The sequence below is a fragment of the Zalophus californianus genome, chromosome 5, assembly GCF_009762305.2.
Source record: "Zalophus californianus isolate mZalCal1 chromosome 5, mZalCal1.pri.v2, whole genome shotgun sequence".
NCBI lineage: Eukaryota > Metazoa > Chordata > Mammalia > Carnivora > Otariidae > Zalophus > Zalophus californianus.
This window is the reverse complement of record NC_045599.1, coordinates 108,256,635-108,361,400: the sequence shown is the minus strand read 5'-3', so window position 1 is coordinate 108,361,400 and position 104,766 is coordinate 108,256,635. Positions and strand designations below refer to the sequence as shown.

At 40.3% G+C, this 104,766-nt stretch overlaps 3 protein-coding genes and 1 pseudogene across 12 annotated transcripts; 2 read left to right on the top strand and 2 right to left on the bottom strand.

Annotated features, from left to right (window-relative positions):
- Positions 1 to 4,713: 4,713 nt before the first annotated feature.
- Positions 4,714 to 21,727, top strand: CNOT8 (CCR4-NOT transcription complex subunit 8). 3 transcript variants are annotated; one of them, XM_027605123.1, is made up of 7 exons: positions 4,714 to 5,155; positions 12,411 to 12,588; positions 13,746 to 13,939; positions 16,505 to 16,666; positions 17,208 to 17,352; positions 18,284 to 18,394; positions 20,204 to 21,727. In XM_027605123.1, exons 2-7 carry the CDS (start codon positions 12,472 to 12,474, stop codon positions 20,351 to 20,353), a joined length of 879 nt encoding a protein of 292 aa, XP_027460924.1. In that variant the 5' UTR covers positions 4,714 to 5,155; positions 12,411 to 12,471; the 3' UTR covers positions 20,354 to 21,727. The 3 variants fall into 3 exon arrangements, with proteins under 3 accessions (XP_027460924.1, XP_027460923.1, XP_027460922.1); XM_027605122.1 differs by lacking the exon at positions 4,714 to 5,155 and adding an exon at positions 5,163 to 5,390; XM_027605121.1 differs by lacking the exon at positions 4,714 to 5,155 and adding an exon at positions 8,342 to 8,359.
- Positions 21,728 to 22,700: 973 nt separating this feature from the next.
- GEMIN5 (gem nuclear organelle associated protein 5) lies at positions 22,701 to 66,002 on the bottom strand. 7 transcript variants are annotated; one of them, XM_027605125.1, is made up of 28 exons: positions 65,764 to 66,002; positions 64,810 to 64,970; positions 63,938 to 64,119; positions 60,816 to 60,967; positions 60,485 to 60,604; positions 58,976 to 59,108; positions 57,914 to 58,079; positions 56,592 to 56,804; positions 55,475 to 55,560; positions 52,735 to 52,817; positions 51,488 to 51,624; positions 49,539 to 49,612; positions 48,680 to 48,861; positions 46,834 to 46,973; positions 45,426 to 45,597; positions 42,363 to 42,590; positions 41,202 to 41,315; positions 40,699 to 40,821; positions 39,220 to 39,318; positions 38,674 to 38,811; positions 37,304 to 37,451; positions 34,171 to 34,290; positions 33,553 to 33,763; positions 31,138 to 31,386; positions 29,254 to 29,416; positions 27,975 to 28,479; positions 26,539 to 26,635; positions 22,701 to 25,955 (listed from the first exon to the last, which is right to left on the bottom strand). In XM_027605125.1, exons 1-28 carry the CDS (start codon positions 65,927 to 65,929, stop codon positions 25,788 to 25,790), a joined length of 4,530 nt encoding a protein of 1,509 aa, XP_027460926.1. In that variant the 5' UTR covers positions 65,930 to 66,002; the 3' UTR covers positions 22,701 to 25,787. The 7 variants fall into 7 exon arrangements, with proteins under 7 accessions (XP_027460926.1, XP_027460930.1, XP_027460927.1 ...); XM_027605129.1 differs by having other exon boundaries at positions 38,713 to 38,811; XM_027605126.1 differs by having other exon boundaries at positions 39,220 to 39,315.
- A 1,556-nt stretch (positions 66,003 to 67,558) lies between these two features.
- MRPL22 (mitochondrial ribosomal protein L22) lies at positions 67,559 to 93,536 on the top strand. Of its 2 annotated transcripts, XM_027606831.1 has the most exons (7): positions 67,559 to 67,638; positions 67,736 to 67,778; positions 74,307 to 74,442; positions 80,444 to 80,509; positions 81,389 to 81,466; positions 86,327 to 86,396; positions 93,243 to 93,536. In XM_027606831.1, the coding sequence occupies exons 1-7, from the start codon at positions 67,611 to 67,613 to the stop codon at positions 93,452 to 93,454; spliced, it is 633 nt and encodes a 210-aa protein (XP_027462632.1). In that variant the 5' UTR covers positions 67,559 to 67,610; the 3' UTR covers positions 93,455 to 93,536. The 2 variants fall into 2 exon arrangements, with proteins under 2 accessions (XP_027462632.1, XP_027462633.1); XM_027606832.1 differs by lacking the exon at positions 74,307 to 74,442 and having other exon boundaries at positions 67,605 to 67,638.
- Positions 93,537 to 95,737: 2,201 nt separating this feature from the next.
- LOC113928499 lies at positions 95,738 to 96,861 on the bottom strand (annotated as a pseudogene).
- Between the last annotated feature and the right edge of the window lie 7,905 nt (positions 96,862 to 104,766).

The following is a 104,766-nucleotide window of genomic DNA, read 5'->3' as shown; positions in this document are numbered from 1 at the left end:
TTTCCTTGCCTAAGTCCTGACACAATGCAAGGGCTCAGGAAACATGGAATGCTTGCTTGCTCACAAATTAATTACATTTTGTACAACTTGCTCATGTTTTCCCTCCTCTCTCCTTTTGGAGGTAACAATATTCTTTTCAATATTCCAGATATTTATATAATGTATATATTCCCCCACAACCAAGTCTGTCTCATGCACTGTTCGACCTCGCTAACTGATCCAATGCCCATCGTAATCTAGCTCCTCTCATATAACATTATTCCCCACTACTTCCTATTTTCTAATGCTCTGAGTACCACTGTCATGTGTAAACGTTTATCGATCACTTACTATGTGCAAAAATTTTTTTTTCTATTTTCTGTTATCCCTACCTCTATGTCATTGCTCATAGACTTTCCCATCCAGATTTTCCTTCCTGATCCTGCCCATTGTTCTACCTCTGGTTCTTTTCTTTCCGAACTTTTTTAGCTTATGTGGTCAGTGCTTCCCTAGAGTAGCAGGCATTTTTTTTTCTATAATCATTTCAAGTAAGAGCTTTATGTATTTCTATGGCATAACTCTGGCACACAGTAGGTCCTCAGCAGAACCTGCATAAATGAGAATCTCTTTCTGGTCCTCCTGGGTTTTTTCTCCATCCTGCCTTTGAGGAATTGCTCTTGGCTTTCTTGTTATCTTAAGGTCGCTTCAGACATCCCCCTCCCGGCTGCTCTCCTTTAAAGGAAGTGCTCTTGAGGAGAGGTCCAGAGATCCTGGAAGAAAGTGGGTCTGGGTTCAAACTGCCATCCACCAACTTTATGACTTTGGCTTCTCTCAGTCTGTTTCCTCATCTGTCCTTCTTTGACCCCTCAGTAATTTCCCCTATCTTCCCTCAATCCAAGTATTCTCTGTCACTTTACCTCATTAGTTTCTTTCATCATAGCTATCACCAGTTCTCATTGATGGGGTTTTGGGATATAGGTGAGGTTCAGTGGGGTGGTCCGGAGCCGATGACTCAGAAAGAATTCTTAAGACGCCTTCGGTGCAAAATGGTGGTTTATTAAAGCACAGGACAGGACCCGTGGACAGAAAGAGCTGCTGCCCCGGGGCTGTGAGGGGTGGCTGATTATATACTATGGGGTCGGGGAAGGTAAGGAAAAGGGAGGTTTCAAGAGGATTTTTGTATGTTAAAGAAGACTCACAGGATACCAGAGGTCTTGCCATTGTCAAGTTAAGGTTGTTTATCCTTCTAGGAAGGCATTAACAGTAAGATAGTTGGGAGCTCCCTGGAGAAACATTACACTTTGCCCGCTTCAAGTATCTGTGAATGGGCTGCAAATTATAAGGACATTTCATTGTATCTACATTCCCTTCTGGAAGCTAGGCCATTGATAGAAAGGCTTTGTCCTCGTAAAATTGCTAAGACTTTTGTAAACTGAGGGAGACTCCTGTCCTGCACGACTGTGATCTCTATCAGTTAACCATTTGTTTTTCCTTTAGGGCAGCCAGGAGTGCCTGCGCAATGTCACACATACCACATGGGGGTGGGGGTGTAGACTGTCAGCTTTGGGTTGGTCCTCAGCGAGCCTTCTGCTCCCGCATCATCATCATCATCCTTTTATTTCCTACTTGAATGCTTGTTTACCTGTTTTACTGTCAGTCCCTGCCACCAAATGTTAAGCTCCATAAGGCTAGGAACTTCATCTGCTTCCAGTGCATCCTCCAGGGTCAACAAAGGACACAGCATGTAGCAAATGGATCATTAATATAGCCCGCTGGATGAACTCCTAATCTCCTCCTGGACTGAGAATCAAAAGACTCAAATCCTGGTCCTATCTCTGGGAGCTGGGTGACTTTACTTGGTTCCTTTCTGTTAAATTGGGGGAATGTATTAGAACATCTTTATGGACCCTCACAGATTTGGACATTTAAAGGTCTATGATTATTATGGGTAGATTTAAAAATTTTGTCATGTTAGTAGACTCTGAGGGAGAAGGAAAATCAAATGAGATATGAATAAAATAGATTTGATGTCTATTTCTAGATAAAAGAAAGAACTCTGATCTCTGATTTCATCAAAGAACAGAGGTGTTTTTTTTTTCAGGTTGAAATAAAAATATCGAAACAATACTCAAATGCTTAGTTATGAAACATGACATTTGCTTTATATTTAGGGGAAGCCTGATGATCTTGATAATTTCCAAGAGTCCAAAGACGGGTTTTCTATTCTGTACCAAGGGAAAAGGCCAGCTGGGGGCATTCTTCATTTGAATTTAAAGGTAAATGTATAAGCTGATAAACGACATTTGACAAAGTGTCAGACCTTGGCTAAGCTTGGTGTGTGTTGGTGGCTTTTAACAATGGAATCAATTGACAGGCATCTAGGTATATCAGCACTCTAATGGGTAAAAAGTTTTTTGAGACTTGAGCTCAGAGGGTGGTTATAGTGGAATAAACCGGGAGGCATTTACCTTCTTTTCCATTTTCAAAATATTTCAAACCCCAAAACAGTTGACCTTGAATTGTGTGGGTCCACTTAATTAATAGCCCACTGTTAACCAGAAGTCTTACTGATAACATAAACAACTAACACATATCTTATATGTTATATGTATTATATACTGTATTCTTACAATAAAGTAAGCTAGAAAAAAATGTTGAAACCATAAGGAAGAGAAAATGAATTTGAAGTACTGTGCCATGTGGAAAAAATCCACATGTAAGTTTTGGGGGAGTCAAAAATTGTACCCTAATCCCTGCTCTGTTCAAGGGTCAACTGTATATATTTAACATTTTGGGGGCACCTGGGTGGCAGGCTCAGTTGGTTAAGCGGTTGCCTTCAGCTCAGGTCATGATCCAGGATCCTGGGATCCTTGCTCGCAAGAGAGCCTTCTTCTCCCTCTCCCTCTGCCTGCCCGCTGCTCCCCCTGATTGTGCTCTATCTCTTTCTCTGTGTCAAATAAATAAAATCTTTAAAAAAAATAAAATGTTATCTTCCTACACATACTTTAAGAAATGCATCCCATTAGATTTAGTATTTAGACTTAAGAATAACAGAATGTCTTGGCTGGCCAAGGATCTTCTTGGGAGACCCATTTTACAACCAGTGTTTCAATTTATTTAGCCTATAATCTCCTAGCTGAGATTTGTTTAAGCCTTACTTTGTATAGTTTGTAGTCCAAAAATGATAACTATTTTTTCCCCCAAATAGTACATTATATTATTGAATATATTCTTCTCCAACTACCCTCTCATTTGTTTGGAACCTCCCTCCCTTTGAGCAGTAGTGATTTACACAATTTTTCTAATTTTGCAGTAGCATAAATACAGCATGAACTCCCTTGTTTCCAGCAAACACTCCGATGCCTCCTGAAGTACAAGCCGTCTGTGTTTTTCATTTCTCTTCAATAACCTGAGAAATGAACACCCAGTTCTGGGTGGAGGGGAGGGGGGTTGGGGAAATGGAGATGGTGTGTTTCCTGTTTGATTGTTTCAGTGCACACCAGGCCCAGTGCGGCAGGAAAAAACAAAAATCCAAGAAAGGACTGCAGAGGATGCTCTTCATGTGACTAGCTCCTCATAGGGCTGTCCTCTCCAGAATCTAATTACCAGCGGGTGAAAGACTATAAACCCACGACATGGGTGGGGTGTGGGAGTGTTTTGCCTGCCTTCTCCATGCCAGTATTGCTCAAAGGACTGATTGTTAAGCCTTCACCGGAGCTAACACAATGAGTATCTCCGGGATAGCAACAGAGACAGGCCAGAAACAATTGTTTATTGAATAGACTTACGTATCTTCCACAGTGCGGGGTGTCTTTTCCATTTATTAATACAGCAACAACCTTATGAGATAGTTACATCCCTATGCAACAGAGAAGCAGACAGACACTCATCTGGAGGAGACAAGAAGAGTGGGGTTCGGAAATGCATTTGATGCTCTACTCTGGGGAGTGGGGGTGGGAGTTCACCTCCCCGGAGAATAACTTTTGGGAATCCAGTTTGAAATCGCCACTGAAGGCCTGCTCTGCCTCCGGCCTCGGAAATGGAAGCAGGACTTTGTAGAATCCCCTTAGGAGGAAATGTCTAAAACCAAGAAGGCCCAGTATCTTGGGAGTAAATTTGCTATCCACTTACCAACAGCCCCCTTCAAGGGAAGGCACCTAGCGCTATGGCTAGAGCCCTGCTTTGGGCCTTCTCCACCTGCCTCAGAGACAGGGTGGATCTCTAGCCGGACAGGCCAGGAGGGAGGCTCGGAATTGACAGCTGTGTGCAGGAAGCCACGGCCGGAGAACGTGAGGCCACGCTGCAGCCGAGCCCGCTCCAATGCGGCCAAGGACAGGCGCTGGCAGACCGCCCTCTTTCCAAGCAGGGTTCAGAGGATCAGGGGGCGGGTGGGGGCTCTAGGGGCTCCTAAGCCAGGCCCAAGCCCAGTGCTCTCGCAAGGAAAATGTGCAGAGCCTGCCTAGCGCCCGCCGTCTCCAAGCTTCTCTTCCCCCGCGGGAGACCGTGTCTTCTTTGTAACTCGAGCAGGCCCTGGCGGGCCGGTTGCTGTGGTAACGCTGCCAGCCAACTCTGTGAGGCGGGGAGGAGGGAGGCGGGTCTCGCCGGACGTCACCCAGACTCGGTTTGGGGGTGCTGCCCCACCCCCAACTAATTGTTTGCCAGAGAGGAAGCCGAGAGATAGATGCTTTGTCAGTGAGGGGTCCAGGGGGCTGCATTAGTACAAGGAAGGGGGTGAAGATCCGCTCCTGCCGACGATTTTAACGGTCCATCAAAGCAGGGCGGAGAGGGCGTTGCAATCTGGGGGATTTGGTCAGAAGGTCCACGCCCCTTCCTCGGCCTTTGGCGTCTGGGCCAGGCCCACCCGAGCCGGGGCTAGTTCTAGACCACGCCCCTCCTTTGGGCGCGCGGAAGGAGAACCGAAACAGCGTGGTGTGGCTAATTGAATTGAGCCAATGCAGCTAACGCGCCGAGGCCCAGCACCCGTCGTGTTCCGCAAGCTTCCTGCGAGGCCGCCCTGCCCCGCTGTTTTCGGGGCGCCCTCTTGGTTTTGCGCCTGCGCGTTGCTCCCGCGAGCTCGGGTTGGACGAATACGCACAGTCTCCGGGGCGCGCAGAAGGGGTGGAGCAGGCATGATCAGGCGCGCGCGCGCGCGTCTGGAGTGACGCTAAAGGAGCAGGCGAGTCGGGAGGATCCAGTGGGTAGAGTGGTTCGGCCAGGTTTTTAGGTGGGCAGTACGTAAGGCTGCTCTGGGCACGAGGGCGCCCATCTCACTGGCCCCCTCAGTTCCCGGAGCGGATCCGGGGCAGGCGGAGAGCGCCGGGTCAGGGGCCGCCGCCGCCGCCGCCGCCGCTGCTCCCGGGGGCCTGCCCGCCAGCCCGCCAGTCCGCGCTTCGCGGGCCCAGCAGCTCAGGGTAAGCGGGCTCGCGCTGGCCAGAGAGGAGCGTGAGATGAGAGAGTGTGGGAGGCCATCGGGACCTGTGGGAAGAAGGGGAATGGGGGCGTGAGTGAGGGGCAGGGGGTGTGAAAAGAGAGAGGCCCATCGAATAGTGGTAATAATACCAACCACTACCACACAATAATAATATTCTAGTGTTATGTGCCAGGACTTTATAAAGCACCTTATATGCTTCATTCTGTTAACCTCTACTACAGTCCTCCGAGGTGTATATTATTGAACCCATTTTACAACATAGGAAAACTGAGGCACCAGAAAGGTTAAGTAACTTACGCAAAGCCACAGGGCTAGTTGGTGGCCTGGGTTCGAACGTAGGTGTTTCTGGCCTGAAAACCTGTAATTTTAATATCTTTGCTTTGGGGGAATTAAAGGGGGGGCGGAATGAGTGTTGTTTGGAGAGGGAGGGTGATCCAGAACAGGAAGAAAATGATGATGGGAGACTGTAAGGGAGAGGACCTGAGTTTGGAACCTCGCGGGCCTCTCGCTTCTTGGTTCTTTTGGCCCCACAACTTTTCCTTGCCGTTCTGTGTTTATGAACCATAGCTATTGCCCGGACCACATGGTTGGTTTTAAGAACTGGTTGAACTGCGGTTCAGTCCAGGATAGTTGTCCTCGGACACTGTTTTTGGGGCAGGAGTGATGGAGGACGGCGAGGGCCACCGCGGCCGTGTATAGAGAGGACCCTCTTCCAAGCTGCTGCCATTTCTTCTAACTTGCTCCTACTTCCTTTTCCATCTTATCCTTGCGCGGCAAAGTCTTTGTTCAATTCTCTAGAATAGGGAAGTGATGTTTATTGTCTCTTTGCAAGCTTAGGCTTAAACAAAACAAAACCGGAAAAACCAAACATTTTTTTCCTAAGCAAGACCTGGTACTCTGGATTGCTTGCGGAGAAAGCTTTCGGTTGGCTTGATTCGTAGTTGCTCTTTAGAGCTTTCCTGGGTAAATAGCTTTGTTTTGGAGAAGTTTACACTATAGGTCAGCAAGAGCGATCTGCACAGATTTTACTGCAGATCAGCACAAGGCAGGGACCTCAGTAATGTGTATGTGACCTTTCCTTCTTGAACAGTCCAGTATTGGGAAACAGCAGGTATCAGAGCTTGTGTTTTGCTTTCATATAGAGTGGAGTAGCTCGTGTGGTAGTCACATTTTCATAGAGTGGAGTAGCTCAAGTGGGAGTCAAGGTTTAATGTCAGCCTGTGAGGGAAACTTTGCCTGTGATCATAGTTATTCTTAAAAATTCCTTAGGAAGGTGTAGAGTTACAGATGGACATTCTGTTTCTCAGTAAATCTAGCATAGTTTTTCCTTCAGCTTTCAAACTTGTTACTGTTTCTCTGGTTGCAACTCAGAAAAAGTAGCTTACCTTGAGGGGCTATATTATTGCACAAATAAACATATTTGAATGGGATAGAGTCCTTCCATATTGTGAGGTGTACTGTGCCGTGCTGGCACTGAGAGGCTTAAAAGGAGGACGACTAACCAAGAACAGTATGTTTGTGATTCCCATCTTGGGATCCTTCTGGAGCATGCGGTCACTGAGTGGAAAGTGGCAGGCAAAACTGACATCATTTATTATTATTTCTCTTCTCTTTGTCTAGCATATCCAGTAATTTATGCTAAGCTAGATGTGCATACTGTGATTCCTTTTCAATTTTTGAGTGGCACTTCCTTTTGGGATTTGCAAGCAATTTCCCCACAATTTTCCTAGATAAGGGTTTGGTGTGAGGACGTCTTATATATTTTTGCCAGTGGTATGCACTTGTGTTCCATATTTATCAAATATGTGTAACAAGAGTTAGCTTTTTGAAACTAGCTTAGCTTTTTTTAAGGTTTTATTTATTTATTAGCACGAGCGGCGAGGAGGGGCAGAGGGAGAGGGAGAAGCCGACTCCCTGCTAAGCAGGGAGCCTGACAATGCGGGGCTCCATCCCAGGACTCATGATCTGAACCACCATCTAAGCTCTGTGGCTTAGCTTTTTAAAAAAATTTTCTTGGAAGTGGAAGTCATGATAGTACCTTTTAAAATTAATGTCTCTGAATTTCAATTTTCTTTTTTTTTTTAAGATTTATTTTTTTGAGAGAGAAGGCCAGAGAGCCCGAGCTGGGGGGAGGGGCAGAGGGAGAGGGACAGGCAGACTCTCTGCTGAGCAGGGAGCCCGACACTGGGCATGATCCCATGACCTGAGCTGAAGGCGGACACTTAACCAACTGAGCCACCCAGGCACCCCTAGTTTTCTTATCTGTAAAATGTAGAGGAAGATACCACTGTACAAAGTTGTTGTGAGATTTCTCCACTGTTAATTTTGAAGCAGAACCCCACATTTCGTATCATATCACTATAGATGTTTCACATTATCTCTAAAAGATAAGGACTCTTTTTAAAAAAACCATGACAATGTAACACCAAAAAAAGTAAAAAAAACCCCAAACAAAAAACCAAAACCAGCAATTGTTCAGACTTTTGTCTTGAAAATGTCACTTTTTAAAAAAAATTTCTAACAGTTTGTTTAAAGATCTAATTAGGGTCTATAGATTTTGATTGGTTGATAAATCTCTTGAGAGTCTTTTATTTCTTGCAATTTGTTGAAGTTGGGTTATTCTGTAGTTTCCCACAGTAGTTTCTGGATTTTGCTGATTGCCTTTCTGTGGTATCATTTAACCTGTTCCTCTGTCCTCTTTATTTCCTGTAAATTGGTCTAGAGGTTTGGTCAGATTCAAGTTAGATTCTTTTTTTTTAAAGATTTTCTTTGTTTATTTGACAGAGAGAGACAGCGAGAGAGGGAACACAAGCCGGAGGACTGGTACAGGGAGAAGCAGGCTTCCCGCTGAGCAGGGAGGCTGATGTGGGGCTCAATCCCAGGACCCCGGGATCATGACCTGAGCTGAAGGCAGATGCTTAACGACTGAGCCACCCAGATGCCCCTCAAGTTAGATTTTTTTTAAAGATTTTATTTATTTATTTATTTATTTATTAAGATTTTTATTTATTTATTGAGAGAGAGAGTGATAGAGAGCATGAGAGGGGGAGAGTCAGAGGGAGAAGCAGACTCCCTGCTGAGCAGGGAGCCCGATGCGGGACTTGATCCTGGGACTCCAGGATCATGACCTGAGCCGAAGGCAGTCGCTTAAACAACTGAGCCACCCAGGCGCCCGAGATTTTATTTATTTTATTTATTTTTTATTTTTTTATTTTTTTAAAGATTTTATTTATTTATTTGACAGAGAGAGACACAGCGAGAGAGGGAACACAAGCAGGGGGAGTGGGAGAGGGAGAAGCAGGCTTCCCGCTGAGCAGGGAGCCCGATGTGGGGCTCGATCCCAGGACCCTGGGACCATGACCTGAGCCGAAGGCAGACGCCTAACGACTGAGCCACCCAGGCGCCCCGAGATTTTATTTATTTTAGAGAGAGAGCGTGAGCGACAACACTGCCCGCCCAGGCATGAGTTGGGGGAGGGAGTGGGGACAGGACAGAGGGAGAGGCAGAGAATCCCAAGCAGACTCCCCGCTGAGCACAGAGCCTGCTGCAGGGGTTTATCCCAGGACTCTGAGATCATGACCTGAGTGAAATCAAGAGTGGGACACTTAACCAACTGAGCCATCCAGCTGCCCCTCAAGTTCGATTTTTTTTGGCAAGTATAATTTCTTAGTGGTGATGTGTTCCGTCAGGAGGCACATAATAAATACCTGGTTGTCTCTTAATGTGGTTATTGCAGCCATTGTGATATTTTAACAACTTTATTGAAGTATAATTTACATACTATAAAACTGGAGTTCAGCGATTTTTAGTAAATTTACGGAGTTGTGCAGTCATCAGGTAGTTGAGTTTTGTAGCCTTTCCATCACCTCAGTAAAATACCTTATGCCTGTTCCCATTCCATTGCTGTAGTCTACTTTCTGCTTTTGTAGATTTACCTTTTCTGAATATTCCATAGAGATGCCATTATGATTATTGCCCAGATCTATGAATTCTTTAGGAGCTACAAAACAGTGATATTCTATCATTCTGTATTTGTTAGCTTTATAACTTCTATTAAAAGAAACTTTCCCTCAACTCTATAGTTACTTAGTACAATTTATATAGGAAAGACAAGATAACATATTTTTAAAAAATAAATTAACTAGCATTCTCCATTGGTGACCAATAACATTTATTTTCTTAGGTTTAAATCTATGAGTTCAGGGGCACCTGGATGGCTCAGTTGGTTAAGCATCTGCCTTGGGCTCAGGTCCTGATCCTGGGGTCCTGGGATTGAGCCCGCTCCCCCGCCCCCCCCCCCCCCCGCTGCTCTCCTTGCTTGTGCTCTCTCATTCTCTCTCAAATAAATAGTCTTAAAAAAAAAAAAAATCCATGAGTTCATAGTGAACTGTCTTAGAAGTTTGAAGACATTGTAGTGACTATTCATAATAGTGTTTCTATTATCTTTTATATATATATATAAAATATTTTTATATTTTACTCAGATTATTTCCTGAGTTCTTTTAGACACAACCTTAAGAGCGTCTTAGCTGGCGAGCCTGGTTCTAAGGGTTTAGTGTAAATACCTAATTGTCTTCTTTTTATAAGCCTGCTTTTTTCTGCTTCAAGACCAAAGGCATTTTTTTGCTTGGGTCCCTTTTGCTGTTTTGCTTTTATGGAAATGTCTCCATAGTCATACCCACTTCCCCTAAAGTAGTTTATGGTTGTGCTTGAAATGACACCAAAAAGGAAGTACATTGTTTAAGTTAGGAAAATAAGGAAGTGAAGTGGTGCTGATTTAACATTAATGGGCATAGAAATGGCTTTCTGCCCTCCTGCAGGGGAAAACCTTAAATCTTAAACACAGTTTAGAATCTAATCAGTCCAAACATTTTCTTAATTATGGTCATATCATGGAATTTACTCCACACTCAGTTTGAACTTCTGCCCTTTACGGATGTTCTTTATTTGTTCATTTGCAAGCCTTTAATTTGTGCCCATTGTGTACAGGACTGAAACGAGAAGAGATGGTTTCTGCCTTTAAGAAGTGTCCACCCAGGGCGCCTGGGTGGCTCGGTTGGTTAAGTGACTGCCTTTGACTCAGGTCATGATCCTGGAGTCCCAGGATCACTTAAGTCCCACATCCGGCTCCCTGCTCAGCAGGGAGTCTGCTTCTCCCTCTGACCTTCCCCCTTCTCATGCTGTCTCTCTCTCTCTCAAAGAAATAAACAAAATTAAAAAAAAAATTGCTGGAATTAAAAAAAAAAAGTGTCCACCCACATTTGTTAGGAAGTTACCACAGTCTACTTAAGTTTCAGAGTAATTATAGTCAGTCTCCTATAATTTCAGAAAAACATCTGTTGAAGTGTTGGGTACCTTAAATAAATGGAATCTTTCAGGGTTGCTGACAAACCAAAAGATCAGTTTCTCAGAATTTTCTCAGAGAAATGATGACATTTGAGAATGACAATTTTGTTTTGATCTAGATTCTTATTGTTGCATTTGCCTGTCTTGAAAGTAGGAAGTAAAGATTAATTTTACTGTTTCTAGGAATTTTCCTCTGAATATATATCTATATACTGTAGCCCACTCTTATGTTGAGGGTCCATGTGGTGGGGTTGCCTTTTTAAATAAAGGCCATTACAATAAACTTCTCTGGTCTTTTTGTAACTAAGCATCTCATTATTATAGTAACAGCATTACTCTGAAGCTGAATCATGTTGAGTTTTATCTTGCAGAATACAGTTCCCTTCCATAGTTTACTCCCAGAATATGAACTATAACTCATTATGCTTTCTGGTTGAATTATTTACACTTGCCGTCTTCTCTATTCCTGTTCTTGAATTTCTTAGTTTCTTTATATTATTATGTGTTTAAAAGTAGACATTAATAATTCCAATTCTTATTTTCATTGTGGTAGTTAAAGTTTCAAATTAGCAGATGGGGTTGGTTTTTACCACTTAAATCCCTAACTTCATGATCTATTTGCACAAGTCTAAAGAGGCACTATATTAAGTTAGTTAATTGCCTCTAGTTATATTTGACTTTTGGATTGTGGAGAAAAAGAATTAACCCTTTTATAGGGGGCAGAGGGAGGAGTCCCATGACCATATTCACGATGTAGTTGTTAAGACTTACGTATGAGAGTTTAGGTCTACATTCTTTCAGACTTTCAGAGATCCTAGTACATACGTTTATTTTGTTTATTTATTTATATTTTTAAAGATTTTATTTATTTATTTGACAGAGAGAGACACAGCAAGAGAGGGAACACAAGTGGGGAAGAGGGAGAAGCAGGCTTCCCGCTGAGCAGGGAGCCCCATGTGGGGCTTGATCCCAGGACCCCAGGATCATGACCTGAGCCGAAGGCAGATGCTTAACGGCTGAGCCACCCAGGCGCCCCCCCCCAGCCCCAGTACATTTAAACTGGCTAAAGTGATTCCTTAAAAATGTTTCCATGATTTGGTCTCTGTGCAAAGTGTTGTGAAAGTCATAGATAAGGGAATATTTGTGGTCACTGGGACCTATTTTAGTCTTAAATAGTCTGAAAAGGGCTCAAATACTGGTTTAGGGTAGTGGTTTCACTTCTGTGCTAAAGGGCAGCTTGGGCAAAAGTTTCTTCCCCTCCCTCCCTCCCTCCCTTCCTTTCTTCCTGTTTTATTTTTAAGTAATCTCTACACCCAACATGGGTCTCAAACTTACAACCCTGAGATCAGGAATTGCATGTTCTACCAACTGAGCCAGCCCAGCACCCCAGTGTCTTCAGATTTCTTAAGTAATTTTAGTTTCTTTGGGCTAAAGAACTGTGTGTGTATGTATGGGGTGTGTGTGTGTGTGTGTGTCTATCTTTGTCTTGACAAAGGCAAGTTTCCCCACCGTATAAAATGGAGAATGAAGATAAATATAATAGTCTTAATGTTTTAGCTTAAACTGATGAAGTGATTTTTTTTAATCTTTGTTTTGTTGACATTATGCCAGTGTGTAAATTTATGTGATTTTAAAATAATGTTTTTGAATCTAGATCAGATCAAGCATCGGTTTCCCCCCTCTCAGCTGAAAGCGACTTCTCAAGTTTCTTCAAGATGCCTGCAGCACTTGTGGAGAACAGTCAGGTTATCTGTGAAGTCTGGGCCAGCAATCTAGAAGAAGAGATGAGGAAGATCCGAGAAATTGTGCTCAGTTACAGTTATATTGCCATGGTAAAGAGCTCAGCTCTGTTTGACTCGCTTTCTACTATGGACTTAGGGGATATTCAGTGTGAGATTTTTGAAAGCAAGGATTATACTAAAGCCATGGTAAATTAAACTTGGTGGAAGGTTGTGATGCTTTTATGAAACATCAAGGTAGTCAGTGTGTCTGAGAAGGATGTAACCTCTAGTAGCTTAGATTTTCTGTAATGTTACTTTGTGTTTAATAGTGTTTAAGGCAGAAGTTATGTCAGCCCATAGGGCATATCTGTCCCACAGATGTGGTGAATTTGACAGTGTTTAAAAATGGTTTTTAAAAATTAGCTATCAGCATGTAAAAATTAAGAGATCTCCTTTAAAGACCAGATATCTGGCATCTCTGGAAAAAAATGGGAAGATCTGGCATTATAGGATTCACAGTCCTGCCTGATACTGAGTGACTGGAGAGGCAGATGTGTGTCATGGTGATATTAGGGCCTCTTCTAGAGGAGCTGTGCACTGTCTAGTTTGCTTTAGTCCCTGTTACTCATAAGCAGTAAGTCTTTAGCATTGTATTTAAAACTGTCTGTGATCTTGTTCCAGGCTTTTTACTCCTGGTAAATGTAGCTACTTTTTTTTCTGAATGGCTGTTTCATTTCCCTCTGTTTATATTTTTATTCATTCATTGTTCTCAACCTAAGCTTTTTTTTTTTAAATATTTATTTATTTGAGAGAGAGAGGGAGAGCACAGAGGAGGCATGAGAGAGAGAAGCAGGCTCCCCGCTGAGCAGAGACCCTGACAGCCCGATGTGGGGCTTGATCCCAGGACCCTGAGGTCATGACCTGAGCCAAAGGCAGCGGCTTAACCCACTGAGCCACCCAGGCGCCTCTCAACCTAAACTTTTTTTAATTCACTGTATATGAATGTAAAATGTTCTTAATTGATCTGTAGTTAGTCACCTACTCTAACTCACATCCTGCCTAGGATCTCCAAGTTGCTGCGCAAAACTTCATGATTCTAGTACTATTTGTGTAGATATCAATGAGATCAGTATTTTAATATAGGTATTTGTGCCCAAGCTTGGGTCTTATCACATAACTTTTATAAATTAAGATAATATTTAAGAATGATCAATTCAGCATCTACTGTTTTGTGAAACCTTATGATGAGAGACCTTTTCCTTTTCTAGGACACAGAATTTCCAGGTGTTGTGGTACGACCAATTGGTGAATTTCGTAGTTCCATAGATTACCAGTATCAGCTTTTACGGTGCAATGTTGACCTTTTAAAAATTATCCAGCTGGGCCTTACATTCACAAATGAAAAGGGAGAATACCCTTCTGGAATCAACACTTGGCAGTTCAACTTCAAATTTAACCTTACGTAAGTGTCTGAAACATTTCTCAGTGTTATTCTTAGATCCGCTACATTTGTGCAGACTGTGATTTCTAACTGATTTTATTAATATGAAGTTTTGTTTCCATTGAAACCAGGTAAGGGTTGGGCACAGCATTCAAATAGAGGATGGAATAAGGAATCTCAGAAAGTAAAGTCCCCCTTAAAGAACTCTTGTAGGTCAGCAGTAAAAAGACAACCCAATTAAAAATGGGTATCAGATCTGAGTAGAGTAAATCTGACACTCTACCCATTGAACAACTCTCCTTTTTCTTCTCCAGATCTTGGTGAACCACCATTACTACTTTCTGTTTCTGTGAATTTGACTGTTTTAGCTACCTCATATAAGTGGAATCATACAGTATTTGTCATTTTGTGACTGGCGTATTTCACTTAGCATGATATCCTTAAGGTTCATCCATGTTGTGGCATATTGCAGAATTTCCTTCCTTTTTAAGACTGAATAATATTACATTGTATATTTAGACCACATTTTGTTTATCTGTTCATTCATTGATGGACATTTAGGTTGTTTCCACCTCTTGACTGTTGGGAGTAGTGCTGCTATGAAGATAGATGTGCAAACATTTTCGCAACCGTGCTTTTCATTCTTTTGGATATATACACAGAAGTGGGATTGCTGGATCATTTGGTAGTTCTGTTTTTAATTTTTTGAGGATGATATAATTTTTTTTTTTCTTTTTTGAGAGAGCATGCACGAGAGCATGCATGTGCGTGCGGGGGAGGGTTGGGGAGGAGCAGAGGGAGTCTGCAGTCAGCGCAGAGCCTGGTGCAGGGCTCAATCTCAGACCCTGAGATCATGACAAAAGTTGAATGCTTAACTGACAGCCACCCAGATGCCCCAGGATGATGTAATTTTTTAAGGGGAAAATTTAGGAGAGACTATCATTTTGCTGATTGTATGAGGTAGTTTTAGTGTATTTCTGAGTGGGCCACAGTACTGAAGTAGTGCTTTTTTTAACGGCACCAGGAGCATTATAACTCAGGAATAATTTTTTGATTGTTCATGTGCTTTGGAGATTTCTTTGAGGTTCAGAAATAATTTGGGGTGATGATCTGGATCTTTCCTTTAACTGCATTTTTTTTTTTTAGTCCATTGCCAAAGCCTGTTATTTATGCCTTAATGGTAATTAATACACAAAGGAAAATAAGGGTTGTTTGTTATTGTAGAGTTTATGTATGTGTTTAAAACAGTGCTTGTTTTAGGTGAAACAATGTGATTCAACACTTTTTTTTTTTTAAAGATTTTATTTATTTGAGAGAGAGAGAATGAGAGAAAAAACGAGAGGGAAGAGGGTCAGAGGGAGAAGCAGACTCTCTGCTGAGCAGGGAGCCCGATGTGGGACTTGATCCTGGGACTCCAGGATCATGACCTGAGCTGAAGGCAGTCGCTTAACCAACTGAGTCACCCAGGCGCCCAACACTGGTTTTAATTTAGTAGAAAAAAAAATTTTTTTTAAAGATTTTATTTATTTGACAGAGAGACAGCGAGAGCAGGAACGCAAGCAGGGGGAGAGGGAGAGGGAGAAGCAGGCTTCCCGCGGAGCAGAGAGCCCGATGTGGGGCTCGATCCCAGGACCTTGGGATCATGACCTGAGCTGAAGGCAGACGTTTAACGACTGAGCCACCCAGGCTCCCTAGTAGAAAAAATTTAAGATTGTTTGTTTTTTTCTTTTTCCGAGTTGTCCTAAGTTTATCTGAAAAACAGATGAAAAAACAGTGAAATCTAGTGGAAAGGGAGTTACATAATTTATTTCCTTACTTTTGTAATACATGGTATTGTAAATATTCCTGTTTAAATTGATGGATGTATCTTTGCTGTGGAATATTATGCCAGAGTTGCAAAGGATGTGGTATATCTATGAGCATTGGTCTGGAAAGATGGTCTGTGCTGTGTAGATATAGGGATGGAGGTGTGTATGTGTAGGTAGAGAAAATAGCCTTCAAGGATACATAAACTGAGTTATTAACAGTTATTTCTATGATGTAACAGTATAAGAACATTTTAAAAAATTTTCTGGTAATCTAAATATTTTTGTATTGGTTGATTCTGTTTTTCTGTAAACAATGGGGAAATGTTGAGGTGCCTGGGTGGCTCAGTTGGTTAGGCATCTGCCTTCAGCTCAGGTCATGATTCCAGGGTCCTGGGATCGAGCCCTGCATCAGGCTCCCTGCTCACGGGGGAGACTGCTTCTCCCTCTCCTGCTCCCCCTCCTTGTGCTCTTTCTCTGTCTCTGAAATAAATAAAAACCTTTAAAAACAAACACAAATAAACAATGGGGAAATGTGGATCTTTCATAATTAAGAAATTTATTTTGTGGGGGCAAATCTCACTTTTCCATCAGCCACAGAGATAAGATTATCTACTTTGCATGCTTGCTGGAGTACTGGAAAGAATGAATTAATCTATTCTTAAATTATGAAAGCATTTCGAGAATACTTGTTCTGTAATTATAAGATGATGTTGATATTGCTGCCCATTACTTCTCTTAGATTATCCACCAGCTAAGAAGTGAATACCTTCTTTTTTAGAGAGGACATGTACTCCCAGGATTCCATAGATCTCCTTGCTAACTCTGGACTGCAATTTCAGAAGCATGAAGAGGAGGGGATTGACACATTGCACTTTGCAGAGCTGCTTATGACATCAGGGGTGGTTCTCTGTGACAATGTCAAATGGCTTTCATTTCATAGGTCAGTCCCAGATAATGTGTATTTCTCTTGCTTTGGGAGCAGGGAATTGAATGCTTATGTTATTTCTGCAGTCCTATTGGCTATCTTCTTTTGGTCACTTGTGAAGCAGTTATGGAGTTCAAATGGTAAGTTGCCCATGTTTCAGTTTTTCAAAAAATACTTTGGAGCTCATACTGGTTTGTTTAATGCAGTACTAGGCTCCGTCACATGGCTATCAGTGGGTATGTTCCAAGTGGAATGATGGAGGGTAGGGAGGATCGAAGCACTTGATCATCTTTTTCTTGGTCTTTAATGGCTGGCCTGAAGTTTATGATGAATAAAACCCACATTTATAACTCCTAGGGTTCTCTTATATGTCTCTCATATTAGTCTGGTTTGTTGTTATTTAAGGGAAAGTTCAGATTATGGTAGGATAAAGTACTTTGGAAGACTGAAAGTTACTCACAAGGTAGCACCATTAAGTTTTGAGAAATGAAGCAGTTGAACTCTGGGGCCTGGTAATTGCTGCTTTTTCACCTCATTGCCTCATTCTCTCTTGTAGTGGCTATGATTTTGGCTACATGGTAAAGTTACTTACGGATTCTCGTTTGCCAGAAGAGGAACATGAATTCTTTCATATTCTGAACCTTTTTTTCCCATCCATTTATGATGTGAAATACCTGATGAAGAGTTGCAAAAATCTTAAGGTACACAATATTTTTCTTAACAATAAAAAAAAAGACAAAACGGGCTTGTCATTTTGCTTTATCACTATTTTTAGAAATTATTAGTATTTATTTTTTATTTATTGCTACTTATGTGTTCTTCAGTGCCTGCTAGGTGCCAACATTATGCTGGAGCGGGTGTATATAGAGCTAATTGGCACAGGGATTTGTGTGGTGAATGTCTTTTTTTTTTTTAAGATTTTTATTTATTTATTGAGAGAGAGAGAGAATGGTAGAGAGAGAGCATGAGAGGGAAGAAGGTCAGAGGGAGAGGCAAGACTCCCTGCTGAGCAGGGAGCCCGATGCGGGACTCGATCCTGGGACTCCAGGATCATGACCTGAGCCGAAGGCAGTCGCTTAACCAACTGAGCCACCCAGGCACCCTGTGTGGTGAATGTCTTTAATCCGGGCATAAAGGGAGCCTTCTGCTTCTCTTATTCTGAGGGAGGCGTTCTTCACTTAGGGCCCACAAACCTAGTGAAACAGTTGGCAATGTGAAGCGTATGTGTAGTTTGTTATGCATGGGGTCTGTAGTGTACCAGATTCTCAGAGGGGTTCTTAACCCTAGATAGTTCAAGAACTCAGCACCCTAATAAATTGTTGACATAAGAGATTTTCTGTCTAGAATTGGATTGGTATTTATATCCTCAATCTCGTTTTATAGCCGTTAGGGCTTACGGGGCAGAGGTCTGACACAATTAATGATATATAAAAGAAAGGAGTGAACAGTGAAATATAACACAGTGTATTGTTTGGAGGGCTAGAAAGGGAATATTGCTGGGGTAAGGCCTTAGTAAATGGCCTGTTCCCACTTGTCATCGCCAAAAGAATTAAACTAAAAAGTGGACTTAGTTGACTCCAGTGAAGGAGTGGTGGGTCTGAAATATTATCTTTGTTTTCTTTACATCTGCAGGGCGGTCTTCAGGAAGTTGCTGATCAGCTGGATTTGCAGAGAATTGGAAGGCAACACCAGGCAGGCTCAGACTCGCTGCTGACAGGAATGGCGTTCTTCAGGATGAAAGAGGTAAGGAGGTGGGTTATCTTTGTGGGCTGAGATTTGTTGAAAATCTGTAGTTCTGACGGAAGTTGATGACAAGTTTGAAAGCAGTTGTTTGTTTATTATGATGTTCAGTATATTAAATGTAGTTGGGGAAGCAAAGACATCCTGAAATGGAGGCTCCTCAGCATATTCAAGTCTAGACATGTACTTGGTGTTCTTAGCAGTTCTCATTCTTGCAGTGATTTGCTTTTCTTCTGATTTCTCTAATATGAACACATTTGTTTGAACACTCACTTATTTTACGCTTAATTTCTGTGAATTATCAAATGTCTGGCAGCTAACATACTCCATGACAAGCTCAAAGTTTACCTCTAAGATCAGGAACAGCACAAGCATGCCCACTCTTGCCACTTTTATTCAACATAGTATTGGAAGTCGTGGCCAGAGTAATTAGGCGAGAAAAAGAAATACAAGGGATCCAAATTGGAATGGAGGAAGTAAAACTGTCACTATTTTCAGAGGGCATGATATACATAGAAAACTCTAAGGAGTCGACCAAAGAGCTCTTAGAACTAATTAACGAATTCAGTAAAATTTCAGGATACAAAATCAGTTACAAATATCTTGTATTTCTATATATTAGTAATGAACTATCAGAAAGAAATTAAGAAACAATCTCATTTGCAACTGCATCAAAAACAATAAAGTACCTAGGAATAAGTTTAACCAAGGAGGTAAAAAACTTGTACCTTGAAAACTATAAGGCATTGATGAAAGAAATTGAAGAAGTCACAAATAAGTGGAAAGATATTTGGTGCTCATGGATTGGAAGAATTAATATTCATTTTTTAAAAAGATTTTACTCATTTGAGAGAGAGCAGGAGCAGAGAGAGGGCCAGAGGGAGAGGGAGAAGGAAACTCCTCACTGAGCAGGGAGCCCGACCCTGGGATCATGACCTGAGCCGGAGGCAGACGCTTAACCGACTGAGCCACCCAGGCGCCTGTGGAAGAATTAATATTCTTAAAATGTCCATACTATCCAAAGCAGTCTACAGATTTATTGCAGTCTCTATCAAAATTCCAGTGGCATTTTTCACAGAAATAGAACAAATGATCTTAAAATTTGTGTGGAACCACAAAAGATCCCAAATAGCCGAAGCATTCTTGAGAAAGAAGAACAAAGTTGGTGGCATCATGCTCCCCTGAGGTTCCTTTGGCAAAGTCTGGAGACATTTTTGGTTGTCACAATGTGGAGAAGCGGAGGAGAGGCCCACAACTGGCCAGGGATACCGCTAAACATTCTACAGTACTACAGTACACTGGGCAGCTCCTCTCCATGCCCCCCAGCAGGGAATTACCTTGCCCAGTAGGGCCAGGGTTGAGATACCCTGCTGAAGTGTGTAATATCCAGTATCTCACTTGTAACAGCCTACTGTTACCCCGTTTTATAGCTAGGGAACCATGGCTCAAGGGGAGTTGAAGGTCACACAGTGAGTGTAGAGCCCAAGCTCTTAAGCACTGCACTGCTTGTTAAAGAGAAGGGAGGAGATGGAGGTGGCTATACTAAACAGCGGCAGCAGCCCATGGATCCTGGCAGTAAAAGAACTCACGGAGAGTAGAAGTCTGTTCAGAAAGGAGAGCCTGTATATTAAGAAAGGAGTATGAAAAGACTATGTAGTGGAGAGGTTTGGAGCCTTTATTTATGAAGTTACTTTCTAGTTGGGTAGATTTTCAGAGCTTTGAGATAACTGGGAGGTGCTGATGTGGTAGTGTTGAGACTTGGCATGACTCTTGGCGGGATTCTCACCATGGGTTCTCTGTCCTGTCCTGCAGTTGTTTTTTGAGGACAGTATTGATGATGCCAAGTACTGTGGGCGGCTCTATGGCCTAGGCACAGGAGTGGCCCAGAAGCAGAATGAGGATGTGGACTCTGCCCAGGAGAAGATGAGCATCCTGGCTATCATCAACAACATGCAGCAGTGATGGCGGCGAGGCTCTGTAGGGCGGACCTGATCCCAGAGTGGTGCTTATATGCTGACTGTGTGTACTGACCTTCCTCCCCAAGAGAAAACGCTTCTTTTGAGTAAACTGTACCTACCATCTGCGGTGACAGAAAGACTTTTGTTGTATTGAAGACAAGAGATGTCTTTATTTTAGATCCAGAAGAGGGGAGTTTACTCTGAATTTGTAAACAAGTCTTCCCTATTCCTCATCCCCAAGCCTCTTTCCAGTTGCTTCCTGCCACCAGCATCCATGGCTCATTTGACACCTTTTTAAATATCCAGGACAAGTCAGAAACAGACTAGTAAAAATATATATAACTCTTTGTTGTCATTCTTTTTCTTTTTAAATCTTGCTACTCTCTGAGGATGAAGACTTTTTGATGTGATTCTCAGCTGAGCTGAGGGCTTCCAGGGAAAGTGGAACAAAATGGTGTTTTTGTGAAGTGGGTTATAGATGTCTTTTCCTTCTTTCCTTTTTTTTTTGAACTTTCTCTAGGACATTTGCTTTCCTCACATTTTGTTAGTCTCTAATTATGTGCTATTATGCGGAAATGAATTACTCATTGCTGAAATTTTGAAGACCAGATAATGAAAACTTTTATTAAAAACAAAATTCTTCTGAATCTGTCTACCCTTTATTCATGAGGAACTCCAGAATGGGTATTAAGTTAACCACTTTACGTGTCTTTAAGTCTGTGTTCCATTGTGCCACCGAGATTTGCTGTCACATGTCAATCATTTGAAATCATTTTAAGTTTTAACATAATAAAGTATCTTGGATTTGTTCTTGAATGAAATAAGATCAGAATTTTGGACCGTAAGTTTATATTTTCAGTAATGTGATTTCAGATGGTCATCTGTGTTTTTCCACGTCTCTTTGTTCTCCCTGCTTTTCCTTTCAGCGAACCTGAGAAGTTAGGGAGACTGGTTACGTGAGTACCAGGAATGTGATGAGTCTTTAAGAGTCTTTAAAAAGTTAATAGTGGTACGTGTAAACAGGGCAGTAAGGAATTTGGTTAGAGTTCTCTTGGAGTAATATCCCACAAGTGGGGTAGGAAGCTCAGGACTGTGATTTTTTTTTTTTTTAACTAGTCATTTAAAAAGTACATTGTATTGTTTTTTGAATGACTACAGTATGGACAATTTAGAAAAACCAAAAACCCCTTCGAAATTGTGGAAATGAAACTGGTAACTCACTGAAGTGGATGAATAGTCTTGCATTTTAAAAGCTTACGGAAAACTCAATTTCAAATGATTCGAAAATGTCAAGTATTATAAGCTGGTATTTAAGATGCTTGTAAATATTATTTATGTTTTTAATTTTGTAAAATAAAGATTTCTTTTTAACCACTGGCATGAAGGTTTGGTCTTTCATAGCTGTTAATTGCTGACTGTAGAAGATAGTCATTTGCAATCAGTGACTAGAAGCATCTCAAACTCTTGTCTCCATATCCCCCAAGTTGGCTTGATATAAAATGTCTCACTTTGTAGGAAGTTTTTTGTTTTTTTTTAAGATTTTATTTATTTGAGAGAGAGTGTGAGCGAGAGAAGGAGACCATAAGCAGGGGCAGCAGGAGAGGGAGAAGCAGATTCCCGACGCAGGGCTCGATCCCAAGACCCTGGGATCATGACCTGAGCCAAAGGCAGGCACTTAAGCGACTGAGCCACCCAGGCTCCCCTGTAGGAAGTTAATGACCAACTGTGTAAATGGAATTGTCTCTTCACTTTATAATCCTTGACTGAGTGTTCAGCCTTACTAGGAAAACTAGTTTTAATTCTGTCCTGGGACCACTCCATTTGGTGGATTAGCTTGTTAATTAGTGGACTTTTAAGACAAATTGAACTTGTGGTATTGTAGCATTGGCTCCATACTATTTCCAACCCTTCCAATTGGCACAAAATAGTTTCAAGAAGCCTGGTATAGGAGCAGTTGTAGGCTTTCCACTGGGATGTTCACATATAAGAAGAGAGTTATTTATCACTGGTTTGTGGTAAAAGCAGCATAGGTGAGGGTCAGTGGTTCTCAGCCAAGTTCTTTGGCATGCTGGTGACTGTGGGGCCTGCATAGATGTCCTAAATTTATTTTTTTATTTTTTAAAGATTTTATTTGACAAAGACACAGCAAGAGAGGGAACACAAGCAGGGGGAGTGGGAGAGGGAGAAGCAGGCCTCCCGCGGAGCAGGGAGCCCGACGCGGGGCTCGATCCCAGGACCCTGAGATCATGACCTGAGCCAAAGGCAGACACTTAACGACTGAGCCACCCAGGCGCCCCTATTTATTTATTTATTTTAAAGATTTTATTTATTTGAGTGAGAGTACAAGAGTGGGGGGGAGGTGCAGAGGGAGAAACAGACTACTCCCTGAGCAGGTAGGGCTTGATCCCAGGACCCTGGGACTGTGACCTGAGCTGAAGACAGACACTTAACCAACTGAGCCACCAAGGTGCCCCAGATGTCCTAAATTTGGATTCAAAGAGGGAATTTATCTTTGCTGCGGTTGAGGAGACTTAGGTCAGGAGAGATGTTGAGGTGAAGGGTTGAGGAACTTATTGTTGAGTGGGAGGGATAAGAGACAGTTTATATAAAGTGTTGCTAAAGAAAGTGCACAAGTTTAGTAGAACTGGCAAGAACTTTGCTTTGTATAGTATCTATGAACACGTGTAGGGCTTTGTGAGTGGTTGGTTATGCTCAGAAAGGGATGGTCCTGTAGAGTAACCAGAGAATGCTAATTATGGGTGAATTCAAGCCCCTCCACATACATTGCCAAATGTTCTTAAATTTCTGTTCTAACCTAGTAAGGTTGACTACCAAGTACACGCCTAATTGTCAGCTAGTGCTGGTATGAATGAGTTGAGTCTTTTAAGTCTAAGCTATTAATGAATATTCTTTCAATTTCCTAATTTATTCAAGTTCGTAAGTTTCCATCATACACCTACTAGATACGAGACACTGTAAATAGGTGCTAGGGATAAAACAGCACATGGAAGACATCATCTCTATCCTCATTGGAGCTTACATCTGTGTTGCCAAAGAGTACCTAATTCACAAAAATAATTTGTGAGCTGTAAAGTACAGGAGACTGATGTCCTTTAGGTTGTGGTTCAGGGACGGTCTTTCGAGAAGGGACATTTGAGCTGAGATCTAAGAGATGGATAAGGAGGGACCAGGCGAAAGAACAACTTGGGCAAAACTACTGAGATGACAAGAAAACTCGGTGGGGTCCAGCAGCCTAAGAGACCAGTGTGGGTGGGATGTAGAAACAAGGATGAGAGTGTTAAGAACAGGAGGCCAAGAGATAAATGGTGGGGTCAGGCAGGGCCTTTGAAGCCCTGCAAGATGATCTTTTTTCCACTAACAATGGGAAAGTACTGAAATAATTGTTTTAAACAGGAAATTGGTAAGATCTGATTTGTAATTTAAACTTCTCATTGGTATATGAAGAATGGAGAATCAGTAATAAGAGCAGGTTGAGAGACAGTGGGAGGTGAGAGCAATCATCTGGGTAATGAGATGGTGGTTTGTATTAGAGGGTTTGGACTGGGTAAAGGACCAACACTAATTCTACATTTGCTTAGCGATACCTACTTAGAAAGCTTGAGTCAACTCCTTGTTGCTTTGGCTCTTTGTGGTTCTGATAATTAGGGAGATAGAAATGAAAACCATTTATTCAAATTGGAATGGCTTTAACTACATTATCTAGTATGGGAAAGAGGAGAGGAGTTTGGGAGGAAATGGAATCGTGTCACTTCTGTTACCTTCTGGGTAGTTTTATTGCTTAGTTGTCAAGTAGTAACTCTTGTTCTTACCAAAGCAGTAACCGAGCAGTGTGTAGGATTCCTCCAAGCACAGATGATGGTTCTGATAAATCATGAAGGAGTTTAGAATTTCTAGTTTAATAATACTGTTCTTTAAGTGGAAGGGAATAAATATTTTCTATCTCTGCAAGTTGAAGCATTTGTTCATTTCAGCAAAGATTGTAGAACTGATACCTAGTTCTCCACATAGCCATGCCTATGTATAATCTTTGCAGCCAAGAAGATTTTCCATCCCTGGTAACAATGCATCTTCTTCCTCAAGTTCAAGTTACTGTGTAAAGAATCATGAGGATCTAAATTCTACAATATTTGTAAATTTTAAATTCATTTTTAAATTCTAAAGCTAGGTCTAGTTAAAATAAACAAAACCCCTGGTCAGATCTTTAAATAATAGTCTCTCAAACTTTTTCCTTCCTAGAGTTCCTGTTAATGAATTTTATTCTTGCTGCTCACAACAACTCCAACTTAGGAAATAATTGAAAAATAAACTGGACACTCACACAGAAAAGTTTTCACAATGAATCCCAAAAGAAAATAGTTATATTACTGGGAAAGAGTGATCCCTCCTGACCCTACCCCAGACTATCTGATTTTTACACCCCAGCAACTGGGATATTACAGAAACATCTGTTCCTGACATTGTTCAACTATTTAACCAGAGAGAAGAAAAGACCTCAAGAGAATGCTCAATAATGGGTGGGGAGGGGGGAGAATGAACAGGTTTTACAATTAAATAGTATGTAGGATCCCATTATGCTGAAGTTGGGAGTCCACTGATCCAAAAGTTACATATGCAGAATTATTCGTTTTTCTTCAAAGACCATCTGTGGCTTTAATTCTCAAAGGGTCTTGTGATCCAAAAAAGATTAAGAGCCACTGAAACAGTAATTTCTTCCTGAGCTATTTTGATCACCATTACATTTTATAAAACTGAAGGGATAAGACACATCTGAGTTTTAGTTATTTGTTCTTCTAATGCTTTAGTAAATGATTTGCTCTTAAATAAGCAATTAGATGAAACAATAAAACCAAATTTTTGACGTAAAGTTCAGATGGATGGTAAAGTCAACATGATGGGTAAAGGCCTATTTCACATTCTAAGTGAAGTCTTTGGAAGGACAGAAGGGGAGAACCCAAGCTAACAAAACCAGTAAGGAAAAGGATACCAACTCATAAAATGTAGCAATTCTATCTCCAACAAGAACGACATGTTTACCATCAGGGGAAGTATTTATAAAGGTAGCTTGTGTTTAAGAACATAACACTTTGGGTAGTTAAAAAGTTTCTCCTCTTTGGGTGAAACCTGCATAAGGCTTTAGAGATGACCAACAATCACCCTGCAGGTATTAGTTCTGAATATCTACTGCCGGCTTTTCATGATCCTTCCTCCAGGAGGAAACCACAGTTGAGTCCGAAGTCCGATTCCATTATGTCTAAGGGTAGAATAGAGTCAATTCAAACTTGACCCTCATTTGTTATATTTAGATCACTGCAAAAACATCTAGGGATCAGAGTGAATGTTTGGCACGGTGTAACTGCAAGGTGAAGGGTGTCATACGTTTTGAATTTGGCACAGTTTTCTTAAAGGTCCTTGAAAATTCACGTGCAGAAGGTCTGGCAGTATCTTTTGTAAACTTTAGTGTTGCCGTATTTCTGAAGGAGCTCTTGGGCCTGTCGCTGCATGTCCTGGGTCACGCTGCCAGGACACTGGGACCCGATGTGAAGCAGGATAAGGCAGCACTCCAGCACATCTGGGAAGGGCCAGGTCTGAAAGATGACACGGGGATGAACAAGGAAACATTTCAGAAGAGCCACATATACCTGCACAGAGGCACCAGCAACTCAAAAGTCTCATCTGGTGAAACTTCTCAGGCACGGCTGGGCCATTTCCTTTATAAGGCTTTTTGTCAGTTCCTCTGAGGACAGAGGACACTCAAAACTGGATGGCTACTGGGACAGCCTTTCTCAAATGAAAGACTCTTTTTCTAGAGCCCTATTCAGTTAATTCAAATCATGATTCTCCTTTAATACCAGGGCCATATTCAAATACACCCATCCATCTGTAAGCTATCAAATACATGGTACCAATTTTAATTTTATTTTACTTCCCAATTCCAAAATTTGTTCCATTTCTCTGAAGAATGAGGTATAAAATTGCTTGGGATGTCAATAATCCCATTCTCACAAACATTTTAGTTAACCAGACACAATGGGATCCTAAATTTTTAATCATACAAATGTGTAGATTTCAGAAATGGTACAAAGAATCAGATGACCTTAAAAATTTGGTATAGTCAATAGATAATATAAAAAAATCATGTTTTACCAAATGAACTGCTATAAATCTTACCTTAACACTCTCAGGAAATTTAGCTATTTTCTCATTTGCCTCCGTCAGCCTTTTGGTTAATTCAGGCAGAGAAAGTGGCTGATTTTTTTCTTCTTTACTAGTAAAAATAATAATAATAAAAAAAGCCTAAGTCATATGCCTTGCCCCACATAACTTTTAACTGTTATCCTATAAATAAAATTCTTTTGTCAGCTGGGTCTTATCTCTCATTTTTAATACAAAGGTCAAGAGGAGGGAATTTAATTTGATATGAATTTTTCCAAATGAAATACCATTCACTATTTTCCAAATTCCCACTTCTTAGACACATAATTCTAACGAAAATTTAGGATCCTGAGGTTTTCAATTTGGCAGCCAAGTGCAGAAAGCCTGGATTTCTCTGGGAATAGTCGACATAGCTGGGGCTCCTAACCATAGGTATATGGATGCACACTTTTTCTGGGAAGAGTGTCTTAAGCTTCTCAAAGGAGTCCTGTGATCCAGAGGTTAAGAGCTGCTGGATTAGAGAACTTTTTAGTGTTTTTCTTGTTACTAAAACCAAACCTAGAGCTGCCTAGAGTGTGGTGGCTTACTGGAAAAGTGACTCAAAACTCTGACTCGAGATTTCAATGGGAGTCTTTTTTTCCCCCAATGGGAGTATTTTTACAGCAAAAAATATATAAGGGTTTCAAAACTTCTTAATTTTTTTTTTTCAGTTACTAACACTAGTTACCAGTTTATTGATGGTACTAGTTACTCTGTTCTAAGCCTTGTGCTGGGAGACAATCTAGGTAAAAGGCACTCAGCATAATAACCAATCAGTAACCGTTAATCACCACAAATGCCCAAGGCAGAGAGCCCTGTAATAGTGCAGATGAGCTTTACAGTGATTGGTGATTGGCTCCTGTCATCCACCTGGACCCTATGTTCAACAGAAGTGCTTAGGATGCTATAGCATTCTGATCACTTGGGATTTTCTCAATTCAACATGCAGTTTTGTACCACTACCCTTTTTGTGTATTTTCTGGGATAGCACAAAACAGTGAAAAACTGTGGTTTTCATTAATGATGCAATAATACAACTCCCCATTTTACATGATTAATTTTTTTGGGAGGGGGAAATCTACTTTTTGCTCAAAGGTATTGTTTTATTGTCTGTGCTATTGTTATTAACATTATTTGTGATTTCATTTAATTCCCCAAACAAGCGAGGTAGGAGTAGGTACTCTCAATTATAGATGAGGGAACAAAAGCTCAGAAACATTAAGAATCTTGCCTGAGGTCACTCAGCAGAGCCAGGATTAGAACCCATGCTGGACTCTGAGGCCGGTGCAGACTATATTATGGTGCTGGCAAGTGACCTGATCAAGCTCATCATGTGCTGATTTTTATCTGATGATGATGTGAGAACTCAGCAGGGTATTTCCAATTCCACCTTGTATAGACTCACTACTTACCACTCGCTTGGAGGACTAGAGAGGGACTGTTCTGCCACCTGTTCAGATTCATTCTTATCAGGACCATTTGTTGTAGATTTACAGACTTGACTCTTCTGGTGTTGGCGGATCATTTCTGCCAAGGTCTCTTGGACTTCAGCAACGGTTCTCTGTGAGTTTTGGAGACTGGCGTGCTTTTCTGAAAAAAGCTCTTTACAAGTGATCAGCATTTGCTCGCTTTCTTCTGTGAGTCTCACATCTAACTCTGGAGGCCTGCTTGGCTCTGGCTGAGAAACTTTGGAGTCTATTTCTTCAGGGCTGGCATTGTTTATCTGCTGGCTTTGCTCAACAGAAGTTGTCCTTCTATGAGCAGCTCTTACCCAAACACTGGATTTGGGGCAAGGCCTGGAGAGAGACCACCAGAATTCATACAAATGTCCATAAATAAAAAAGGCCTCCAAACTTTTGAAAGCTGGTGTGGTGGGGGACTGATGTTCACCTAGTTTGTCTCTTAGATGGTCACAGCCTAGGAGGAGAAGAAAAGGATTTAGGGTTGTGTGTTTCTTTATCTGCCAGAAATCTGGTCCCTCCCCTTATGTTTCCTATCACTCAAGGAGAGGATCTCAAGAAGAAAGGATAGCGGTGATCCATGGGACCACATCCCTTCACCAAAAGCCAACTAGAGCTAAACATTTCCTGACCTAGGACAGCATTCTTGTTGCTGTAGTCTATGTGTCAAAGCATTATAGAAAAAATATTCCATCTTCCTATTAAAGCTCTCAGAGGTAAGATCCCACTATGTCTCTGAAAAAAATCAGTGATTTAGTTTAGTGACTGTGCAGTTCAAAGAATGTCTTTCTGCTGTGCTTCTCTTTTTTTTAATTCATTCATTGATTTATTTTAAATGTTTCTCTACACCCAACGTGGGGCTCAAACTTCTAATCCTTAGATCAAGAGTTGCATGCTCCTCCGACTGAGCCAGCCAAGCACCGCATGAGCTTTTTCATTCTTAACTAACTTGTGAGCACATGGCTATTTCTCTCAAACTGTGTAGGAAAATTTATAGAAGGAAGTAAGGTAGATAAGGTAGGTAGGGCCAGGTAAAGGAAAACAGCTCAGTCATTCTGGCTACCTCTTAGGAGCCTGGGTAAGAGAATTCAAACTGGGTGGTAAATGACATAGCTGGCCGGTCTCTATCTTTCACTGATGTATGTCCTCCTAGGGCTATACCACTGGTGGTGATTATATCATCCATTAGTAGGCATGCCCCAGCAGAGATGGTGGGGGGGCGGTCATTTACCTTCAGGAAGAAAGGCTGAGTGCACTTCCTGCATGATGGTGAAGTTTCCGGAGTCGTAGCTCCGGACCACAGCGCGAAGCAGGGCTTCCACAGCCCCGTCCCAGGAGGCCACCTGCTGGCTCAGCACTGCCAAGGTCAGGTCATGGCAAATGTGAAGCAGAAGCTGGAGGGAGGAGCCAGAGTTTCAGTTAAACAATCTCCCACAGCGAGCACTGCGATGATACCAGAAATATTCCTATTGACTGCACTTGGAAGAAGTACAGACAGTGGACGTTTAAGAAAGCTTCTCCTATCTCCGCCAACCATTTTTGCTTCCCTATTTGAGAAACTTTCCTATCTAGCTGCACAGTAACATACCTTGTCTGGTGTTAAAGTCTGCTCATGCTAAAAAAAAAAAAATGCCTTGACATTTGTATTTAATTAAAACAAAAAGTGAGTTTCAGAACTAAAAGCTGTAATTCAACCAACCAAGCTGGAGTGTAATTAAGATTAATTTATAGTGAGCAATTTGATGAGTTTTGATAAATACATATATCTGTATGTATATATATCCTACACTCACCACCAAAATCAAGACCTAGACCATTTTCATCATTGTAAAATATCCCCATGTGTCCCTTTGTATGCATTCCCCTCTCCCCACCCCCTGGCAACCACTGAGCTGGTTTTGGTCACTATAAATTTTGTCTTTTCTAGAATTCATATAAGTAGAAATACAGAGTATACAGTCTTTTGTGTCTTTGTTTTTTCACTTATCATAATAGTTTCAGGATTCATTGATACTATTTGTATGCCACTAGTTCAGTCCTTTTTAGTGTCCACTGTATGGATAAAACATAGTCTGCATTTCCGTTCACCAGCTGATGGACATTTGGGTTCTCATTTTTGGTTGTTGTGAACTAAGCTGCAACAAACATTTGTGTACAAGTTTGTGTGCACACCTGATTTCATTTCTTTTAGTGAAATATCTAGGCAGTGGGATTGTTGAGTTCCTGAGCATGTCTATGTTTATTTATTTATTTATTTTTTAAAGAATTTATTTATTTATGAGAGAGAGAGAGAGAATGAGAGAGAGAGAGCACGAGAGGGAAGAGGGTCAGAGGGAGAAGCAGACTCCCCGCCGAGCAGGGAGCCCGATGCGGGACTCGATCCCGGGCCTCCAGGACCATGACCTGAGCCGAAGGCAGTCGCTTAACCAACTGAGCCACCCAGGCGCCCGCATGTCTATGTTTAACTTTATAAGTTTATAAGAAACTGCCAAACTGTTTCCCATAGTGTTATATATCATTTGAGAAAGTCTTGTTTCTCAAAAATAATGTACCCTCATTTTCAAAAGAAAAAGTAGACAAACTGATACCTATTTATAGGATGGGTATAGCTCTTACAATGAATCAGCTTTATCCCTCTGCATCAATATGGAGAGATTTTACAAACTGCTCACTGAAATAAGGAAGGCACAAAAGAATACATATGGCCTGACTTAGGGGCTGCCTTTGGTGAGCTAGGAAAGGGAAATGGGGTACCAGGGACTTCAACCTTGTTATATTTCTTTTACTAAAAACTAGAAGAATATATAAAACAAAACCAAAACACAGTGAAGCAAAAATGACAAAATGTGAACGTTTGTTAATTCTGGTTGACGGGTACTCTATTTTTCTCTATGCTTTTCTGTATTTTTAGACTTTCTTTCTGCCTTTTTTTTTTAAGAGAAGACTGATCAAGGCTAACTTCAAAGCCAAAGGGCTTTAATCAGTCTGGAGGGATCTTTCCAGGTTGCCTGGGCCTTCCTTGGTCTTTTCTGAAAAGCAAACGGCATTCAACTTGTTTCATTATTATACTGGACATGGACTAAGGAAGTCTTACTACAGAGTGCAGACAGGGTACCTGTTTGGAGGGAGTGTTGTTTGTAGCAGATGGGTACTTGATACTCTGCAGTTGCTGTAGTGCTGCCTGACAATGCTCTGGGTTATCCAGGCCGAAGGTACTCTTCCATACAGCAGTCACCCTCTCCACGAAGGGTCCTTCAGTGCCTGCAGCCCAGGCGTTGTAGGAAGAGCTTCTGGCCTCTGAAAGCTGCCTTTCCTCCAGGTGCTTGGACAGTAGCTCAAGAAGGCAAAACACCAGTCTCTGCCCCTGGAGCCCAACAACAAAGGACAGGAACTGTTATGCAGTGGAAGTGCCTGTCTCGAGAGTTCTCAGTTTCTCAGTGTGTTCCCCATTACATCTGCAGCAACCAAACCCCTTAGTGGGCTGCCTCTGGCCAGTGTGAGTCACGAGCAAGGGGGGGAAAGATGTGATCTAATAGACATTTTTCCAGATGCCTCTGCAGGGATCCTGGGAGTAGCCTGGAGCCCAAGCAAACATTTTTATAACACGGAACCCTGCCCACTATAATGTAAGCCACATGCAGGCCAGCCACCTAAGTCTTGTGGCCCAGTTTGAGAAAAGATGGCCTGGATTCATCCAGTTCTTAGCCCCTCCCCAAACTTTAGATTAAGGGATACAGAAATAAAGTGTAATGGGCAGAAGGTACTACAGCAGATAAGCTGTGTAGATCTGAGAGCTGGGGCAGATGTTAGGCACCATGTCTCAGTAAGTTTAAGAGGGAGTCAGCTGGAAGAGAAGAAAATAGCACACAGAGAAGCCCTAGAAGAAAATCTTTCTTTTTGCTAGGCTTTCAGTTGCCATGAGATTCATGTGTACCCTTATATAATAATATCTTCTCAGTTAAGCTTCAGACGGTCTCTGTTACCCATAGCCAAAATAGCCTGATCATTATCAGAACATCATTTAGCATAAGCTTAAAGGTTTTCTTGCTTTGATAAGGATGCTGTTTAAGAGGAAAAAAAGAAATGCTAAATAGCCATTTTGGAAACTTTTTTTTTTTGCTATGGATAAATTAAACTCTCTCTAGATTTGGTCACTTATAACTAATACACAAAATGACACTATCTTTGAGGGTATACTCCTTTTGTCTCCATTTTTATTTTGCAGTTCTCAGAAAGCTACTATTTTTTTTAAAGATATTTATTTATTTATTTATTTAAGGATTTTATTTATTTGAGAGAGAGAAGGAGAGAGAGAGAGCATGAGAGGAGGGAGGCTTAGAGGGAGAAGCAGGCTCCCCACTGAACAGGGAGCCCAATGCGGGACGTGTTCCCGGGACTCCAGGATCATGACCTGAGCTGAAGGCAGTTGCTTAACCAACTGAGCCACCCAGATGCCCCAAGGTTTTTATTTATTTGACAGGGAGAGAGACAGCCAGAGAGGGAACACAAGCAGGGGGAGCGGGAGAGGGAGAAGCAGGCTTCCCGCAGAGCAGGGAGCCCGACGCGGGGCTCGATCCCAGGACCCTGGGATCATGACTTGAGTTGAAGGCAAATGCTTAACAACTGAGCCACCCAGGTGCCCCAAAGCTACTATTTTTCTTGGGCTATGAATATTTAGCTAGGAACTGTCTTTAGGTCCAGTAACTCTACTAGGGAAAGAGGAACTTACAAATATCTGACCAGCAAAGTTGTCTAAAATCGGCCAAATGTTTATGTGTTTTGGAAACTAAGAATGCTGATGCTTTGAAAAGTAATCTCAGTTTTGGGGAGCCTGGGTGGCTCAGTCATTAAGCATCTGCCTTTGGCTCGGGTCATGATCCCAGGGTCCTGGGATTGAGCCCCGCATCAGGCTCCCTGTTCGGCGGGAAGCCTGCTTCTCCCTCTTCCACTGCCCCTGCTTGTGTTCTCTCTCTCACTGTGTCTCTGTCAAATAAATAAAATCTTAAAAAAAAAAAAGTTAATCTTGGTTTTGATGTGTCACATAAGGCAATGGTAAATTACTCATTTTTAACCAGAAAGGGATAAATAGACATTTAACAAAATACTGATTTTACCATACTTCTTTATGGCTTAAAGCTAATGAGGGGTGCAATGGCAGAGCACCATGATTTCTGTCAGAGGCTAATCCCTCTTCCTCTCCCTCTTCAAAGACCTGATGACACCAAGGAAGAAATACCAGACTGCTAGCCTAGGGGCTGAGCTGATTGAAGTCTGCTCATATATGTGGTACACAAACTGCTAAGGAAGGACAATTACTGTGAATGACCACATTCTCTCTTACTCTCAATGTGGCACCTGACAAGCCAAGGTACTTCCATGGGATCGTCTGGCCAGGGCTGGCAGGACACTTCTAAGGATACCTGCCTAACTGGTACAGCTTGTTCAACGGGGTTCTTCATTTGGAATTCAACTAGAAAAGGGCTCGGGGCCCTTCCCTCTTAAATCCCAGGAGATACAGTAGCTGACTGACCTTTAGACTTTCATGCAGCTTCAGGGCTTCCTGGGCTCCCACCCAGTTCCTGGCCAGAAGCAGCTCCTGGGCACACCGGAGAGCCAGGGAAGAGGACAACGCATTCTCTCCTACGATGGAAGCCAACTCTGCCGCCGTCTTAAGAGAGGCTGCATCTCCCTTCTTGGCCAAAACTTTGGCTGCGTCGTAGGCAGAAGCAGCCCCTAAATAGCTGCAATACAAAAGAAAACCCCAAAGTGTCATCAACACATCTCCTACTCCCCCTTCCACTGCCACACAGATAATGAGTGACAGCATCATACAGGGTAAGGACAGAAAGGAACCTCAACATTTGCTGAACTGAACCCAAACAGAGTCTTCATTCCCTTCCAGTTTCCTTGTTTGATGGTAAAGACACTACTAGAAAAAGGGGGACCTCCTGAGTCTGCTACTGAGGTTTCCTGAATAGTTACCATGATTCATATAAATACCAAGGAGGTAGGTCCTGATGAATCTTATGAAGCCGGGTTTAAAACACATATGCCTTTTTACTTTCTATTCACTTTACGTCCCCCCCAAACGTATTATTCTTATCGTGCTCTTCTGTGTTCGGACACATGCCTGTTCCCTCAGGCTTACCATTTGGCAGCTACAGCATAATGGCCGTCTTTTTCCAGGATGGCTCCCCAGGTGAGATACAGGTCCTTCAGGATCGGGTCCTCTGGGCGCAGTCGGGCCTTGGCAACTGCAATAGCTTCCCTAGAGGCAAGAACAGGTATTAGCCAATTTGAAAAGGCTAGAAGATAGGGCAAGCTGTCCCTCTGGTATTGTTTATAGTGTTCCAACAGCCTATAAAAAACGTTTTCCTGCACTACGTGAGAAGTTAAAAACACATGCTGAGCTCAATTCTTTACCTAGGTCAGCAGTTCTTAACGTGTGGTCTGTGGATTCCTGGGGGTCCCCCAGTCCTGTCCCTTCACAGAAGACAACCACCAGTATTGTTGCCAATGATAAAATTTGAGCTTTCAAGTGAAAACTAGAATTTTAGGAAATTTGTGCCTGCTACTCTGGGCATGACAGCTTCCCGAAAGTTAAAGATTCTTCTGAAGAGACTGATGGTGGTATTAAAGAATGTGATTTTTTTTTTGGATATTTTATAATGAGATGTGTTAACATTTAGAGTATCTGTATAATTCTGTGAACTAATATTTTCCAAGTGACATACAACTTCTGAGTTGCAGCCAACATAAAGTTGTAGCTGGAATTAAAGTATTTTAGATTAAAATGATCTAGGTAGAACAATATTTAAGAAGTATTTTGAGATATCAACTTCTAGCCATGACGGAGTAATAGTGACCAGACTTACCCTCCTGCCATAAAACTAGACAAAATACATATTTTTTCAGACACTGGGTACCAGGCAGCTCAGGACTGTCATCCTGGAGGGAAGGGAACCAATGATGTGAGCCCTGTCAGGGCCCCCCTGCAGGCATCTTCCTACAGGCAACCCCAGCAGAACCTCAGCAGTCTCACTGAGTTGAGGAGAGACAAAGCAACTGGAATCTAATGGCCAGGGTGATAGGAAGGAAGAAGCTGTCCAGAGAAGGATCTACAGAACTCTGTGGGGAATCCCATGGAGTCTGGCTAAACCATACATGTGCACGAAACTCCTTAAGGGTGGGGACAAAGAACAGTCAGGGAACTGTAAGCTGAGTACTTCCCAGAGCTCACTCAGGGGCCTGGGGAACTTTTGTGTTTCGACCAGCCAGACATGTGAGTTGATTTGTTGACTACACAAGGCATTCAAAAGGTAGAAGGGCAAACTAATTCTAGAGTATAGATTTCTTTTTTTTTAAGATTTTATTTATTTATTTGACACAGAGAGAGAGACAGAGAGAGAGAGCACAAGCAGGTGGAGTGGCAGGCAGAGGGAGAGGGAGAAGCAGGCTCCAGGAGAAGCAGGCTCCCTGAGAAGCAGGGAGCCCGATGCGGGGCTCGATCCCAGGACCCTGGGATCACGACCTGAGCCGAAGGCAGTGGCTTAACCAACTGAGCCACCCAGGCGCCCCTAGAGTATAGATTTCTTTAAACTTGTCCTAAGAAAGCCTAAAAACAAGCTATGAAAAGATCAAGCTGATCCATACCAACTTTTTTTTTTAAGATTTTATTTATTTGAGAGAGCGAGTGAGCGAGCAAGCATGAGCTGTGGGAGGGGCAGAGGGAGAAGCAGACTCCCCACTGAGCAGGGAGCCCTGACACGAGGCTCAATCCCAGGAACCCAGGATCATGACCTGAGCTGAAGGCAGCTGCTTAACTGACTGAGCCACCCAGGCACCCAAGATCCATAGCAACTTTAATGCTCTCTAAAACAGAGTTCAACACTCTCTAAAGGAAGACACACCAAAACAGAATAAAGAAAAAGAAAGTCCCCTCAAAGCCATCACATCAAATAGCTGAAAATCAGTGATGGGAGAAAGTCCTAAAAATAGTAAGAGAAAAATGACACAGTTCCTATATAATAAAGATGAGATTAAATGCAGTAGTCAAGTCAAAAACAATGTAAGAGAAAGCAATGTCATCTCTGACACCCTGAAAGACAAAAACTGCCAGAGAAAGATCCTTTAAAATGAAAGCAAAATTAAAGGCTTTATAAAAGACAAACAAAAGTTGATGGAATTGGTTCCCAGAAGAATCACACTATAAGATGTGAAGATCTTGTTCAGGTGAAGAAGGAGTTGATAGCAATTAGAGCCTTGGACCTATATAAGAGAATGAAAAATGCTGGAAATACGTATGTGGGCAAATATTAAAAAAATATTTTAAAATTAATAAAAAACTATTTAAAAAGATGGCAGGTTAAAGCAAAAATTCTAATAGTGTAATCTGGGGCTATAACATGTCAAATATATGACAACAGCAGAAAGGACAGGTAGGAAGGAAAGAAATACATTGTCTATAAGAAGTAATACAATATTATTTGAAAGTAAACTGTGATAAATTAAAAATGCTAATCATCACAAGCCCTAAAGCAACCATAAAATAAATGAATAGGAGTATAGCTAATAAGCCAGTTTTGGAGATAAGAAAATATTCAATTGATTCAAAAGAAAGCAGGAAAAGACAAAATGAACAAATAACAGATGGGATAAGTAGCAAGATGGTAAATTTTAATCGCACCAATATTTACATTAATTGTAAATGGCCTATGCACTCCAATTAAAAGACAGAAACCATCAGACTGGCTAAAAAACAAGACCAAATTATATGTTATTTACAAGAAATACTTCATTCCTTTTGTTTGTCACTGCTTCCATATGTTATATTATAGTGAAAGTGTAATAACTTGGACAGGAAGGATTCATACCAATCTCAGGAGAGTGGTTACTTCTAGAGAAGGGATGAGGTCAGAATTGGAGAAAGGCAATTCAACCAAATCTGGAATGTTATACTTAAAACTGGGGGCACAGGGAGCTTTTGGGGTGGTTGGCAAGATTCTGTCTCTTTTGTCTTACACCGTTTTCTCTATTTGTGTTACTTTAGGGATAAAGAAGTTCTGAAAAAGATCAGTGGCAAACACTGACAAAAATTAACATTTGTTAAGTACAGGTAGTGGGTGCATTGATGTTTGTTAACCTAGTGTATGTATATTTCTGTATGTTTGAGATGTTTAATTACAACAGAGGTTTGTGCTGGTTGTCAGTAAGCCGAGCTGTTTAACAGATGAATTTCACATTATGTTCAACTATTGGTTCAACTGTAGGATCATACAAACCTGTAGAAATGGTTTGACTTGAGCAGCTCTACAGCTTCATACACTTTGTGGATAGAAAGTAGGTGAGAGGCAGCCTTGACATACTGATCTTGAAAACACAGCTGTTTGGCAAAGGCTTCCACGGCCCACAGCCACACATGGTAGCCAGCTATTAAAAAAAAAAAAGAAAAAGATGGTGGTTGAATAAGAAGAAGGTTTAAGAAAAAAAAATCAGCACATACATACATTTGGGTTAAAAATGCCTTGGTTTTAGTCACTGCATTAAGTATAACATTTAGATACTAATTCAGTTGCCATTACAGATCATCTGCTTCATCTACTCTCCCTATACCCACATTTTAAAACATCATTTTTCTTTGATTATGTAACACATACAAAATAGTGCAAAATTCAAAAGGTACAAAAGAGTATGGGTGTCAGGACAGTGATTACCCTTGTTGGGGTGTGTGGAGACTGAATGAAGAGCAGCATGAGAGAAGCTTCCAGGGTGCTGGTAGTGTTACACTTCTTGATATGGGTGCTGGTTACGAGGGTACATTCAGGTTGGTGAAATTCACTGTCAGTCTCGACAATGACCTGGGTACTTCTCTCTCTCTCTCTCTAGTATACTTAAATACAGTTAAAAAAACTGGGTATGGCATAAAAGCTTTCCTTGTTATCCTGGCATCTACCCACCCAAACTTGTCCAAATTCCTTTCCCTGGAGAAAACCATTAGTTTTTTGAAACCTTTTTGAAATAATCTATGAAGACACACTTAAGTATAAATGACAGAGTAATAAGTACTGTTGTGCATGTATACCTTGATTCTTTTCACTTACTACACTTTGGAGCTCTATTCCATATTAGAATGCACAGAGCTGCTTCATTCTTTCACAGGAGCTTCTACTGTCTAGAGGTACGAGATTTAACCAGTCTCTTCCTGATGGACAGAGAGGGTCTCGTGATCTTTTGCTATTATAAATACTGCTGTAATGACAGTCCATGTATACTTGTCATTTTGCATGTGTGAGTACAGTTAATTCCCAACACTTTGAATTGCTGTGTTAAGGTTATCAGACACGGCCAAACTGTCCTGCAAGAGAGGGTCCATCTTTTTAAAAGATTTTATTTATTTGAGAGAGAATGTGTGCGAGAGAGCACGAGCCAGGGGACGGGGCGGGGGAGGGGAGGTGGGGTTGGGCAGAGGCAGAGGAGAAGCAGACTCCCAGTGGAGTGGGGAGCCTGACGCGGGGCTCCATCCCAGGACCCCAGGATCATGACATGAACTGAAGGCAGACACTTAACAGACTGAGCCCCCCAGGCGCTATAAGAGTGTCCATCTTTAGTGGACTTATCCTCCAGGTGATAGCACTTTTGTTGAAAGACATACCAACTGGCGCCATAGCTACCAGACTGTCTGTCAGCTCGCCTCTTTCTGCTGCCGTCTGAAGAACACCTTTTAGATCTCCCTTCCAAAGCATGAGCTGGTGAAATAACTCGGGGTGGCCATTTTCCAAGTGACCTTTTCCTGTTCAGAGGAGAGAGAATGTTGGGAAGATGTTTCAGAAACCTCTGTCTACACAGACTTCCAGAGTAAGAAAGGCCGGATAAAAGAGAGGAACAAACTCCTAGAACATGCTGTTGCTGGCTGAGGGGAGAGTCATCTCCCGGAGTGTTCATAATGTGGTGTGAAGCCCACTTAGTCACTTGTCCACCCACTCACTTTCACTTATACTCACAGTGAACACTGTATGTTCAGGGTCCTAGTACCGATGCAAGGGGTGTTTGCGAATATGCAGATCATGGAGCTCAAAAGCTAGTTAGTTGACATGTAAAACGAGCCATTATGATGCCACAGGATGGCATCCATAAAGGAGGTAGAGGAGTTAGGGAAGCATAAAGATAGACTGGGTTACGTTGACTGGACTTGCCTCACCTTCAACCTCAATCATTCTGTACAGGGCAGCCCGGTCTGTGAAAAGCCCCAGGTGAAATCTTTCCTCAAGATCAGTAGACACCTCCTCATTTAGCTCTGCTAATTCAAAAAGAAAACGAGGTTACTATTTTCTGTCCAATTTTCCAAATATATGTCCAGAACATCTTTTTCAGCAGTGAAAAGAAGAGTCTTGTGCTCTTATTTACCCTAACAGAGACCCCTGCTGGTTACAAGGGTAACAAAATATGAGACTATGAGTTTGTTAAGCTCAGCCTTGGCAAAATCCAGTGAGACAATTTAGTTTGCAGTTTGCTCAAATAAAGATTTGGGGGGAAGAAAAAGGGAATATGAAAAGCCAGCCCCAAATTCAACATGTATTTTATTTATTTATTTTTTAAAAAGATTTTATTTATTTGACAGAGAGAGACACAGCGAGAGAGGGAACACAAGCCGGGGGAGTGGGAGAGGGAGAAGCAGGCTCCCGCGGAGCAGGGAGCCCGAAGTGGGGCTCGATCCCAGGACCCTGGGATCATGACCTGAGCTGAAGGCAGATGCTTATTGACTGAGCCACCCAGGTGCCCCTCAATATGTATTTTAAATGCAGTAAAAAACAAAACAAAAAAACTAACAAGAAATGTCCTTAACATTCACTAGGATCTATCACAGAGAGATTCAATATTCATTCTGTTTTTTAAAAAGTCACGTGAGCAATTTTCTAGTAAGGTTAATAATGTAAAACTATATGATTAGGTGTGTAAGTTATAGGAAGTCATTAAAAAGTCCCTGAAAGAGGGCTATGTATATAAGAGCATAAAATATTAATGGAGAGAAACAAGAAACTGGCAATTGTGTGGCCTTGAGGGGAAATGGAAGGAATAGGTATCAGGGTGGGAATATAAAAAAGATATACATTCTTTTTGAATCTCTGAGTATCATTTATCATATGTATCCCGTTTTAACATGTATAATTCAAAATTAAAAAAATATATAGTTGCTCAAATATCAAAATAATAGATACTGAATAAGGACTTTGCAAAAGTAAAATAAAAAACCTTCTAAAACAAAAACTTCCACCAAAATTCTAAAAAAGGAACGGCCATATTATGGGTATATTTCCAATAAGCAAGTTTTTTTTTCCTACATGAAGATACCGTTTCCCAGGGAAACGATAGTTGAAGGAGTTGATTCATGCTAAGCTATTTAAGCCATCACACCAATTCTGGCACATAGATGGCTGGTAACAACTCAATTTATAACAATAAATCAGAGCACTGCATCTCAAAGTCACTGGGGAATGCTGACAGTGAATCAGAATGGGGAGCTTGGCTTTGGGGTGGGGCGGGGAGGGAAGCCTGGAAGAGAATGTAGAAATAGAAATAATTTTAGACATTTGTGCATTCATTCAACAAATATACAAGCACCTCTTACATGCTAGTTCCCAGAAGACTATGGATGGGCCAAGGAAGTCTGTTTTTGTACCTTTGGAGTGTTTTGCAGTTGCTAATACCAAACAGTCCTGATGAAGCTCCTCCTTGGACCTGTGGTCCAGGCTGGTAGTCAGTGGAAGCATGGAACGAGCTTTTCGCTTCTTGGTTAAGGATTCTGAAATGTAATAAAAATACAGACTGTCTGAAGAAAAGCTGATCAGAATCACAAAACTGGATGGCCATTGTATGACTGTAACCTACTGAAAGGATCCTGCTGGGCATCAGAAAAGTTCCTACTTACCAACAGCTGCAAAATGACCCTTCGTCATTAAAACATTAAAAAGTGTTTAAATTGTTTAAGTGTTAAAACTGTTTAAAAACATGACCCAAAACTGAAACAATCAAAACAACAAACAAATATTTAAAACCTAAAAAACAAACAAAAACCCCAACAAAAAACCAACAACAATAAAAACCAAACACTTTGTGGAGTTCTTGGTTGCATGTAATATCTGAGGATGCTTTCATAAAATATTTTAATCATTAGACACCAACCTGGCTTCTCTTTAGGTGGCTCCTTCTTCAGTAAAGTGACTTTGTTATTAACAGTGACCTTTGACTTTTCAAAGCCTAACGAAACCGGAGTGCAGGTAACTGGTTCTCTAGAAGCTACATCATGGGGGATAAAGAAAAAAAGTTTGGAGAACAACAATGCAGAATCTGGTTCTTTTTAATAATTAAGAACTATACCAGGCTTAATAGTATGACTTTATGTATTCCATAATAGGAGATAAAATACTCTGGAAAAGAAGCATGGGTAGTCTTCCTTTTCTCACCTCACAAACCGTCTGTATTCCAGGAACTCTAATTGGTCTAAGGAGAAGTTGTTTCTAGCCCCACAATTTTATACCACAGGCCCAGGAGTTCTGAAACTTTGCTCAGATGGCAAAAGACTTCTTACATATTTAGATGACAAAGCACTAATTACATGTTTAATTACAAGAGAGAATATCAAGGGTATGTGATATGGAGTCACAATCCTGAGTACACACAACCATGAACTTTTAAAAAAAAAGCCCACCTGTTGATCTATAGGGGTAAAGGACATTTTGTGCAACTATTTTGTGATAAAGAGGTATTTTGATAAGCCTAAAAAAAATAAATCCATTAAACTTTTAACTCTTTATTTTCCTAAACTATGTGTCCAACAGCCATCCCTTGGTATGGAAAGGGTCTGGATGTGTTTATACCATAGATTTTGGCCATTTTAATTCTGTCATCAAAATATTCCATTTTAGAATTAAACATGAGTCACTGCTTCTATTTATATTTTTTGCTATTTAATTATTTTAACAGGTCATAAGCACCACTGCTTAAAGGTAAACATAATTTTTTTTCTATACTCCCCTGGTTTCACTTTGCCCTGTAGTCTTGTCCTGCCCAAGTTGGTAAGAAGTGTTCTCTAAAGACCTTCACTGTTTCCATCCCAGGCTTCCACCAGATCCCCTTTAACACTTCCAAGAGGTTTAGAGGCTTAAAACAACCTTTTAAGAAACGAATACAGTTTCTGACAGCACCAAAGATACAACCTAAGTTAAAGGGATGGGACAGTAAGTAGGTCAGAGGAAGAGAAGTTTCAAACTGAGTAAGGACCTGGCTTCGTTTGACCAGCCTACTAACTCCTAGAGTCTGGAAACACAGGATTTGGCCACATACCCACTGAGGCAATGCCACTGGGGAACTCCGGCTCCCGGGCTTCCTCCTCCCCCTCCTGGTCCGACACGCCATTTTCAACAGGTCCTGAGCTCTCCCTGATGCCCTCGTCTTCATTTCCATCATACGCTTCCGGCTTTACAGGAGCTCTCGAGGTGGGCTTTTTCTTCTTTTTGGGCTTTGGCTTAGGTTGAGAGAGCCTTTTTTTCTCTAATTCAATACTTTTCTTACCTAGAGGAATCATAGTTAAGACAAGGACAGACTAATATATATGTTCTCCCATCCAAGTACCAACCAGGCCCGACCCTGCTTAGCTTCCGAGATCAGACGAGATGGGGTGTGTTCAGGGTGGGATGGCTGTAGACTAAAATATATGCCCTCGGTTAAAAGCACTCTAGGAGATAATCTCCAAACATCATTCTTTTTGATAGCATTCTCACCATTTCCCTTCCTTCCCAATGAATTTTTAGAGTTGTATTATCAACATGTTAACCAAACCCTTGTAGGATTTCATTAAATCATGAATATGATGCCCAATTATCCTCGAATACTTATAGTATGTATTCTACACAGAGGGACATTTTCCTACATTACTACAGCACAGCCATCAAAATCGGGAAATTAACATCAATACATTACTGCTGTCTACTCTACATACTTCATTCAAGTTCTGCCAAATGTACGGAGAATGTCTTTTATAGCAGAAGGAAACAATCCAGGGTTACATGATGGACTTGTTTGTTATGTCTCTCTAGTTCCCTTCAGCCTAGACAGGCTTGTTTCCCTTTAACTTCCAAGACTTGAAACTTGTAAAGATTACAGGACAGTTACTTTGTTGATTTTCTGCACTGCCTGATGGTGTTATGAATATATTTAGGTTTTGCATTTTGGACTGGCATACATAGGAGTGATGCTGTCAATAGAACATTCGAGGTAGCACAAAATTTCTATTTGTCTCATTATTTGGTTATTTACTTTGATCACTTGAGTAAGGGGGTGTCTTGCAGGTTTCTCCCTGAAAAATTGTTTTTCCTTTGTAATTACTAAACTAAGTATTTGCGTCCACTAGTTTTAGTATCCATTGATGTTTCTTTCTTTTTTTTTTTTTAAATTTGAATCCTATGAATCAGTTTATTTTTTATTTTTTTTTTAAGATTTATTTATTATTTATTTTGAGAGTGAGAATGAGAGAGAGAGAGTACATGAGAGGGGGGAGGGTCAGAGGGAGAAGCAGACTCCCCGCCGAGCAGGGAGCCCGATGTGGGACTCGATCCCGGGACTCCAGGATCATGACCTGAGCCGAAGGCAGTCGCTTAACCAACTGAGCCACCCAGGCGCCCCCATTGATGTTTCTTGACCACAAACTGTTACTGTGATGATTGCTGAATGGTAATTTTCTGATTCCATCATTCATTCTACATTTATTAGTTGGCTTTCTATTATGAACAAGAGCTTTTGGCTCTCCCCATTTATTCAGACCTTCACTTTTTTTTCAATATGGATTCATGGATTCCTGTCTTGTTTTAATCTGTTACTACTTATTTACTTTCTAAGTTTTTTTTTTTTTTTTTAAGATTTTATTTGTTTCTCTGAGAGAGAGAGAGCACATGAGTGGGAGGGAGGGGCAGAGGGAGAAGCAGGCTTCCCCCTGAGCAGGGAGCCCGAAGACACAGGGCTCGATCCCAGGACCCCGGGATCAGGACCTGAGTGGAAGGCAGATGCTCAACCAACTGAGCCACCCAGGTGCCCCTACTTTCTAAGTTTTAAGGCATTTATCCTTTGCTGTTTTAAAATCATCTTTATTGAGGTATAGTTTAACATAATATACCCATTTTGTAATACTCTGATGAGCTGATTATACATGATGTATAATCATGTAACTCACCACCACAAATAAAATATAAAAGATTTCCATTATCTCAAAACATCCCTCCTGCCTCTTTGCAGTAAGATGCACTTCCTGAGTCCCAGGCAGTCACTCATGTGCTGTCACTGTAATTTTGCCTGTTTTAGAATTTCATGTTACATAAAATTGTATTTCCTACTGTACATTAGAATTATACAGCATGTATAGTCTTTTGTGCCCAGTACCTTCTGCTCAGTGTTAACATTTCTGGGGATTCATCCATTTTGTTGTGATTATCAGTAGTTACTTTCTTTTTATTGCTGAGTAGAATTCCACTGTAGGGATATACCACAGTTTATTTACCAGCTGATGGACTTCTGGGTTGTTTTCAGTTTGTGGTGATTACAAATAAAGCTGCTATAAGCATTCTTTTACAAATTTTTTATGTAGATATATCTTTTCATTTATTTGGATCATTTTTACTTGTATATTATTCTGTCTAGTTTTTTTTTTTTAAAGATTTTATTTATTTGACAGAGAGAGAGAGGGAGAGAGAGAGAGAGAGGGAGAGAACAAGCAGGGGGAGCAGCAGAGGGAGAAGCAGGCTCCTTGCTGAGCAGGGAGCCCAATGTGGGGCTTGATCCCAGGATCCCAGGATTATGACCTGGGCCAAAGGTAGACGCTTAACCAACTGAGCCACCCAGGCGCCCCCTGTCTAGTTTTCTAGCTGTTTATGGCAGGTGGGCAAGTTGGCAACTTAATCTTTCACTGCCAGAGACGGAATTCTCCTGTTCATTATTTTCAAGTTCAGACTGTCCCAGATTTGGTTAGCGGGAGCCCCTCCGAGCTGGCTTCTTTGTCCTCTTGATAGATCTCAGTTCTTTGAGCACTTCCTTCCTTTGTGACACCAGATGATGTTCCAGGCCCATCTCATATTTTCCCTGTCCCAACATGGAATTAGCCATTTCTCTAAGAAGCCCCGGTTGGTCTCTTTTAACAGAAAAATGACATATAGAAACCAAGATCTGGGTGTTAGGTATACTCGTTACTATTTATGCTGTCCTCATGGCTGCCTTCCTTGATTAGGAAGGTAACCCATGCCATCCTGTCACTGCCACCCTACATGAATGTCCTCTTTTCTTGACCTTGATCAACTCAATTACTGAAGAAGGGAGTAAGGGAATTAGGGAAGCATTTATGGGCTGCTGGTTCTGACTGACCTTGAGGAGGCCGGGAATGTTCTTGCATGGAAGTGAGCCATTTGTACACACAGAAGTCATCTGCCCCTGAGTAGATGCAGTCTGGATCCAGTGGGGACCATGCCACACAAAGAAGTCGACCTCGATGTCCTCGGAAATTGCAAAGAGGCTCTTCTCGGAGAGTATCCCACACCTAAAACCAAAAGTCACATGATAGCATAGATAATTTCTGGTTAATCTATTGCTTTGGGGGAATATAAGTTTAAAAAGATTAAAAAAAAATCTGTGTACTCTTATTTCCCCTTATGATTTAGTTCAAATTTTAGAAATGTTATTTCCTGTAGGAGGCTTATGTACTCTGGGACGTAGAGACATTCTTATGGGGATGGTTCTGAGTGAGCTTCTAATGGCGCCCTATGGATTTCACTGTACTAAACCAGTATTCTATGCTTTTTGGGCTGGGGATTCTGACATCATGAAGTGAATTTTAATTTAGAGCCTACACCTGCATGTGTAGTGCATATGTATGATTCTAATTTCTCACAGGTGATTTTTTTTGTCCCCATCTCTCTGAAATTATCAATTTCCTTACTGTTTCTTGAATTACTCCTGTCTCCATTTCACAGAGGGCAGCCCTTCCTGGTTCCTAGCTTTGTGCAGATAGCTCAATTACAACTCAGCACTGAGATGGACATCCATCAGAGGTTAGCTCTCCAGTTCCTCATGTCTGTTCTGGTTCTTGTATCTGAAAGTCCTACCTCATAGCTCTGGCTTGGCATCTCATCTTTATTTTTTCCAACTTGAAGATTTTCGACTCACCAATTTATTATTAAAAACTGTTCATGATTTATAGCCACTGTTTCTGTGTTTAAAACAGGAGCAAGTACGGGGCGCCTGGGTGGCTCAGTTGGTTAAGTGACTGCCTTCGGCTCAAGTCATAATCCTGGAGTCCCGGGATCGAGTCCCATATCGGGCTCCCTGCTCAGCGGGGAGTCTGCTTCTCCCTCTGACCCTCTTCCCTCTTGTGCTCTCTGTCTCTCATTCTCTCTCTCTCAAATAAATAAATAAAATCTTTAAAAAAAAAAAACAGGAGCAAGTACTTCTCATATCAGTTTAGTCCATCATATGAGAGTAAGAATGAAATGTTAAAAAACATTAGAATTTAGCTGGTTCCTATCAATACCTTCCCTTTCATCTAAGTCAATCAAAAATAAAAACAAAAACAAAAACAAAACCTAAAAACCCAATCTTAGCCTGCCAGAGGCCCAGGTATGTGGGATGAACAAAAATGCCTTCTAGAGCTCAGAATACCCCTTTCTACAGAAGATAATGGCCAGGGAAAGAATGTACACAACTGGGGGAAAAGAGGAAAAGAGTTCCAGTTAGAGTACATAGTGAAGAACCTACAGAATCAAGGACACAATAGTACCTGAGCTGTACCATCGTAGGAAGCAGATACCAGCCTTCCATCATGATGTGGGCTCCATGCCACACTGGTAATCTTGGCTGTGTGCCCTGACAGGGTCCGGTAGGGCTCTGTAATGGTCACTGGAGATTCAGGATTGCTCTCTAAGAGACAAGGGGAAGATGTCATTTCTACAACAGCAACAACATAAAGACACAGTGGAGTTAAAACGTAGAGTCAGGATTTTGCTATATGCTTTCTAGATGACTTTCAGCAGGCAATATTTATTTATTGGTTAAGACTATGGGCATGTACGCAGTGCCTGACACATGGGTTTACTGCAAGAAGTGTTAGCTGTCATTCTGTCTTTCTAAAAACCACCAAATGAAAATAGTATCTTTTGCAAGGATGTTATCATCACTTTTATGGTAGCTAAAGATATATAATCTGAACTTAATCATGAGAAAATACCAGACCAACCCAGAATGAGGGGACATCTACTGCCCATAACAGGGCAGTATTCTTCAAAGATTTAAAAAACAAACAAACAAAGGCTTAGAGACTATTCCAGATATGAAGGACATTACTGGATCAACTGACAAAGCTAGAATATGGATGGTAGATTAAACTATTGTATATATATTGTTAAATTAACTGAAGTTCATAATGGAGTTGTGGATTGTAAGGGAATATCCTTCTTACAAGATACACAAATATTAAGGGACATGGGGGCATGATGCATGCAACACAAATGGTTTGGAAAAAACATGTACACAGGCAGGCTCGCACGTGCACACGTGCATACACACACACAGAGAAACAACTGAATATGACAAAAGGCTAACAAATGAATGTGTGAAAGGGTGTATGAGAGTTCTCTGTATTATTCTTGCATCTTTCTTCTGAGTCTGAAATAAAGTAATATATATTTAAAAAAAATTTTTTTTAAAGATTTTATTTATTTATTGACACACAGAGAGAGACAGCGAGAGAGGGAACACAAGCAGGGGGAGTGGGAGAGGGAGAAACAGGCTTCCCGCGGAGCAGGGAGCCCGATGCGACCTGAGCCAAAGGCAGACGCTTAACGACTGAGCCACCCAGGCGCCCCTGAAATAAAGTAATATTGATTCCGGCCATTTTTTGGTCTTTTTCTGTTATTCAGTAGATATGAAATAAAAAACTGAGATGTTAGTGTTAAAGTAGACAAAGATCTGCATTGCTCTGGAGAATTAAGTTAATGCCCTCTGCCGAGTGGATGCTTAATTTGGAATCCCACTAATAATAAGGACCAGGATAAGATTTCTAACGTATCATGCTCATTAGTTACGCCCTGTCTACTATTTGTTGTTAGGAAAGTCTGTCTCTACTTTAACAGTTTTTCCATATGCTTTTAATGTGAGGGAACCACTGCTAGAATCAGTTTTTTTTGTTGTTACAGATAAGGATTCTTAGAAAACTATGGGAAATTCTAGAGAAAATAAAAACGTCAACTATTTTCACTATGGCTGACAGCCCATACTTGGCAGTACTCTCGAAACAGTGTAGTGTTAGATTATAATTTCTTCATATTAGGAAAAAACTAATCTCACTTCTTTCATATTTAAAAAAGGGGCTCGTTTAACCACCATGCGGGGCTCCATCTCACCACCTCAAGTTCTGGCCTGAGCTGAAACCAAGAGTCTGATGTGTAACCGACTGAGCCACCCAGGCACCCGTCTTATTTTAATTAAGAAGAATATGTTACTTTTGAAAGCAGAAAAAACCAGTGAGAATAACATTTTAATACCAAGAAGCAAGTAAAAAGGTATACAACTTGGAATGCGAAGTAGCTGAACAGTTACCACCCCAGTGTGTAAGAAACCAAAGTTACCTATGACAGTCTTTAGGTGGTGCACATAAATGACCGCATTGTTGGACCCAGAGGCCATCAGATAGCTCAGCTCCGGCTGACTGCCATGCTCATGATGCCAGCTAATGGTATTCACAAGCTTGTGATGCTGCTGGATGGTGCATATCAGTTTCAGGCTGGGAACCTGAAATATTTCTATTGATCTGGAATAACAAATACACGAGAAGATAGATGATCAAATTACAATCTAATGCAAACAGGAACCTCCCTCATTCCATCATTCAACTAAAGGTGAAATGGAATAGGATAACTCTATCACTGCAAAGGTCACTCTCTTACAGAGAACCAGATACAAAAGGCTGTTCTTTCAACAAGTATATTTAGCTTTAAAAAAATCCCAACAATCTCCATAAAGTTGTGTTTATCAGGCTCTTGTGATAAATGGTGCTATAGAAAAGCTAAAAGAAATATTAATGAACCAATGGTTAAATTAGGACTATGTTGCTATGATCAACATCAGAAAATGCACAGTGAGATCTAAAAAGCATTTCTGCCCAGGCTTATTTTAAAAAAATGAAGAAAGATTTAGGCAATTCAGTGCAGTAGTGCAGTAGATGAGCATTTTGTGAAGCATAAAACAGCCCAAACACTGAATAGGCAAACATTCCTTTAGACTGTAAATACCTAGCTTATTTTGCATTCTCAAAGATGCAGGGAGCTCCTGGATCATTTAAGGATATCAAGGACAGATCAGGATATCATATTCAACAGGCTGCCTGAACTAACATTATAGATAGCATTAATCAGCTTTTGATCAAATGTATGTGCAATTACAAAGTTTTCTGGTTTTGTTTTGTTTTTTAAAGAAACAAACACATACCCGTCTTCATTGCCAAGAGCCATGATTTTGCCATCTGCTTTCCAGCTGATCTCTGTGTGTACAGGCAATTTGTACTAGAAAGCAAAACAAACCAATCTTGACTAAAAGCATTGTTCTTCTCTCTGCATATCTTACAAATCAACGATGACAGCATGAGAAAAAAAAATCCCTAGAGTTTAAAATGTTCTAATTATGCAACGTGTAAATAACCTACAGAGTTACTACAAGAGTTACTAAAAGCAAGCATTCTAATTGTAATTTCCTTAATTGGGACAAAAGAGAGAGGCCAGTAAATACTAAATGTTTACAATGCCTAACCTTGTGAAATGAACTTCATTAAAATGATTTTGATCCCACAACAGAGAATGTAACATGTCCATTGGCTTGATAACATGGGGGTTGTCATGTCTCCTTAACAAAAGCTTTATATACACTACCCTGGTTCTCTTCCTGTCTATTTCTGTTTCTTTTCCTTCTGTTTTTTTTCTCCCAACTGTTGGTGTTTCCCGAAGTTTGTCCCTCTTGTCTTCTTGTCTCTTTAGACCATCCCATATATGCCCACAGCTTCTTCAGCTACCATTCATCTGAAAGAATTCAAAATTTTTTTTCTCTTTTTTAAGAGAGAGAGAGAATGAGTGAGTGCTCAAGCAGTTGGGGAAGGGCAGAGGGGAGGGAAAGAGAGAATCCCAAGCAGGCTCCACGCCCAGCACGGAGCCTGACGCAGAGCTCAATCTCATCACCCTGAGATCACGACCTGAGCCAAAATCAAGAGTCGGATGCTTAACTGATGGAGCCACCCAGCTGCCCCAGGAATTCCAAATTTCTAACTCCAGCCCAAACTCCTTGTATGGAGTTTTTTTTTTTTTTTAAGTTTTTATTTTTAGTAATCTCTACACCCAACATGGGGCTCAAACCCACAACCCTGAGATCAAGAGTTGCCTGCTCTGGGGCGGCTGGGTGGCTCAGTTGGTTAAGCGTCTGCCTTCAGCTCAGGTCATGATCCTGGAGTCCTGGGATCGAACCCCTGCTCAGTAGGGAGTCCGCTTCTCCCTCTCCCTCTGCCCCTCCCCACCTGTGTTCTCTCTCTCTCTTTCACTCTCTCAAATAAAAAATAAAATCTTAAAAAAAAAAGTAGTATGCTCCATTGACTGAGTCAGCCAGGTGCCCCTCCTTGTGTGAAGTTTTGATCCATATATTCAACTACCACAAAACTAAAAGCTCCTTAGGAATAGGAATTTTGTCTGTTTTATTCATTGTTGAATGTTAATGTTGAGATAATATTTAATGAAAGAATATAGTTGATGAAAATAATTCAATTTATGATTAAATGTTATTTTTGCTAGACATTAAAAAATAATGAGCACCAATAAAAATGCTCAATTTGCAAGAATAAGGAATTCTCAACATTATGGTTTCACTTCAAAAGACAGTTCTGGCACAGTTTGATAAAATGGTAAGGCAAAAGTGATTAAGTGTAGGTATCTGGGTCAAGCATATAAGGGAACTATGTGTATTATTTTTGTGTAAATTCTGTAATTATTTCACTAAAAAACTAAAAACAAAATGGTTATTCTGTCTTGAGCAAAATACTTTGCAGCCATACTTGGCCACCATATTACTTTTTATCGAAGTCTCACTCTGGAGGAAGTGGCTGGCCTGAAAAGGATGCTTTATATCCAAGATCTGAAAATTTATCATAAATCACCATGATAATTGAGATAAAACTTCTGTGTGTATGTATGTGTGGGTTTGGTTAAGTTCCTTGCTTTACTCAGAGATAAAGATTTCTACATTATGTGTTATAAATCACAAATTCACTGAAGCTTTTAGGAACATCTAAGGAATCTGATTAGCATAATGGATATCTCTAATAATGGCATTTATGATGCAAGATGGGAAACCAAGAAGATATAGAGATTCAGAGAAGACTTCAGACCACAAGAACCCACTTTGATTGAATTGGTGTCCCTGATGAGTTTGTTGATATCATAGGCCTCTCCACCAAGCTTCCAGGGGTTATGCTGTAAGACAATCCCTTCCCCTCCACAGCTGTATAAAGTGAGGGAAGGTCTGTCTCCTTCTCCTCCTATAAGATAAGAAAAGAAAGTTTATCAGTTTTGCATTTCATCAGCTTAACTACTTGTGGCTATACTATGGGTTATTTTAAAAGAATTTTATTAATACATTGGAATAAAGTTACTGTTCTTTGCATATGAACACAGTTGTTGGGAGAAGTAAGAAGATATACTAATTCTACAGTAATATTTATAATGCAGCATATTTGCTTTAAACATTCTTCTGCCATTCAAATAGTATGGGTGCCAAAGCTGGGATCAAAAAACATGTTTGCAATGTTCATGAGAATTTATCTTTTCTTTCACAAATGAGCACTCCACTCTGTGGGCATTTAAATATATGGAGCTGCAGGACTAACTATAAGGAGCTGCCCTCAAAGCAATGATTTGTTTAGTATTACAGCAATCCTCTTGTTGACTTTTAAGAAGCAAACAGTGGTTCTTGTGGGTTTCTGTAAGGACAAGTTTTATTTTCACCACTGCTAGAACTATGCCTGGCACAAATCAGGGATCCAACGTTTGATTCAAGTTGTTGAATGAATGAAGGAATGACCTACAACTGCAATGCTGCTTGAGTTCTGATGATTTACATTATTTTCTCTATGTACTGCAATTACTTGGATATCACTTTAGGGATAATAAAGATAAGGCTGAGGAGCAAGAAGAGGTAAAGGGTCAGAGTACAGTGATGACAAAAAGAGATCATTTGAGGAATTCTAAGTTTGCTTTAACTGTAGGTGAAAACAGATTATCATTACTCCATTAATATAGTCAAATACCATTGTAATTCTGATAAAATTAAAAAGTGATAGCAAATTTTAGTGACAACACATCAGGCTGGGCACCAGAGGCCAGCATGAGGGAACTATATGCACAATGAAAAAATTCAGCTCGAAGAGACAAAATAATGCTTTAGAGTTTGGGGGTTCTTATTATGGGTGAATGGTTTCTAACTTATCACCTGCTATGACAGCCCTCATGGATCCTTAGGGGGACATAGCAGTCTGTATAAGCAGTCACTGTACTAGAATATCTATGACTTTCTAGCTTGAATATCTTACAATTCAACTGAAAGAAAGAGAATGCTCTCATGTTTGCTAGAGAATGGCTCAGGTACTTACCGAGTGAAATGGGGGGTAGTGGTGGCCCCCAGGCTAAAGTGTATACAGTCTTCTTATGATATGTGCTAGAAATCTGTGGAGGTCTGGGGGGAAAGAGGATGACAAACACAAATTTAAACAGAAGGCACAGTGGGAAACAGACCCATCTTTTTCTAAAAGGTTCCTATCTATGTTGTTGATATTTGAGCAAAACAATTTAACAGTATCCTTCTCCAAATAGCTGACTGTGGAGAAGCCAACACTTAAAGTACCATGTAATGATATCTGCCACCAAAATGATGAAGTCCCAAATGTGCTTTACCCCCCAAAAAATGTTATCCCTCTCCCCTCCAAGTCTGGCCAGTTTGGGATTTTTCCTCTCTCCCCTCCCAGTTGCCCACTTCACTTAAATGTCATATATTCTAATGTTACTATAGTTACAAGCAGTGCAAAGGCTATCACAACTAGAGAAAAATAGAACAAGACAAAAAATGCAAACTGTTCAGCCCGGAACTAAGGTTATTGCAGAGCGTCTATTATCATCATACAGATAGACCCACCTCACTTTCAAGTAAAAGACCAGAAATTCTTTTAGGTTTACCTTGTCAGTAACATCACATTCTTAAAGTAAGACTAGATTTTAGAGAAGTTTGAAGTTTTTGACTGAAGAAGTCTTGCTCTTGAGGGTTATGTGGAAGGCTGTGGTGGTTAATGACATGTGAGGTGTCAGTAAAGGGCAGTATGGCTGTTACCTTTATCATAAACCGTGTTCTCTGTATGATGTGAGAAATCCTAGAGTCCAGAACCCACGGCCAAACTAGGGGTTGACTTATTTACTTCCATGTTTCTGGCACATGCGTCATTATCATTCTGGACAATAAAACCCAATTTCTTTGGGCTCAAAGAGAGAGGATAAGTAGTTCTGGCTGAATACTGCCTAACAGCATGTCTGCAGCAGCACCCTTACTCCTACTACACACCTTTCCTGGGCTCGTTTGGATGTTCAGCTATTAATCAGATATTAATTTAATAGAATTAGTCAACAATTTTGTGATGACACAGTGCTATTCAAATTGAAATGTTTTTATTTTCTTCAGTGCCTCTTTGAAATAGTGTATTATTTTTTGAGAATTAAAAAATGGAGTTAACTAATTGCAGAACAAAAAATGCAGGTAACTAAATGCATATAGGTTTTACATATGTACTTAAAAACTGCATATAAAAAAGATTAACTCTGCAGTGTAGTAAATAATTCTTACTTAGAAATGAATGATCTAGAATAGGGGTTGGCAAACTTATCCTGGAAAGGGCCAGCCAGTACGTATTTCAGGCTTTTTGAGCCATGAGGCCTCTGTCACATCTCCTCTCGCTGTGCTCTGGCACTATGAAGCAGCTTCTGATAAGGTGTAAACAAATGAGCGCCGCTGGGTCCCAATAAAGCCTTATCTGTGGACACTAACATCTGAATTTTATTTAATTTTCATGTCATGAAATAGTCTTTTGGTTTTTTTCCTCCCCCCAATAATTTAAAAAGGTAGAACCATTCTTAAGTAATGAGCCATGGCTCTCCAATCCCTGGTCTAGAACAGTGCTGTTCAATAAGCACTGGGCCTTGTGCACTCGAAATGTGGCTCATGAGAAACAAGGAACTTAACTTCTAATCCAATTTAATTTTAATTATTTTAACTATAAATAGCCACATGGGGCTACCAAAGTGAACAGCGCAGGTCTGGAATCTAATCAAGCATCTAGGATAGCTGTGGGTTCAATAGATTCATAGAGCGAGCCATATGTTGGAGCCACATATGCAACTTAAAGCTTTCTTGGAGCCACATTCAAATTCAAAGAAGCAAAAGAAATAAGTGAAATTCAATTTTCATAGTATATTTTATTTAGCTCAATATACAAAAGTATTATCTTTCAAAATATCAAAATAATTATTGAGGTATTTTACATTTTTGAGGTGGGGGGGAGACTGTCTTTGAAGTGTATTTACGCTTACAGCACATCCCAGTAGTCAGCTGTGGCTAAAGACTACTGGAATGGACAATGAAGCTCTAGATACAACTTCCAGCTTGTAGGGAATATGGGGAATACTGAAATGAGTCAGAAATCGCCACAAAGAAATCACCAGGTAAGTCCAAAATATAGAATATTCTCACCAAAAACTTATCTAGGATCTTCAAACTGAAAAGGCAATGTTATGGATAGAAGTGGGGGTGTTCTTCTAAAATAAGAGAGACGAAAGAGACATAACAAAATGCAATGTATTGAACCCTATTTGAAATGAATTTGAAAAAAAAATAGCTAGGAAAAACACTTTTGGCTCAACTGAAGAAATCTGTATATGGACTGGATGTTAGATCTTATTATGGAATTACTGTTAATTTTAGGTGTGCAAAGATAAGGCAAGTACGGCAAAATGTTAACAACTGGTGAGTCTAGATGGAAGGCACAGAGCTGTTCTTTGTACTAGGCTTTCAATGTTCATGGATGCCTGAAAACTTCTGTAAGAAAAGATGAAGGAAAACAAAAGCAAATGGTTTATTTTAGTGGTAACCACAAGTCAGATAGGCTGAACCACTATGACCTGAAAAAATTTTTAAAAAAATAAAATTTCAAGTTGTAAGCCTCAGTCTCATAGCCAGGATCTTAAAGATGTTTCCCAGGCCAATTATGATGTACATCCAGGTTTAGGAATCAAAATGAACTCCATCAATGACATTATGGTCAGTGGGCCAAACAATCTTCTATTTCTTACTTGTTGGAGTAGGTGTCATACAATCCCACTTTCCCGTCATCGGTCCCAAAAGCTAAGCAGCCTTCCTTGGTTGGGTGCCAACACAACTACAAAACATGAGGAAAGGGGCATACTGTTAAGGGAACCATTAGGTTATCCTTTAAGCATTCAAACGGACAACTTTCTTGCTCTTGGTATTTTCTAATTTTAAATGTAACAAATTTTCATTATTTAAGAGAAACAAGCATTAAACAAAGTAAAAGTCACTGGTAATCCCACCATCCAAAACACCCCATTGCCAATTTTATCTTTCCAGATATTTTTTTGTGAATAAAGTTAAATATATACAGTGGAAAAAAACAAAAATAGGTTCAAACACTTAAATGATGTGCATGATACACTGCTGAGTGGGGATACAGAACCGTTTAGAAAATAGGATTCTATTAATAAAATTTGCAACTGTGGTTCTCTGCATTATAGAAGTGGGAGAATAAAGTGGAGGGTAGGAAAATTTTTTGCGTTCTACACTTCTGTACAGTTTGGTTTTCTTTTTTTCTCTTTATATTGTTATTATTTTACTATTTTTTTAAAGATTTATTTGAGAGAGAGAGAGAATCTCAAGCCGACTCTGCACTGAACACTGAGTCCCCGTGTGAGGCTCGATCTCACAACCCTGAGATCCCAACCTGAGCTAAAAAAACCAAGAGTCGGATGCTTAACCAACTATGCGCCACCCAGGCCGTCCCTGTTATTATTTTTTTATTGAAGTATAGTTGACGTACAATGTTATATTAGTTTCAGGTGTACAACATAGTGATTTGGCAATTCTGTATGGTTTTCCTTTTAACCAAACATTTACTGATTTTAGACTAAATAGATAAAAATAAAAAAACATATACATATTGTTGGGTAATCTGCATTTCATGTTTCCTAATTTTCATTTTTCATGAATCAACACCTTTCCACATCAAAGAAAGAACACATTATCATTTTTAATAGTTTGATACCATTCAATATGTGTTTATATTATAACGTAAATGAATCTTCTATGAATGCACATCCAGGTCATTTTTAATTTCTTATAAGAATTACTTATTTGGAAAAAGGTTCAGAGCAAGCTCAAATAAATCATCCTTACCGCTGTAACCTTGGACTTGACACCCTGCCAAAAATTTTTCACATCATAATTGTTCCTGATGGAGAGTGTATTCCATACGCGGATCATGCCATCCCCAACGCCTATGGCCAAACAGCCCATGTCCACAGGAGAGAAAGCCAGGCTATAGGCAAACCCACCGAGGGAAGGCAGGGTCCAGCAGCACTCAAGGGTGGTCATGTCCCAACATTTCACCTGAAAGATCAAGGGTTAGGGTCTAAAAATAAAAAAAGATCAGAGAAACTGGAAAGAGAATGAACATCTCAAATAGGATGGACTCAAAGAATGGGTAAGAATAACGTAATTTATTCCAGTAGGATTGGAAAAAGTGTCTCTTAGGGAAAAAAAAAGTAATAAATTATAGAGCTCAAAGGGATCTTAGAATACATTTATTTCCAGGGATGTCAAGTGAATTCAGGGTCACACAATGAATAAACCAGACCCAGGCCTCCCATTTCCCAAAGTCCACTGGCGTTTCTACTTTATTACAGCATTGGTAATCTCATTTGGCAAACCCTAAGAATTAAGATGGCCTGAGGACACTGAAAAATGACAGGAGCTCTCTCAAAAAGCAAAATATCTTATATCCAGGGGAAGGAGAGTGCTACATATTTAATCTTCACTTGTTTAACAGAGGACCTTGGGAGAAAACAGTGTATCAAATAAGCCTAGCTTAACTGCAAAACAATAGTCATAGACTCTTAAATAAAGCCAATTCTCTCTTGGAGATTTCGCCAAGAGCAGATGTTTCTCTACCTAAACTACAGACAAGGATATTTTATTTTATTTTATTTTTTTATTTTTTTTTAAGATTTTATTTATTTATTTGACAGAGAGAGACACAGCGAGAGAGGGAATACAAGCAGTGGAGTGGGAGAGGGTTCAGAAGCAGGCTTCCCACCGAGCAGGGAGCCCGATGCGGGGCTCGATCCCAGGACCTGGAATCATGACCTGAGCCGAAGGCAGACACTTAACGACTGAGCCACCCAGGTGCCCCCAGACAAGGATATTTTAAAGCCAAAGCATGATGACCTCACACATCCTTCCCTGGACACATCTACAATTCTTCAACATATCTGCTTTAACAAAAAGGCATCTTGGTGGTTCCTCACCTTTCCCCAAACTCTCTGCTGTTGACATAGTTAGTGCTGATCAGTAACAGTAACTCTGAGCTTGGTCTGGGCTTGGCTCGGGGGTCAAAGGTGGGGCCTGAGAACTGATGGATGGTTTGAAAAGCCCTCTAATCCCATCCAAGTCATAAATCCCCGCTCTACAAAGCTGAATGCAAAATAAGCAGTTCTTACATCTCTATCCATTGATGTGGAGAGCAGCAGCTGTTTGTCATCCTCAGTTTGTAAAGGGCATAAATTAAATACAATTCTTGAATGATTCTGCCCTTCTGATGAAGCACTAAAGAGGGTATATTTCCGTCTCCAAGACTGAGTGAGATCCCACAGCAACAGCTCACCTCTGTGAGGGAAAAACAAGCATGAGTTCTCTTTCACAAGCAATCTGAAACAAGCAGATTTGGGGACAGAGAGTAGGGGCCCTCCATTGCAAAATAATTTGCTAACTGTTCTCTTGAGGAGAAGAAACTGCATATTCTGAAATATGCATAAAATAGCTCAGAAAGAACACACACAAAAACAAGGAGTCACTGCCCCTGGGGAAGGGAATCTGGTTGCTTGAGAAGACAGAGTAAGTACTTCACGATGTTCCTGCATTCTTTTTGAATGACATGAATGTACTACACTACCTTTGGAATAGATTTTTCTAACAGCTTTAACTGTAAAATGCCACCATAATAGCCCCAAAGCTTTACGACATACCCTCTCTCTCTCTTTCTTGGGACAGTGTCGGGGAGTAGGGCCATGATCAACATTTTGGGGTGGGGGAGGATTTTTATATGCTTTAACTGTCATTTCATTTAAAAGCAGGGCCCTTGTCTGCACTTAGAAGCCAGTACTCAATACATTTTGTTCAGTGAATGGCTATAATCGCCCTAAGAGACAGGAAATTCTGTAAGCTCCCTCTTTTACATATGAAGTAATTAAAGCTCAGAGTAAAGGGTCATGCTCATGAACACACAGAAGATAAGAGACTGATTCTGAAATGTAGTTCTGCCTGACTTTAGAGTCCACGCTCTGAACCACCAGGCTATACTTACTGGTTTTCTCAGTACTATCATTAGATAGCATAGGAATTTGTCTCATGGTTTTTCTATTACAAATGGCCCATGATGATATAAGCCTTAACTACATTGCTTTTTCCATCTTCTGTGTCTAGAAACAGAAGCCTAGGAATTCCTCAAGCTAGAGTGGAAAACAAAGTATGTCAGAGAGAGCATGACCAAAAAAAAGACTTACCCAAAACAGCTAGATATCAGCTGTGTTGGTTGATCCTTGGGCCAATGGAGTGTCAACCAAAGGCGTTCTTTAACAGTTGGGTCTATACCCCCTCCTCTTCTCTTCAGAAAGGGTAATTTCAAAATCATCACCCCTGCAGATTAAAAGGAGGTCAGTGGGTGCTCAAGACAGTGCAACTACACACGTGAAGTCCCCAGCAGTTCACAACACAGTTTGTGGTTTAAAAGTCCGTTTGTTTGGTTACTTAGAATTCAGACCTCATTTGCTCATGGAAACGTTATTATACAGAGTTTTAATACAAGTCTAACTAATTTAGGTGAAACAAGCTTTTATAGGCTGTTCTGGCAACCTAAGCATATTAAGAATATTGTCTGTCTGGGAAAATGAGGTTTCAACTGAACTGTGAACCCAGGTAGTAACACAACTCCAGATTCTCCAAAGTTGGCAGGACAGGATTCCTTCTTCTAGTTGGCAAGAAAGCCAACAAAAGGGACAAATAGGGCAGTCAACATGAGAAGTCCCTCCACCCCTGACATGCTACTCACCAGTGGTCCTTAATCCCTATTATGTATATGGAACTCACTGGTGGAGCCTCTAAAAATATGTATGCGAGGGCCCAACTCCTAGAGATTCTGATTCAGTAGATATGAGGTAGGGCCCAGGTACCCACATTTTCCAAAAACTCTCCCGGTGATTTTGCTGCATGACTAGGACTGAAAACCATTGTACTAGACATCCATAAGCTTAGAGGTTACCCTTCTGGAAGGTATTCTTGGCCTAATGTTGTCCCCACTTGGGAGGATCAGCCATAGTATGTCCAAAAGCAGCCCACAATTCTTTAAAAAAATTCTGTTTTCCAGAATAATACTATCAGTTACCACTGACTAAGCTATAACTATGTGCCAGCACTGTGCTATTTGCTTCATATGCATTAATGCACTTGGATGAAGATGATAAAACTTTTATGGTTTTTAAATAAAGTGGAGAAAGAAGACTGCTATAAACAGAAAAGCTTGATTTTTACTATAAAGGCCATATGCACTCTGCCTGGAGTTCCTCTCAATTTGTAAATTGAAGGTGAAAGTTCTGTTCAAAGAGAGAAGCTCGGGAAAACTGAAAGACTGAGGGTCCCTATAGTTTGGATAAACTGAGCTTTAACATTTAAACATGTGCTTCTACACTGGGTATATATTATTTATCCTGCATTTGTGCATTAAAACCTCTAGCTCTTTTCCATTTCTCTGATCCACGCCTTGCTGATTTTCAATATTCCTATCCTTGTAACAAACATCTTGCCTTCTTTGACAAACAGTGCCCCTTCTAAGAATGCATCAGAAACCCTCATCTCCAAAACCGAAATCAGACTTGGGGGAGCAACTTTCTGGATAGAAAAGAACTGCTTTCTGGCAGATGACACACTCTTAGGATAACAAGATACAATAAAAAGTTTCTACTTCTACCAATCCCTACAGCTTGTATCACAAAAGAAACATCAAACATCAATCTTACCTCGGCCTCTAGAGCAGCTCCAGATTCGAATGGTCTGATCTTTGCTTCCAGTGGCTAAGTAGCAGCCTTTTGTTACTGCAGTTTGTGCTATAACTTTACCGTTGGGAATTTCAAGTTCTTCTAGGGTAAAGATGGTCATTTTGTTTTTAATTTATATGATACATGAACTTGTCAAAGAAAAACTAGTTTGCAAGGTTTCTGAAACTTAGCTATTATGTTTATAGATCTGATCTGTAAAATCTAAAGTTTTAAATGTAATTCAAATAATACAGTTTTACCCACAGTGTTCTTTAGGTCTGAGGAGTACTCAACCCTCTTAAATCATCGCTACCTGAATTTTCCTCTTGATTGATGGATAAACAGTCTTCACCAAGCAGGGGACACCAGGCTATGGAATGGATTTCATCATCGTGGCCTCGAAGCCTGTGAACAACTTCTCCTTTTTTACTGATGTCAATTATAACCACTATGCCATCCTTGTAGCTAAAAAACAAGAGTTAGAAATATTGAAAAATGAAGACAGAACAGTAAACATTTTGGATTAGGAGTTATCACTGTGCACTTCCAAAAGGTAAGTGTATTTGGGATGAGGGAGAAGGGAAGAAAGCAAGAAATAATCTTGTTTTGTCCTTTTTCCAAAATGTTCATTTTCTGCTTCCTGGTGGTCCTGACACATTGGTCCCCCTGCCCCCCAATCAAACTCTTGGCACTAAGTAAAAATGTATACATTACCTGGCATAAAGCTCACAGAGTGTTCGAAGGGAACTTCTGGAAGAACGGTTATTTGTGGGGCCCAGGGCCCAGCAATCCCTCTGATTAGAGATGAATTTGTCCTAACATACTTACACCTCCCCCCGCTTTTTTAAAAGTGATCCTATTTTTCTAACTCTGAACAAAAGCTGCAGTACTGTAGCTTCTAGATCTGGGTATTCCAAGGCTATCATTTTTTTTTTAATTCAGAGGACACTGAGAAACTCAAATAGCTTTTTAAACAAAAAAGATGAAATACTTCATACACATAAAGAAGTCCACCAACCTGCTTAAGGTAAAAAAAACCCAATTACCGATATGGTTGAAGTCCTTTGTACATCCCACCCCAATCAAACCTCTCTCCCTCTCTTCCCCAGAGGTAAACTGCTATTCGTGAATTTTCTGTTCCATCATTCCTAGCCTTTCTTTGTCTACATTCCCAAAGATGATGGAAAATGATTCTGTATATATATGTATTTTTTGAAGATCTTATTTATTTGAGAGAGAGACTCAGCAAGAGACGGAACACAAGCAGAGTGACTCGGAGAGGGAGAAGCAGGGCTCAATCCCAGGACCCCAGGATCACGACCTGAGCCGAAGGCAGACGCTTAACCAACTGAGCCACCCAGGCGCCCGTTTCTGTATATTTTAAAACTTCATATAAATGGTGTCCTGCGGTCTGTTTTTCTGTAGCTTGTTATTTTCGCTTATTGTTAGTGAGTCATCCATGCTGATGCATGTAACTCTGGTTCCCGGTCAGTCACTTATACTATTGGATAGCGCTCCATTGTGTGAATATGGCACAAGTCTATTCAGTTTCTCTTTTGGAGGGCTTCCGTTTTTGGTTATTACAGACAAAACCAAACAAAAATGCCATTAATCATCTTATACACACTTAAGACAATTTCAGATTTGATGCATAGTAGTGAAACTGCCAGATATAAGATGTGTACATCTTCGCTCTCCAAAGTGGCTATACCTATTTACGTACTAGATAGTTCTATAGGGAAAAAACACCACTACAGTTCTATTTATTTTTCTTTTATTAAAAACATTTTCCCCCCATTACAGCTTTATTAAAAAAAAGATGAAATCATGTATCAATCTTTGCAGACGTGGACTTCAAAAACCATCAATTTTTGCAACCTAATAGTCAAGTAATCAAGCTGTTCTGCAATTTTAATCAGCCCTTCAGGGAATGATCACCATTTTGAAGATCCTCTAAAAACAAACTGTTCTGATTCAATCCTGTGTCTGAATGTGCAGTTCCTTCTACCTGAAAGATTTCTTCTTTTCTTGTGAATTCTTGCTCGTCTTTCAGGGTCAGTTTGATTCAACCTTCTCTGACCCCTGTCTACCAACCATTCTGTTCCCTCTCTAGTGCTCCCACTTCACCCAGACCTCCGATCCACAGACTCCTTCAGTTTTCACTATTACACACCCACACCTGTCTTCCTATCCTTTCCCTCATGCCGCAGATTTCACCATCCATCATCCTAATCACTCCTTTAAAAACACCCTTAGCTCCTTTGTCCCATCTCTCTCAGAGGTATTTACTCCACAAAACCCCAAACTTTGTTGAATTCAACCATACCCTTTCTCAATCAGTTTGAATAGTTTACTTTGAATTCATGACTTTGGTTCATAGCTTGGCACTCAACAGGAACCACTGGACCTACGATGTCCCTCAGTAAGCTCGTTTTCCTATTCTCTCAGATGACTATTTTCACATCTTCCTGCATGCTCCCAGCCCCACTCTGAGCTTGACTCTACCTTTCTGATTTATGCCTCATGGAGAAAATCAGAAGCCATCAGAATGAAACACCCTCCTCTGCCAACCAGATCCACAAACCTACCTGTACCTGTTTCCATATTCCCACTTGTCCTTTCTAGTTGTGATCTGGATCCATCCCCTCTTGACTTCTCATTATCACTGCTGTATTTATCACCATTTATCTGTGCAACCGGCTCTTCCTCTTCCATCAGTATAAAAACATGCCCTTATTATCTTCCATTTAATATTCCCTTGACTCCCACATACCTCTCCTCTGGCTTCATGTCTATGCACATTTGTACAACAAACAAAAGTCTCCATGTGTATATTGACTACCGTGCCCCCAGTTTCTTGAATCCACTCCAGCCAGACTTTCTCCTCCAATGTTCTAGAGCTTATGTCAAATATTCAAACTAGAGTGAAAAGACATCTTTGGGAGAGAAGTAGATGGAGTGGTGAGGGAAAGGGGGGGTGCCTGCTCACACAGTTTATGTGAAACAACCTTGGTGATCGAGGTGCAGGCAGAGAGCCCAATGCCAGACTACTCTCCCAATCCAGACAGAGGGCTGAGAATCGTGACAGAGCTGAGTCCTCTGACACTCTGGGAGTAAATGTTATCTCGAAGAGCAAGTATTGAGGGAGGGAAAGGGGGAAAGAGGGTATTTCCTACATTTGGAGGCTGACTGAAATCAGATGTGAAGAATGAGGAAAGTACACTATTGTAGAAACTAAAGAAATAAAAACAGAGAGAGAGAGAGATAGTAAGGACCCGGAAGTCACAGGAATAAATGTTACCAAGGGCTCAGGGACTGGTTAACACCTATAAATGGCTTCTTCTGAGGAATAAATGGGACAGAAGAAGATAAAGCAAATGCAAAATATGCTCATTAACAAAAATACATTACCGATACAGATGATACAGTACTTACCCAATGGCTACTAAATCTTCATGATGAGGTGAGCAAGTAAGACAGAAAATTGTCCTGGGTTCTATAAAGAGGTGCTGGCTGTCATTTCTGTTAAGCCAGTAACAGAAAACTACTCCTTTTTCATCTCCAGATACTATTAAATCCTTTACTTGAGGAGACCAATGCAATGCTGATATTGTATGCTTTAAAACAAAACAAAAATACATTTGCTTCTCATTTGTCAGGGCTGAATTTTTAGTTTGTTTTTAACCTGTATAATACTAGGCACATTGATAGGTACTTAATAAATACTGTTAGTGCCACCTGTATACCAAGGGTACATGAACCAAATGGTAGAAGAATTTAAGCTCCTAAGATCAAAGAACCATTTAAAAACATTTCTTCAATAGCTTAATGCAAAGTTCTTACGAAGATCGAGTCTTTTCTACATTCTCTCAAGAGGCAGATTTATCAAGTAATCATCTAGGTTAGAAACAAGTTTCATTCACTCATTTACAGTTTATATCAGGAGTCTTTTTCATGTAAAGAACCAGATAATAGGTATTTTAGACTCTGTCAGTCGTAATATCTCTGGTACAACTACTCAACTCTGCCGTTGTAGTATGCAAGCAGCCAATACTTAAATGAATGACTGTGGCCATAGTCCAATAAAAACAATCTGCAAAAACAGGCAGCATTGTAGTTTGCTGACCTCTGGTTTATATGTATCTTCTTCCAAAAAAGTTTTGAGGCATCTTACAATATAGAGTTTCTCATCCAATTAAGAACATAATTATAAAAGTTAACTTGCACAGATGAGCTAGCGTACTTGAAACAAAAGAACCCTTAGCAGATACATAATAACGGTCGGAGAAACCATTAAGCCATGGTACCTGATGGAGTGCATGTTCTGTCACAACTGTTCTTGTCTCTACATCCCAGATTTTCACAGTTCCATCATCAGAGCTGGTGGCACAGAGGTTGTATTGACCCGGGTAATGAGAAAAGGTGAAGCCAGAGACCCTTTCGGTGTGTCCCACCAATTCCCCTATGACTTCAAGGAAAACCAGACTTCAGGTTAGAGTGCTACCTAGATTCCTGGCAGAATCACACTGTTGTTAGATGAGTGGGACCTCACTTGTCCTGTGGTATAACAAAAGTATCCAGGCACTCATAATCAGAAATCCCAAGTGCTGGTTCTGGCTCTGCCACAAGACTTCAGCCCACTCATTTTATCTCCTTGAGCCTCACTCTTTTCAACCGTAAAATGCTGCTGATATCCCTTGATGTTCACAGTGCATAGGCTGAGGAGTGGCTCAAATGAAGAATGTAAAAGTGATTCTTATTTAGATATGGTCAGAGATCATTTGTTAAAGAATAAATAACTGGCTTGCCATATCCCAAGGCATAATCAAAACCTAGTTTGGAGCCTGAAAGCTTCTGGCTCAACTCATTCATCTTACAGAAACAAGTATGTATTTCCAGGATCTTGCTTAGGGCCTGGAGCTGTAGGCAGCCCCTAAACCCAGGAAGGTTCCCAGGGTGCCCGCCCGCGCTGCGTGGGGGAGGGTGGCCAAAGATGTTTTATAAATGCCTGGGTCTAGAAAGGGGTAACTTCAGTGAGCGAGCGGTCCTACGTGAGAGCGCCAGGAGGCGGGACCGCTAAGCCACAGCGTGGTGTAGCTCAATCTTGGAGACGCGGACGCAACAGCCTAGTGACTGTAAGCAGAGCCTTCCTGGGCCTCAGTTTCCCCATCTGTAGAGAAAGGTAGCTAGAAATGCTCACTCGGCGCCTCCGGCGAACCCAAGAAGGGCAGGAAGGCGGGGGCCCGGACGTGGGGAGTTACCTCGAAATGGGGGCGTCCCAGGGATCGCGCCGGCGCTCGGGCCCACGCGGACAAGGAAGACGGAGGTCCGCGCTGCGAAGCCGAAAAGGCCCCCGGGCACGGCATCGCTGCATCGGGCGCAGTACCAGTTAGGAGAAGGCGGCAGCGTGCGCGGCTCCTGTCCCATGATCACCAGCCAGCAGGGATGAACGAAGGAGCCACAGGGACAGACCGTTCGCAGCCCCACGCCGTAGCTGGGAAGGGGGTGGGGTTGGCTCCGAGCCCCGCCTCGCCGGGCCCGCCGCTACGGCGCGCGCCGAGGCCCAGGCCACACCGCGAGCTCTGCTCCAGCTGCCGCCGGGCTGGGAGGGGCTCGGCCGCGCGCGCCGGGCTCCGCCTCCCAGTCCCACCCGCGGCCAGAAGGTCTGGTGCTGCGGGAGCCTAGCCTGGGGGTCAGGCATTCTCACCTCCTACAGCAAAATACATAATTAAGGGGTTAGACTTAGGGGTTAGACTTGTGGAGTCACCTCCCCGCACAGTCGTTTTATTTTGTGGACCTGTTCAACCACTATCCCATCAAGTATTTTTGAACGCTATGTGCCAGGGCACTTTGCCAGTTCTGGAGATTCTTTAAAGACATCTACGACAAGCCAGTTAACAAAAAGATAAAAGTTTGAATCAAATCAAAAAGGAAAGGAAGAGTTAGTTCCGGCAACTGGGTGGAAATTCTGGGTCTAGAGTCTTAGTACTCAAAGAGGAGCAGAACAGAGTGACTGTTGATGGCGTGCCAGCTCTGTGAAGGGAATTGTGTGTGGTTAACTGCTGTGGAGGAAAAGGAATGAAAGTTTCAGATTCTGCACTTACACTCTCCTACTCTTGTATTGCTTGTTTGCATAGGGCATGTGGCAGTCCTGCATAGGCAGCGAACTAAACCTGAAATATGTATCCTTACGTAGAGAAGTCAAGCATATATTTGGATGTGGGTAGGGGCACTAATTTTGGAGGCATCCAGCCCCAGATTGAATTAGTGGTTTTGCCAGTTGTCGGAGAGACTTTAACCTATCCTAATCTGTTTCCTCATTTGAAGGAAGATGATAATCCATGCCTCGTTGGATTGCTGTGAGGAATACATAGATTTAGTGAAAACGCCTGCCCGGCATATATGGTAGCAAGTTGCCAGTGAGTATTAATTTATCTCTTGGAGGTCAACCTGGAGATTAACATAGGGATTAGGACATCATACTTTGTATTCGAGCTGTTTGTACGTTGTAGAGCTTTCCACACGATCCCTAGTGATCTTCACAACAAGCCTGCGCTGTAGGGATAGTTGTTTCTATTTTGCTGAGAAGAAAACTGAGGCCCACCTCTCTTTTCCTAATCTTTCCGGCCACTTGTGAGGTGAGGTTTCTCAATTTTTTTTTCTTTCTTTCTTTAAAAATATTTTATTTATTTGACAGAGAAAGAGACAGTGAGAGAGGGAACACAAGCACGGGGAGTGGAAGAGGGAGAAGCAGGCTTCTTGCCCAGCAGGGAGCCCAGTAGGGGGCTGGATCCCAAGACCCCGGGATCATGACCCGAGCCCAAGGTTTAACCACTGAGCCACCCAGGCGCCCCAAAGTTTTTAAATTTTTCTGGATCTCGATGAATGTCCAGAAACTCACTAGTTTTGCCCTTTATTAAAGTCATTCATTCCCAGGCAAGGCTGCCCGGATCACACCTAAAACGGAGGCGACGTGTTCGCGGTCTCCATGACAGCATCCCGGGTGTAAATACCGCTGGGTCTGCAGGGTGGGCAACCTGAGCATTGCGCATGCGCTTTGTTCAGACAGTGCGTGAACTCGGAGGCTTCCGTAGAGGGAGGGAGAAAGATGGCGGCGGCAGTACTGGAATGTGTGGGTACGAATGGGTAGGGTAGGGATTTCTTAGTGGTTTAGGCGCGGTAGAAGGGAGTGGAGGTGGTAGTCTGAATTGACCGCTTGTGTTAATGTTTCAGGTGCATTAAGGATGCAGAATCTGAGGGGGAAGCTGGCCTTAGGGTAAGTCTTTCGCTTCGGAGTTGCAGAGGGCTCAAGGCCTCCTTCCCAGTTTGTCAATTACTGAGGGCCTGTCGGCCGCCCTCAGCATTTAGGCTCTGGGGCTGGGGAAGCGAACGACAGCCAGTCTCTGCTTGGTCATTCCATCTTTCCGCCGCCGTATTACATAGCTCAGAGGGAATCAGGATAACCTGTTAGGGGACATTGTAAATCTCTTCTCTAAATAATCTCTGAACATGGTTGCACTCTCCCAACCGTGTTTCGTTCATAGGCTTCGGAGACAGATGAGTTGGGTGTGAATCCCCTTTTTTTAAACTGTATGATTTTGGAAAAGTTATTTGTTTTCTAAGTTTTAGTACTTACGTATGCTAGGAGAGTAATATTAGTACCTATGTCATAGTATTTTTATGAGGATTAGATGAGGTAGTGCATATGAAGTGTTTAGTATAGTGCATGGCATATAACAATCCCACCCTAAATTCTAGCTGCGTTACTGTTTTTATCACTATAAATTGTTACTGAGTTCTCATTATATTTAGCTCTGTTTCCAGTTCTTCGGTCAAGGGACCGAAGAGGTGGGCTAAAGAAGAAAATAGGAGGCACTGCCCCTTAGGATTTGTCTATACTTTGCTTTTTTTTAGATTATCTCTTATTATTCCATCCTAGCTATGCTAATTTACTTACTTCATCTGAATATGCTGTCATTTATTTGCTTCTTGGCTTTCATACTGTGCCTTCACTTCCTGTCTATAATATGAGTTCTAATTATTTAAACCCTGTTCAGGTATTTCTTATTTAGATTTCTCAGATCTCACTGAAAAGGAAAGAAATTAATCTCTCCTTTTAGCATGTGTGTCTCAAACAGTGGCTTCATGTTATGTGTCTGTGCTCTCTACTAGCTTGTATACCCTGGATGGGTGGGGACAGTTCTTATTTCTCTTTATAGTTCCAAGTTAGGGTCTTGCACAAAGTGAATATTTTGTTAATGTTTGTTGACTTAAATTGTCCTGTCCTGATTTATACTTGGAAGCTCTGAGCAAGGAACTTAAGCAGTTTGTCTTCAGTTTTTTCTTCTATGTAATGATGTAATTACATAGTAATACAGGATTTATTATTATTTATTAAATATTTATTTATATTATTAAGTAATACTGTATTTTGCTGGATAATCCCTAAGGCTCTTTTGAAGTTATATAATTTTATGAATCCCCATTCTGGACTTACTTTCTTTTTTTTTTAAAGATTTATTTATTTATTTTAGAGAGGGGTGGGAGGGGCAGAGGGAGAGGGAGAGTGAATCCCAAGCAGACTGCCCATGGAGCACGGAGCCTGAGGTGGGGCTCCATCTCAGGACCCTGAGATCATGACCTGAGCCGAAATCAAGAGTCATACACTTCACTGACTGAGCCACCCAGACTTCCCGAAAATCTGGCTTATTAACTATCCACATGTGTATGACATTGATAACAAGAACCTTTTGGAACAGAGAAGTCACGCTTCTTAGTCTGCAAAAGCTCTTGCCCCCCCCCCCCCGCTTTTTTTTTCTGTCACTTTAGCTAATAGTGACTTTCAGCTAGGGGCAGTTTTGCCCCCACCCACTACCTCCATGCTCCTGAGACATTTGGCAATGTCTGGAGACATTTTTGGTTGTCACAGCTCAGGCAGGGGGTGCTACTGACATTTAGTGGCTGGAGGTGAGGAATTCTACTAAACATCCTACAAGACGCAGGACAGTCCCCACAACAAAGAATGATCTGGCCCAAAATGTCAATATTGCAGATGTTGAGAAACTTCTGAGTTTATCATGGTCCAAAGTTGCTGGAATTTCATTTTTTGTTTGTTTTTTGTTTGTTTGTTTGTTTGCTAAACTCTTGTTTCCTTGTTTGATTGTCCTTGACTTTCACAAAATGAAATTATATTGAGTTATGACAATATACGTATCACTTTAGTCCTTTATTTTAGATTCTAATTGAGGCAAGATGGAGGATGTTCTTTTATTCAGTCTCAAGTGTGGGATTAACTTAATGTAACAAGTAAATTGGGAACAAAGAATTTTTTACCTTGATGTATATAACAACATGATATTCTCATGTTGAGCCAGAGGCCAGTATTATCTTCACTTGGGATTTGGGTATACCTTGTACTAAAGCTCAAAATGAACTTTGAGCAATAAATAGGAAGTATTATTGCTCAAATTGTGACTTTTTTTTTTAAAAGATTTTATTTATTTGAGACAGTGAGAGAGCATGCAAGTACGAGCTGGGGGTAGTGGCAGGCAGAGGGAGAAGCAGACTCCCCACTGAGCAGGAAGCCTAATGTGGGACTGGATCCCAGGACCCTGGGATCATGACCCGAGCCGAAAGCAGACGCTTAAGCGACTGAGCCACCTGGGCGCCCCTTAAATTGTGACTTTAGAAACTCAGATACTGTTTATCTGAACTCTTAGTCCTAAAATTTACTTTGTATCTGCTACTTTTCAATGTCTAATGGCTATGGGAAGAATTTGAAAAGTGATACTTAAACTGAATCCTTAAGTAGTGGTAGATGGAAGACACAAGAGTAACAGGAGTAAGGAAGTTCATATGCTAGTTTCAGTATACCACCTACTTTCCGTTTGGGCTCTGGCAGTCTCACCATAATGTGGGCACCTGTGTATCTGTTATGTGTACAAACATTTTGGAGAGTTGTTTCAGGCCTACCTTCCTTCATCCACTCTACAGAGGTCTAGTGAAGCTAAAAGGACTTGAGCTTCCCAATAAATGAAAGGATATAATAAATATCAGTAATGATACTTGACTTTCAAAATGATAAAAGTTGACCCTGGATGCCTTTCATTTTTTTAAAAGATTTTAACTAGTTTTGATTCTTTAGAATGCTAACAGTGAATTAGAGTGCTAGGCAGACTTAAAATTTAATATTTGTTGGAAAAAAATTTTATAGAAGGAAATGGATTCCAGCAGTAACTCAGGTTCTCATTTAATTCCACTAATTTCCTTTTCTTGACTTTTCTCTAGTGAGTCTTCACAGTATTTCTTACATAAAAAGGTCTGAAAAGTTGTTTCAAATTATGTAGTTAAGTTTTGAATTAAAGATTTTCAATTTACTTTATGATTGCTTCATTTTCTGCTTCAATGTGGTGTTATTCCAACAGTTGACCAGGAGAGGGCGGATAAGAACTTTTGATTTAATACACTCCTGAATTAAGTGCTCTGTTTGGAATAATATTTTAATTTAATTTGATTACAGTTGTTTAGTATTTGCTTGATAATTCATTTTATGAGCCATTTGAGCCCTGAAAGTATTGTAGGTATTCAGACATCTTTGTCATTATTTATTCATAATTTATTAATAATTAATTTATTAAGCACCATATTTAATTCATTGAATGTGTATTGATTTGAGTATAAGACACTGTGCTTGGGCACCTGGGTGGCTCAGTCGTTAAGCGTCTGCCTTTGGCTCGGGTCATGATCCCAGGGTCCTGGGATCCAGCCCCGCATCGGGCTCCCTGCTCCGCGGGAAGCCTGCTTCTCCCTCTCCCACTCCCCCTGCTTGTGTTCCCTCTCTCGCTGTGTCTCTCTCTGTCAAATGAATAAAATCTTAAAAAAAAAAAGACACTGTGCTAGATATGATGGATACAGAAGGCACAGGCCTCACCCTCAAGCATTCTTTCAGACTGGTTGGTATAACAGTGGTTTCATTGAAGAAGAATTAAATAGAAGCCAAGGGATTTGTGTTTCTGTAATCCTGTGTCAACAATGAGATTCAAGATAGAATTAAGGTTCAGAGAGCCCCTAGAGATAATGTACTCAATTCCTCTTTCAATAAAAAACTGGAGGCCCAGAGAGTTGATAAGCTTAGTGTACCCCTGAATTACAGCAGCATAGAAGCAAACGATCATGATTAGAAACATGAAAAGAAGGTTTGAAATTGTGTAATATAAAGTTTACAGTTCATAATGTTCAGTTTTTTGGAGAACAGGAGAGATGAACTGTTCAGAGGGCCTGATTTAAAATTAGTACTAGCCATCAGTGTTTATCATGTGCTAGGCACTCTAGGGTATGGTACATTAATTATTTATCCACCACTGACAGAATAAAGTTGGTATTCTTTTCATTCTAGAAGTAATAACATAAATTTTATTGAGCCCTTTTAAGTGTCAGGTTAAGTATTTTACTTAAAGTATTTGAGTTCCTTAAGAAGCCTATGAGGTAATTATGGTTTTTATTCCATTTACCAATGAGAAAACTGAGCTCTGGAAAGTTATGTGACTTCCTCAAGGTCATTTACCTCGTATTAGAGTTAAGATTTAAACTCAGGTTTACTTGACCCCACAGTCTCTGCTCTCATCCCATGGCTTATCGTTGTTTTTTTGTTAAGAAGTTCTGCCCTCTAACATCATGTGTCTTAGTCTTGTGCTTTTCAGTTAAAACAGTGGAACCTAAATGTGGATGGCAAAGTTTTTGTCAAGTATTTTGATGGTACTGATCTTAATATCAGGATGTAAAATGGTGAACTTGAGGTAGAGTAGGAGAAATTTACTTTGTATCTGCTTCAAATGAGCCAGTAAGAGAATAGATTTTTAAAATTCTCTAGTCTGGGGGAGTCTGGGTGGCACTGCTGCCCGCTCAGCGGGGTGTTTGCTTCAGGATTCTCTCTCTCTCCCTCTGCTCCTCCCCCTGCTCATGCTTGCTTGCCTTCTCCCTCTTAAATAAATAAATCTTAAAAAAAAATTCTTTAGTCTGAATGTTTTAAAAACTAAAAACAAAGGCCTTGCTAAGTGTATTATCCAGTTGCATAAACTCTGTGAAAATCTGCCAATTTACAACAACTTTGAATATTTAAGTCTGGGTTAAATATTTACTCAGTATCCATGTGCCAGATATTTTTTTTTTTTAAGATTTTATTTATTTATTTGACAGAGAGAGACACAGCGAGAGAGGGAACACAAGCAGGGGCAGTGGGAGAGGGAGAAGCAGGCTTTCCGTGGAGCAGGGAGCCCGATGCGGGGCTCGATGCCAGGACCCTGGGATCATGACCCGAGCCGAAGGCAGACACTTAACCGACTGAGCCACCCAGGCGCTCCTCCATGTGCCAGATACTGTCCTTAGTGCTAGATTACAGAGGATGGTATACTTCCCTTCAGAATGCTCAAAAGCACGTTTACTACAGGAACTCATTCTTATACAGCCACCTTACAGTACCATAGTTCCAACTCACTGCTGCATGGCTGGTAAGAACAGAATATGAAGATAGTGGAGAGAATGGTTGTCTGGGAGAAGGGATCACGTGATGCCTTGCATTGAGGTGACAATTGAGCTGAAGCTTAAAACAGGATAAGCATTTCATTCGGGAGATGATGATTGAGGAAAAAACAATATAATCAAAAGTATAAAGTTATGAAAGTATGTGGTTTGTTCAGAGAACAAGGAATGTTTGTGTGGCCAGGCCATAAGGTGAATGAGCCGAGATGGCCAGGTTGGGGTTAGATTATAAAAGGCCTTCTGTGTCTTCTTAGGAATTTAGACTCTATATTCTGCACAGCAGGGAAACACTAAGTTTATGTGTTATTTGGATGTACCCAGACATACAACAGTAGATAATATGATGAACCCTCATCAACTTATCACCCAGCTTCAACTCATGGCCAATCTTATTTTATCTATGACCCCTACTCTCTCCCATCATATTTTGAAACAAATCCCAGATACCATATTATTTAATTCATAAATATTTCACTATATATCTCACTAAAAAGTATCAAATACCCAGTTAATGTTCAAATTTGCAATGGTTAAATAACTTGTACTTTTAAAATTTTAATAACACATTGAAATTGATATTTCTTTGAAGTCTCTTAATCAGTTGGTTCGTTATTCAGCTCTTTCTTTTTTCCCTTGTAGTTTATTTGTTGAAGAAAGCGGGCTGTTTGTCTTGTAGAATTTGTACAGCTTGGATTTTGCTGAGTACATCCCCCTCATATTGTTTAACAGGTTCTCCTGTCTTTCTATTTCCTGTATTGAATCTAGAAGCTCCATTAATTCAGGTTTGTTTTTTGCAGAAAGACTACTTCATGGATGGTGGGTAGTGATGTCTTTCCTCAGGAGGCATGTAATGCCAGGTTTATCTTTTAATTTCTTAGGGATTACAAAATATTGTGATTTGTCCTGGCTACTCCACAAAATTGAGAAATTCCACAGGTTAGGTCAGGGATCCATTGTATTTTCTTTAACTCTGTTTTAGGACTGAGCTGGCTTATATTAAAGAGTCAGTATTTTTTGGTCAGTCAGAGCAAGAGATCTTGAGTTAATATCTGTTTATTATTTGACTTAATGCTGGTTATCAACTTTTTACTCCTACCTTTCAGTGAACTAGCTCTTTATGGTATTTTATGTAAAATTGTTCTCTGTTAATTAACATCTAGACTGTTTCCACTTGTGATCCTTAAAGAGTTTTGGTCAAAATGGAGCTGATGTGATTCAGGAGATTAGTAAACTCTGGAAAAGATTCTAAGTGTCTTTTGTTTTACAGGCTACTTTCATATCATAATGTTTTACCCCAATCACATATCCACACAAGTGGGTCTCTGGACATTTCTCGAAGATGGGAAAAGAAGAATAAAATTGTTTATCCTCCACAATTGCCTGGAGAACCTCGGAGACCAGCAGTAAGTTTGTGGGTAGAAATAATCTCTTGGGGCGCCTGGGTGGCTCAGTTGGTTGAGAGTCCAGCTCTTGGTTTCGGCTCAGGTCGTGATCTCGTGGTTGTGGGATTGAGTCCTGCCTTGGCTCTGAGCTCGGTGCAGAGTCTGCTTCAGGTTCTTTCTCCCTCCTCCTCGACCCCTTCCCCTCTGCTTCTCCCTCTCGAGCACACGCCCTCTCTCTCTAAAATAAATAAAGTCTTTTTTTAAAAAAAGGAATTATCTCTTAATTTTGATAAAGAGCTCTTAATCTTATGTGGCTAGCATTGATTTATTGTTCCATGTGAAGAAAGGGAAAAAGTATTCCACAATTTGTGTGATCATTAGACTGTTACAGAGGATGTTCTAGATTTATCTTCTTGGTAGTTTTAAAAGATTGTCTGTTTTACTTATTTGTTTGCCTTGACTTAACCTTCTCTTTGGGGGCCTTGACTCTAAAACTAAGCTAATAGCTTGAGACACACTGACAGTTTTTTTTTTTTTTTTTAATTTGTGGGGTTTTTTTTTTTTTTTTTTTATTTGACAGAGAGAGAGAGACAGCAAGAGAGGGAACACAAGCAGGGGGAAGGGGAGAGAGAGAAGCAGGCTCCCCGCTGAGCAAGGAGCCCAACATGGGGCTTGATCCCAGGACACTGGGATCATGACCTGAGCCGAAGGCAGACGCTCAATGACTGAGCCACCCAGGTGCCCCCTTACTGACAGATTTTTGACTCTTAAGAGGCTTGCTAATGCATTCTTGGCAGTGGAGCATGAGCAGTTGGCAAGGAGGACTTAAACCATTGACCGTGTTTAAATCATGTTTGGGGGTGCTTGGGTGGCTCATTCGGTTAAGCACCTGCCTTCAGCTCAGGTCATGATCCCGGAGTCCTGGGATCGAGCCCTGCATCATGCTTCCTGCCCAGCGGGGAGCCTGCATCTCCCTCTGCCCCCTACTCTTGCTCTCTGTCTCAAATAAATAAATAAAATCTTTAAAAAAAAATAAATCATATGTTTGGTTTTCCAACATCTTAAATTTGAACATAGACACACTTTGATTGATTTTTTTTTTTTTTTTTTTTTTGTAATTCACAAACCTTTGAACTAAGGTTTGAATTTAATCATTGGATTCCTTTCAGAGATACCAAGTTTTATCTCAGCTGCTTGGAATTCTTTTACCCTCTCCAAACTGCTTGTGAGTGCTCTAGTCTGAGATACAAGACTAATTTCCAGCTTAATGTGAATTTGCTGTGGAATACATAGGTATCTGTTAAAGAGCTTAAACAAGTAATGATAGCATAAAAAGATGGAAACGTGAATCCTTAAGAAAATAAATTGTGCTTAGAAATAGAATTAATTATTAATTAATAACTATTTTTAATACATTAAAGTGGTGTTAATTATAAATCATTCACTTCAGAAAACATCTTTTAAAAGTCTTTGGGTTTTAAGGCTACTGGATAATGTATATCATCTCAGTAATGTCATTTGCATAGTTTTTACATGAATTTGACAGCTTGCCTTTCATTAGTAAGGATTTCATTAGTAGGGTTTTTTCATTAGGATTCAATTGGTAAGTATTGGTCTGAGTTAGTAGAGTTTTATGTTTTCTTTTTTTTCTATTCAGGGGAGTTAATTTATTGATTTAAAGAGCTCCCACCTCATTGGAGAATAAGGGGGAAAAGAGACGCTAATAGTTTAAACAAATAACTTTCTTTCATATTTTATTTTGTCATCAGAACTTAAAAGTTAGATTTGTGACAGAATCTGAGCTATTAAGTATTGACTCCTTTTATAATTAACCAAAATTTAGGAAAAATTGCATATTTGTACAAATATCATAAATAAAATATTTCCTATTATTAATGAGCTTTCTTCTTGAGTTCTTTGAACTTAGATATTAATTGAGAAAGAAATCATAACATTTGTCAGGTCCAGAATCTAAAAGCAAAATTTTGTATTTTATAGTACTAGTCTTTTTGTATATTAAACTAAATGCACTTCAGGATATATCCCAAGCAGCAAAATTCAGGTAGTTAACAGTAGATTACAGATTTTGTTTGAGTGAGTAATCCTTTTGGGAACAAATTATGACTTTTAGAAAATACTTTAACATTGTCTGACTTTAAATAGTGTTTGATAAATTGACATTGGTGCATCATTTATACCTGTTATGATTGAAATATTAATGCCCTTCATTAAATACATAGCTTAATAATGGAATAGTGTGCACACCTAGCCACATAGTTCTTATAATGTCATTATGTGCTGTGTGACCTTGTACTTGCCAATCTGCTAACTGCAAACATTTTAAAAATTAGTTTTATCCCTGATTTAAAAGGGGGTCAAACAGAGGCACCTGAGTGGCTCAGTCAAACATCCAACTCTTGTTTTTGGCTCAGGTCATGATCTCAGGGTGGTGAGATTGAGCCTCGTGGTGGGCTCTGTGCTCAGAGGGGCATCTGCTTAAGATTCTCTCCCTCGGGATGCCTGGGTGGCTCAGTTGTTAAGCGTCTGCCTTCGGCTCAGGTCATGATCCCAAGGTCCTGGGATCAAGCCCCACATCGGGCTCCCAGCTCAGCAGGAAGCCTGCTTCTCCCTCTCCCACTCCCCCTGCTTGTGTTCCCTCTCTTGCTGTCTCTCTCTCTCTGCCAAATAAATAAATAATCTTAAAAAAAAAAAAGATTCTTTCCTTCTGCCCCTCCTGATTTGTGCTCTCTCTCTCTCTTCCTCTCTGTCTGTCTCAAATGAATAAATAAAATCTTAGAAGAAAATAAAAAGAGGTCAGATAATATTTTCCATTCTAACTCATTCTGATCCTCAGCATTGGAATATGCAGTTAAATAATAGTGAATCAGGGGTGCCTGGGTGGCTCAGTTGGGTAAGCATCTGCCTTCGGCTCAGGTCTTGATCCCAGGGTCCTGGGATTGAGCCCTGCATCAGGCTCCCTGTTTGTCGGGGGGCCTGCTTCTCCCTGCTTACGTTCTTTCTCTCTTTCTCTCTCAAATAAATAAATAAAATCTTTAAAAAAATAATAGTGGATCAGTAGTGAGTAAATCCTATAGCAGTAAGTTAAAATTAATGTCACCAATTTGGGCATGTTTTAGGCCACTCCTATTACTTTAAGATTATTTTCCTAATTTAGCTAGCACCAATTTCCAAACAATATAGATTCCCTTGTAGACTTTATCTTACCTGTGGCTTCATCATGGTGAAGAAAATGAGCCAGAGAGAAATTAAATGGCTTTCTTCATAATAGTCAGCCCTTGTTAATTTGGGCTTGGGTTTACTTTTGCAATATCTATGAAGAAAGCTATGTTAAATAAACTAAAAATATAGTGAGACTGTATCAAAACTAAACAACCCTTTCAACAGGAGGCATGTTTTTAATTTATGGAATGATGTACCGATAATGTCATACTTACAAGTCATTGTGTAGATCCCATAAGGCCCTAGTTTGGACTCTTATTTGGTGACACTGTTTTTTTGAGAGAGAGAGAGAGTGTGTGTGGGGGTGGGGAGGGTGGGGGAGGAAGGGGCAGAGAGAGAGGGAGAGAGAATCTCAAGCAGGCTCCATGCCCAGTGCAGAGCCCCATGTGGTGCTCAATCTCAAGATCCGGAGGTCATGACGTGAGCTGAAATCAAGAGTCGGATGCTTAACTGACTAATGACACTGAGTGTCATTAAGTGACACTTTTTTTTTTAATCATTTGAGTTATTATATGCATTTTAAAATAAATTAGTTTCTTTAAAAGTTCATAGTTCAGACATTTCATAATTTAGACTTACTTTTACTTCATTTGAATTACTACTTTGCACATTATATCCTAACTTAACTTTATCTAATTTACTGTGTAGCTTGGTTAATAGTGACATTAAACTGGACCTCCTGTCCTCCAACTTTGCCACTTTATCTATTTGCTATGATAGGTTTGTCTGGTTTATCTTTAGAAAATGCCTTTAGACATTGCACCTGCCTAAAGGAAATGTTGAGCTTTTTCGTTTTAAAAGAGCATGATTGAATAACTTTCTTCTTTTTTTGGTAAATACTTGATTCCTTTTTTTCCCCATCCTCCTGCCAGGAGTACAGTATCTTTTTTACAAAATTTGAAGATAATCATATATAGTTCAGGTTTGGAAATAGCCCACCATGGGAAACCAAGAATTGAAGGATTTCTGTATAAAAGATTTTATTGAGTGTATTAATTTTTGCAGATGAATATTATCAGTCATGACAGTTCTTCTTTCCTCTCCAGTGCTCCCCTGGACACTATTGCTGAAAACGTAATTAGGCTGTTGCTACAGTTTTCAGCCTGTCAGCTTCTATTGCAACTGAAATGAAATCTGCTACATATTAAAAGATGGCCACTTGAGAAAACTCTGTTGTTTCTAAGGCATTTGAAAATTTCCAACAGGAGTCAGAATGTTAGAAAGTTCTGAGGTCTCCTTGTTATTGTTTGCCTTGACAAATGTTTTCTAATTTTTTTTTTTTAAAGATTTTATTTATTTGAGAGAAAGAGACACAGCTAGAGAGGGAACACAAGCAGGGGGAGTGGAAGAGGGAGAAGCAGGCTTCCTACAGAGCAGGAAGCCCGACGCGGGGCTTGATCCCAGGACTCTGGGATCATGACCTGGGCTGAAGGCACTGGGATCATGACCTGGGCTGAAGGCAGACGCTTAATGACTGAGCCACCCCAATGTCTTCTGATTGTTTTAAAGGGGCAATATAGGTGTAGTAGTGGAAGGAACGTGGGTTTGATAGTCATAGGGGAACTTAAAAGATACACTTGCCAGACATTGTGTTAGACACTTCATATCACTTCATATACTTCCTGTATGGCACTTTGACTTCCAGCTTTGTCTCTCACAAACTTTGTGGTCTTAGATAAGTCATTTGATTTTTCTGATTTTTTTTTTCTGGTTTTTACTTTGTGAAAGGATTATTATTATTTTTTTAAAATTTAAATTCAGTTAGCCAACGTATAGTACATCATTAGTTTTTGATAAAATGTTCAGTGAAAGGATTTTTTTTTAAAGATGTATTTATTTATTTGAGAGAGAGAGAGAGAGAGTGACTGGGGCAGGGAGGGGCAGGAAGAGAGAGAATCTCAAGCACTGTGCACTGAGCGTGGAGCCCGACACGGAACTCCATCCCACAACCCTGAGATATGACCTGAGCTGAAACCAAGTCTGATGCTTAACCAACTGAGCCACTCAGGTGCCCCTGTAAAAGGATCATAAAGTGTTTTCTCTCCCAACTCGTACAGTTAGATCAAATGAAATAGTGGGCTTGGAATGTACTTTGTCAACTGTAAATTGTATAATCGATGATTGATTAAAAAAATTAAATGGGATATACTTACTACTCTAAATAGAAGATAATAAAAACTGACATTTACTAGGATCTTACTAGGTGCTAGGCACTGCAAAATGCTTTTTTTACATAGATTTTTTTAATACTTACTATATTTTTATGTGTTTGGTACTATTACCTTCATTTCAAAAAAGAGGAAACTTAGGCAGAGAGGTTAAAGAGGTGGGTTCTGTAGCTAGTAGATGGTAGAATTAGAATTCAGACCCAGGCAGTCTGATCTAGGACCTGCTTGTGCTCTTGACCAAACACCTAGAATGTCCTGTGAAACCAGTTATTTTGTCTCATTCACCATATTCTCTTATTTTCCCCACCAATAGGAAACTTTTTTTTTGTACCTTTTCTTTTGTTCTTTTATCCAGCTAAATGTTTTCATTTAGATCTTTTACTATTCCTCTGGATAGAAATGTTGCAAATATTGGCACAAAGTAGCCATTTTGTACTGTCTATCACTGCCTTAATGATCTTTTTAATATAGTGAGACTTTGGAAAACTACAACATAGAGTTTTTACTTCTTGTGGCAGCATTTTCATTAGGCATAAAAAGTTAAAAGTTTTATTGACAGTGTATGTTACTGTTATTTTGATAAATTTGCTAACTTTTTTTTTCCCATTTGTAAGGAAATCTACCATTGTCGAAGGCAAATAAAATACAGCAAAGATAAGATGTGGTATTTGGCAAAATTGGTAAGCTAAAATGACATTACCATTTAATACTTAGGAAAAGAAGTTGTGACTTTTCCCCCAGGATTTGAAAAATCGAAAAAATTTGTCCTGATTTCTCCAAAAAGTGAGGAATATAATTACATGTTAAGACAGTTGATAGGTAATCCACAAATGATTGCTCAGAGATGAGTGATTTTGCTTAATTTTTACTTTCTTCTGAGAAACTGAATCATGTTGGATACATAGATATTCAGAACAAAGGCGTCAGGAATTTGTACCCTGAAAGATTCCAGGAAGCAAGCTTATTTATCTTAAAAGTTGATTCAGCCTATTTCAAAACCATTGCTTTTTAAGATTTTTCCTGGGAAGCAAGCTTATTTATCTTAAAAGTTGATTCAGCCTATTTCAAAACCTTGAAAAAAACTTAAGATTTTTCCTGGGAGAATGAAATTTATCTATCAGAGAAGACAAAGCCCCAGATAAATATAATACATTTATCCTGCAGAAGAAGATGCCTTTCACGCCCAGTGTGGTGCTCGCCACCCTGTGATTTCTGTTATGTCTGCTCTCTCAATATTACTAAAACATTTATAATCTAGGTTTTATGGTTAAAATATTTGAGTTTGATTTTGACTTAAAGAGGGTGGCACCCTTCTCAAACTTGTTTTCTTCTTCTCTGCCTACATTTAGTTAGCTATTTTTATTTTTAATTTTTTTAAATCCCACCCCCCCCAGTTATATTAACTAGTTATATGTCAATTGAGATATAATTGACATATAGCTAGGTAACTATTTTTAGAACTTGTTTGTATTATGTAAGGCTTTTATTTTTCATTGCAAAGGGAACATTGACTTTGTAAACTAATTTATCTTGTCTTGTCTGTTACCCTTTAATTCTAGATACGAGGAATGTCCATTGACCAGGCTTTGGCTCAACTGGAATTCAGTGACAAAAAGGGAGCCCAAATAATTAAAGAGGTAAACTAAGATTTGTGGGGAGGGAGTGCATAGCTGTCTTGCTGTGTTAGTAAGCTTAGCCTAAATCCTGAATTCCCTGGTGTAAATGCATAATTCATATAATACAGATTCAGGGCACTTGGTTTTATTAATGTCCTTATACCTTAGGAATGTTGTATGCCTTAAATATATCTTTTTTCCGGAGATGCTTTTATTTGCGCCAGACATTTATTCATTTTTTACTGTCTATGTGATAAATCTTTGTTTTAGTGATTTGGGATTTGATAGATTTTTTTAGAACATTTTTTTTTTGTCAATTCCATAACTGAGAGCTTATGACATTTTAACTAATTGGGTGGAAGGAGCACTTGCTGGGACTCAGGAGACTTAGAGTCTACTCTTTTCTGTGACAGGTTCTATTGTGATGATGGGCAAAACACTTAACCTGTCTGGTTCCATTTTTCTTATTTGTCAACTGGGTAGAATTGGATTAAATGATTTCTAAAGACCCTTCCAGCTATGAAAGTAGCTGAATCACTATGTACAAATGTGCTAATGGTATTTGTGCTGACTCATTGTAGGCACATGGTGTTTGTTGGTTTGTTTGTTTTGTTTTTTTTGAGGTTTATCAATCATTAATTTTTTCAAAGAACCAGTTCGTGGTTTCTTTGATCTATTTTTTTTTTTTTTAGTTTCTATATCATTTATTTCTGCTCTAATCTTTATTATTTCCTTCCTTCTGTTGGCTTTAGTCATTGTTTGTTGTTCTTTTTCTAGCTCCTTTAGGTGTAGGTTAGGTTGTTTGAGATTTTTCTTGCTTCTTGAGGTAGGCCTATATTGCTATATACTTTTCTATTAGGACCGCTTTTGCTGCATCCCAAAGGTTTTGGACTGTTGTATTTTCATTTTCATTTCTTTCCCTGTATTTTTTAAATTTTTTCTTTGATTTCCTGATTGACCCATTCATTGTTTAGTAGCATATTGTTTAACCTCCATGTGTTTGTGGTCTCCAAATTTTTTCTTGTGGTTGACTTCTAGTTTCACAATGTTTGTCTTTAGAAAAGGTGCATGGTATGATTTCAGTCTTTTTGTATTTGTTGAGCCCTGTTTTGTGACCTAAGATACAATCTATTCTGGAGAATGTTTCATGTGCACTTGAAAAGAATGTGTATTCTGCTGCTTTAAGATGGAATCTTCTGAATATATCTGTTAAGTCTATCTGTTCTAGTGTGTCATTCAAAACTGTTGTTCCCTTGTTGATTTTCTGTTTAAATGATCTGTCCATTGGTGTAAGAGGGGTGTTAAACTCCCCTACTATTATTGTATTATTGTCCATTAGTTCCTTTATGTTTGTTATTAACTGTTTTGTGTATTTGAGTGCTCCCATGTTCGGTGCATAAATATTTACAATTGTTATATCTTCTTGTTGGATTGTCCCCTATATGATTATATAATGCCCTTCTTTGTCTGTTTTTACAGTCTTTGTTTTAAAGTCCAATTTGTCTGATATAAGTATTGCTACTCTGGCTTTCTTTTGAAATTCATTTGTGTAATAAATGTTTCTCAACTTCTCACTTTCAACTGCAGATATTTTTAAGACTAAAATGGGTCTCTTTGTAGGCAGCATATAGATGGGTCTTTTTTCTTTTTTTATCCATTCTGACACCCTATGTCTTTGATTGGAGTGTTTAGTCCATTTACATTCAAAGTAATAATTTATTCTTTTAAAGTAATTATTGATATATATTGACTGCCATTTTATTACTTGTTTTGTTGATGTTTCTGGAGATTTTCTCTGATCCTTTCTTTTCTTTGTCACTTCTGATCTCTCCTTTGCACTCGAAGAGTCCCCTTTAATATTTCTTGCAGAGCTGGTTTAGTGGTCACGAACTCCTTTAGTTTTTGTTTGGGAAACTCTTTATCTCTCCTTCTATTCTAAATGATAGTCTTGCTGGATAGGGTATTCTTGGCTACAGATTTTTCTTATGCAGCACATTGAATAGATCACGTTGTTCCTGTCTGGCTTGCCAAGTTTCTGTTGAGAAATCTCCGGCTAGCCTTATGGGTTTTCCCTTGTAGGTTAAGGACTTCTTTTGTCTCGCTGCTTTTGAGATATTTTTACTTTATCACTGTATTTTGTAAATTTAATTACAATATGTGTTTGTGTTGGCCTTCTTTTGTTGATTTTGATGGGAAGTTTTCTGTGCCTCCTGGATCTGGATGTCTGTTTCCTCCCCCAGATTAGGGAGGTTTTCTGCTATTGTTTCTTGAAGTAAATTTTCTTCCCCCTCTTCTCACTCTTCTTCTGGGACTCCTATAATACGAATGTTGTTATGTTTGATGGAGTCACTGAGTTCCCTAAGTTGGTTCTCGTGTTCCATAATTCTTCTTTTTCTCTTTTGTTCAGGTTCATTATTTTCCATTGTTTTGTCTTCTAGGTCACTAATTCATTTCTCTGCTTTTTCCAGCCTGCTATTCATTGCATCAAGCCTGTTTCCAATCTCCTTTATTGCATTCTTCATCTCTCACTTTTTTTTTTTTAACTCTTATCTCTATGCTAAGGGTCTCAGTGAAGTCTTCCATTCTTTTCTCAAGTGCAGTGAGTGTCCTTTTGATCATTGCTTTAAATTCTTCATCAGGCATGTTACTTATATCAGTTTCACTTAGATCTCTGGCCATGGCATTATTTTGTTCTTTCATTTGAAATAAATTCCTCCATCTTGGCATTCTAAGTCTCTGGCTTCTTCTCTGTGTTAGAAAAGCGAGTTACTGAAAGTAATGACCTTATGAAGAAGAGATGAAACCCAGGGCCTGGTGCTTCAGGGAGTGTATTTGGTGTGTGCTTTGTACATTCTGCTGTTGTGTTCTGGTGGTTCTATCCTTTGGGTCATCTGCAGAGGCTGTCCTTGCCTATTGTGGGCAGTGTTTGGTCCCTGGCCTGAATGTGGCAAATTTTAACTAGATGTGCTCTGATCTGCTTGTGAAATGAGACCTGTCACCACCTCCACTGGAACTAAGGCCCTGTAAAACTCTCTGGTCAGGAGATATGGTGTAGGTAGGGGTTTGTGCTGGTCTTCTGGGAGGGGCCTGCTACACCGGGTCTGAGGCAGGCTTGACTGAGAGGGGCAGTCCCACCAGAGCACAGGGGGTTGGAGTTTGGTGGAAGCAAATTAGGCAGTCAATGTTGGTGCTGAGCTGCTTCCCTCAGCTGGCTCTGAGTTTATGCTGAGGGGTGGGGGGGGTGAAATGACACTACCCAGCTTCTTTGTTCCTAGAGATCTCTGTGATCGCTGCCTCTCAGGGATGTGCTCTGAGAAGAGTGAATGATTTCCCCACCGTGTGTCCCAGGTGCTCTTCAGATCACTGTTTCCATGATGTCTTCCCCTGGGTTGTTTGCCTGCCTTCTCTCCAGGAGTAGTACAGTACCCTGGGGGGTCTCTTCCCAGCCAAGCCTGATGACCATTAAAACTCCAGGCTTTAAGCCCCACTGTCTGTAAGAACTCACGAAATTCAGCCCCTCTTGTTTTCCATGCCACTGGCTATGGTGCATTCCCCTGTGGGCTCCTCTCTCACCCTTATTTGTGACGATGGCTCCCTCCCCCCTGTTGCACCTGCAGTCCATTTCTCCCCTAAACCACGTCCCTGCACTTCCTGCCTTCCTCAATGTGGATACATGGTGTTCTTTCAAAATGCTGGGTTGAGGACATCTGGGGATATCAGCAGTATTTTCTCCATTTCAGTTAGTTCTCAGTTAAAGCGAGATTTTTTTAGTTTAGTAGTTCAGCAGTTGAGATTGATGGGTTCAGACTTCAAGAGGTTCCACTGTAATGCCTATATTTAATTTAGTTCAGAATGTAATGACTAAGTATCTTTTGTGTACTCAGTTTTTTTTTTTAAGATTTTTATTTTTCGACAGAGAGAGAGACAGTGAGAGAGGGAGCACAAGCAGGGGGAGTGGGAGAGGGAGAAGCAGGCTCCTGGCCAAGCAGGGAGCCCAATGTGGGGCTTGATCCCAGGACCCTGGGATCATGACCTGAGCCGAAGGCAGACGCTTAATGACTGAGCCACCCAGGCACCCTGTGTACTCAGTTTTGTACTGTATTCTTTATCTTTAAATGAGTGAAAGATCTAGGTTTTGATTTTTTTAAAAAAAGATTTATTTATTAGAGAGAGAGCTTGCGTACATGAGCGAGCAGGGGGAGTGGCAGAGGGAGAAAGAGAGAGAGAGAGAATCCCAAGCAGACTCTGTGCTGAACACAGAGCCTGACGGAGGGCTTGATCTCACAACCCTGAGATCATGACCTGAGCCGAAATCAAGAGTTGATGCCTAACCGACTGAGCCACCCAGGCAACCCACAGTTTCGTTATTTTTAAGAAGTGTGTTCTGGAGCAGGTTAACTTAATTCAAAATATCTACAGAGTATAAATTTAATAATTCTTAAAATTTTTAGGTATGATTTTCTCTACTTGTTTGATGTTGTTTAATGGTTATTTTGGATCCAAAGTTTAAGAATTTTCATAAGATTTAGCTCTTAAGCTTCTTGAACTTTTTGACAATCTCTGTCTCAAAGGCATAATGCTTATCACCAAGGGTACTGCTGCCAGTACTGCTGTTTCCTCCTTTCCAACTCATACATTCCATTGTACACTTAGCAGGATGGACTGTGTTGCCTGCGTTTGCAGTTCTTATCTGAGGAAGGAAAGCTCAGTGTATCCCTTCTCCTTAGTACTGCTATCATTTAATATTCTCTTTTTAAAATTGGCTATAAAACAGAGGCATATGATTAGCAGTCATATTACAGAGATAACAAGAAGTGAGAAATTTAATTCCATTTTAGTTCAGGGTCAGCCATATCAATGCCTGTCTTTTCTTTGTTTAAGATTCTCTTAGAAGCACAAGATATGGCAGTGAGAGACCACAATGTGGAATTCAGATCCAATTTATATATAGGTAAGATGTTTGATATTCTTTGCATTGGAAAATGTCTTCCGATAGTGATGCCGAGTTCATTATCTAACAATAGTCTTTGATATTTAACTACTTAGGACTGCGTTTGCCAAAGAAGATTGCTGGTAATAGCTTATTCTTCTGCCTTCAGCATGCTAATGTTAGTCTGTTATAAATGGTAATAACCTCACTGCTTTATTGTTACCTGTTCTGTAATGCGAGTGAGATCATGAAACCTATTGCCAACAATTACTTAATAATAGGTACAAGATGATGGTTCATGGAGTGGTCCTTTAATCATGATAAAACTGAGAAGGAACAGAACTGATTTTTTAAAAAATCTTTGTCAACCTGAAGGAGGTAAATAAAGAATCACAGGTGGACCTTAAAAAATCTTTATTTATAATGGACTGAATCAGGTGCCTAATCCATAAAGGTGTCCTGTAATTTAACGTTCCAATTACCAGAACGGAAAATCTGTTGAGTTGTAAAAGCCAAGGCTCAGATGACCCAGATGTGTTTGTTTCCCTTTGTTATTACATTCTGAAGCATTATCTCAGGTTTTGTATGCTTGTTCCATATCAAATTAAATTAATGTAAGTGAAAATGCTTTGGGAAACATGATGCACCATACAAATGTGAGGGATTTTTTTGTCGCTTCATACAGGTCTTTTTCTAGAAAGAAATCAATGCTTATTACAAAGCCCCCTTCCCCCGCTCCACACCACAGTGAAGTGGAGTGCTGGGTGGAGTTGCTGTTTTCCTTCTCACTTCAGCAGCAGTTACTCCTAACCTCAGCAATTTTGTAATCAAACAAAGATGTTGATGTTGAAGCAAAATTTTCTCAATCTGCCAAACCTTTGTATAAGAAGAACTGAAGATATTTTAAATTCAAGATATGGGGTACTGCTTCTCTCCAAATAGGGAAAAAAGGTTGAATCATTATGGGAGAAATTAGTTGTGCCTTACGATTTTTTAACTATTAGAGTGAAAACAAATCATCTAAATTCTACTTTGTCACATTACTTCCACCCTCCTGGAGATACTTATTCTGGTTAAGTTAAAATCCTACCTCAGCTCACCTGGAATTGGTGCTGGCAACCACACCTACTCCTGAAATTCAAATGAGTTATGATTTTCAATTGAAATATCTTATTTTAAAGCTGAATCTTGTGTAACTGATTATATTCTGCTACGTGCATAGATGCAGAGAGAGATCAAAATGGCATCTCAGAAGATGCAGGGCCATCGTAGTTACTCACTCATAAGCTTTTTCTTCTGAGAGCAGCACGAATAAATAATGCAGGGAGGGCCCAGAATCATTGGAAGAGATGAAATGGATGAAGAGCAAGACCATTTGCTTAAAACCTCTTGGTGACCTTTCCTGCTTATGACTGGATATCAAATCCAATTTAATTAATTTTATTCATTTTCATAGGAATATGGCCTTCTTAGCTGACAGACAAAACTTTTTAATGGAATTCAGATACAAATGAAATAGAATTTGTTTTTAAATCCTTTTCAGTAATTTTAGTAAATGAGAAAGGTTGAGGAACTTAATCTTATCTTCCCAAATGAAGGAGCAAAGTCCAGTGTTGCCATTAAGCAAAAATAAACTTAACCAATCCTACATGAATGGGCTTTTAATTCATCGGTCTCCTTGTACACATTTCTGCTGAAAAATCTCTACTGACCTGCACCCTTTTTTCATTCAGTTTTATCTAAAAATCTCTTCTCTTGAGTAGGGCTGATAAATTTGGATTTGTCTTATGATTTTAAAAATTCATTTGCTAAGTATTTTGCTGCTGAATTCTTTTATGAAGGTAAAAGAGAGGAGTACCCTCAGGAAGATGAAGTATCTTACCATGACATGTCAGACCTTTTGTCCCTGGATTTGCCAAACTTCCCTCATAAGAGTCATATGAGGTTCTTAGTAAAAAAATACAGATTCCCAGGACCCACTGCAGACCCGCTGGGCCTGATACCTCAGGGGAAAGGCCTGGAGAGCTATTTGTTTAATTAATATCCCAGTGATTCTTACCTATAAAATATGGGAAACTGATTTTTCTCATTGTATTCTTGGAAAAGGCCTACATATTTCATTCCATAGATAATTGTCTTTCAGAGTTTTGAAAGACTAGTCACTTGTTGGCTACGATTTCATCCCAGCAATGGCTCCTCAGTCTCTTGACATAAATAAGTATAGGCATTTTAAGGCAAGTGCTTTTTTCGTAGCATATGTTCTCTTTATATGGTAATTCCTTCAAATGCCTGTCATCAGTCTAAAGCCAATACGTGGTGTTGCATGACCACAGATTTTTGAAAATTCATTTCCTTTTCAAACTTACCGTGATGACTAATGGTACTGTGAATAGACCTTAACAAGTGGACATGGACTAATAAAATGTCACTGCTTAGTGATTCATGGGATCTAAAGTGATTCACTTTAGGGAAAGTGATTGACTTTGTAAATCAGTCTTCTGGGCTAAGAGTGATGAAGGGGGAAGAGGGTTTCCAATTTTAAAATGTCAAGATTTACATTTACCTAAATACTAGTAAATAGGAAATATTGACAATATTTTAAATATTCTTGATACCTGTTAGGCATCATCTTTAGATGAGCATCATCTTGGGCATAATCTTTAGGCTGTTCCCATTTTTGAGATGTCTTAATGTTTTTTCTCTGATTCAAAAGTATTTGAGTATCTTCCACGTGCATACTGTGCACACAGTTAGGTGATGGTATATCTTATTAAAGCAGTTTAAAACATTTAGCACATGTAGTTTTGTTCTTTGACAGTAGTGATCCTTTGGAAGGATACATAAATTGTGTTTCTGAGTTGGAACAAACCATATACGTTATTAGTACTGTATGTACTTGGAAAACTTTGAATTTTTATTTTAGAATTTGAGCAAATTTACCAGATAGCTATATTGAAAAAATGGTATTAATTAGCAGAGGTTGTATTTCAAAATCATTTCTATTCCTTATTGAACATGATCTTTAGGAGTAATACAAAAGACATGAGTTTGGTTGAGGAAGTGACTTTTACAGATTAAACATGAACACTTATACAGGATAGCATATGGTTTGAGACCAGAAAGAATAATATAGGTAAATAGTAGAGTAGAGCAGAGGAGGTCAGTATTGGTTAGAAAAGTCATGGTAATTTTCTAGAAAAATTTAGCTTTTGAAGATAGGGGTTTGGGTATCCAAAGAGTATCCCGGAAGAAAGAAGATTCTCAGAGTGGAGTAACCACGTGAGCTAAGGCACATAGGTTGAAATGAGCAGTAATTGTGTGGTCCAGTGAGTAGAATAATTGAAGGAAGCAGAGGGTTGACCTTGAGTAAATAAAACTGAAAGGTGGATTGGGCCTAGATCCAGAGGGCTGAACATGGTGGGCTGTGGAATTTGGTTCACACGATAGTAGAGAGGAACCACAGAAAGTCTTGGGATAAAAAATTCATGTTATTAAGGCAGTGTTTTAAGACTATTAACTATAAAGCAACGGTTTTGAAATTGTGCCTTGGGGCCTCCAGGGGTGGGGCATAGGGCAAAAGAGGGGTTCCTTGATATCTGGGTCACTGGAGCCCAGGATGGATGGAGCCCAGCACCCCGCAGGAACTCAGAAATATTTGGTGAGTGAATGAATGGCACAGTTTTGGATCTCTCCCTACTTGTGTTTCAGTTAGAACAGAGCCACAGGACAGTAGGCTTCTATTTATTGTTTCATTTTCATTGAAATGGTTCTATATAAAAGCAGTTAAAATCCCTAACATACAGAATTAGTAAAAGAGGCTGGAGGAGGGGAGACCAGAAACCAATTTGGAATCTATACTCCTCTAAGTCCTAATTTCATTCAGACCTCACAGTGGCTGTGTTGCATATTCCCATTACATTGTATTAAAGAATCCTGGTGTTTCAGAAGAATTGATGCTTTTGTTCTGACATAAAAAATGTGGCATTATGTACTACAAGATAGGCAGATGGTATTTTATGGCTTTAGGATGAAATCATGACTGGCAATTAGTAGATATTGATGTTTGCTCTTACGTATTTGGGGGAGATGGAAAATGGTAGTTAACACAGACCCTGATAGGCTGATCATTGTGCTTGGATAGGTTATGTAGTACTGCATAGTTAGCTAGTTCAGATACTGTTTTCACTGGAGTAGTGTTCCTTTTCCTCAAAGTATTCTGGAAATGGCTGCTCAAGTTGAGTAGAGTCATAATTCTGGATAGAAGCAGCCATCATGTTTGTAAAATGCCTTTTAGAGGATTTCTACACTTTTCTAGTGACATTGTGCTTATTTGTAGCTTTCCTCCTGACAGGTGGATCCAGAGGAACTAGTGGTACTTCATTCTAAAGTGATTTGTGTAATCTGGCTTTCTCTTTGGAAATCCTCAAACACATTTCTTTAGCGACCAGTGATGAAGTTGGTATAAGGACAGTAGTTCTTTCTTATCTCACGGAGGCCCTAGGCAGTTTTTTTAATCACTTTCATTCTTAGCTTTGTCTCTGGCCAAGCTAAGATGTTTCTGCTGAAACCCATTTCATGGAGGACTGTAGTGAGAGGGTTGTCAAATGTATACTTTGACATAGTCCCTGCATTTATAAGTTTGTGTCACAGTAAGAATGTAAGAATGGTGAATATTGAAGTAGATTAATTTGATATGTCTTCTGTAGGTTTTGGCTTATTAAAAGGCTTATTAAATTAACTCAAGGAGTAACTGACTGGAGCACCTGGGTGGCTCAGTCGGTTAAGGGTCTGCCTTCAGCTCAGGTCATGATCCCAGTGTCCTGGGATCGAGCCCCAGGTCGGGCTCCCTGCTTAGCGAGGAGCCTGCTTTTCCCTCTCCCTCTGCTGTTCCCCCTGCTTGTGCTCTCTCTCTCTCTGTCAACTAAACAAATAAAATCTTTTTTTTTAAAAAAGGAGAAACTGACTAAATTCAGAAAATAGTAGAAGGTGGTTTAACACTCCTCTTATTTACTGTGGGTGAAAACCGGTGAACAGATTTCTTCTTAACTAGTATTTGAAAAATTTCTTTAAACTTACAAGGTCAGATGTTGACATGCAGAATTGGGGAGGGGAGATGAGGGAGCAGTTGTGATGTGGGAGTTCCTAAAATTGGCCACAGATGAGAATTACTGGGGGAAGGGGATTGGTGTTTGTTCAGAATGTAATTTCCAAGGCCCACCCCAAATACAGTAAATTAGAATCTCCAGAGATGGGCTCTCAGCATCTGCATTTAAAATATGTTCCGTAGGTTAGTCTGTTGTAGCCAGAGGACCAGCATTTGGGAACCTTTGGTTCCAGGAGCTTCTTACCACAGTTGGAGTGAAATAAAAGCTCTTTATCTCAGCCTTTAGGGCTCTCCGTAACCTTGCCTTCACCACTGATCTCCTTCCCTTGTTTGTACCACTCTTTGCTTTGTTTCCTGTGTTTCAGCAGGCTGGTGTTTTTTTCTGTTTCTAAAACAAGGCAGCCCTCCAGTGAGAGTGGCTAAAATTAACAGCTCAGGAAACAACATGTTGGTGAGGATGTGGAGAAAGGGGAACCCTTTTACACTGCTGGTGGGAATGCAAACTAGTGCATACACTCTGCAAAACAGTATGGAGGTTCCTCAAAAAGTTAAAGCTAGAACTACCCTATGAACCAGCAACTGAACTACTAGGGATTTATCCGAAGAACACAGAAATAGGGATTCGAAGGGGCACCTGCACCCCAGTGTTTATAGCAGCAATGCCGACAGTAGTCAAAGTATGGAAAGAGCCCAGATTTCCATCAACAGATAAATGGATAAAGAAAATGTGGTATATATATATATATACACATATATATATGTGTGTGTATACATATATATACAGTGGCATTTTATTCAGCCCTCAAAAAAATGAAATCATTTGCAACGACATGGATGAAACTAGAGGGTATTGTGCTAAGCAAAATAAGTCAGTCAGAGAAAGACAAATACATGATTTCAGTCATATGTGGAATTTAAGAAACAAAACAGATGAACATAGAGGAAGGGAAGGAAAAATAAAATAAGACGAAAACAGAGAGGGAGACAAGCCATGAAAGACTCTTAACTATAGGGAACAAACTGAGGGTTGCTGGAGGGGAGGTAGGTGGGGGGAAGGAGGAACTGGGTGATGGGCATTAAGGAGGGCACTTGAAGTAATGAGCACTGGGTGGTATATGTAAATGATGAATCACTAAATTCTACCCCTGAAACTAACAATACACTATAAGTTAATTGAATTGAATTTAAATAAAAAATAAACCAAGCACATTCCCACCTTTGGTCTTTGCACTTGCTTTTCTCTCTGCCTGGAATACCATGCCCCTATATATTTGCATGGGTGATTCATTCTGGTCTTGGATTGAATGTCTCTTCCTCAGAGATGCCTGTTGATACCCTCCGGTCTGATGTTGCCCCCAGCACCCCATCAATCTCTCTCACGTCACTGTTTAATTCATTGTACTTGTCACTAACTGGAATGATCATGTTTATTTTCTGTCTCTCTCCTTTAGAATGTACACTGCATGGAGGCAGGATCCTTGCTAGTCTTTTTCACTCTTCTCTCTCCAACACCTAGAATAGAGGCTGGTCCTTAATAAGTACTCAAGAGACACTTGTTTTGAGATAAATCTGCTCTCACCAGCCAGTGAACTCATGTAGTTTTAGAATCTAGTCGAGGAAAGGACAGAAATTGCTCAGGTGATCAAGCTATAGTCTTTTTTTTTTTTTTTTTTTTTTTAATTTTAATTAAAAAAAAATTTTTTTTGAGCTATAGTCTTACGGATGTAGTCATTTTCTATAACTCTCTTTGTCTTCCTGTCTAGCTGAGTCGACCTCAGGGCGAGGCCAGTACCTGAAACGCATCCGATACCATGGCAGAGGTCGCTTTGGGATCATGGAGAAGGTTTTTTGCCATTATTTTGTGAAGTTGGTGGAAGGCCCCCCACCTCCACGTGAGGCACCGAAGACGGCAGTCACCCACGCCAAAGAGTATATTCAGGAGCTCCGCAACCGGACCATTATTCACACTCTGTGATAGGGGATTCAGATTCCACAGTGTATATATTTTGCCATTTATTTCTTAAAAACAAACAGAAATTAAAGACAAATGCTTTTTATGATTTGTCATTGAGTTATTGCAATACGAAGTATGATGCTCATTTTATATGAGTATTTATAAGGCTTTGCCCATTCCTTTTGAACCTCTGGGTATATTTATGCATTTGCAACTTGGAAGGGGAAATCAGCTTTAAACAAAGTATAATTCAGAAGGCTTATTTGAGTACCTTTGGCAGGGAATGTTAACTTTCCAACTGCAGGTGGCAGTTTAGATACCGGCCTTGAGTAGAATGTTACAGAATAAGAAAGGTTGTTCTTGTTTGGTTTTCTCTGGGGACCCGGGAGGAGGTCGTGGAGGTGAGCACAACTACATGTGTTCTAGGCCATTCTGTAATTCTGTTCCTGCTTTCACTCTTGCCATAGGCCACTGGGTGAGGCATTATATTTTCCTTTACTGCTTTAGCAGTAACTTGGAATTACAGAAGTTTATTAGATAAATTAATCTAGAACTCCAAGAACCCTTTAACTGAGAAAGTTTTCTTCTAGTTAAGTCAAGTCTGTTTTCATGCTCCTTCCAACAATGCTTTCTTTCTACTGCTTGAATATCTTGTTCTGGATTGATTAATTTTTCACAGTGAATTCAATTACTGAGAAGAATTGAACCAGTCCGAGCATTGCATTCTAAAATAAGGCAGTAGGTGGCACCCATTTACCTCTTATTAACAGAGAATTGTTAGTATTAGAGTGAGTGTTCAGCACTAGCTGGCTCTCATTGATAACGAGTGTTTTCACTGACAAGAAGCCCTTGGTCCACAGCCCTAGTCCAATGTTGCTCAAACTTAGGTATACAGAGGAAGAACCTGGGGTACTTGCTTGTTAATACAGACTTCTGGGTCTTGCCCCCACGATTCTGATTCACCAGGTCTTGTAAGGGGCGAGTTTCAGAAGTCTGGATTTTAAAAAAACGAGGACTTCTAGATGATTCTGTTTGTAGGGAACCACACTTGAGAATACTCCTCGAGTCTGAAGAATGAGGTTGGAGGGCCATGTTAAGATGGCATTAATGATAGCTACTATTTACTGGAACCTCATTATTTACCAAGCTCTGTGCTAGTATTTTACATAAGTCTTCACAATATCCTGCGAACCATAGGTGTTGTCACTTTATAAAGGAAGAAACTAAAGCACATAGAATTCAAATAACTATCTCAGTGTCACACAGTGTGTAAAAATATTGGAGCGATGATTGATTTAGAAACTAGTTTTCTAAAGTACCTGGTTCTGTATACCTAATGAATATACAGGTGGGTTTTTGTGCCTCTCCAGTTAACCTAATGCATGGGTGAAAAGGCAAAGGGCTCAGTGGAATAAGCCATTAGGGCTTAGGACAGATTCATTCTGGGTCCTAAGTTATGTGGCATGGATTCATGGAAATAACACTGGAGTGGTAAAAGGCTACCTTCATTCTCGTCCTGGCATACTCATTAACCAGGAAGAAGACTCTGGGCAGGTCCCTTCCCTCCCTGGCCTCTATTTTATTCATCTACAAAACAAGAGGTTAATTGTTTCTTGTAGACCACCTTCAGAATCACTCGAAGAGCTGGCTAAAAAAATGCAAATTCCTAGGCGCTACTGTCACACTAAGTGAATAAGAATCTGATGTGGACACTTGAACTTTTAGAAGTGCCCCAGTGATGTGCCTACTGGAGAATCACCGGTCCACAGAGGGTCTCTGTGCTTTCAGTGCAGATGTTCCATGATTCTTAGCCTGGGAGTTCTGAATTCCTCAGGCATAACTAAAACAAACCAGGTGGTGATGTGGACTCCATTAACTATTTTCAAAGAGTTAAGGGCAAAGGAAATGAAGGAAATTTGCTGTGATCTAAGCTGAATCCTTCATTCATCTGGAAATGCTTCTGATGTGTTAAAAAGTGTAATAGTAGCTAACATATAGCACTATGTACCTAGCACTGTTTTAAGAACTTTATGTCCATCATCTCAATGAATCTTTCCCATCGTGACTGGTGCAGTGTATTTCTAATAGTTTCCATGGCCAAGACTGCATTTTCTTTTTCTTTTCTTTTTTTTTTTTAATTTGCAAAGTGAATTCTAAGTCTTACGTTTATTTAAATACCCTCCAGTGAGAAGAGAGTGGGCCAGTTACTACCCTTTTGTTGTGATACCAACGGACCAAGACAGGGAGAGTAAGCATACCCTGCAGGCAGCCTGCCAGCCACTCGTGTGAGGGGCAGGGTGCCTCTCAATGTGGGCAGCCCCGGCCACGGCCTGCAGCTGGGGGAGCGTCCACTGTTGAGCGAGGGTTTCTGATGGTTTCATCTACTGACGCGATAAGGCAGGCGGCCTCGGAGGCTGCGGTCAGGGCATTGATGTGCACCATGGCTGGCTCCCACACGAAGGCCTCGAGGCTGGCGGCGGTGTCCTCGTTGTCGGTGTCCACTCCGTACCACATGTCCCTGTCGGCAAAGTACTGGGTGGCCACATCCCCGATTAGGAGTTTGGGCAAGATGATTTTGGCTCCAGAATGATGGATCCTTTCTACCTTGTCATAGAGAATGTTCTATTCAGCATCAATTGCCTGATAATCCTCAATTGTGCGGACTCTGATTTCAGCATTATCTTTCTCAGCTTTCAGCTCAAGCTCAACATTTAAAAGGGCAATCATTGGATTATTGTACTTTTTGGGTTGCATTTCAGACCCAGCATAAGAGAAAGTCTTGAATGTGATGCCAGCTACCAGCTGGGACTCCTCTAGGGCACCACCTTGCACCTTCTTGATTCCAGTCATTTTAAGCTGCAACAAATCGTCGAGCATTATCACTGCATCCACCACCATCTTAGTGAAGAAGGCTTCCTGCTGGGAAATCAGCTTGGAGCTCAGAGTGGTCATGGCATACTTCTCCAGCAGCTTCCTCTCTTCTACTTCATCTTCCTTCTTCATGGTCACAGCAATCTCTTTGATCTTGTTAATTGCCAACTGGGTGGCAGTGCGGAAAGTTCGGATAATGATCTGTGGGTGCAAACCTTCCTCCATGTAGGGTTTCACTAGCTTCAGAAACTCTGCAGCCAGCAGGGTCACTGAGGTGGTACCATCACCAATGTCAGCATGTTAGGATTTGGCAATGTCCACTAAAAATTTTGCTGCAGGATGGACAACATTGAGGAGTTTCAGAATTGTGGCCCCATCATTAGAAATTGTTGGTTTGCCTCGGCCATCTACAATCAGCTTGTCCATGCCATGAGGGTCAGGGTGGTTCTTACAGCCTCTGCAATCACCTGGCAGGCACTGATGTTACTTAAAAGCTGGGGGATGCCTTGGGAGCTATTGGTCCCCTCTTTCAACAGGATAACTGGTATGGGCATCATTTTGGAAGCTTATTCAGTGGCCCGCTACTCCTGTCTTCTTCTCCTCATCCGGGCGGCCCAGCAACCCCACCAAGACTGCATTTTCTGACATAAACGAACATTTTGGTTCTTAAAAGTTTACATGTTCAGAAACAATGTCTGTTTATTATTATTATTATTATTATTTTTAAAGTAGGCTCCATGCCCAATGTGTGGCTTGAACTCATGACCCTGAGATCAAGAGTTGCATGCTCTACCCACTGAAACAGCCAGGCACCCCTGTTAATTATTTTTAATGGCAATCTGAATGCTTGTAACTTCCTGCTTCATCGGATAATGATAGACTTGAACTTTTTTCGCTGGAGCGTAGGACATTCAGAAAGTGCACTAATTACTCAGCTGATGAACATGCTTACGTAACCTGATGGTTAGAATGTGATAGCAGCCCTGAAGTCCCCTTCCTGTCCTATCCCATCACTACCCTCCTTCCTCTTGACTTCTAACATATGATAGAGTTTTAAAAAGTGATTGGCTTTTGTTTTTGGGTATTCCACCCCCCCCAACTTGTTGGGCAACCATTATTTGCCTGGTGCTGAGGATTTAAGCAGCAGAAGAGGAAACAGCCCTGCCCCATGGAGACTGTAAATCAGTGATTTCAAAGGTTTACTGTGTTGAGTGTTAGGGAAGGGGAGGGACTGGCTATGTGGGCAGACATCAGGGTGCCCTGAAAAATAGTGCTTTTTGGGAAAGTTTATGTCCTTAAGGAGATACAATAAGGGGAAAAGGTAAAAATGACAGCTGTCATACAGATCAGTAAAGAGTTGTTGTGTTAGAATGCCAACTTGGGTTCTGTTTTTTTTTTTTAAAGATTTTATTTATTTGAGAGAGAGAGAATGAGAGATAGAGAACACGAGAGGGAAGAGGGTCAGAGGGAGAAGCAGACTCCCTGCTGAGCAGGGAGCCCGACGCGGGACTCGATCCCAGGACTCCAGGATCATGACCTGAGCCGAAGGCAGTCGCTTAAACAACTGAGCCACCCAGGCGCCCTTGGGTTCTGTTTTTAACAGTATGAACACGAGGACCACTTCATCCTTCCACAAGTTAAGATGGATATGGGATGTGGATGGAGAAAATGCTGTCTTTGGAGCTGACTCAAATTTACCAAACCTTGTAAGGCTCCAACTAAGCCTAAGGGGAAAGACACATGAATTGTACTGCAAACATTCCAAAATAAAATGGGTGAGTTTTTCTGTAAGTGATGAAAAATAGTAGAGTTTTTTTCTTTTAATTTTAATACAGAGGTTGTAATAATGATTTTAGTTGATTAAGATGGGCCCAATTATATATGTAGGTTTAAAATAGGAAATGTTTTTGGAGTAGATGAGCTTTCAGACAGATTCCAAAGCAGGAGAAAGTTGCATAGGTGACATTATTAACACTTCTGGATTGGGGTCCTTTTCTTAAGTCTCTGTCTTTGATGTAACTGTCCAGGGTCAGATCTCTATATGAAAGAGTTTTCTTTATCTTTAAGTCAAACCAGCCTACTGTGAATTCTGTTTATATATATATATACACATTATATATATATAATTACATATATAATAGCACATATATATAATGTTGGAAATATCTGTTAATATGTTATATTAAAATTAATATGTTATATGAAATAATCTGTTACTGGATTACAAATACAATGGATGGAAGAGAAGAAATATTTGTAGGTGAGTCACACTTGTGCATGCAAGTAAAATTTTTTTTTTTAGATTTTATTTAAATTCAAGTAAGTCAACATATAGTGCATTATTGGTTTCAGTGGTAGTATTTAGTGATTCATCATTTGCATATAACACCCAGTGCTCATTACTTCAAGTGCCCTCCTTAATGCCTATCACCCAGTTTTCCCTTCCCCCTACCTACCTCCCCTCCAGCAACCCTCAGTTTGTTCCCTATAGTTAAGAGTCTCTCATGGCTTGTCTCCCGTTCTGTTTTCGTCTTAATTTTATTTTTCCTTCCCTTCCTCTATGTTCGTCTGTTTTGTTTCTTAAATTCCACATACGACTGAAATCATATGATATTTGTCTTTCTCTGACTGACTTATTTTGCTTAGCACAATACCCAGTACCCTCTAGTTCCATCCATGTCATTGCAAATGGTAAGATTTCATTTTTTTGATGGCTGAGTAATATTCCATTGTGTGTGTGTGTGTGTGTGTGTGTGTGTGTGTGTGTATCACATTTTCTTTATCCATCTGTTGATGGACATCTGGGCTCTTTCCCTAGTTCCGCTCTTATGGACCTTGCTGCCATGAACATTGGGGTGCTTGTGCCTCTTGGAATCACTATTTTTGTATCCTTTGGATAAATACCTAGTAGTGCAATTGCTGGGTCATAGGGTAGCTTTATTTTCAACTTTCTGAGGAACCTCCATACTGTTCTCCAGAGTAGCTGCACCAGTTTGCATTCCCACCAAGAGTGTGAGAGGGCTCACCTTTCTCCCTATCCTCACCGACATATCTTGTTTCCTGAGTTGTTAATTTTAGCCATTCTGACCAGTGTGAGGTGATATCTCATTGTGGTTTTGATTTGTATTTCCCTGATGCTGAGTGATGTTGAGCATGTTTCATGTGTCTGTTGGCCATTTGTATGTCTTCTTTGGAGAAATGTCTGGTTCATGTCTTCTGCCCATTTCTTGACTGGATTTTTTGGGTTTTTTGGGGTGTTGAGTTTGTTAAGTTCTTTATAGATTTTGGATACTAGCCTTTTATCTGATAGGTCATTTGCAAATATCTTCTCCCATTCTGTAGGCTGCCTTTTAGTTTTATTGGTCATTTTCTTTGCTTTGCAGAAGTTTTTTATCTTGATGAAGTCCTAATAGTTCATTTTTGCTTTCATTTCCCTTGCCTCTGGAGATATGTCTAGTAAGAAGTTGCTGCGGCCAAGGTCAAAAAGGTTGCTGCATGTGTTCTCTAGGATTTTGATGGATTCCTGTCTCACATTTAGTTCTTTCATCCATTTTGAATTTATATTTGTATATGGTATAAGAAAATGATTCAGTTTCATTCTCCTGCATGTGGCTGTCCAATTTTCCCAACACCATTTTTTGAAGAGACCGTCTTTTTTTTCCATTGGATATTCTTTCCTGCTTTGTTGAAGATTAATTGACCATACAGTTGAGGGTCCATTTCTGGGTTCTCTCTTCTGTTCCATTGATCTATGTGTCTGTTTTTGTGCCAGTACCATACTGTCTTGATGATTACAGCTTTGTAATACAGCTTGAAGTCTGGAATTGTGATGCCTCCAGGCTTGGTTTTCTTTTTCAACATTACTTTGGCTATTCAGGGTCATTTCTGGTTCAGTACACATTTCAGAATTATTTGTTCCAGCTCTGTGAAAAATGCTGGTGTTATTTTGATAAGGGATTGCTTTGAATATGTAGATTGCTTTGGGTAGTATAGAAATTTTAACAATATTTGTTCTAATCCAATAGCATGGAACATTTTTTCATTTCTTTGTGTCTTCCTTAATTTCTTTCTTTAGTGTTCTATTGTTTTCAGAGTATAGATCTTTTACCTCTTTGGTTAGCTTTATTCCTAGGTATCTTATGGGATTTGGTACAATTATAAATGGGATTGTTGCCTTGATTTCTCTTTCTGCTTCTTTACTATTGGTGTATAGAAATGCAACAGACTTCTGTGCATTAATTTTTAAAAAATATTTTATTTATTTATTTGACAGAGAGAGACACAGCAAGAGAGGGAACATAAGCAGGGGGAGTGGGAGAGGGAGAAGCAGGCTTCCCGCAGAACAGGGAGCCTGATGTGGGGCTTTATCCCAGGACCTCGGGATCATGACCTGAGCCAAAGGCAGACGCTTAATGACTGAGCCACCCAGGCGCCCCTGTGCATTGAGTTTATATCCTCCAACTCTCCTGAATTCTTGTAACAGTTCTAGCAATTTTTTTTTGTTGGAGTCTTTGGGTTTTCTACATGAGTATCTCGTCATCTGGGAAGAGTGAAAGTTTGACTTCTTCCTTGCTGATCTGGATGCCTTTTATTTTTTATTTTTAAAGATTTTATTTATTTATTTGACAGAGAGAGACACAGCGAGAGAGGGAACACAAGCAGGGGGCATGGGAAAGGGAGAAGCAGGCTTCCTGCAGAGCAGGGAGCCTGGTGTGGGGCTCGATCCCAGGACCCTGGGATCATGACCTGAGCCGAAGGCAGACACTTAACAACTGAGCCACCCAGCCGCCCCTGGATGCCTTTTATTTCTTTTTGTTTTCTGATTGCTGAGGCTAGGACTTCTGGTACTATGTTGAACAACAGTGGTGAGAGTGGACATCCCTGTCATGTTCCTGGACGTTGGAGGAAAAGTTCTCAGTTTTTACCCATTGAGGATGATATTAGCTGTGGGTCTTTTGTATATGGCCTTTATGATGTTGAGGTATGTTCCTTCTATCCCTACTTTCTTGAGGGTTTTTATCAAGAAAGGATGCTGTGTTTTCTTGAAGCTTTTTCTGCATCTATTCAGAGGATCATATGGTTTTTACCCTTTCTTTTATTTATGTAGTGTATCACGTTGATTGATTTGCAGATGTTGAACCACCTCTGAAGCCCAGGAATAAATCCCACTTGGTCATGAATAATCCTTTTAATGTACTATTGGATCCTATTAGCTAGTATCTCACTGAGAATTTTGGCATCCATGTTCATCAGGGAGATTGGTCTGTAATTCTCCTTTTTGTTGGGGTCTTTGGCCTCACAGAATGAGTTTGGAAGTTTTTCTTCCATTTCTATGTTTTGGAACAGTTTCAGAAGAATAGGTATTAATTCTTCTTTAAATGTTTTGTAGAATTCCCCTGGGAAGCCATCTGGCCCTGGACTCTTGTTTCTTCGGAGAGTTTTGATTACTGATTCAATTTCTTTGCTGATTATGGGTCTGTTAGTTTTTCTGTTTCTTCCTGTTTCAGTTTAAGTTTATATGTTTCTAGGAATTTGTCCATATCTTCCAGATTGCCTAATTTGTTGGCATACAATTGCTCATAGTATTTTCTTATAATTGTTTGTATTTCTGCGGTGTTGGTTGTGATCTCTCCTCTTTCTTTCATGATTTTATTTATTTGGGTCCATTCTCTTTTCTTTTTGATAAGTCTGGCTAGGGGTTTATCAGTCTTGTTAATTCTTTCAAAGAACCAGCTCCTAGTTTCATTGATGCATTCTATTGTTTTGTTTTGTTTGTTTTTTCCTTTTTTGATTTCTGTATCATTGAGTTCAGCTCTAATCTTTATTTTTTCCCTTCTGCTAGATTTAGTTTTTTTTTTTTTTTTTTGCTGTTCTTTTTCCAGCTCCTTTAGGTGTAAGGTTATGTTGTATATTTGAGACTTTTGCTTCTTGAGGAAGGCCTGTATTGTTATATACTTCCCTCTTAGGGACTGCTTTTGCTGCATCCCAAAGGTTTTAGGCTGTTGTTTTCATTTTCGTTTGCTTCCATGTATTTTTAAAATCCTTTAATTTCCTGGTTGACCCACTCATTCTTTGGTAGCATGTTCTTTAACCTCCATGTTTTGGGGTCCTTCCAAATTTTTTCTTGTGGTTAACTTCAAGTTTCATAGCATTGTAGTCTAAAAATATGCATGGTATGATCTCAATCTTTTTGTACTGGTTTAGCCTGATTTGTGACCCAGTATGCAATCTATTCTGGATAATTTTGGACATGAGCACTTGAAAAGAATGTATTCTGCTGCTTTAGGATGAATGCTCTAAATATATCTCTTAAGTCCATCTGGTCCAGTGAGCCATTTAAAGCCCATGTTTCCTTGTTGATCTTCTGCTTAGATGATCTGTCCATTGCTGTGAGTAGGGCATTAAAGTCCCCTACTATTATTGTATTTTTATCAGTGAGTTTCTTTAAGTTTGTTTTTAATTGACTTACATATTTGGCTGTTCTCAAGTCAAGGGCATAAATATTTACAATTGTTAGATCTTCTTTTTGGATAGACCCTTTATTAAGATATAATGTCCTTCTTCATCTCTTATTACAGTCTTTGGTTCAAAATCTAGTTTGTCCAGGGGCACCTGGGTGGCTCAGTCATTAAGTGTCTGCCTACGGCTCAGGTCATGATCCCAGCATCCTGGGATTGAGCCCTGCATCGGGCTCCCTGCTCCGCGGGAAGCCTGCTTCTCCCTCTCCCACTCCCCCTGCTTGTGTTCCCTCTCTCACTGTGTCTCTCTGTCAAATAAATAAATAAATAAAATAAAATCTAGTTTGTCCGATATAAGGATGGCTACTCCAGCTTTCTTTTGATGTCCATTAGCATGATAAATGGTTCTCCACCCCTCACTTTCAGTCTGGAGGTGTCTTTGGGTCTAAAATGAATCTCCTGTAAGCAGCATATCGATGGGTCTTATTTTTTTTATCCATTCTGATACCCTCTATCTTTTGATTGGAGCATTTAGTCCATTTACATTCAGAGTAATTATTGATAGGTAAGAATTTAGGGCCATTGTATTACCTGTAAAGTCCCTGTTCCTGTAGATTGTCTGTGCCTTTCTAGTCTTTGTTGTTTTAGGTCTCTTTTTCCTGCTCAAAGAGTCCCCTTTAGTATTTCTTGCAGAGCTGGTTTAGTGTTCATGAGTTCCTTTAGTTTTTGCTTGTCTTAGAAACTCTATCTCTCCTTTTATTCTGAATGATAGAGTGGAGATAAAATGCTCTTGGCTGCATTTTTTTTCCCATTTACCACACTGATTATATCATGCCAGTCTTTTCTGGCCTGCCAGGTCTCTCTGGACAGGTCTGCTGCCAGCCTTATGTGTCTACCCTTGTAGGTTAAGGACTTTCTTTTCCTAGCTGCTTTCAAAATTCTCTCTTTACCTTTGTATTTTGCAAGTTTCACTAGGCTATGTCTTGGTGTTAACCTGTTTTTGTTGATTTTGAGGGGAGTTCTCTGTCCCTCTTGGACTTGAATGCTTGTTTCCTTCCCCAGATTAGGGAAGTTCTCAGCTATAATTTGTTCAAATAAACCTTCTGCCCTTTTTGCTGCTCTTCTTCTTCTCAGACTCCTGTGATACAGACATATTTTGCTTTATGAAATTGCTGAGTTCCCTATTCTATATTTGTGATCTAATAGTTTTCTTTCCCTCTTCTTTTCAGCTTCATTATTTTCCATAATTTTATCTTGTAAGTCACCTATTCATTCCTCTGCTTCTTCCATCCTCATTGTGATTACATCCAGTTGGTTTTGCTTCTCAGTTATACCATTTTTTATTTTGGCCTGACTAGTTTTTAGGTCTTTTATCTCTGCAACCAGGGTTTCTCTGTCTTCTATGCTTTTTTCAAGTCCAGTTAGTAGTCTTTTGACTGTTGATCTAAATTCTTGTTCAGATATATTGCTTATATCTGCTTTCAGGAAGTCCTTGGCTATGATACTTCCTGACCTTTCTTTTGGGGAGAATTCCTCCATTTTGTCATTTTGGCTAAGTTCCTTTCTTTTGTGTGTCATGAAAGCTTGTTACTTTTCTTGCACCTCAGAGTAATGCTATATTAAAAAGAGGTCATACACTGTCCAGGCCTGGCACTTCAGGAAGTGTTTCTGATGTGTGTGCTATGTGCACTCTGCTGTTGTGTTTTGGCTACTCTTTCCCACTGGTCCATCCTCTGCAGAGTTCCTGCTTGCTTGCAGTGGGGAGTGCCTGGACCTTCATCTAGGTGTGGCTTGATTTGTTTGTTGAAAAAGGCCTGGAAAAAAAGAAAGAAAGAAAAAGGGAAAAAGAGAGAGAGAGAAAGGAAAAAAAAGTCTTCAAAAACAAAAAGAGAAAAGGAAAGGGAATGAAAAAACCCAAACAATAAAAAAAAAAAACCAACCAAACAAAAACCCCACAAAAACAAAAAAACAAAAAGAAAAAATAAAGAAAAAGAAAAGAAAAAA

Bases quoted from the DNA above. Each gene is read 5' to 3' on its own strand.
- GEMIN5 (XM_027605125.1), bottom strand. From the start codon at position 65,929: ATGGGACAGGAGCCGCGCACGCTGCCGCCTTCTCCTAACTGGTACTGC. The intron at 60,605-60,815 runs GTAGCGATGATT...TCTTTACCCTAG, and splicing joins CAATCAAGAGGAAAATTCAG to AAGAACTTGAAATTCCCAAC. The intron at 56,805-57,913 runs GTAAGAACTGCT...TTGATCTTTCAG, and splicing joins CCACATCAATGGATAGAGAT to GTGAAATGTTGGGACATGAC.
- CNOT8 (XM_027605121.1), top strand. The intron at 12,589-13,745 runs GTAAAGAGCTCA...TTCCTTTTCTAG, and splicing joins GTTACAGTTATATTGCCATG to GACACAGAATTTCCAGGTGT. The intron at 16,667-17,207 runs GTCAGTCCCAGA...TCTCTCTTGTAG, and splicing joins AAATGGCTTTCATTTCATAG to TGGCTATGATTTTGGCTACA.
- MRPL22 (XM_027606831.1), top strand. From the start codon at position 67,611: ATGGCGGCGGCAGTACTGGAATGTGTGG. The intron at 74,443-80,443 runs GTAAGTTTGTGG...CCCATTTGTAAG, and splicing joins GAGAACCTCGGAGACCAGCA to GAAATCTACCATTGTCGAAG. The intron at 81,467-86,326 runs GTAAACTAAGAT...TCTTTGTTTAAG, and splicing joins GAGCCCAAATAATTAAAGAG to ATTCTCTTAGAAGCACAAGA.